At 32.8% G+C, this 144179-nt stretch overlaps 1 protein-coding gene across 2 annotated transcripts; it reads right to left on the bottom strand.

Annotated features, from left to right (window-relative positions):
* Nucleotides 1-45370: 45370 nt before the first annotated feature.
* LOC127707988 (uncharacterized) lies at nucleotides 45371-142022 on the bottom strand. 2 transcript variants are annotated; one of them, XM_052212765.1, is made up of 3 exons: nucleotides 141893-142022; nucleotides 128014-128186; nucleotides 45371-47907 (listed from the first exon to the last, which is right to left on the bottom strand). In XM_052212765.1, exon 3 carries the CDS (start codon nucleotides 47888-47890, stop codon nucleotides 46139-46141), a length of 1752 nt encoding a protein of 583 aa, XP_052068725.1. In that variant the 5' UTR covers nucleotides 47891-47907; nucleotides 128014-128186; nucleotides 141893-142022; the 3' UTR covers nucleotides 45371-46138. The 2 variants fall into 2 exon arrangements, with proteins under 2 accessions (XP_052068725.1, XP_052068724.1); XM_052212764.1 differs by lacking the exons at nucleotides 128014-128186; nucleotides 141893-142022 and adding an exon at nucleotides 121330-121444.
* Between the last annotated feature and the right edge of the window lie 2157 nt (nucleotides 142023-144179).

Here is a 144179-nt window from a genome sequence, read left to right as displayed (position 1 = left end):
ATATATATATATATATACTTCCTTATAAAAAGATGAATGTATTTTCTACACGATTCTTCTTTCTGACAGCATTTGACATCAGATGTTCATGCAAGAGGAGATGTCGGGCCGACAGTAACCTAACAACACAAGTAAGTTCGCCAAAATTAACACGAAAAAGAAGTATTATAAATGTTTAATTAAATCATGCGGTTATTAACAATAAACAGGCACGCAATTCAATGTCAAGGTTACAGTTTCAGACAATAAACAGGCACGCAATTCAATGTCAATTTGAAATGTGTAGATAATTTCTACACAAACGATCAAATATATGACAGGTGATTAAAAGAAGATACTATAAGGAATCAGTTTTGGCCCTTTAATTTTGAAAATAAAAAACTATATATTATACACCTATCAAATAACTTTGATTTACACACAAGTTACTTCATAAAGTTTCTCTGCTTCAAAATTTGGTAATCAAAAAATTTTCTACATTTGTACATAAACCAATCAAATAATAAAAACGATACATGCACCCAAACGTTTTCCCTAAAATTATATCCGAGTAATTCGATCAAAACTGTCGCACCACATCGATAAAAACTGCCAAAAAAACATATAAAACCATTCGTTGCTATAACACTTTTTACATATGACCGTTTTCTGGTGTACAATCTTAGTTTAATAGCTATTGTACCTTTAAAATTTTTAATGTCGGAAATGTTTTTTGACAGTACAATCGCTTGCGCATTTTCTGTGCAACCATTTGGACCTTTTCTGTACTATCGGTTGGCCATTATTCATAAAATACATTGCATATGTATTTCTTTGTTTTTTTTTCTGTTGTCCTATAAAATGATCCATGATATACTCAATAAATTTGAACATAAATTCAGTTATTTTTGCCGAGTAAGCTTCTATCAAGAACACCTTACCACGGCACGTGTAAATTATCTATATCAGAAAAAGTATTGAAAATTGAACAATCAGTATAAAAGGCCAAAAAATACAACACAGATGTAAATAAACCACTTTTTCAATTTAAGGAATATATCTCCTTTATGCAAAGTTCTGATTCCTTCCAAACTTTGGCTATACTTTTTTGTCTTTTTTTTTGTGGTTTATATGCTCTTTTAATTTATTGTTTTGATAAGCTTTGGATTTTCAAATATTTTGGCCTCGAGCATCGCTGAAGAGACATTTATTGTCGAAATGTGAATCTGGAGCAGAAAAAAAATGGTACCGTTAATGTTTGTGTAAACAATTAAACTCGTACAAAACGAACTCCCACACAAAACCGAAGGTGAGACCAGGTGTTTCGGAAAGGTAAGCAACTTCGGAAGTTTACTTTATTTATAATTGATCAATATTTTAAAAGAAGAAAAAAAAAATATGTCTAGCTCCGTGACGTAAAGAAAAAAAGACCAGTATATTCTAACTTGATAAAGACATTTGAATGAGGAATGGTAATTTCACAGAGCTCTAAAACTCATCAACCATTCACGGAACCAAGAAAAGACACGTCATAAAACATCTAGCTAAACCAAAGTATCAAAATATAAAATCGAATACAGAATCAAATTACGATTGCAAATATTGGAAGCTAGATAAGACTTATGTATATGTTTATTAAAAGATACGGGAAAAACGTAACATGATTCAAAATATTTTGTTATCAAATTTTAGAAATGAAATTAACATGAAATAGAAAATATCCATGAGAAGCCGGTATGTATTTGAATAATTGAATAATCAGAATAACGAGTAAAACAAATCGAGCCAGATGCAACTTATAAGAAGAGCACAGTGTAAATATATACAAGACATTATTAGCTAATGAAATGGATGGAAAACCTAAATCCCTCTGGAGTTTATTAAAAGTAAGATACCAGAAACATCAGGAGTTTCAGCCACTCTCACTGAGAAAAGATGGTTTATTAAACAGTGATTCTAATACATATCCTTAATCATAATGAACAATTTAAAGGTACTTTCACTTGCGAAGATTCATCTTTTATGCCAAATAAAGGTTCAAATTTCATTCAACTATGCCAGACATACTTATTAATAATATTGGTATTCTAAAGTTACTTTACAATTGAAATCTCCATAAAGCTACTGTCCCAGATAATCTGCCAGTTCATTGTTTGTGTAATCTTTCAATGGAATTGTTTTCAACATACTTTTTCCAAAAATCAACTGATTCTCACAAAATTACATCAGACTGGAAAAAGGCTAATGTTGTACCTATCTTTAAAAAGGTGACATGCATATTAATACTATTTGTTACACAATGTGCTAGTGAACTAATCGATATATACGGGGTCAGTAAGTTCCATATTGGGCGAGGGCATGCGAATTTACTTACCCTGTATATATCGTATTGGGTCACCAGCACATTGTGTAATATATTTATCTTACGGACTATCTTAATATGTGAGATTTAGACGTGGTTGTAAACCTTGATATCACAATTTTAACACAACATTAACAGAACATTCAATTATTTACTTTGAGAAAGTCAGCGCCTGTAAGACATGTTTTTGTAATTCTAATACTATAGTACCTAATAAGACTTCTTTTGTTTTGGGTTTAATTGTAATTATAACATTATAATGAGCCGTGTGTAAAATGTATTTCGTCATTTCTCTACGAAATATGACTTTTTTAATGAAATAAAACGTATGATTTGTAAATTTTCTCATTTTTCTCGGGAATAGGCTGATAAAAAATATTTTATCTACTCTATATGTGGAAAATTTTGTGAAAATATAAGAAGTGGCAATTCTTACCTTTCATACCTTTAGTTTCATTGATAAAAAAATAATATGGACTCGTCCAGTGTCCAGTGTGAAGGTCATTTAAGTTACTGTACACGTGTGTGTACATGTAAAAATGAAAGCAATTAAAATTCAGATTTAAGAAAACAGTTTTTCAGTGATAAGTAAAAATTTGGGGGAAATAAATCCCTACAAGAATGGCTAGTTAATTATTCAAGCCATGCTTAAAGTTACGGATAAGGTGCTCAAAGTGGGATATTTTTTTACCTGAAAATGTGGAAATCTTATATTGTCATTTTTCTCATTTTTCTACATTAACTGTCTTTTGTCATGCTTACTCAAAATAGCAAATAAGATAAATCGCGATTTATACTAGAATTTGCGCCCCCCCCCTCTTTCCCTTGGTAGCCTCAACATAAGCGCGAAAATGCACGACGTCGCTGGCTGACAATTTCTACGTCTCCCGCCAATTATCTTTGCAAGGTTATCGGCGACATTTTGCAGGTGTATATAAATTGCTTATAAAGAGCTACTTTAAAATAGTAATATTGTTTTCGGAAATTAAAACATGTGTATCATAAATACCTCTCACTTTTTATTCTGTTTATGTTCCAAGCGAGAAACATATCAAGCATAGTCATTGCGAACTGTTGATTTTTTTACGGCTTAATTTAAAGACTCGCGGCAATTTAGAGCTTGACATGCCGGTACCGTACACACTCGTGTATTGTTTAAGACTATATGTTGACCTCTAGATGGTTTTTGTTTTGGTTGGTGGGTTGCTGTTTCATTGACATACCCCTAAAACATCCTTTTATTCACATTTTAATCTCTTTTAAGAATTTCACATTTATTCATAAAATCAAACTGTTATTCTGGTGAATGATTACAGTTGAAGAAAGCTTGGAGGCTCCTACTTTTTTTAGCCAGTTTCACTTGTATTATACTTATTTCCATTGGATCACATCACATAGGTTACGTACATGAGGTCTTTTCCTGCAAACGGAACTTGTCAGAAAACAAAAAAAATCTTATATGGCAGAATCTTCAATTTGTTGAATTTCTCTAACTGGTAAAAACCTCTTTTTTACCAGACAGAGAAATTTTACAATAGTTTTGAAATTTTTCATAATTTTGATTTGGCAAAAATGATTGAATATAAAAAAAAGACTGGACATGAATTTCTGTGTCATTTGGTCTCTTGTGGAGAGTTGTCTCATTGGAAATCATACCACATCATCTTATTTTTATGTTAACTATACATCCCCCATAACTTTGGTTTTTGTTTTTGTGTCCTTTTCATTCCTCTCCCAAATTTCAACATATGCCATTACACGGCGTTCCATAGAACAAAAATCAGACGTAGTTTTCCCTTATTTTTATAAACTGTAATGTGAACTAAATGTATCTAAGATCACGGAACAATGAAATAAGAATCTATGCTCTGAGGTTCAGTAGTTGTCGTTTGTTGATGAGGTTCATAAGTGTTTCTCGTTTCTCGTTTTTTATATAGATAATACTGTTGATTTCCCGTTTGAATGGTTTTACACTTAGTAATTTTTGGGGCCCTTTATAGCTTGTTGTTCGGTGTGAGCCAAGGCTCTGTGTTGAAGACCGTACTTTGACCTATAATAGTTTACTTTTATAAATTTTGACTTGGATGGAGAGTTGTCTCATTGGCACTCATACCACATCTTCTTATATCTATCATATTCTCCAGCCATAGCAGACGACAACATTCAGAAACAACTAATAGAGATCTTTTTTGTTCCTATATCTTCAGAGGAAAGAAAAATTATATATATATTTTTAGTTCTTGTTCATAGATACTTACCAAATTCATAATTATTACATCAGCTGTTTATTTTTATATTTGAATGCATAGCGGAAATGAACTTATATTGTCTCCCTTTAATAAATCGTCTGTGTACGGCATCCCATCTGTAATGTAATAATCTGCGAAAAATGCGCGATCTTATATCCTAAAAATGACAGCTTTCCCATGGGTTGATTTTGTTAGACTTTTGGTATGTTTTATTTATGGCATTTCCCTAAAGGATGGCGAAAAAAAATTCTGTTGCAATTTTTTTTAGGTCAAATGCTATTTTGACTCGACTACATCCGAAATTACAATTTTAAAGCAAGTCACTTAATTTAAAAGCATTTATAATCTGGTTATTAAAAGTACAGAAATAACACATAATGTTGTAGAAACCTTAAAGTATAGCTGTGATGATTTTTGCACAGGTATAAAGACCTTAAAAAAAGGCCATCAGTGTATAATAAATTTATGGAAAACTGGCCTTACTTCTTTCGGTTCTTTTGGTTTTATACTATTATATTTGCATACCTTCTCCTAGTAATAACCAGTATTTCATGCCTTTTTTGTGTGTAAAAGTTGCAATTAAAATTCGATCAGGGATGATGAATAATAATAAAAATGATATTTGACATGCATTATATTATGAACACCAAAAGGGTCAGCCGTCTTGAGTCCTCACTATACGATATTTTGTTGAAGATCTCACAGAAGCTTCAAAACGAGGAACAACAGAAACAGTAATATGTGTTTAATGTGTTATGATTGTATTAGACTTTTATCCCGTTAGAATCAAATGTACTAATCTTAAGGGCGTAGAAGTTTACGTGTGTGAGAAACATAAATTGAAGCATCGATTATACAAATTAAAATATCGTTCTTATTACGGAATATTACACGCATGACGTCCCGCGGAAAGTGACGTTTTGCGGGAATCCGAACGCTTAACGTCGCGCCAAGACTTAGCTCCCTTGATACTGTGTCAGATGCCCTTTTAATTCAATCAAATTGCGCAAGATTCAATAACAATGACCGGTCCACGTCATAATAAGTAATAAAGTAATAGGGGGTAAACTGTGTAGGGATAAAATGACAGATATTTAAATTCATTTTTTTTGGAATAACGAATGAAAATTTGTCAACCAAAAGTTTTGCTATGATTTCAAAAACATGTCGTTCTGTATTGATATATGTACATTCACGGGTCTACAATCTGTCGATACCTGTATATTGGCATTATATAATATTATTACATTTTAAATGTTATCAATTGCGAGTCGTTACCAAACAAAGAAAATACAAGATCTAAAGATACAAGATTTGAACACCCGAGTTTAATTCTCAACCTTACATATTCCCCACTGCATTCAGTATTGATTAGACTGCTAGTTATTTGTTTGTTCTACGTCTAATATTTGGTTGATTACGTGTTGTTCAATTTTTTTGTTTTTTGTTGGGTTTTTTTCTTATTTTTTAGGAGGGGGTCCTTTTTATAACTACTAGCATATAATGTTTTAATTACAACTTTTTGATTTAAGTAGCGATACATAAAGGATTTTTTAAAATATAACCACTAGAATTTTTTTATCCTTTTGACATGTTTAAGAAATACAATGTTTTTGGTTTAGACTGATATGATATATTTGGTGATACAGTTTCTCTCTATCTATAATATTTTTCAAGATAATTGGGAAAAAAACCTTAAATTCCTTAAATTGGTTTAACGATAGGATCCATGTTGATTTATTTGAAAATATTGTTCAGCAGTTTATTTATATCATGAAAGTTTTTCTCTATTAACTATAGGTTTCATTCATTAATTTGTTTGCTATACGTTCAGTGATAAATATCTCATGCATGTTCAGAACGACTATAGTTTTCAAGATAAAAGACAAAAACAGCGAAATTTCCTAAAAATTGACATTTAAGGGGCAACTACCGCAAAATGGGTTTGTCAAATTTCTCTGTGAGGTAGATATATAATAATTCAGCTGGTGATGCAAGTTCACTTGTCATTTTGCTCTGTCTGCTTAAGTGTTTGAGATATCAGACAAAAACTGAAGTTTTTCTCCCTTTGTTCTCTTTATGGCAACATATAACAAATCTATAAGATAATGTTCGCAGTTACCGAACACAAGCTCAAGGTACTTCAAAAGATAGAAGGATTTGTTGTCTACAAACAAGATGTATAGTTACTGTAGTGTAAGTTACCACGTACCACATATTACTAATTGAAAAATAATGTAAACCTATATTGACAGATACAAAGTTAATGTAATATAATGTACACGTCTTTGAGGTTATTTCTATATAATTTAATTTTGGATGTAACACGTCTTCTGATTGGCTGACGTTGTTTTGTTTATCAGCTCATAGACATAATTTTGTCATGTGACCGTGACGTCATCAACGTTTTTTCATGGTTTACTCCGGTTTCAAATGGAATTTAGAATTATAAAATGGAATATTCGAAATAACATAAAAAATGTGGTGCACACTTTAAAATAACACGCTACGCGGGTTATTCAGTGTGCACCACATTTTTGATGTTATTTCTTCATAGACAGAAAAAATATTACAGTCATTCCTTAAATAATATAATGTACACGTCTTTGAGGTTATTTCTATGTAATATAATGTACACGTCTTTGATAATGTACACGTCTTTGATGTTATTTCTATGTAATATAATGTACACGTCTTTGATGTTATTTCTATGTAATATAATGTACACGTTTTTGATGTTATTTCTATGTTATATAATGTACACGTCTTTGAGGTTATTTCTATGTAATATAATGTACACGTCTGTGAGGTTATTTCTATGTAATATAATGTACACGTGCACGTCTTTGAAAGTTTGAGGTTATTTCTATGTAATATAATGTACACGTCTTTGAGGTTATTTCTTCTATTTTGAATTGTTGCGTATTGTTTATCATTAAGTTCCCGTACTTTTTATATCCAATTACAAAATGTGAAAATTGTAATAAAGAATGATAGATTTAGAAAGCAATTGAATATTGAAATGAAATACACACCTTTAAGCTTATGAAATTCCTCTGTATACTTCTGATCAATAAAGAACTTTGTTTTTATAATCACACGACATACCATCTATCATAGAGACTATAATATTTGCCCTTGACGACTCCTACTTAATGACCGTCCGTGATGAAAGCCAGGATGGGTAGATTTTATTTATCATATAAGTTGGGAATTTGCAATTATTTCATCACAAAATGGTCCTCTAATTTTTTTTATCAAAGATACCAGGCTTATAATTGTGTACGCCAGGCCTTGAGGTTATAAAATTTTCGAGCAAGATTATCGTACTCAGACTCAGAAATCAACCAATCAAATTATCGGATTTGGTGTTTCGAGCACAAATTTTGTAAACTAAGAACCGTGTAAAGTTTTATGACCGAGGGCCCAGACGCGCGTTTCGTCTACAATGCACTCATTAGTGACGCTCGAATAAAAATAAAATAAAATAGATTAAACTAGAATACATATCTTCTTGATCTGTGGTTTGATTTCTGAGGCCGTGTCATCGGAGGTGTCTTAGGACTAAGATATGTCCTAAGATCATCTTGGGAGAATGTTTTGCTCTTAGCCGTGTTATCGAAAAGATCTTATCTTAGGATACCTTCGATGTACAGTCTGAGATAAATCATAAGACAGTCCCAAGACTGTCCTATAATTTGTCCTAAGATATATTTTAAGACAAATCTTAGGACACTTTCGATGACACGGCCCCTGAATTTTACAAAATAAGCTTAAATTTGAGGCAATAGTCTTTTAGCTTTTGTTCAGCAAAACGTATTTCAACCAAAAATACTGATTTAAAAGACTATATGATTTTTCTTCATTTTGTTAAATTATTTCTCTGACATAACATATATATAATGAAGGAAAAAGAAAATCAACGGTGTGATGGAGGTGAAAGTTGAATAAAGAAAAATGAATAAACGAACGAACGAACGAACGAACGAACGAACGAACGGACAAACGAACGGATAAACGAACGAACGAACGGACGGACGAACGGATTAAATAAATCAACAAACTAACAAACAAACAAACAAACAAACAAACAAATAAACAAACAAATAAACAAATACATTTGAAAATCCATTTAAACATTTGAAACATATGATTGATTGATTGTTTGTTGCTTAACGTCCACTGGCAAATATTTCATGCATATTCAGGACGATTTGAAACATATGAATTGCATTGCTAATGGTGTTGAGACAGAATAGGTGACATAAGATTAGGTTAAAAATAATTTCGTCTTTTGGTAATAATAAGAAATTTTAAATGTTTTGTAGAGTTCTTTTGATCACAACTTTTAAAGTGATATTGAGAAATCAAGTAAAAAAAAACATTAAAATGTATGTATTTTGCTATAAGAAAAGAATACTTAATAAGTGTTTCTATTGTCCATTAAAATAATCCTGTAAACTAAGTAAAGATTTTTGATAATCCATTAAATGCTTTTACATAACGAAATGAAATATAATTTTATTAGAAATTCCTTTTATATAAACTGTATAATGTATTTGTTTAACATTAGAGTAAGAGTTGTCTCCTCTTCCCCAGAACCAACATTTTACTTGTATTTTAGGACATAAAAGTATATTGACAGTTCACAGATGTATTCAATTATCTTATATTTGTATTTTTCTGACGCAGTCAGTAATAATTTTGGTTTGTGACCTAATGACACTTAACTATGGTAACTGTATGCATGATGTCACTAATCTCTGATTGGACGAAATTATGGAATTGAACAAAACCAACAAAAAAGATATATGCTACAAAAAAAAGGAAACATTACGGACATAAAGTCAAACTTAAAAAAATTCGTAAGGGTTCCGCGGAACCCAGTGTCTCGCCTACTTTTGCTGTTAGTCGCAGGCTCAACAAAAATGGGGAAAAAATTATTAAAAATTTTCCTTTAGATACTATCTTTTGATTGTAAGAAGTTCTGTTCAAGTTTGGTAAAAATCCAAGAAGGTTTATGAATCTAATAAATGTTTTAAAAACTTTAACTGCAGACTGTACGTAATGTTAACTGGAATAAAACTAAGTCCATTTATAAGTAATATACGGAAAAACAGGAAATAATGTTTTACAAAATTTCCTTCTAGATACTAGCTTTTGATCATAAACAAGCTTCTGTCCAAGTGTGGTACAAATCCAGGATAGTTTAAGAAAGTTATTAAAATTTGAAAAACTTTAACCACAGAGTGAATGTTATGTTAACTGGCAGAAAAACTAAGTCCATTTATGAGTAAAATACGGATAAACAGGATTTTTTTTTACAAAATTTACTTCTGGATACTATCTTATGATCATCAACAAGCTTCTGTCCAAGTTTGATTGAAATGCAGGATAGTTTAAGAAAGTTATTAAAATTTCAAAATTTTACCACAGAGTGAATATTTGTGGACGCCGCCGACGACGAGGACGACGACGCCGACGGAATGTAGGATCGCTATGTCTCGCTTTTGCGACAAAAGTCGCAGGCTCGACAACAATGAAATTATCAATAAATTCAGGAAAAGAAGGTGTCATTATCAACACTGACAAATTGTTTGGATTTTGTAGGCTAAGCCTTTAATACACGAACGGGTAAATATCACTGACAGGTTTATTAGATGTACCATTGAAGCTAATGCAGGTCAATTAGGCTATTAATAGCTCGAGTGTTATAAATATATCTTATCGACTTTGTGTACTTGTGTAGTCTTAAAATTCAAAGGCGTAATAAAAATCTCAAATAGTACAAAATATTATACTTCAAATAAAGAATGTCAAAATACACATATCGCAAATTTAATTACTTGTCAAAAGCTGTACTATATAATAGATCATCTCCCTATGGCGTCCGTCCGTCCCCAATATACACACCGATATAGGTTGTATCTCTAATTGTTAAAGTTGTGCTTGGCATATAGTTATAATTGACATTTCTTCATGGTTCTAAACTGTTTGAAGTTTGTTATTCATTACAGATTGTAACCTAATAATATCTTATGTGTATAAAATTGAGAATGGAAATGGGGAATGTGTCAAAGAGACAACAACCCGACCATAGAACAGACAACAACAGAAGGTCACCAACAGGTCTTCAATGCAGCGAGAAATTCCCGCACCCGGAGGCGTCCTTCAGCTGGCCCCTAAACAAATATATATACTAGTTCAGTGATAATGAACGCCATACTAAACTCCAAATTGCACACAAGAAACTAAAATTTAAAATAATACAAGACTGACAAAGGCTAGAGGCTCCTGACTTGGGACAGGCGCAAAAATGCGGCGGGGTTAAACATGTTTATGAGATCTCAACCCTCCCCCTATACCTCTAGCCAATGTAGAAAAGTAAACGCATAACAATACGCACATTAAAATTCAGTTCAAGAGAAGTCCGAGTCTGATGTCAGAAGATGTAACCAAAGAAAATAAACAAAATGACAATAATACATAAATAACAACAGACTACTAGCAGTTAACTGACATGCCAGCTCCAGACTTCAATTAAACTGATTGAGAGATTATGTCTTCATCATATGAATATCAGGCACAATCCTTCCCGTTAGGGGTTTAGTATCATACCATCATAACATATATGAGAAGAACATAACCCGTGTCATGCCAACAACTGGTTTTTAAATAAATGTGTTTAGTGCCGATGCAAAGACCCTATAAGTGAATCAATATTAACGCCAAGATATGCAATCTTTAATGACCTGACAACAGTATCGTAACTATATCCCTTCTTAATAAGTCTATTTAAAGGTTTTGTTAGCTTCAGAGGTGGATACTGACATTTTTGTGCTTTATAAAGAATATTTCCATAAAAATTGGATTTGAAATACCTGAACGTATAAGAAGTCTGCATGTTGAGCTATATTTACGAATGATGTCCTTATACCGATGATAAAATTTAGTTTGTGATATCGAAAACCCTGGTGTAATAATTTTTCAGTAATACATAAATTTCTCTCGTTAAAATCTAAAACATTGTTACATACACGAGCGAATCGTACAAGTTGAGATATATAAACACCGTAAGATGGTGACAAGGGAACGTCACCATCTAAAAATGGATAATTAACGATAGGAAATGAAAAATCATCTCTTTTATCATATATTTTAGTATTAAGCTTTCCGTTAATGATATAGATATCAAGATCGAGGAAAGGGCAGTGGTCATTGTTAGTATTAGCTTTATTTAAAGTAAGTTCAACAGGATAAATTTCTTTAGTATACATACTGAAGTCGTCATTATTGAGAGCCAAAATATCATCCAAATATCTAAAAGTATTATTAAATTTGTGTATCAGATGTTGTTTCGATGGGTCTTGGCTGATTTTTGTCATAAATTGTAACTCATAGCAATACAAAAAAAGGTCCGCAATAAGTGGTGCACAGTTAGTCCCCATTGGAATTCCGATGTCTATTTCATAAATAGATACTTCTTTAATTCTGAAAAAAATATCTATATATACATTTAGTTAAGTACCAGTATATATTTTAATTCTTTAGGGAAAAGCGCATATACATTGTGTGCAATGTTTTTAACTATGATAAAAAAAAAACGGATAAAGATTCATGGTTTGTGCTCACATCTGAATGCGTCAAATATCTTTTTTAAAGATAGTACTTGTTTCCTTTAAAGGTTCAATATTCAATTATATATATATAAATCATGTCTCATTCATTTAGTTATGAATGAATCTTTTCAGGGCACCATGCTATGATGGAATTAATCTATGTCTAAGTGCATGCATATGTAACCTTTTTTATCTTGTCAAGTGGTGTATGTAGATTCTTTTGAAAGTTTTCTTGTTTTGGTATAATGAAATAATTAATGACTATTTATGAGGACACCATGTATTGCCTTCGACTTCGCCTCAAGCAATAGTTTGTATCTCAGAGACAGCACACTTGCTATAACTCTCATAACGAGTAAATCAGTGTATAATATCGCCTAACAACTACACATGTTTGTTCGTCAAATGCAGAGATGTAGCGTAATTCAACCAGCCACTGCTATGTGCCGTCTTCAACTAGCAGAGAAGAGAGAAATATGCTCTGTGTTGGAGACTTCACCGTGACATTCAGAAAAAGAACAGCGATTAAGCGATGTTCCTTAAATTTGCGAGTATAGACTTTGTGTTTTGAAATTCTATCAAGAGTATCCGGGTGAAAGATCGCAAAATAAAATTATACAAAAATTTAATTGCCTAAAATCTGCATTTAACACAATATTTAAAAAGTGTACATTTAACCTCGATATGTTCAGTCGTTCGTTCAACAGAAAATGCAAAGTGAGCTACCGAAGGTTCATAATCTACAATTTAACCCTTTCCCATTCACACCGGTGCAGTGTGTACCGGTGAAGCAAATTTTAAGACACTTTTTTGCGTTAAGTCTTGTTTCATTGACATTGTTTGACGTACAGATGTGGTTAACAGCTTAAACTAATCCAGCAATGTGATTAAATGTGCATCAAACGTCTATAATTATCTATTGAAATGTTAACTAACTTATTCACTGGTTAAATATGTGATTCTTAGTGGTACCAGCGCAATCACAAACTTGAAATGCACTAAATAATCGTAGTCATTTCTTACAGAATTTATTGAAAAAGAGACAAAAGTTCATTTAAATATCCTGCATATTTTTAGCGAAGTTGAAATAGATGTAACAAAACATTGTTTCGTAAGTGCTTGCTTATATAAATGATAAAGTTAAAAACATTTTTGTTTAGATGAAGGAACATGTATGTGTCAATGAAAAAATGACAGACTAAGCGGGTATGGATTCCTGCTGTATCTGCTTAAAATCATGAATTTGGCAACAAAAATATATTAACGCAACACATAATTTCTAAAAGAAAGAAGCTGGATGATTATCTTTATACTTGTTTTTCTCTCACGTCTTGAGTGGAAGGTTTTACTACAAAAACTTCAATAATTTCTCTAAGGATGTCAGTGGTGCAGGGGTACATAGGGGTGAAAATATCTCCTTTGTTAAATGTAAATTTACTTTACTTTCAATTTCAAAAAGAAAACCAACTGCATGCAAAAGTCTGATACAGAAATATTTATGTTTGTTTAAAAAAAAAAATATGTGTGCCCAATTTCACCCCGACCCCCTTTTCCTCTTTGCTCCACTGGCCTCTGTCGAGGGTATGCGACATCAAGTTATCGGCCAGAATCAATTTGCGCCAATTACAGTTTTGAAAAGGTATCAATTGTGCCACTCTCTATTTTTCTGATGGTATTAATTGCACCAAATAAACTGTTATCACAGAGATATGTCTCGCCTTTTTGTTATTTTGATAATGCAAATGTTGAAAATTAGAATAGCAATACTTTAACATGCAAGTTATGCAAATATTCAAAGTCGATGAACCATGACTGAAGGTACATGGCTGAACAATCTCCATGGAAATGAGATGTGCCAATGTTAATACAACTGCATACCAAATACCATGGACTTATCATAAGTCGTTCCCTTTAAACAAACCTCTTAATGGTTTACTTTTATAAATTTTGACTTGGATGGAGAGTTGTCTCATTGGCACTCATACCACATCTTCTTATATCTAAACACAAACATTAACTTGTAAACAATGTAAAAGTTTCAAAGTCAATGATGAGGGGGTGGGGCTTTATAATCTACATGGAAATAAGACTTGCAAATGCCAATAAATTGGCATACCAAATATCATTGACATAACATTAGCAGTTCATCTTAGACTGATCTAATCACAAACTAATACATATAAACTAAGCAAATGTTTCAAAGTCAATAGACCATGACTAAAGGGGCAGAGCCAAATAATCTCCATGGAAATGAGATATGCCAATGCTTATACAACTGCATACCAAATATCATTGACCTACCACTAGTGGTTCCCCATAAACTGACCTAATCACAAACTAATACATGTAAACTAAGCAAAAGTTTCAAAGTCAATAGACCATGAATGAGGGGGCAGGGCCAAATAATCTCCATGGAAATGAATGTGCCAATGCTTATACAACTGCATACAAAATATCATTGACCTACCACTCGTGGTTCACCATAAACTAGACCTAATCACAAACTCATGCATTGTTGACGCCGACGCCGGAAACAGCATACCTATGTCTCGCTTATTGACTCCGTCAAGGCGAGACAAAAACGAAATCAAATTACTCCACATTTACCTGTATATTTTGTTTACCTGTGTTATACATGTAACATATACTATAATTAACATATCGACTTTATCAAATTGTTCAGTAATAAATAAGTTTGTTCTGATATATTGCTAAAGAAAATAGAGTCTGATGGCGGGAAACCTATCATCGTTGTAGAAGAGCAAAAATTCCGTCAGGCATTTATTAAGAAAAATTGAGAAATTAGATGGAGATGTACAGTGATGTCGAGTTGTGCTAGTCTATGCACAGATAGATCTTATACAGTTATTTTGAAAGGGGATTTAGACCATATATACAAAACTTTTACTTCACACAGATTTTGAGATTTTGTATTAAATTGATTTTAAATCCGCCAGTCGGTTAAGTGCCGGTACCAAACCCGGATACAGGAGGAGTGAAGTCAATCATGTAGTATACATATATTAGTAAAAATGAATTATAAATTGATAAAATCGACTTAGTTGTATGATTGTTTTATTGGCGCAAATGAAAGCTATAGTTTTCAAAATGAAGTGGAGCCGAAGTAGCATTGGCGCGAATGATTTCATTTTTGACGCAATTAGATATCGGCCAAGTTGGCATTGGTATTTCAATGAATTTTCCCTTGTAAAGACCAAATTTAGTTTATTGCTTGACTGAACACGATTAAGGATGTATTCTTCTGATGTTTCAGTCTCGTTGAAATCTTATTCGGGAATTATTTCCCAAACATGTGATACAAGCGGAAAATATCAATGAATTTAAAAAAAATTATAATCTCACTAAACTCTGTGAAAAAATTGTGTACTTACAATAAATAGTTTTTGAGTAATAAAATTTTCAAGTTTTATAACCAATCTGGTCAGTGTCATCAGCCAAAATGTTGAGAAAATGGGTGATGGGTACAAAGAAATGATTTTACCAAAAAATATGTACATCCAATACCAATTTTTTCTTTTCAAAATTCTTAGATATGTATTTTTTCAATCATTCATAACAAAGAAATTGAAATAATATGCTTTTTGTTCTAAAAAAAAAAGAGGAAAATCCCAAATTTACAAAATTGACATGGTCAATTTGACACGAAAAAGCAACAAAATTTTATAAAACTTTCTAATACTAACACCAACCTATAGTTTTTTTAAGTTAAATTTATTCAGATTGGTCCACTTCATCTTTAGTGAAAGTATGAAAAAAAGTTTAATTGCGAAACAGATTTGTTTTATAATAATAGCTTAAATGGGCATTAGCTGTCAAATTCATGTTCACCGATTTGACTCAAATTCTCATATTTGATATATAACATACTAAAACGTATATTCAAATTACAAAAAGTCTAAAATAAACAATTTGCAATGCATGGGCTCGATGATATGTATCAGCATTTCGTGTGTATTTTAGTCTAGATGGCATCTAATTAACCATCGATGTGACCTCCGAAGACTGCCGACGGTCATTTAACCCGAAATAAACATAACTATAAATATAAATAGATAGCGAACTCGTGCAATTGGATTTTTATAGGTCTGTTTGATTTCATATTATAGGTTAAAAATATATGTTAATCATCGTTTTTACCTGTATATGAATGAGTTTTTGTGGGGATTGAATTGAAGGTCACATGAATACGGATTCAATGAGGTCGAATTATTTACTTGCAAGTAAATAATTCATCAACGATGTTTCTTAGCTTATTTTGACAAAATTGAACCAAACTGGCTGCTAAAAGCGAATTATTATTTCACTATTTCACTTTCATTAATGATTGAACTTTAATTTTTTTTATATCTCGTAGCTAATGCCCCTTTAATCATAAAAAAGTTTCATAAAATTCTATGAAGTTCGACTAAGTATTTGATGTGTAACAAACTTTAACCCCAGACTGTATCTATTTGTTAAATGTAAAAAAAAAAAAAAACTAGTCAATTTATCAGTAAAATACAGAAAAACGAAAATAAATATTTTCAAAATTTTGCTCTGGATACTGTATTTTGGTCATAAACAAGCTTCTGTCCAAATTTCATCAAATTGAATGAAGGTTTGAGAAAGTTATTGTGGACTGAAAAACTTGAACCTTTGACTGAATATGAATATTAACTGTAAAAAAAACTAAGTCGATTTATCAGTAAAATACGGAAAAATGAAAGTAAATGTTTTCAAAATTTTGCTCTGGATACTGTATTTTGATCATAAATAAGTAAACAAGAAAAAGGGTTAAACAAACTTAAGTATAACATGATTAGTTTTGATTTAAGTACCTCTTACCTTTTCGGTTGTATCAGCTCGTCGTCGATGTTTCTATTAGATTTTGGATTTTCAAATATATTAGCATTAGCGTCACTAAACAAACTTACGTTCGAATTACTTATGATAGGGTAAAGTTTTTACTGACTTGGTTTTAAACAGCAAATAATTTTACAGTGTTTTTATAGCATTAGACAAAATGACTTTTGTGTTTCGTTAAAATATGTTTCGCTCTGATGGCTAAAAATTAAACATCTTGCATGCAATTATAAACGGGCTATGTTTGTCAAACATTATTGGAACTATATTTTTATATTATGATGACGATTTTTACAATTTCAGAATTTTTTAATTTGGTTATTGTCTGTCATATTTGTTTTTCGTTTGTTGTTTCAGCTTAAATTATACTAAAACTCAAATGGGGAATATGTCAAAGAGACAACAAACCGACCAAAGAGCAGACAACAGCCGAAGGCCACCAATGGGTCTTTAATGCAGCGAGAAAATCCCACACCCGGAGGTGGTCCTCAGCTGGCCCCTAAACAAAACTGTGTACTAGTTCAGTGAAAATGGACGTCACACTAAACTCCAAAACATATAAATGAACTAAAATTAAAAAAAACATACAAGACTAACAAAGGCCAGAGGCTCCTGACTTGGGACAGGCGCAAAAATGTGGCGGGGTTTAACATGTTTTGTGAGATCTTAACCCTTCCCATATACCTCTAGTCAATGTAGAATAAAGAAACACATAGCAATACGCACAGTAAAACTCAGTTTAAAAGAAGTCCGAGTCCGAAGTCAGAATAGGTAACAAAAGAAACTAAGCAAAATGACAATGATACATAAATGAACAAAGGACTACTAGCAGTTACTGACATGCCAGCTCCAGACCTCAATTAAACTGTTTGAAAGATTATGTCTTCATCATATGAAAATCAAGTACAATCCCTCCCGTTAGGGGTTTAGTATCATACCATCATAAAATATATGAGAAGAACATAACCCGTATCATGCCATCAACTGCTTTTAGAATAAATGTGTTTATTTCCGATGCAAAGACCCTATGAGTGAATAAATATTAATACCAAAATATGCAATCCTTAATGACTTGACAACAGTATCGTAACTATATCCTTTCCGAATAAGTCTGTTTAAAGGTTTGGTTAGCTTTTGACGTGAATGCCGACATTTTTGTGCTTTGTAAAGAATATTACCATAAAATATTGGATGTGAAATACCTGAACATATAAGCTGTCTGCATGTTGATTTATATTTACGAATGATGTCCTTGTACCGATGATAAAATTTAGTAAATGTTTTGACTAGTTTGTGATATCGAAAACCCTGGTGTAATAAAATTTCAGTAATACAGAGATTTCTTTCGTTGAAATCAAATACGTTGTTACATACACGAGCGAATCGAACAAGTTGAGATATGTAAACACCATAAGATGGCCACAAGGGAACGTCACCATCTAAAAATGGATAATTAACAATAGGAAATGAAAAATCATCTCTTTTATCATAAACTTTGGTATTAAGCTTCCCGTTAAAGATAAGATATCAAGTTCCAGGAAAGGGCAGTGTTCATTGTTAGTATTAGCTTTATTTAAAGTCAGTTCGGCAGGATAAACCTCTTTAGTGTACATACTGAAGTCGTCATTATTGAGAGCCAATATATCATCTAAATATCTAAAAGTGTTATTAAATTTTTGAATCAGATGTTGTTTCGATGGGTCTTTGCTGATTTTAGTCATAAATTGTAACTCATGACAATACAGAAACAGGTCCGCAATAAGTGGTGCACAGTTAGTCCCCATGGTAATTCCGAAAACCTGACGATATACGGAATCTCCATAGCGAACAAAAATGTTATATAGTAAAAATTCAAGGGCAGTTATAGTATCAAAGCAGGTCCAATTGACATAGTTCTTTTGTTTGGTGTTACTAAAAAAATGACCTAAAAGAGTTTGAACATATATATTCGCATTCCGACTTTTTAAATGCCAATTTAATCAGTGGTGTGATTTTCTTCTTAATAAGATTATGAGGCAACGTGGTATATAGGGTAGAAAAATCAAAACTTTGAACAGATTCGAAATCACCAATATAAGCATGCAATTTATCAAGTACTTCCAACGAATTTTTGACACTCCAAAAGTAATTAATTCCACTATTTTCAACGGCCTTATTTGAACAATTTATTACCAGGTTTTTTATTGTACCAAGTGTACTAGTAAGTAGAATAGTACTGTTGGTTTTTCTCGTTTTAATTGTATCACATTTGGTCATGCCTTGTTATATTTTTATTTGGCGTAGTAAATAATAGTTTCGAATTCGTTATCTTTGATCTTAATGATACTATGGTAACAGCGTGGGTGTTGTTGCTGATCTGTTCCTTGATTGGGCATTGTCACTGTCGGTGTTCTAAATATAAATAAGAAGATAGGGTAAGAGTGCCAATGAGGCAACTATCCATTCAAGTCACAATGTGTAAAAAGTAAACAATTATAGGTCAAAGTACGGCCTTCAACACGGAACCTTGGCTCACACCGAACAGCAAGCTATAAAGAGCCCCAAAAAGACTAGTGTAAAACAATTCAAACAGGAAAACCAACAGTCTAATCTATAAAAAAACGAGATACGTTTGTTTAATATTTTGTAATATAGAGCAGTGATAGATTTAAATATAGTTTTCTGATATAAACAAAATGTCTTATAATAATGGTACAATAAATGTATTCTTAATAAATATATGTTAGCTACAAAAACTGCAATATAAAGTATTAACTAGTACACGGCTGTCATTCGGTATATCGAGAAAAATGATCGTAAAAGAATAAGAAACGGTGGTCAAGTATTGCGATTGGATCGTGAAAGATCTGGTATAGGATCGTGAAGGAAATCTTATCGAGAAGACACATGTAACGTCACTAAATAATATAATTTAATGAATTATAATGACAAATATTAGAAAAATAAAATTGTCTGTCAAAATGGTTCAACATTACGATTAGTATCCGAGAAAAATCAAGGTTAAACAGTACACCGTTTTCACAAAACTACAAGGGTGTACAAAATGAAAACAACAATTTAAAAACCGCACGTGTCTGTCTGAATCGCATCTTTGACCCACCAAATAAGGAACGCCAAGTCAAAAACTTGAAATCTGGATGCTCTTATACCGAACCACGTCAAGAGTCACACGACCAAACACAAAGACAAATAAAGGTAAAAAATTCAACTGTAAAGTAGATAAAATTCTACACAGAGTCAGCAGCACATAGAATCTATAACTCAAGACCATCCTGTATTATTTTGAAGTAGACACTGAATATTTATCTATTAGGTCTTTGTACTTTCCAATGAACTTTATGAGAAAAAAGACGAGACGTTCTTTCACAAATTTAGCTAAACATAATGAAGGTATTGGAGTGGTCATTATCACCAATGCGAAATTATTTTCAGTTCAGCACCATCGCGATCATCAATCATTTGTACCTATTTATACACTCTGTTCGGATAAATCTTGGTTTTATACCAGGTTTAGTAAATCTACAATTGAAGCCGTTTATTAGCTCGAATGCTATAAATAAATCTTTAATGGACTTTTTTTTACTCTTTTTAAGTTAAATTTCAGTTTCCACATTAATCAGCACCGTTACAATTTTGTCTTCAAAGTTTGATTCACATAATCAAGAATCGACATATGAATATTTATGGTTACAAAATATATTACTTGAAATGTAATTAACTGTCAAAAGATGTGTTATAGATCATCACTTCGGCGTCTGCCCGTAATACGCACCGAACACAGTCACTTGTCTCTGAAAAAAAAATGTAAAGTATATAGGAAATTTTTTTCAGAGACAAGTGCCTGTGGCACCGAAAGAATTTGCGTCTCTGATTGTCAAATGCATGCTTCGTCCCTGTTCTAAAACCGTTTTTGTTCAAGTTGTTATGTGTTACATTGTATATATTTTGTTTTATCTTAATTTCACAGTTACTTGTCCTCGAGATATGTATATTTTTGATAGACAAGTTCGTGTGCTCAATTTTTGGAATAATCAAAACTTTTGACGCCAAATTTAGGGCATTTAGATATTATCAAAAAGACATGAAAATACCAGTTTTAAAATATGCTCCCATCTAAAGGCGTCAAAAATCTTTTTCACGGATAGTACTTGTTAGCTTACTATACGGTAGGGGTTTTCCTCATTGTTGAAGGCCATACGGTGACCTATAGTTACTAACATCCTCGTCCTTTGGTCCCTGGTCGATAGGTATTTCATTACCAATCAAACCGCATCTCCTTATTTATTTTATATCCGATTTCCTCGAGATAAACACACTTGGTAGCACGTTCATAGAAGATAGAAGAGCACTAGACCGAAAAATAGTCTTACAACAATAAAAAATAACCTAATGTATACGTACACGTTGCAACCTTAATTGGAATAAAAATTAAAAGAAAAACAATAAAAAAAATATTATAGAGTATGAAATTAATAGAGTAATCTTATTTTATTCAAACAATGATTTTGTAGAAATTCACCATTTGTAGCTCCACAAGAACAGTTTGTGTAACATAAGCTTATTTCTAACCACTGTTATCGTCATCCCAATATGATCATTTTGCCTGTTGTTTTTGAAACGCACTTCGATGCTGTTAAATCAAGTTCCAAACAAACAGCTCCGATTTATGTCACCCAATCAAAAGTACGGATTCTTATGAAACATACATGTTATGTAATTATTTGTAAATACAAATTACTGTTATTGATCTAGAAACAATTCACTTTTTACAATTTCTAGTACAATATACCCTGATTTGACCGACTCAAATTTATTACTATAGTTTGATAAAATAGAACCTAGTTTAGATGAAAATACACAACTGCATGTATTCTTCATTTTATGGTACAGATTAAATGGAATGTATAAATAGGACTTGAGACTTCTATCAAATTTCTTATTCAGTTTTATATTTGCCTCAAAGCTGACTTATGTTCAACCAGATTTCCTGACAAATTATACTGTATTTCCAGCTTTTTAAACAAATGACTTACAATTCTTGAAAAAATATATATATTTGTATATATATAATTAAAATAGAAAAAATGGCAAAAGTCAAATTATGTACTCATATACATTGAAGGAAACAGCTTGATTGTGTAAAAATATCTTAAAGCATAAATATCAATAAGAGATTGAGTTTTATCTTGGAATAGATGAACCTTTGGTCCCCTTACTGAAAAAATCAGCCTCCTGCAAATAGTTGCTGCAGGTCTGCAGCGAACTTGCTGCAGACTTGCAGCGAACACAGAGTCTGTATTTGCAGCATGTTTGCTGCAAATACGCTGCAGGTCTGCTGCAAACAATTTACCATGCAAATTAGTGTTTGCTGCAGACCTGCTGCAAACATTTATATGCAAATGAGTGTTTGCGGCAGACCTGCAGCAAACATTTTTATGCAAATTAATCTTTCACTTGCGTGTTTGCAGCAGACCTGCTGCGTGTTTGCTGCAGACCTGCAGCAAACATTTATTTTCAAATTAATCTTTCTCCTGCGTGTTTGCTGCAAACTTGCAGGAACTACATACATTATAAAATTAACCAATGTCATGTTGACTGTGTACACATCACATTATCTGTATTACACAGAAAAATCTGAAAAAGTTGGGTTACATTCATACATACGATAATTCAAATACTTTATCATTTGCAAAATTATTATAGCAAAGGTTTATTCCTTTAAAAATTGATTAAAAGTTTTTTTGTGCTCAAATGAATTGCATGCATCAAGTATTAAAAAGATTTATTTGAAATTTATTTTGTGCGTATATATATATACTGCTATTTCATTAATATTGTCATAGAATTTAACTTGAATTATAACAACATATCATTTAATAAGTTATAGTTTCGAAACATACGTACTATAGAGTACTGCATATTTGTTACATGTTTGAAAAAGTTTTTCAAACCTTCATGCAGGTATATTTGTGGAGGATACGAATTACATATGTTTACACTTCTACGAAGAACTTATACTTACAAATAGTGTCTTTGAAAACTAAACTTTTAATTTCCAACCTAAAATGCTCCCTGAATACTAATACAATGTATGATAACATGACTCAAACACCTTCAACATTTTCAAATTTCAAATCTTTTTCTTCCAGGAAGTTACCAATAGGCATGCTCAGTCATTTTATGTAATTCTTGCAATGCTCTTGCATACATATAGAATTGTCAAAGATTTCTGCAATTTAGCTGCGAACATCCCTTATTTTCTACTTTTTCCTGCAATCCCAAGTTACTGTAAACATATATGTTTCTGCAAACTTGCCGCAAGCTTGCAGCAAAAAGCTGCAATTTTGCAGGAGGTTCGCAGCTAGCTGCAAACTTCTGCAAACATTATTCAAAGGGTTCCTGCAAGCTTTTTGTTTGCAGGAAACCTGCAGCAAGTCTGCTGCAGACCTGCTGCAAACATTTCAGTTCTGTGAGGGGGCATGCTATAATATTTTATGATTTAAGAATTAAGAAAGGTTTCAAAGACATCTTGACAATGAACCAATGCATTTATATTCTAGTTCAGTAAAAGAGACACATGTATTTGACGATAAAAATATATAGTGTTTATGAATTTGAATAGAGTATAAAGAATTCTCAATTGCCTTTTTGGCTATTCTGATCAGAAGATCAAAGACATTTAATGAGTGACATGCAGACTTTGTTTTGATATCAATTATGTCTAATTATGTATCAGATTTACATTATATGGCCCTAGGTTATAAATATTACTCCATTGACAGCTTTATAATCTATAATTACAAACATTATCCAAAACAAAAATATAAATCAACTTTATGTTGAGTATTATATCTGAAACAAAATGGACAACTCACTTCAGTAACCGTGATGCAATATGTACACTTATAGTAGACTGTAAGAACTTTGCAAATCTTGGCATTATACCGAACAACCCAGAAATACTTGGAAAGACATGTCCAGAATATACTGTTATGAAATTCACAAAAAGAGATTATCCACCGAGATATAACACTTCCCTGGGTCTCACAGCTCCCCATTAAGACACCAATGACAATATTTACCACCATGTTTCTATGTGATATATATTTACTATACTATATATAAAAATATTAATTTTCGCGAACCATTTAGGTCACGGAAATTCCATTTTTTGCCATCAGTAAGGAGAGTTGTACAAATAATGTGAATACACAGAACCCCGATCCAATTCATCTTTTGCTAAAAATATTTATTATTTTCTGTTTTGTATCTCCTAACATCATTCCATTTTTCTCTAATTTCGATTAAAATATGCCAAAACCTGCAGTAAAAATAGATGTATGACCCAAATAAACATTCCCCGATTGGTTGAACTACTATGGCGTCGATGTAAAGCAACGCAAGCCTCGATGTAAAGCACACGCTTCCCAAGAGTAAGGAGAGTTGTACAAATAATATGAATACACAGACCCCGATCCAATTTATCTTTTTGCTAAAAGTGTTCATCATTTTCTGTTTTGTATCTACCAACAACATTCCATTTTTCTATAATCCCAATTTAAACATGTCAAAACCTGCAGTAAAAATAAATGTATGCCCCAAGTAAACATTCCCCGATTGGTTGAAAAGCTGTGGCCTCGATGTAAAGCAACGCAAGCACACGCACAAATTTTCGTTGATATATTGAACTTCGACCCCGGGATTCAGCCGATTCACAAAGAGATTTTCTTGCGCTCAAATGTAATTCTAAGTGAAGTATACTGGTAAAGTAAAATTATATTCTTTTACAGAAATATTTACATATTTTATCATTAATGTATTGTCATGCTTCTGCATATTTACGCTGAGCTTTAGTTAAATTAATTCTATACAAATTTTGTTACGTCAAGCATTAAGAGTAAGAATATTTCGCGCTAAAACAAGAAAATAACCTGTATCACCAAATAAGTTTATCAGCATCTTTCTGAAATTTTCCAATAGAAAATAGCGTTTAGTATAGAGAAATGTTGACCTTCTTGGCGGTCTATTTAATCCCATTTATCAATTATCCCCGATGACAGAATGGCAACCCAGTCGATTTGTGTCATGAGTGATAATCTTATCTATTTGATGGAATAATTTCTTCATTAACTGTACATGCAGCATTTTTAGGCAGTTAAGGTGCCTTATGCCGGAGCACCCTAGATTTGTGTTCTATCCAATAAATGTTGAAATACGTGCCATTGTTATTATCTAGCTGGCTATTAGTAATTAAGTAAGTAAGTAAATTATTTATTATAGTGACATGTGTAAATATGTACAGATTATAAACATACAATATATGATAACTATTAATACACCCGGCCCAATGGACCTATAAGTCACCTCAAATGAAATTAAATAATTATAAAACAATTATATCACGTTCTTGAAAATAACAAATTATTCATGAAATTATCTTATTGTTGACGAATGTTAATTTTAAAAAATATAAAGATATTAAGCTATTTGTAAACAGAATTGAGTCTTTTGAAATATGCCTGTACGATGTATTTGGCTAGTTTTCGAGTATGACTTATAATTAAAAAAAATAAGCTTTTCATCATTGTCCATAGATATAAAGGAAGTAGTTAATAAAAGTTCACCAAACAGATGTTCTCGTATATCAGAATAGAATGTACAGTCCAGTAAAAAATGAGTTTCAGTTTCGGTCACGTCTGCAGTGTAAAATTTGCAGAGTCTTTCTTCTGGTCTGTCACCTATATATCGTCCTGTTTCAATCCTCCTATTATGTTATTTATAACTAATTGGACATTTTTTTAATACTTTTATTTCTGGAATACAAAAAATATGACCAGAAAAACCTTAAATGATCGTCGAACTACCCAAAACTTTTGAAGTTGCACATAGGAAGTAGTGCTCAATAGAAATCCGTACGTAGTTTATTATCCCCTGTGCTTTTGGCTACGATGTCAAAGAACAATTGTATGAAATATTTCATCGCCGAAAATCGGTAATTACAAGTCGTTTATATTTCTCAAATGGCAAAATGCGCAGGAATATTGTTCATGTACACCAAATCTCTATGATAGAGGAAATAAAGTTATATAAGTGGGCGGTAATTTTTAACTTATCTTGCCAAATAAGGTTGTTGTTATTTTGTGAATGAAACGAGGTCATGAAACAGTTGCGGAAACCGACGTTGATGGGTTGTTTTAAGTAATGTGGACAACTCGTCCCCGAGACAAGTCGGACCGAATTCACTCAAACCGTCTAAGAAGACAACTTTGACCGTTTGTCAGATTTACTTAGGGTTTCATAAAATATTAGACTAACATGTCTAGCGGAGCCATTACTCTTTTGTTTGTGCATTGGGGTCTATTTAGGGGTATTTGGAGGGGCCTGAAGAAGGGAGGGGTTTACTATAGAACCCTATGGGATTGTATTTTATTAAATTTTCAAATGACTATTTCTCGAAAACAGTAAGTGATAGACACATGCAGTCTTCAGTAATGAGAACAGGACAATAAAAAAAAATCAACCAAAATATAGGGTGAGTCCCTGGGGGTCATCCCAACCCCCTTCAATTTGAAAATGTACTTTTATCTTGTACACCGTCGCAATCCCCACCCATAAACAATATATATACTTGTATGGGACAATAAAAGAAATCAAATGAAAATAATTTGGGGAGTCCCCGGTGTCGTCCCACCCCCTCCTGTTTGAGAACTTGGAAATGGTCGAGATCCCCACCCCTAAACCATATATATTCATGTATGGGACAATAAAACAAATCAAATGAAATATAGGGGGAGTCCCTGGGGTCACCCCACCCCCTCCTGTTTGAGAACTTGTAAACGGTCGAGATCCCCACCCCTAAACCATATATATTCATGTATGGGACAATATAACAAATCAAATGAAATATATGGGGAGTCCCTGGGGTCACCCCAACCCCTCATGTTTGAGAACTTGGAATTGGTTGAGATCCCCACCCCTTAACCATATACATTTATGTAATGGACAATAAAAAAAATCAAATGAAATATAGGGGAACTCCCTGGGAACACCCCTACCCCTCCTGTTTGAGAACTTGTAAACAGTCAAGATCCCCACCCATAAACCATATATATTCATGTATGGGACAATATAACAAATCAAATGAAATATATGGGGAGTTCCTCAGGTCACCCCACCCCTCATGTTTGAGAACTTGGAAATGGTCGAGATCCCCACCCCTAAACCATATATATTCATGTATGGGACAATAAAACAAATCAAATGAAATATAGTGGGAGTCCATGGGGACACCCCACCCCCTCTTATTTGAGAACTTGTAAACAGTCAAGATCCCCACCCCTAAACCATATATATTCATGTATGGGACAATATAACAAATCAAATGAAATATTTGGGGAGTACCTGGGGTCACCCCACCCTCTCCTGTTTGAGAACTTGGAAATGGTCGAGATCCCCACCCTTAAACCATATGTATTCATGTATTGGACAATATAACAAATCAAATGAAATATAGGGGGAGTCCCTGGGGTCACCCCACCCCCTCCTGTTTGAGAACTTGTAAACAGTCGAGATACCCACAACTAAACCATATTTATTCCTGTTCATCATTTCAAAAAGATTTGAATGACATAAAGGGTCAATCTCCTAGGTGTCACATATGCATATCACTTTACTAGACCAAACCAATATGAACTGGACTTTGCCCAATGTCAGGAGACCATGGGAATGACGAATTATGGGGGCTTTGTTTGGGTGACTTCGTAACGGCATCCTGTTACAATTATTTCTTGTTTATTATAAAATTTTATTGATGCAAAAAATGAGTCTAGGTTAATTGAATTTACTTTATTATTTATTAAATTATTTCTGGGCCTATAATAATTTTCATTTATGGCTTATTTTAAAGAAAACATATAAATCTTTCAAGCAGTGTAAAGCCCGAGAATGTTTGACCAACTGTTTTACATACCTGTCAACTGACCCGGATCCTGCGGGTGTGACCCGAGATTTTCACAATTCTGAGGGGTCACCCGGGACACCCGCCGGGTGGCCAAATAACCCGGGAATTCGGAAAATGATCCGCTTCACCCGGATTCCTAAGCCTTCAGACTGATTTCATAAGTGATTTTCATTTGAAATACCTGCAAATTCGCAATTCTCCCAGGACATGAAGTTCAACTGGCTGTGTAAACTCAAATGAAGTGACCCATTTCAGTGCATGGCTTCACTTGACAGCTTTGGTGTCAAACACACTGTTAATTAACACCAATTACCTTAGCTTTAGGTCGTAAATAATTTGTGTATTTCAAAGTTGTTTTAAAACAATTTGAGTTACTTCCCCTTTTTGTCACTGTTCACAATATACTCCTTTGATGACCTGCATTTTCATTGTCATAGGTTGACAGGTATGGTTTTATAATCACCTGTCATTTTATTCCAAACTTGGTATGGAGTAACATCATGCACTTGGGGGTGAAGATGGGGGTCATTTACATTGATATATGAGTTGCTTTTGAAAACCTTGATGAAATATTAATTAATTTGCCTTAATAATCAATTCATTTAATGAACATAAATGTACAATATACGAATGTTTCATGTTTGTTCTTTCAAATCTTAAAAAAAAATTGAAGCAACACTGCCACAGTTTTCATAATTACGTTTGCCTTGGTTTTTGGTTATCTGCCTACAGCGCTGACAGTGCTTTGATTGTATTTTTTGTTAACCGTGCACATACCCTTTGCATTTCTGCAAGATAAATGGGTTGTGTATGTGTAATAACAATAATGGCGGACGATAGAAGTTTGCTACGTCGGTGAGTGATCACGTGACATTATTATTTGTAAACAAACGGACTCGTGTAACACGTGTCGGAATTATCCATACAAGGTGCAATCAATCTTATATTTCACTTTTTGATGATATTTCTGTGTCTGTTAATAGGTGTTGCAGATCAGAAGTCATAGTTTCATTGTACCAACGATACTAATGTTGCTGTTCAGTAGTTAGTTGTGAAATTTTTTATAGAATTAGAAGGTAAGTAGACTAATTCTGTGAAATATGACAACTCTACCTGTATTTTTTCCTCAATTTTTGAAACACGCATAATATGAAAGAGCATTTGCTTCCCTTGAACACTCCCCCTTCACCCCCTCCCCCCTTTCCCCAAACTCATAGAGCAAGATAACTCTGACGTCCAAAGGCTGTTTTGCGATTCCGACATTTTAACTTTTTTTTTCAAATGGATGTCAAGTTACGAGAGACTACACGGCCTTGAGACTGAAGTATGCTAATTTCTGCATTTAATGTTTAGTAGCCAACCTCGATAACAATCGGAACACACTCGGCCATTCAGCTTATTTGCATCGTAAATGAACGAGGCGTTAGATTATGTAAATATTCTTTATTACCTTGAACTTTACACTTCATCGGTGTCAATACAAATTTTCACAAAGTACACAAGTAAACAGACAGAGAATGTTCATGTAATATTGTCTCTAATTCTAAATGCATTAAAAATTTATTTTCCTAAATTGGTTAACTGTTTGATGTTCTTTAAACTTAAAAGTTCAATAAATTTAAACACACTTGGTCTAGACCAGTAATATTTCTTAATGAATTTTACTCTAAGTTCCTTATATTTCGGACACACTAAGATGAAATGGAATTCGTCTTCAATACACTGACGGATAATTGTACATATACGACGTGACAACTCAATACTTTGGTAGCGTCCAGTTTCTACTGCTAATGAATGCGAAGAAAGTCTTATTTTTGAAAGAGCTCTTCGGTACACAACAGGAATATATTTTGTCAAATAAAATTGTAAATCAAAACTGTTTATAATGTATTTATAGATACGACACTTGCTACTGCTATCAAGTAACGAATACATCTCCTGTTTTTTAATATCTAAAAGTCGTTGTTTAATTAGAGGGAAATCAATCTCAAATACGAGGTCTGATTGTTTAATCCACATATCTCCAAGTCCAATATTGTTCAGTTCATCTCTGATTAACGTTGCCCAATTTACAAATTTTGAACGTTTTCGATCAATATCGATACACATTTCTTTATATACGGAGCTTAAAATACAGTTATTTGTTGACAGAATTTTGAACCAATATTTAAAAATTTGGATTTTCATTTTAACGATCATTGGAAGTCTTCCTAGTTCCATGTATATCATAGCAGAATTTGTAGACTAACACCAAGTTGTCTTTTGCAAAAATGCAAGTGGACTTTTTCGACATCATCACCTTTATAAAATCCCCAGACTTCGCATGCATAAGAAATTACACTACCTACGTACACATCAAATAGAGACAGGAGAGTTTGAGTATTTAAATGGTGATTTCTTGACGTAGATAACATGGCAAACATTGATTTTCGACCTTGTTCAGCCAACTTCTTCTGTGTAAATAGAAATTTTCCATTGAATTTTAAATTAATTCCTAAGTAACAAAAGTCATTGACCGTCTCTAAACTCTCATTATTGTAGAACCATCTCTAACAATCCTTAATTACACCTCCGTTTCGAAACACAACTACCTTAGTTTTGTCAATGTTAACTGTTAAATCGTTTTTCACGGTGTATAGTTTTAATGAATTCAGCATTGACTGCAGACCTTGAACGGTTTCCGAAAATAGCACCATATCATCCGCATACATTAGAAGAAAAAGACTTAAATCTCGCATCTCAAGCGGAATGCATCCATCGATTAAAAAGGACATTTCATCATTCACATATAAGGAGAAGAATATAGGCGATAAAACCTCGCCTTGTGGTAAACCGATTTGACATTCAAAAAATTCAGAGTACGAACCGTTAAAACGAACACAAGACTTTGTTACTTCGTACATAGAGCGCACAACTGTCAATAACTTTCCACGGATTCCTACACGTGAAAGCTTCATCCATAGTTTTGTACGATTTATACTATCAAACGCTCTCTTGTAGTCCACAAAACAGCAGTATAGTCGTTTCTTGTCAGATAAAGTCCTATTTATAAGAGAATGCAATACAAAAAATGCATCTGCCGTGCCATGACTCTGTCTAAATCCAAATTGTGCGTCGCTGATAATGTCGTTTTCACATGCCCACTTTAGCAGTCTTTGGTTTAAAACAGCTGTAAACAATTTGGCTAAATTGCTCAAGAGGCTTATTCCTCTGTAATTATTAGTAAAATTTATGTTCCCTTTATTTTTATAAACCGGTATGACTATTGCTTCGCACCAAGACTTTGGAAAGTGTCCATTCTCGAGAACAGCGTTAAATAACTCTACTATAAATGGAAGCAAAATGTCGCAAAGTTCGATGAAATATTCGTTAAGCAAGAGGTCAAGACCATGGCTTTTACTTCGCTTCAATAAATTAATAACCTTCTCAACTTCATTGTTTGTTATTTCAGCATCTAGTTCATCGAAAACACAACAATTACTTTCTTCAGTTGATTCATTGTCCGAATCTAAATTCATTTCCAATCCAAGATTTTTGAAGTGCTTATAGAAATCGTCTAATTTCAGATTACTTTTAAGTGTTTTCTTTTTTGGCTTAAACTTTGCATAAAATGATTTTGGGTTTGTTTTGCGGATTACACTAAGCATGTCACCTTCTTGTTTCATGTATTGGCGTTTCAGATAACGTTCCTTTAATTTGTATGTTTTCTTGCACTCATTTAATGTTTTATGATTATATGTAGATTTGTTGCTGTTAAACGCATTCAATGCCCTGATGTAATTTCGACGTAAAGTTTTCAACTCATCTGAAAACCACGGTTTATCAAAATTCAGCTTTGCGTTTTTGTGTTCAGATTTATGTCTTGTGGTAACTTTACAAAAAGGTTCAGCAATAGCCACAACCGCTTCCGAAAAACTTTCTACACATTTGTCTATATCGGCATCTGATGATAAGTCACGATTTTCAAAGCACGAGTTAAGTAGATCATGATTCACACGGAAAGCCTCACGAATCTCGGATTTATTTTCGTCTTTCCACTTAATCACTGTTAATACGTCATTTTCTGGTATACAATTATATCTGTTATTTACTGTTGTTGCTTGTACGGAGTCAAATTCGAAGTGTAATGGAGCATGGTCCGAAAATGTCGTAAAACTACATACAATAAACTTACGAATCAATTCAAAATTTTGTTCCTGTGTAATAAGATAGTCATTGAAACTAGTTCCGTTCGCACCACAGTATGTATAACCGTTTGCGTAGCCTTCGCTATGGCGTCCATTAACAATTCGAAATCCGGATGATTTGCACAAAGAAAGTAATTTTAAACCCCATGTGTTAATTTTCAAGTCAGGATTTACTCTAAGGGAAAGTTGTGAATTGGCTGAATATGAAGTAAGGTCAACAAGAGAATCCGGCAAGTTGTCTTCTTTTATGTAATCGTCATAAGTGCTTGTCCGACTATTAGTGTCCCCACAAATAAAACTTATTCCTTTTGTTGAGTAATTTTCTAAGACGGATTCAAGATCTTCAAACAAATCATTTACATCGTACTGTTTGTAGAAAATCGATTTATACGGCGGAATATAAACAAATACTAGGTATCTATCTTCATCATTTTTCAAAAAAATTGATTTGTCGATTTTTATAACTATAACAATTATGTATTCATATTGACCCAGGGTCATATGCACAAATCAGCTCCCATAATGCATTGTAAATTACTTTTTCTCGTTGGTCACGTGACAATCTTTCAAAGTGAAAGTTAAAATGCCAGAATCGATGGGTCACTGTAAAAACTGTCCAAATATGATAAAATAAAGGGTGGCAGGTAGCTGAAACTTGCATAAATGAAGAGATAAATGAACAAATTGAGGCCCGATTTACATGGATCCAGTCAGCTCCAAAAGCAATGAAGCAGCACATCCATTTTGGACGGCAAATATCCACTTTTTGATATGGGAGCTACCATTTGAATTTGGTGGAGGGAGGGGGGGGGGGGGTGAAATTTGAATAAAAGGCAGGACAAGAGTTTGAGTAAAATAAAAAGGCAGGATGAGACACTTTGCCAAAAAAAAAGTCAGGATGACAATTTCTGTAAAAAACAAGTCATAAAAATCTAATGAAAGCTCCCTTATAGTGTTTCCTTCGTAGGGTTTTGGCGTGGTATGGCACCTGCAGTTTTCACACCTGGTATGGCACCTGCAGTTTTCATACGCCTGTTCATGAGACATATTATGGTAAACCTTTGTCCGTCTGTCTGCCCTGATCTGTCAGTTGCCAGCATGTTGTTCACTAACTCAGTAACGCTTTCACCAATTTGCATGAAACTGGTGAATTGATTATGTCTAATGACGTGAGCTCCCTTTAGATTTTTGGGAATTTTATATTTTACATTTTCGAGTCGTGGGGTTTTATTCATTAAAAAAGGGGGATTTTCATGTTTTCGGCCATTAACTCTGCATGAAACTGGTGAATTGATTATATCTATTGACGTGAGCTCCCTTTAGATTTTTGGGAATTTTATATTTTACATTTTAGAGTCGTGGGGTTTTATTCATTAAAAAAGGGGATTTTCATATTTTCGGCCATTAACTCTAAAAATGCTTTGTTCACTAACTCAGTAACGCTTTCACCAATTTGAAACTGGTGAACTGATTATTTTTTAAATTTTAGGTTTTTTCCGTTTCAGAGTATTGTGATTTTATTCATTAAAAAGGGGGAATTTCCCAGTTGCATGAAACTGTGGTGAATTGATTATATCTATTGAGTTTAGTTCCCTTTAGATTTTTAGGAATTTTAGACTTTACATTATTGAGTTATGGGGTTTTATTCATCAAAAAAGGGGGATTTCCATGTTTTCGGACATTAACTCAAAAATGCTTTAAGCAGTTGTCATTTGTCATGCAACTTTGGTTAACTGTTTATATCTATTGATGCAAGCTCCGTTTCAATTTTATAAATTTAAGGTTTTAGGTTTCAGAGTTATGGGATTTTATTCATAAAAAGGGGGGATTTCCCAGTTTGCAGATAATAATTCAAAAATGCTTTGAACAGTATTAAACTTTGTTGACTGCTTTATATCTATTGAAATAACCTCCCTTTATTTTTATGCCCCCATCGTAGTGGAGGGGGCATTAAGTTTAACCCTTGTCCGTACGTTTTAAAAATAGAGCGTTACATCAAATAGTTGATCTGGGTCCCAGTTGAAATTGTCTTTTGCTCCAAAAGGTAAATGTGCTGATGTAAATAGATTACGGTCTTCTCTGTGTTTATCAACTTAGTGTAAGTGATCATAATTATTTTGGTGTTGCTCGGGAATTATGATAATGAAATTATGAATGAATTAAAACGAAAGTAAATTTCCAGTAAAAATGTTGAATAGAAGCATGTTTTCATGGTGTGTGTGTCCGAGGGAGAACATCTCTATGTTCATTACTTTAGGAATATTAATTTAAAACACAGATTTCACTATTCAGCCCATTAGGGGCCAGCTGAGGCCCACCTCTGAGTGCGGGATTTTCTCGCTGCATGGATCCCATTGGTGGCCTTCGGCTGTTATCTGCTCTTTGGTGGGGTTGTTGTCACTTTGACATATTCCCCATTTCCATTCTAAATTTTATTATTTCAGCTTCTTTTTGATAGCTGAGGGATAGTTATGATAACTAGACCCAGCTAGTGTTATCAGGAAGCGTTCCTCGGACGCACGGGTTCATGCAGAGCTGTCAACGTATATTTGTTTCGCCTAACAGAAGTTCCACTGGAAACTTTGATATAAACAATGTCGTAATATCTGTTCCTGTTGGAACAAATGTTCTATACCATTTATTCCGTTATGAACTTTTACTGTAATATTTATTCCAGTGGAAATAATATTCCAGAATATTATTTCCATTTGGAACTTATATTATGAAGGAACTTCTATTCCGTGACAGAGCTCATCCAGACAGAAAACCATGCATTTAGGGTGACTATACGCGCCTTAAGGTGGTACCCATCACCTTGACTAATATTAATTTGGCTCGTTTAATTTTCCAAAAATTTTGACAAAATGTTTACTTTGACCCTTTGACAAAAATATAAAAATTTCAAATAATTTGAACCAACCACTTTATCAGAAAAATTTCACTGGTTATATAGCAGTTTGACAAACACTAATTTTGATTATTGAGAAGCTTAATATTTCCTTAACAATATAACGTGATTAAAACGTTTAGTTGATTTTTACAGAGTTATCTCCCTGTAGTGTTAGGTACCACCTTAACGAGAATATTGTTAGTATGAGTATGACAAACACAGGTTTCGTCTCCATATGACTAATCTACGGTGCAACAATAAAATTAGTTTGTAACAGTGAAACGCCAAAAAATCAAATATATAGTTGAATAGCATTGGAAACCAAAAGTTACAATAAGGGACAACCAATGACCAGATACTTTTATGTAAATATAATTAAACAAAAACATTCATGTATCAAGTGTAGTACAACATTGTCATTTATTTATCTGATGTTGCAGGATCATTTAAATTGAGTGTGATCTCAGTCATTAAACCACCCCTGGCCGGTCATATCATTGATCTCAGTCATTAAACCACCCCTGGCCGGTCATATCATTAACATGGTAATTCCAGTAAAGTTTTAAGGTGTATCTTAATTATATATATATATAATATAATCCAACTATTTTTTTTGGCGTTTGAACAGTTGATAGGACTGGCAAAACTGTCTTACAGGATCCAATGTTCACAATTACTACATGTACATAAAAATCTAAAAATGTAGCCACACCTACCCAAAATAAACCGACGGGTGATCGAATGTGCTCTAGAAAGGTAATCAGTTACTGCATGCCCCACTAGTGACACCAGTTTATATAAATTTGAGAGAAAATACAAAACTGGCTGAACAGTTAAAACAAACCACACTAAGGTTAAACGAACAATTGCTCATCAAGGTATAAACCAAATAAAACAGCCATCACATAAATAATGAAAGAAACATATTTAAATCATGGCAGAACATCTCGGTTTGGTATAACTTCATTATAACATTCCTAAATTCAATATTTTAATGAAAAACCCCAATACATTAAAGTGCGTGGTGGTGAAAAACCCAATTGGATATTTGCTTGAAGGGTGAATTGGAGTTAATAATGCAATTGAAAAAAACTATTTCACTCAATTACTTTAAAAAACCCCATTTGTGAATTCATATGTGGAGCTCTGTTGTATGCTGAATCTGATTAGTTCAGTTTGTGGGGAACCAGTACTGGTAAGTCAATAATATTTGGTGTGTTGTTGTACATGTATCAGAATTACAACATCTCATCCATGGGGAATAGTTGTCAACCCCCCCCCCCCCTTAGTCATGGTTGTCATGGTCTATTGACATTAAATCTTGGGCATGTTACAGCTTAAAATTAAAAATTCAAACCTCAGTAAATTACAATAAGACCACCATCAACATCATCTTAAAAACTACATGTATATGCACATGCGTATTAATATTTTGGTTTAAGAAGTTTCATCCTTTCAATCTACTTTGTCATTTTTCCTTTCGTATTCATTTAAATAAATGCCACGTGCACAAGGATTATTAATATACATGTACAACAATAAGAAAACAATCCACTGCCAAAGATAACTGAAAGACGTCTAGAGTTCAATACACAATCTCAAACAATAGACAAAATAAAAAACTTAAAAGAACAGCCAATTGCTGAAATGTATTATTACATGTATTTGCAAGATCTAAAATATTATATCTTTCACAACTTTTTATGCCCGCTCCCTAGCTGAGGGGGCATTAAGTTTTACCCTTGTCCGTCTGTACATCCGTACGTCCCGTTGTTCGTTTCCGTTCTCTAACTTTAGTTTGCCTCAACCAAATGGTATGAAACTTATACACAATGCATATAACCACAAAATACAGATCAAGTTTGAATTTTGGTGGCGTCACTTTTACCGTTCTGGAGTTATGCCCCTTTATAATTGGACAAATTGCTAAATTTTTCGTTTCCGTTCTCTAACTTTAGTTTGCTTCAACTAAATAGTATGAAACTTTTAAGCAATGCTTATTACCGATCAAGTTTGAATTTTGGGGGCGTCACTTTAACCGTTCTAGAGTTCTGCCCCTTTACAATTGGAAAAATTGCTAAATTTTTCGTTTCCGTTCTCTTACTTAAGTTTGCCTCAACCAAATGCTATGAAACTTATACACAATGCTTCACTGTGTCTAAACTACCCCGGCAAAAAATGTTTGGACTCGATAGTATCTAATGTCCGGTACGGTGACGGACAATCAACAGACAGAGAAAAGGTAGAAATTCTATTTATTTATTTGTTTTTTAATGACATTGAAGAATAAACATACACACATAACTATTTTCGATTGTGTGATGTAATATTTTCTACAACCGTTCTAGATTAATGGAGAAATAAGTAAAAATGCACATGAAAATGGTGAATTGAGTGAACCTTGCTACGAATTTGTTTAATTTCTTTTTAAATTGTGCACATTGTACGGAAAGAAAAGTACGGAAAGAAAGATATTAACACAGAGATTGCATGGCTAGTCACTATGAGCACCTCAATATTTGCATTTCTGTGCATGGAACGGAAGAAATCGGTCATGTCAAAATGGAAGGACCCTGTTTCGTCAATGTTGTTTATCACACAAGGACCCTGTTTTGTCTCAGTATAGGACCCGGTTTTGTTTTGTTTTGAACCACAAATTTATGAAAAGCTACGTTAGCACGGATCTGGACATTGCCCATTGGAAGAAATTAAATATTTGAGTCAAACAGATGTTATACAGATGTTATTGCAATACAAACATGTGTTAAAATATATTTCAAACGGGAACTTTTCGAAATAGGGAGTACACATTTTTGAATGCTATACGTATACCTTATTGATCTTATCTTCGAACTAAGTTTTAATGGAAATAAATACTTTATATCATGTACTTACATTAATTCCTTATGATAGAAAAAAGAAGATGTGGTGTGATTGCTAATGAGACAGCTCGTCACAAGAGATCAAATGACACAGAAATTAACAACTGTAGGTCGCCGTACGGCCTTCAACAATGAACAAAGCTCATACAACATAGTCAGCTATAAAAGGCCCCGAAATTACAAGTGTAAAACAATTCAAACGAGAAAACTAACGGCCTAGTTTATGTACCAAAAAAAATGAACGAAAAACAAATATGTAACACAGCAACAAACGACAACCACTGAAATACAGGCTCCTGGCTTGGGACAGGTAAATATATACAGAATGTGACGGGGTTAAACATCTTAACGGGATCCCAACCCTCCCCCTAACCTGGGAAATTGGTGTAACAGTACAACATAAGAACGAACTATAAAAATCAGTTGAAAAAGGCTTAAGTCATCAGATGGATACAAATAGAAATACATCTCAAAAATGTTTGTTTGTTTTCTATACTACTGTCATGATGTAAAAATAAGAAGATGTGGAATGATTGTGTTACCATATCAATTTATCAAAAGAGTAAGGATAGTATGCTTTACTACACTATACGGTATGTTTACAATATATTTACTCATTCGTTCATCCATTGACGGACAGTGAGAGAAAAAGCTCCGTTTTGAAGGCCGTACTTTGACCCATAATGGTTTACCTTTACAAATTGTGACTTGGATGGAGAGTTGTCTCATTGGCACTCATACCACATCTTATATCTATTAGAACGTTTTGGATATCTCAAATCAAAATGGTTGCCTTTCGAACGTGTATTTTATGTCCGCTTCGAAATACACAAGTTCTAAACTTCCCCATTAGAAACAAAATAATTCTATCATGCCATGCGCAACGCTCATTTTAACATAGGTAGGCATTATATTTGTCAATATTTTATACCTGGCTAACGCTTGGTTTAAAAATTTTAACAAATATAATGCCTTCCTATGTTAAAATGAGCATTGAGCATGGCATGAAAGAATTATTTCTTTTTATAAATAAAAGTTGGTTTGCAACATTATAACGTCAAATATCTTCGTCTTCGTCTTCGTAGAACAACCTAATTGGCAATTTAGCCCGTGAAAAATGACAATGAGACAGCTTTCCATCAGAGACCAAATGACGTAAAAGTTAACAAATATAGAACACCGTATGGCATCCAACAATGAGAAACGCCCATACGGCATAGAAAGCTAAAAAAGGCCCCGAAATGAAAACTGTAAAAAAAAACTAATGTGAAAACTAACGACCTAGATTTATGTACAAAATAAAAAACGAATAACAAATACATGTATGATATACAGAAACAATAGACAACAACCGATTTACAGGCTTCTAGATTCGGTACTGGCACATACAGAATGACGGGGTTGAACGTGTAAGCCCCCCCGCTCCCCCTCCAAAAAAAAAAAAACAAGAAAAAAACTGGTATAACAGCACAACATATGAACAAACTATAAAATTCAGTGAGTTGAAAAAGGCTTAACTCATTTGATTACAGAGCCCCTATAGTAAATATGCGATTGGCGGCTGTCTCTGTTTTTTCGTCTTTTATTAAATTTTATGATGGTATACGATATAGTTACATTATGTCAGTGGCGGATCCAGGGGAGTAGAGGGAGAACGCCGACCCCTCCCCCACTTTTGGTGGCTAGAAATAATTATTTTATCATGTTTTTTACGATTTATATATGATTTTTTATTTAGCATAAAATCGTTAAAAAAAATTCCCCTTGCTACGCTCGGCGGTATAAAATCCGTTTATGAATACGCCCCTTTAAAAAATCATGGCCTCGGTCCGCCCTTGCATATTGACAATTTTAAACTTGACCAAATTGCTTAAATTGTAGAACATTTGTCAATGTACGATGATCATTATACAATGAAGAGATAAACCTATATATAATAGTTGTACTATATAGGGCAGTTGTTAACAACTTGATACTAGTGCATTAAAGAATTTGTTAATGTTAAAAAAAAAAAGAAAAAAAAGAGAGATAAAACATCGTTAATTTATAAAAATTACTAATCAAATAATCATTATTGCAATTTCCGGATGGCCTAAGACTTTTATACTAATTTATACTTAGTATAATTGTAACAAGGAGGGGTAAACAGATTTTTAACGCACTATTATTGTGATCCTTTGCGCCGCATGGAAATTCCTTTTCTTGGGCGATTCTGCATGCACATACATTTGTCTTATTCTCTTGCTTAATAATGAACGTTTAGTTTCAGAATTTTTATTTTCAAACGATTATACTGTCTTCCCTTTAAGTAGAGCGGACACTAAGATAACCATCTTGTTGTCCCAGAAAATCCCATATCAAATGTGCGTCCTTAAATTTTCAAAGCCGTACACTAATTAAGTTTGAACACTTAAATTTGTATAGATGATATAAAAAAATCTAATTCCGTTTCAAAACCTTCATTACTTTTTAATTTTTCCTTTTTTTTTTATTATACAAAACAAAATTGAAATTTGCTTTGTTCTAATATAGCAGGAATTCAAGTGTTTACGGATTCAAAAAGGTTATAAGTTATCCTCTGAAAGAAAATGTTTTTCAACGATCCCTCAAACTGCTGTTGAACGCCATATTTTAATTTTCGTCATGTTATTATGCATTATTTTCTATGACAAAACCGGGTCTGCTTTGTGAAATTTAAGGACAAAACCGGGTCGTACACATTGACAAAACCGGGTGCTTCAATTTTGACATGACCCACTTCTTTCATTCCATGCACAGACATGCAAATATTGAGGCGATCATAGTGAAAAGTCTTGACATCTCCGTGTTAATATCTTTCTTTCCGTACCTTTCTTTCCATACAATGTGCTCAATTTAAAGAGAAATTAAACAAATTCGAGGCAGGGTTCACTCAATTCACCATTTTGATGTGCCTTTTTACTTATTTCTCCATAAATCTAGAACGGTTGTAGAAAACATTACATCACACTATCGAAAATAGTTATATGTGTATGTATATTCTTCAATATCATTAAAACAACATATAAATAAACAGAATTTCTACATTTCTCTGTCTGTTGATTGTCCGTCACCGTACCGGACATTAGATACTATTGAGTCCAAACATTTTTCGCCGGGGTAGTTTAGATACAGTGTGCTTATTACCACAAAATACAGATCAAATTTGAATTTTTGGGGTGTCACTTTTATTGTTCTAGAGTTATACACCTTTACAAATGGAAAAATTGCTTAATATTTCGTTTCCGTTCTCTTACTTAAGTTGCCTCAACCAAATGTTATGAGACTTATAGACAATTGTTATTACCACAAAACTCAGATCAAGTACAAATTCGGATAGCTTCACTTTTACCGTTCTTCAGTTGTGTCCCTTTATAACTTTATATGATGTGCAAGTACACGTAGTATTAGCTAAAGGTTCAACCTAACATTTTATGAAACTTTGATTTCATTGTGGCTAGTCTGTAAAAAAAGACATCAATTAGAGAAGCCAATACCATTGGTACACTAATTTGAGAACAACAAAAAAGATGTCTATTTCAGGGATATATAATTGGTCATACATGTAAATTGAAATTTTATTTTATTATGACGTCGGATTTGTATGTCGACTTCAGAAATGGGGGTTGGTTAGAGACTGGACGTCAATCCGAGTCTTATACGTGTATATATATTGATTCAGTTGTGATGGTAAATAGACACCGATAGATAAGTCTGATAACATTTTAAAGTTGTAATGTTTGTTCACCTAGATGGAAGTATGTTCTTATTTTAAAAAGAGGGCACTCAGCAAATATTATTAATTAGTGCATGAACTACTTGCTAGAAACTGAATGTTTTTACCACAACTTTGTGTGTTTTAACTGGGGTACATATACGTACATATAAAAAAAAAATACATGTCTTTTTCAGGACTTCTGATCCATGTTTGACATGTTTGTTAGGTCATAGAGGTGGTTATGAAGGTTGAATGTTCATGACAGTCCTTTATTACACAGTTTATCACTGGATTGAGCTTTTTGTCCAAGTGTATTATTAAAGTGCTTTGCTTTGAGCTCAGTTCATTGTTATGAAAATGCATTCTTTGTGAAATAAAGATTTGACAGACAACTCACATCTGCACATGATCTGCTGCAAGGTTAGATTATTAAAACTGTCAGAACAAGGAGTTGTACCATCCATTCAATGTAAGTATTTAAAGGGAGATAAAAGCATTTTATTTTAATACTCTTGAACCAAACTTTTTTTGTCCAGAAGCCAAATAAAAAATGCACAAATTTACCAAACAATGCTACTCGTGCTACTAACAATATGAGCTAGGTGGTTTTGTAACACTTTTTAAACATCTATGTTGCCTGCTGGTGAGTCATGAGTGTGAATGATCATTTACTTAGGGAGCTACCATTTGATTTTTAGGGGAGGACTAGGATGAAAAATGTTGTCCTGCATTTTTTTAAAGTTGTATTCTCTGTCCTGCATTTTTATTTTTCACTTTATTCAGTCCTGCATTTTTTTTATTAGTTTATCCTGACTTTTTTATGCCCCCGCCGTAGCGGAGGGGGCATTAGGTTTTACCCTTGTCTGTCTGTACGTACGTCCATACGTACGTCTCAAAGTTGGTTTCCGTTCTCTCACTTTAGTTTGCCTCAACCAAATGTTATGAAACTTATACACAATGCTTATTACCACTAAATACAGATCAAGTTTGAATTTTGGTGGCTTCACTTATACCATTCTAGAGTTATGCCCTTTACAATTTTTTTTTCTAAATATTAAGTAATTTTCAAAATTGGAGTTATCTTCCTTTGTACATGAGTATAGTTGAATCAACTACAATCAATGCTTTATACAATGCAATGTTTAATTTTGCCTTCCACTGATAAATAAACGCAATTTTTACCCTTCATTCCTAAAAATATTTTAAAGTCTTCTTTGACAATTGGAGTTATCTTTCTTTGTGCATAATGGTAGTTGAATCAACTACAACCAATGCTTTATACAATGCTATATTCAATTTTACTTCCTACTGATAAATTAAAGCAATCTTTACCATTCAGTGATTACAAGCTGTTTGATTACTGCTCTAGGGTATGCCCCTTTACAAAAAAAAAACTGCTGAATTTTTCGTTTCCATTCTCTAACTTTAGTTTGCCTCAACCAAATGTTATGAAACTTATACACAATGCTTATTACTACATAATACAGATTAAGTATGAAATTTGGTGGTGACATTTTTACCATTCTTTAGTTGTGTCCCTTTATAAACATAAAAATTGCTCAATTTTTCGTTTCCGTTCTCTAACTTTAGTTTGTCTCAAAACTTTTTAGTTTCTGTTCTCTACTTAAGTTAGCCTGAACCAAATGTTATGAGACTTACACACAATGCTTATTACCACAAAACTCAGATCAAGTTCAAATTTGGGTAGCATCACTTTTACCGTTCTTCAGTTATGTCCCTTTATAACTATATGAAATGCAAGCGGGGGCATCATCTGTGTCCACATGTGGACACTATCCAGATTTATTTACATAAATTGTCATCCTGCCTTTTTATTTACTGAAAACTCCTGTCCTGTCTTTTTTGCAAATTTCATCCAAGCCCTCCCCTCCCCCTCCCCCCCCCCCCCCCCCCCCAAAAAAAAAAATCAAATGGTAGCTCCATTATACATATATACAGGTAATCAGTGTTAGTAAGTATAAATTAAATTTTTTAATCCTATTGTCCGTCAATCCTGTTCATATCTAAAAGAATTTAAATCCATTTGTAGGAGTTATGAGCATCTGTATTGGAATCTGCCGGATCTGGTATATTATCGTTACTTAAAACCATAACATATCTTCATAGAAACAATTTCCACATTTAAACAAAATCTTTTACTAATGATACTGGAAAGATCCTGAACAAATTTTCAGTTTTATGTGGACAAACCCAAGTAAGAAATGACCACCTCAAAGGAACATAAATAAAACCATACAAATATTACATGCATGCAGGTTCTCGGACACCATCTTGCATACTAAAATCACATCATGCAGAAATGCACCTAATGTGGTCCTCTTTATTTTGAGTTTTTGCTGCTATCCAAAATCAAATTTTAGAACTTATTTTATCGGAATCATTTTGCAATCCTTCCAATCTTCCACTTCTTTACATAAATCTATCCAGTGTTGGAGCACACTCAACTAGCTGTGTTCCCTTATTGGATCATTTTTAAAAATGTTAATGTATTCATAAGCACATAGAAGTTATTTCAAAGTTAAAATGTTGAAAGGAAATCCTCCAATGAAACGTTGCACATGCACCATTTTTTTTTACATGAATGTTAATATTATATACACGAAGCACTCATAGTACGTTGGCCAGTATGTAGATTTGATATTAAATGTCTAGCTAAATAAATCTATGAACGGTCGGCACTGATTTAAAGTAGTGTCTCATCCATGACAGTCGAACATTAAACTCAATATTAAATAAGACACTGCTATTTTCAGTGTTTGGTACAGGTTGGCTGTCACTGTGCACAACAGTTCAACATAGAACCCTATGGGGAAAAACCAGAGAACTCTTTTTTGTCAGAAAACACTGTCAAACATCCAAACATACTATCCACACTGATCTGTGTCCACACTTGTATCAATAGTAAAATAGTAGCCGTTTAAAATTTTGAATGTGAACTATATGCTCAACTAATTGCAGCATTAATATCTGCTTGCTTACCTCTTTAAATCTGAGTAGAACTAACTTTTAAAACGCAAACATATATATTTGCTTATTAACAGAGATGTCAACATTATCTAGAAAATATCCGTCTAAAACATCTCCGGAATGCAGATTTTTTTTTTTTTTTTTAGACTTACTCTACTAGGCTTTTATTTGAATGATGTCTTTTAACACATAATCTCTATCCAGTTTCTTCAACAGTCAAACTAGTGCCGACCGTTCAAAGATTTTATTAAGCTAGACATTGCTTTTATTATCGAATCTACATCCTGGCGAACGTATGAGTTCTTCGTGTATATAATATGTACATTTCTGTAAATAAATTTTGTGCATGTGCAACGTTCCGGTGGAGGATTTCTTTTCAACATTTTAAATTTGGAATAACTTGTGAATACGTTAACATTTAAAAAAAAAACTAACTCGTTAAGGGAACACAGCCAGCTGTGTGTGCTCCAACGCTGGAGGGATCTACATAAAGAAGAAGAAGAAATCCATGCATTAAATATTCATCTATCAAATTATCTAGACAAATTATTACACTTTTATTTTAAAGTTTTAGAAAAAAATCAAACATTTTTATCGTAATGAACATAATAAGTTATCATCTAAAATTTGAAATTTATAATCTGCCAATAAAGAGTTAAACGAACAACAAAATTTAATTCAGGAAGACAGTATGTCATAAAATATGTGCACAATATGAAGCAAATGACCCATAATTAAAAAGATGTGATAGATTGGTGGAAGTCAATGCAGGAACTTTATCACCACTCTCTCTCTCTTGTTGACCAATATTTCAAGAACTTGTATTTTATTTAGTTTATCGGTCTAGACAACAACTGTTTAAAACAGTACATTTATAAGCAGTGATTGTGTAAAGTTCTTAATTTCCACTAACAAACTCATTGACCAGTATAATTGTGGTAAGCTTTCTTAAGTTATTCAAAAAAAAAAGTCAGCATGTAATTGACAGTAATCGAAAAGTAATGTAATATTTTTTGATAAAGTAATCGATTGATGATCGATTACACAAAAATCCTTCATGTAATCGATTATTTATCGATTACAATTGACAGTAATCGTGTCCATCCCTGCTCATATAACATGTTAAGAACTCATTTGAAAATTGACTTGGTTTTAAATTTCTTAACGGAACCTAATATCAATTTACCGTTGGTTCCTCTTGAACAAACAGAATACATTAGCCCTCCCACCTTTTGGGATGAAAAGGCCTAATTATAAATGTTTCCATAAATTAAAACTAATATAAAAGTAAGGAGATGTAATATGTTTGCCAATGAGACAACTATCCACCAAAGTTCAAATGAAGGCGGTTTAATAAGCAGATACACTGCATTTCCTTATTATTTATACTGAGCACAATGTGCCATTTAAAAACATCGAAGGCTTAAGTACGAACAAACACAACATCCAATGCCATACCGTCCCTGTTATCACCATGTTCATTATTTAACTGAGAATATTCCACATAACCTCCAATATTTTCAAAAAAATTTCGTAAATTCTGTAATTTTTGGAATGACTTGTTTACAATATTTTTCGTTCCATCCCATGTCCTGTATTCAATAGACCAAATATTTACCACTATTTTTCCGGATATCAGTTCGTTTCTTACTGACTCCAAAATAATCATTTCTGATCCTTCAACGTCCAACGAAAAGTAGTCAATATGTTGCACGCCTATCAGATCTAGGATTTCTATCATATTAAAACAAGGAACTGAAATTGTTCGATTAGTTTTTACCATCTTCATCTGGTCATCATCTAATTCTGACGCCATGCCACCTACTGCACCGCTCTGAATGAATTCAGTTTTTTTTAATTTATCTGATATACATGCACAGAGACGCCAAGCTCGCCGTTTCAGCGCATCTATTTGACGACAAAGATCAGGGTTAGCTTCTATTAACAGTCCAGTCCAGTTATGTTTTCTTTCTAACCACAAAGTATTTGAATACATTTCACCATTGTATGCTCCCATTTCAACAAAAATTCCATTTTTTTTCCGGGAAATTTGATACACAGTTTCATCCTGATGTGCTTGAGAGTAGTGCTTATCAGTGTTGTTTAAAGGAAAATACGGATGCGGTTCTTTCAGCTTGTAATGGTCAAGCTGTCTTGTAAAATTTACATTTATTTTAGTAAATACATGCACGCGTTGGTGTCCATAGCCTCGATAATGCTGTTTCCAATTTGTTGTCAAATATGGATACCTTATCTTCCCATACCATCTAGCGGCATTGAATTTGATATAATCCCTTTCATAACTGTACTGAACGCCAATGGTTAACGAGCCCCCTTCCTTAGTTACACACCATCCCCTGGCAACGGCAATAATATCTCCCCAGGGATTAAGTCCGTCACCATACCTGCCTAAACCGGAATGTTCTATTGAACTAAAAGTAACAATAGCATCAAAACTCCCTAAAGTTTTGTTTAAATAACTTTTCCGAAATTTAACGGGAACCATTGTTTTTATTTTAGGGTGTTTTGAAACGATTTTACCATATTCTAACGTAACAACCTCGCGTGCTCCTGCTTCCAAAGCACATGCTTCTACCCAGGGAATTTCTGAACCTATAACCAAAACTCGACCATTGATAATGCCAGGTGCATGCTTTAAACCATCTCGTAAAGCATTTGTTTCTGATACTCCATACGTTCCTTTTAACTTGTTATCTTTTGCCAAAGAAATGTAGTCCTCGATTATTTGTTCTGTCCACACTGCCAGTTTGGCAGTCTTACCCAAATATTCTTCATCATTAAAATACCATGGTGACACTTTTAGTCTGTTGTTCATCGTAAAGTCCATATGTAGATCTTTAGGTATTGTTTTGGGGGCAATAGATAAGCCGTGGCCACGATCTATGTGTTCGCTTTTAAAGAGCGCTTGACAATCAATTGGGACAGTTATTTGATCAAAGTAAGGTCCGGGTACCCCTTTAGCATTTGTTTCGCAAAGTTTTCCACAATCCATTCTGATATATTCTACAGCATCTAATGATTCCTGCGGGTAATATTCCTCTGTTATTACACCTGGCATCTTTGATGTGGTGTCATAGTAGAATTTATAAATGCACATAAACAGTAGGACAAGAACAACTGGCACCATTCGTTTAAATCTCCTGCAGCACAACATTTCTGACAGGTCTTTTTCTGAAAAAAGGACAACAGAGTACAGATGAATGCTTCCCTTTTGCAACAAAAAGCTATATCAGTAAAAATCATAGTAGTTATATTTTAGCGCATCTGGTTTAAAGGGTCTGTGCGACTAATTATTACCACCACTTTACGACGTCCGTCAGCAATAATGTTACATTCTACGAATTGAAACAAACTACTTTCCTAAAACAAAGGAAACAAAACCTAGATATCATGCTTCTCTGTGGTGGTTAAAATATCATCACTAAAAAATTACCAATTACCAAAGACTTCTTTTGGCAGTCAATATAATGCCAAACAACAAACGTAACGACAGTCACATAGTACCGTATTAAGAATGTAAACAATGCTAGGGGCCGTCTTAAACTTGCAGTGAGGTGAGAGTTTTTTTTAGCTCCGTGTTGAAGGCCTCACTGTGATTTTGAGATGAAGAACAGCAATAAAAGCGCTGTTCCTTTGCTTTTTGTGTGTTTTTTTTGTTGTTGCTGTGCATGTATTGATTTTGTGTCATGGATGGATACCCAATATCCTTTGTTTTTCTATTAAAAAAAAACACTAACTCAACTTAATACACCTTTAAGCACCTTGATAAAAGAATGGGACATTAAAGTATATTCATAAACAATTAACAAAATAACGCATGCATAATCTCCACAACCATAAACAATACAAAAATAACACATGTATAATTATCACAACCAAATTGAAACACAAAACACAAAATGACATATGTATTATATTTACAACCATAAAAAAACCCACAGAAAACACATATATTATCTCGACTAGAGTGCACACGCTGAAATGTCTCGCCTGATTTACTGATCATTGATTTGATGTTGATAGTCCTAAATATAAAGCTTTACTACAAGTATCAAATAACCTTAACATGATCCAAGAAAATGATGCCAAGGTCAGATAAACCAAACAGAAAAGGCATGTACACCTTACAATCATTCCATACACAAAATATAGTTGATCTAATGCTTATAGTTTCTAAGAAACAAACTTAACCAGGAAAATTTAACATTGACCAATGAACCATGAAAATGAGGTCAAGGTCAGATGAACCATGCCAGACAGACATGTACACCTAACAATCAATATATGCATTACATATAGTTGACCTGCTTATAGTATCTAAGAAACAAACTTAAGCATGAACATTTTACATTGAACAATGAACCATGAAAATGAGGTCAAGGTAAGATGATACCTGCCAGACAGACATGTACACCTTACAATCATTCTATACACCAAATATAGTTGACCTATTGCTTATAGTTTTCGAAAAACAGACCAAAACACAAAAACTTAACACTGAGCAATGAACCGTGTAAATGAGGTCAAGGTCAAATAAAACCTGCCAGACTGACATGTACATCGTGAAATATTTGCATACACCAAATATAGTTGACCTATTGCATATAGTATTAGAAAAAAAGACCAAAACACAAAAAATTTTCTTTAACCACTGAACCATGAACATGAGGTCAAGATTAGACGACACCTGCCAGTTGGACATGTACACCTTACAATCATTCCATACATCAAATATAGTAGACCTATTGCTTATAGTATCCGATATATAGACTTGACCACGAAAACTTAACCTTGTTCACTGATCCATGAAATGAGGTCGAGGTTAGATGAAAACTTTCTGACAGGCATGAGGACATTGCAAGGTACGCACATACTAAATATAGTTATCCTATTACTCATGATCAGAGAGAAATTAACATTACAAAAATCTTAACTTTTTTTCAGGTAGTCACTGACCCATGAAAATGAAGTCAAGGACAATGGACATATGACAGACGGAAATTTCATAACACATAAGGTCTTCTACTTTTTAAAATATAAAGGTTTTAAGTAATTAGTTAACGCCGCCGCTGCCGCCACTGGAACACTATCCTTATGTCGAGCTTTCTGCGACAGTAGTCGCAGGCTCGACAAAACCATAAACAAAAACACAAAATGGCACATGTATAATCTCATTAACCATAAACAAAACACAAAAACTACATGTATAATTTCCACAACCATAACAAAACACAAATAAAACATGTATAATCTCAAAAACCATAAAACAAACGCATATTAAACACGTATAATCTCCACAACCATAAACAAAACACATAAAAAAAACACACGAATAATCTCCACTACCTTAAACAAAACACAAATACAACATGTATAATCTCCACAACCATAAACAAAACACAAATAAAACAAGTAAATTTTTCCACAACCATAAAAAAACGCAAATATAACATGTATAATGTCCACAACTATAAACAAAATACAAATGACACATGTATCATCTCCACAACCATAAACAATACACAAATAACATATGTATAGTCTCCACTACCATAAACAATACACATATAAAACATGTATAATCTCCACTACCATAAACAAAACACAAATAAAACATGTATAATCTCCACAACCATAAACAAAACACATATAAAACATGTATAATCTCCACAACAATAAAAGAAACACAAATAAAACATTAATTATCTTTCACAAATTTGGCATCACTTGTCATGTATGTCTTACACAGGAAAGGCATTACTTGTTATTCATGTCTCTTACACAGAGAATGCATTATTTGACATTTATGTCTTACACAAAGAATACATTTGATTTTAACGAAAGAAATCTCTAGATCTGCATTACTGAAAAAATATTATACCAGGGTTTTCGATATCGCAAACATGTCAAAACATTTACTAAATTTTATCATCGTTACAAGGACATCATTCGTAAATATAAGTTAACGTGCAGACGTCTTATACGTTCAGGTATTTCACATCCCATCTTTTATGGTAATATGTAATATTCTATACAAAGCACAAAAATGTTGCCATTCACCTCAAAAGCTAACCAAACCTGTAAACAGACTTATTCAGAAGGGATATAGTTACGATACTGTTGTCAGGTCATTAAAGATGGCATTTTTTGGAATTAATATTGATTCACTCATACGGTCTTTGCATTGGAAATAATTTTTCATATGATTTTCATATGATGAAGACATAATCTTTCAATCAGTTTAATTGGGGTCTGGAGTTGGCATGTCAGTTACTGCTAGTAGTTCTTTGTTAATTTATGTTGATTATTGTCATTTTGCTTAGTTTCTTCTGTTACCTTTTCTAACATCGGACTCGGAATTCTTTTAAACTGAATTTTACTGTGCGTATTGCTGGCTGTTTGTTTATTCCACATTGGCTAGAGGTATAGAGGGAGGGTTGAGATCTCACAAAACATGTTGAACCCCGCCGCATTTTTGCGCCTGTCCCAAGTTAGGAACCTCTGGCCTTTGTTAGTCTTGTATGTTTTTTTATGCCTCCGCAACTGAAAGTATGGGGCGCATATTTTTTTACCCCTGTCCGTCCGTCCGTCCTTCCGTCTGTCTGTCTGTCCGTCCCATTATGGGTATATACTATATAGTTATTCCAGATAACTCCTCCTACAGTTTGAATGCTAAGAAGTTTTCACTTTGCTGGCTGTGTGTACATGTATTGAAGGTGTGCATGTGATCAGGGTTTTGATTTTTGTCGAGCCTTCGACTTTAGTCGAAAAAGCGAGACATAGCGATCCTACATTCCGTCGGCGTCGTCGTCGTCGTCGTCGTTGTCGTCGGCGGCGTCCACAAATATTCACTCTGTGGTTAAAGTTTTTGAAATTTTAATAACTTTCTTAAACTATCCTGGATTTCTACCAAACTTGGACAGAAGCTTGTTTATGATCATAAGATAGTATCCAGAAGTAAATTTTGTAAAAATAAAATTCCATTTTTTCCGTATTTTTCTTATAAATGGACTTAGTTTTTCTGCCGGCAAATATTACATTCACTCTGTGGTTAAAGTTTTTAAAATTTTAATAACTTTCTTACTATCCTGGGTTTCTACCAAACTTGGACAGAAGCTTTTTTATGATCATAAGATAGTATCCAGAAGTAAATTTTGTAAAAAAATAAGTCCATTTTTTCCGTATTTTACTTTTAAATGGACTTAGATTTTCTGCCAGGAAACAACACATTCACTCTGTGGTTAAAGTTTTTAAAATTTTGATAACTTTCTTATACTATTTTGGATTTGTACCAAACTTGGACAGAAGCTTGTTTATGATCAAATGCTAGTATCTAGAAGGAAATTTTGTTTTCTTCCAGTTAACATTACATTCAGTCTGCAGTTAAAGTTTTTAAACATTTATTAGATTCATAAACTATCCTGGATTTTTACCAAACTTTGACAGAAGCTCTTTCAATCAAAAGATAGTATCAAGAGGAATATTTTTATTAATTTACTTCCTCATTTTTGTTGAGCCTGCGATTAACAGAAAAAGTAGGCGAGACACTGGGTTCCGCGGAACCCTTACGAATTTTTATTAATATTTGCTCTTTTGGGAGATAGTTGAACCTTTTTTGGAGTATTTGCTTGCATATAAGAGGTGCATAGCGTTTCCGGATAACTCCTCCTACAGTGAACCATAGACCTATGTGCTCCCATGCTCAACTTTGTGTATCTTAAAATAACACTTTGCATCTGCGGGGGCTTCATTTGTGTCTCCCAGACACAATAATATCTCAATGAAAGTCCTACATTGACTTTATTATAATACAGTTACATCAGAGTGGAGTGCGGGGGCACCACTTTGTCTAGTTTAATTTTGGTTCATTTATATGTTTTGGAGCTTTAGTGTGACGTCCATTTTTGCTGAACTAGTATACATTATTGTTTAGGGGCCAGCTGAAGCCCATCTCCGGGTGCGGGAATTTCTCGCTGTGTTGAAGACCCATTAGTAGCCTTGGGCTGTTTTCTGCTCTTTGGTCGGGTTGTTGTCTCTTTGACGCATTCCCCGTTTCCATTCTCAATTTTATAACTTGTCATTTATATCTGTAACAGTGAGAATAACTCACTTGTCATTTATTTCTCTTACACAGAGAATGCATCACTTGTCATTTGTGTTTGTTACACAGAGAACGCATTACTTTTCATTTATGTCTCTTACACAGAGAATGCATCACTTGTCATTTATGTCTCTTACATAGAGAATGTATCACTAGTCATTTATGTCTGTTACACAGAGAATGTATTATTTGTCATTTATGTCTCTTACACAGAGAATGTATCACTTGTCATTTATGTCTCTTACACAGAGAATGTATTACTTGTCATTTATGTCTCTTACACAGAGAATGTATTACTTGTCATTTATGTCTCTTACACAGAGAATGTATTATTTGTCATTTATGTCTCTTACACAGAGAATGTATTACTAGTCATTTATGTCTCTTACACAGAAAATGCATCACTCGTCATTTATGTCTCTTACATAGAGAATGTATCACTTGTCATTTATGTCTCTTACACAGAGAATGTATAACTAGTCATTTATGTCTGTTACACAGAGAATGTATTATTTGTCATTTATGTCTCTTACACAGAGAATGTATCACTTGTCATTTATGTCTCTTACACAGAGAATGTATTACTTGTCATTTATGTCTCTTACACAGAGAATGTATTACTTGTCATTTATGTCTCTTACACTGAGAATGTACCACTTGTCATTTATGTCTCTTACATAGAGAATCTATCACTAGTCATTTATGTCTCTTACATAGAGAATGTATAACTTGTCATTTATGTATCTTACACAGAGAATGCATCACTTGTCATTTATGTCTCTTACACAGAGAATGCATCACTTGTCATTTATGTCTCTTACACAGAGAATGTATAACTTGTCATTTATGTCTGTGACACAGAGAATGTATCACTTGTCATTTATGTCTCTTACACAGAGAATGTATTACTTGTCATTTATGTCTCTTACACAGAGAATGCATCACTTGTCATTTATGTCTCTGACACAGAGAATGTATCACTTGTCATTTATGTCTCTTACACAGAGAATGTATAACTAGTCATTTATGTCTCTTACACAGAGAATGTATCACTTGTCATTTATGTCTCTTACACAGAGAATGCATCACTTGTCATTTATGTCTCTTACACAGAGAATGCATCACTTGTCATTTATGTCTCTTACACAGAGAATGCATCACTTGTCATTTATGTCTCTTACATAGAGAATGTATAACTTGTCATTTATGTCTCTTACAAAGAGAATGTATTACTTGTTATTTATGTCTCTTACACAGAGAATGCATCACTTCTCATTTATGTCTCTTACACAGAGAATGTATCACTTGTCATTTATGTCTCTTACACAGAGAATGTATAACTAGTCATGTATGTCTCTTACACAGAGAATGTATAACTTGTCATTTATGTCTTTTACACAGAGAATGTATCACTTGTCATGTATGTCTCTTACACAGAGAATGTATAACTTGTCATTTATGTCTCTTACACAGAGAATGTATCACTTGTCATTTATGTCTCTTACACAGAGAATGCATCCCTCGTCATTTATGTCTCTGACACAGAGAATGTATTACTTGTCATTTATGTCTCTTACACAGAGAATGTATAACTTGTCATTTATGTCTCTTACACAGAGAATGTATAACTTGTCATTTATGTATCTTACACAGAGAATGTATAACTTGTCATTTATGTCTGTTACACAGAGAATGCATCACTTGTCATTTATGTATCTTACACAGAGAATGTATAACTTGTCAATTATGTCTCTTACACAGAGAATGTATCACTTGTCATTTATGTCTCTTACACAGAGAAGTATTACTTGTCATTTATGTCTCTTACAGAGAGAATGTATCACTTGTCATTTATGTCTGTTACACAGAGAATGCATCACTTGTCATTTATGTCTCTTACACAGAGAATGTATCACTTGTCATTTATGTCTCTTACACAGAGAATGCATCACTTGTCATTTATGTCTCTTACACAGAGAATGCATCACTTGTCATTTATGTCTCTTACACAGAGAATGCATCACTTGTCATTTATGTCTCTTACACAGAGAATGCATCACTTGTCATTTATGTCTCTTACACAGATTATGTATCTTTTGTCATTTATGTCTCTTACACAGAGAATGCATCACTTGTCATTTATGTCTCTTACACAGAGAATGCATCACTTGTCATTTTTGTCTCTTACACAGAGAATGTATTACTTGTCATTTATGTCTCTTACACAGAGAATGCATCACTTGTCATTTATGTCTCTTACACAGAGAATGCATCACTTGTCATTTATGTCTCTTACACAGAGAATGCATCACTTGTCATTTATGTCTCTTACACAGAGAATGCATCACTTGTCATTTATGTCTCTTACACAGAGAATGTATTACTTGTCATTTATGTCTCTTACACAGAGAATGCATCACTTGTCATTTATGTCTCTTACACAGATTATGTATCTTTTGTCATTTATGTCTCTTACACAGAGAATGCATCACTTGTCATTTATGTCTCTTACACAGATTATGTATCTTTTGTCATTTATGTCTCTTACACAGAGAATGCATCACTTGTCATTTATGTCTCTTACACAGAGAATGCATCACTTGTCATTTTTGTCTCTTACACAGAGAATGTATTACTTGTCATTTATGTCTCTTACACAGAGAATGCATCACTTGTCATTTATGTCTCTTACACAGAGAATGCATCACTTGTCATTTATGTCTCTTACACAGAGAATGCATCACTTGTCATTTATGTCTCTTACACAGAGAATGCATCACTTGTCATTTATGTCTCTTACACAGAGAATGTATTACTTGTCATTTATGTCTCTTACACTGAGAATGTACCACTTGTCATTTATGTCTCTTACATAGAGAATGTATCACTAGTCATTTATGTCTCTTACATAGAGAATGTATAACTTGTCATTTATGTATCTTACACAGAGAATGCATCACTTGTCATTTATGTCTCTTACACAGAGAATGTATCACTTGTCATTTATGTCTCTTACACAGAGAATGCATCCCTCGTCATTTATGTCTCTGACACAGAGAATGTATTACTTGTCATTTATGTCTCTTACACAGAGAATGTATAACTTGTCATTTATGTCTCTTACACAGAGAATGTATAACTTGTCATTTATGTATCTTACACAGAGAATGTATAACTTGTCATTTATGTCTGTTACACAGAGAATGCATCACTTGTCATTTATGTATCTTACACAGAGAATGTATAACTTGTCATTTATGTCTCTTACACAGAGAATGTATCACTTGTCATTTATGTCTCTTACACAGAGAATGTATCACTTGTCATTTATGTCTCTTACAGAGAGAATGTATCACTTGTCATTTATGTCTGTTACACAGAGAATGCATCACTTGTCATTTATGTCTCTTACACAGAGAATGTATCACTTGTCATTTATGTCTCTTACACAGAGAATGCATCACTTGTCATTTATGTCTCTTACACAGAGAATGCATCACTTGTCATTTATGTCTCTTACACAGAGAATGCATCACTTGTCATTTATGTCTCTTACACAGAGAATGCATCACTTGTCATTTATGTCTCTTACACAGATTATGTATCTTTTGTCATTTATGTCTCTTACACAGAATGCATCACTTGTCATTTATGTCTCTTACACAGAGAATGCATCACTTGTCATTTTTGTCTCTTACACAGAGAATGTATTACTTGTCATTTATGTCTCTTACACAGAGAATGCATCACTTGTCATTTATGTCTCTTACACAGAGAATGCATCACTTGTCATTTATGTCTCTTACATAGAGAATGTATTATTTGTCATTTATGTCTCTTACACAGAGAATGTATCACTTGTCATTTATGTCTCTTACACAGAGAATGTATTACTTGTCATTTATGTCTCTTACACAGAGAATGCATCACTTGTCATTTATGTCTCTTACACAGAGAATGCATCACTTGTCATTTATGTCTCTTACACAGAGAATGCATCACTTGTCATTTATGTCTCTGACACAGAGAATGCATCACTTGTCATTTATGTCTCTTACACAGAGAATGCATCACTTGTCATTTATGTCTCTTACATAGAGAATGTATTATTTGTCATTTATGTCTCTTACACAGAGAATGTATTACTTGTCATTTATGTCTCTTACACAGAGAATGTATTACTTGTCATTTATGTCTCTTACATAGAGAATGTATTACTTGTCATTTATGTCTCTTACACAGAGAATGCATCACTTGTCATTTATGTCTCTTACACAGAGAATGTATAACTTGTCATTTATGTCTCTTACACAGAGAATGTATCACTTGTCATTTATGTCTCTTACACAGAGAATGTATTACTTGTCATTTATGTCTCTTACAGAGAGAATGTATCACTTGTCATTTATGTCTGTTACACAGAGAATGCATCACTTGTCATTTATGTCTCTTACACAGAGAATGTATCACTTGTCATTTATGTCTCTTACACAGAGAATGCATCACTTGTCATTTATGTCTCTTACACAGAGAATGCATCACTTGTCATTTATGTCTCTTACACAGAGAATGTATCACTTGTCATTTATGTCTCTTACACAGAGAATGCATCACTTGTCATTTATGTCTCTTACAAAGAGAATGCATCACTTGTCATTTATGTCTCTTACACAGAGAATGCATCACTTGTCATTTATGTCTCTTACACAGAGAATGCATCACTTGTCATTTATGTCTCTTACACAGATTATGTATCTTTTGTCATTTATGTCTCTTAAACAGAGAATGCATCACTTGTCATTTATGTCTCTTACACAGAGAATGCATCACTTGTCATTTTTGTCTCTTACACAGAGAATGTATTACTTGTCATTTATGTCTCTTACACAGAGAATGCATCACTTGTCATTTATGTCTCTTACACAGAGAATGCATCACTTGTCATTTATGTCTCTTACACAGAGAATGCATCACTTGTCATTTATGTCTCTTACACAGATTATGTATCTTTTGTCATTTATGTCTCTTACACAGAGAATGCATCACTTGTCATTTATGTCCCTTACACAGAGAATGTATTATTTGTCATTTATGTCTCTTACACAGAGAATACATCACTTGTCATTTATGTCTCTTACATAGAGAATGTATAACTTGTCATTTATGTATCTTACACAGAGAATGTATAACTTGTCATTTATGTCTCTTACATAGAGAATGTATAACTAGTTATTTATGTCTCTTACACAGAGAATGCATCACTAGTCATTTATGTCTATTACACAGAGAATGTATAACTTGTCATTTATGTCTCTTACACAGAGAATGTATTACTTGTTATTTATGTCTCTTACACAGAGAATGCATCACTTGTCATTTATGTCTCTTACATAGAGAATGTATAATTTGTCATTTATGTCTCTTACACAGAGAATGTATTACTTGTTATTTATGTCTCTTACATAGAGAATGCATCACTTGTCATTTATGTCTGTTACCCAGAGAATGTATTACTTGTCATTTATGTCTCTTACATAGAGAATGTATTACTTGTCATTTATGTCTCTTACACAGAGAATGTATTACTTGTCATTTATGTCTCTTACATAGAGAATGTATTACTTGTCATTTATGTCTCTTACACAGAGAATGCATCACTTGTCATTTGTGTCTGTTACACAGAGAACGCATTACTTGTCATTTATGTCTCTTACACAGAGAATGCATCACTTGTCATTTGTGTCTCTAAAAAAGAGAATGTATCCCTAGTCATTTATGTCTCTTACACAGAGAATGTATCACTAGTCATTTATGTCTCTTACATAGAGAATGCATCACTTGTCATTTGTGTCTCTAAAACAGAGAATGTATAACTAGTCATTTATGTATCTTACACAGAGAATGCATCACTTGTCATTTGTGTCTCTAAAACAGAGAATGTATAACTAGTCATTTATGTATCTTACACAGAGAATGCATCACTTGTCATTTATGTCTCTTACACAGAGAATGTATAACGTCATTTATGTCTCTTACATAGAGAATGCATCACTTGTCATTTGTGTCTGTTACACAGAGAACGCATTACTTGTCATTTATGTCTCTTACACAGAGAATGCATCACTTGTTATTTGTGTCTCTAAAACAGAGAATGTATCACTAGTCATTTGTGTCTGTTACACAGAGAACGCATTACTTGTCATTTATGTCTCTTACACAGAGAATGCATCACTTGTCATTTATGTCTCTTACATAGAGAATGCATCACTTGTCATTTGTGTCTGTTACACAGAGAACGCATTACTTGTCATTTATGTCTCTTACACAGAGAATGCATCACTTGTTATTTGTGTCTCTAAAACAGAGAATGTATCACTAGTCATTTATGTCTCTTACACAGAGAATGTATCACTAGTCATTTATGTCTCTTACACAGATTATGTATCTTTTGTCATTTATGTCTCTTACACAGAGAATGCATCCCTGGTCATTTATGTCTGTTACACAGAGAATGCATCACTTGTCATTTATGTCCCTTACACAGAGAATGCATCACTTGTCATTTATGTCTCTTACACAGAGAATGTATTATTTGTCATTTATGTCTGTTACCCAGAGAATGTATCACTAGTCATTTATGTCTCTTACACAGATTATGTATCTTTTGTCATTTATGTATCTTACACAGAGAATGCATCACTAGTCATTTATGTCTCTTACACAGATTATGTATCTTTTGTCTTTTATGTATCTTACACAGAGAATGTATAACTTGTCATTTATGTCTCTTACGCAGAGAATGTATAACTTGTCATTTATGTCTCTTACACAGAGAATGCATCACTTGTCATTTGTGTCTCTTACACAGAGAATGCATCACTTGTCATTTGTGTCTCTAAAACAGAGAATGTATCACTAGTCATTTATGTCTCTTACACAGAGAATGTATCACTAGTCATTTATGTCTCTTACATAGAGAATGCATCACTTGTCATTTGTGTCTCTAAAACGGAGAATGTATAACTAGTCATTTATGTCTCTTACACAGAGAATGCATCACTTGTCATTTGTGTCTCTAAAACAGAGAATGTATCACTAGTCATTTATGTCTCTTACACAGAGAATGTATCACTAGTCATTTATGTCTCTTACATAGAGAATGCATCACTTGTCATTTGTGTCTCTAAAACAGAGAATGTATAACTAGTCATTTATGTATCTTACACAGAGAATGCATCACTTGTCATTTATGTGTCTTACACAGAGAATGTATAACTAGTCATTTATGTCTCTTACATAGAGAATGCATCACTTGTCATTTGTGTCTTTTACACAGAGAACGCATTACTTGTCATTTATGTCTCTTACACAGAGAATGCATCACTTGTTATTTGTGTCTCTAAAACAGAGAATGTATCACTAGTCATTTGTGTCTGTTACACAGAGAACGCATTACTTGACATTTATGTCTCTTACACAGAGAATGCATCACTTGTCATTTATGTCTCTTACATAGAGAATGCATCACTTGTCATTTGTGTCTGTTACACAGAGAACGCATTACTTGTCATTTATGTCTCTTACACAGAGAATGCATCACTTGTTATTTGTGTCTCTAAAACAGAGAATGTATCACTAGTCATTTATGTCTGTTACACAGAGAATGTATCACTAGTCATTTATGTCTCTTACACAGAGAATGTATCACTAGTCATTTATGTCTCTTACACAGAGAATGTATCACTAGTCATTTATGTCTCTTACACAGATTATGTATCTTTTGTCATTTATGTCTCTTACACAGAGAATGCATCCCTATTCATTTATGTCTGTTACACAGAGAATGCATCACTTGTCATTTATGTCCCTTACACAGAGAATGCATCACTTGTCATTTATGTCTCTTACACAGAGAATGTATTACTTGTCATTTATGTCTGTTACCCAAAGAATGTATCACTAGTCATTTATGTCTCTTACACAGATTATGTATCTTTTGTCATTTATGTATCTTACACAGAGAATGCATCACTAGTCATTTATGTCTCTTACACAGATTATGTATCTTTTGTCTTTTATGTATCTTACACAGAGAATGTATAACTTGTCATTTATGTCTCTTACGCAGAGAATGTATAACTTGTCATTTATGTCTCTTACACAGAGAATGCATCACTTGTCATTTGTGTCTCTTACACAGAGAATGCATCACTTGTCATTTGTGTCTCTAAAACAGAGAATGTATCACTAGTCATGTATGTCTCTTACACAGAGAATGTATCACTAGTCATTTATGTCTCTTACACAGAGAATGCATCATTTGTCATTTGTGTCTCTAAAACAGAGAATGTATAACTAGTCATTTATGTATCTTACACAGAGAATGCATCACTTGTCATTTATGTCTCTTACACAGAGAATGTATTATTTGTCATTTATGTCTCTTACACAGAGAATGCATCACTTGTCATTTATGTCTCTTACACAGAGAATGCATCACTTGTCATTTATGTCTGTTACCCAGAGAATGTATCACTAGTCATTTATGTCTCTTACATAGAGAATGCATCACTTGTCATTTGTGTCTGTTACACAGAGAACGCATTACTTGTCATTTATGTCTCTTACACAGAGAATGCATCACTTGTTATTTGTGTCTCTAAAACAGAGAATGTATCACTAGTCATTTGTGTCTGTTACACAGAGAACGCATTACTTGTCATTTATGTCTCTTACACAGAGAATGCATCACTTGTCATTTATGTCTCTTACATAGAGAATGCATCACTTGTCATTTGTGTCTGTTACACAGAGAACGCATTACATGTCATTTATGTCTCTTACACAGAGAATGCATCACTTGTTATTTGTGTCTCTAAAACAGAAAATGGAACACTAGTCATTTATGTCTGTGACACAGAGAATGTATCACTAGTCATTTATGTCTGTTACACAGAGAATGTATCACTTGTCATGTATGTCTCTTACACAGAGAATGTATTACTTGTCATTTATGTCTCTTACACAGAGAATGCATCACTTGTCATTTATGTCTCTTACATAGGGAATGCATCACTTGTCATTTGTGTCTCTTACACAGAGAATGCATCACTTGTCATTTGTGTCTCTTACACAGAGAATGTATCACTAGTCATTTATGTCTGTTACACAGAGAACGCATTACTTGTCATTTATGTCTCTTACACAGAGAATGTATCACTTGTCATTTATGTCTCTGACACAGAGAATGTATCACTTGTCATTTATGTCTCTTACATAGAGAATGTATAACTTGTCATTTATGTCTCTTACACAGAGAATGCATCACTTGTCATTTGTGTCTCTTACACAGAGAATGCATCACTTGTCATTTGTGTCTCTAAAACAGAGAATGTATCACTAGTCATTTATGTCTGTTACACAGAGAATGCATCACTTGTTATTTGTGTCTCTAAAACAGAGAATGTATCACTAGTCATTTATGTCTGTTACACAGAGAATGTATTACTTGTCATTTGTGTCTCTTACACAGAGAATGCATCACTTGTTATTTGTGTCTCTAAAACAGAGAATGTATCACTAGTCATTTATGTCTGTTACACAGAGAATGTATCACTAGTCATTTATGTCTGTTACACAGAGAATATATCACTTGTCATGTATGTCTCTTACACAGAGAATTATTACTTGTCATTTATGTCTATTACACTGAGAATGCATCACTTGTCATTTATGTCTATTACATAGAGAATGTATTACTTGTCATTTGTGTCTCTTACACAGAGAATGCATCACTTGTCATTTGTGTCTCTAAAACAGAGAATGTATCACTAGTCATTTATGTCTGTTACACAGAAAATGCATCACTTGTTATTTGTGTCTTTAAAACAGAGAATGTATCACTAGTCATTTATGTCTGTTACACAGAGAATGTATCACTAGTCATTTATGTCTGTTACACAGAGAATGTATCACTTGTCATGTATGTCTCTTACACAGAGAATTATTACTTGTCATTTATGTCTCTTACACAAAGAATGCATCACTTGTCATTTGTGTCTCTAAAACAGAGAATGTATCACTAGTCATTTATGTCTGTTACACAGAGAATGCATCACTTGTTATTTGTGTCTCTTAAACAGAGAATGTATCACTAGTCATGTATGTCTCTTACACAGATTAGGTATCTTTTGTCATTTATGTCTCTTACACAGAGAATGTATCACTAGTCATTTATGTCTGTTACACAGAGAATGTATTACTTGTCATTTATGTCTCTTACACAGAGAATGTATTACTTGTCATTTATGTCTCTTACACAGAGAATGTATTACTTGTTATTTATGTCTCTTACACAGAGAATGCATCACTTGTCATTTATGTCTCTTACATAGAGAATGTATAATTTGTCATTTATGTCTCTTACACAGAGAATGTATTACTTGTTATTTATGTCTCTTACATAGAGAATGCATCACTTGTCATTTATGTCTGTTACCCAGAGAATGTATTACTTGTCATTTATGTCTCTTACATAGAGAATGTATTACTTGTCATTTATGTCTCTTACACAGAGAATGTATTACTTGTCATTTATGTCTCTTACATAGAGAATGTATTACTTGTCATTCATGTCTCTTACACAGAGAATGTATTACTTGTCATTTATGTCTCTTACACAGAGAATGTATTACTTGTCATTTATGTCTCTTACATAGAGAATGTATTACTTGTCATTTATGTCTCTTACACAGAGAATGCATCACTTGTCATTTATGTCTCTTACACAGAGAATGCATCACTTGTCATTTATGTCTCTTACACAGATTATGTATCTTTTGTCATTTATGTCTCTCACACAGAGAATGCATCACTTGTCATTTATGTCTCTTACACAGAGAATGCATCACTTGTCATTTATGTCTCTTACACAGAGAATGCATCACTTGTCATTTATGTCTCTTACACAGAGAATGCATCACTTGTCATTTATGTCTCTTACACAGATTATGTATCTTTTGTCATTTATGTCTCTTACACAGAGAATGTATCACAGTGACTTGTCATTTATGTCTCTTACACAGAGGATGCATCACTTGTCATTTATGTCTCTTACACAGATTATGTATCTTTTGTCATTTATGTCTCTTACACAGAGAATGCATCACTTGTCATTTATGTCTCTTACACAGAGAATGCATCACTTGTCATTTATGTCTCTTACACAGATTATGTATCTTTTGTCATTTATGTCTCTTACACAGAGAATACATCACTTGTCATTTATGTCTCTTACACAGAGAATGTATTATTTGTCATTTATGTCTCTTAGACAGAGAATACATCACTTGTCATTTATGTCTCTTACACAGAGAATGTATTATTTGTCATTTATGTCTCTTACACAGAGAATGTATTACTTGTTATTTATGTCTCTTACATAGAGAATGCATCACTTGTCATTTATGTCTGTTACCCAGAGAATGTATTACTTGTCATTTATGTCTCTTACATAGAGAATGTATTACTTGTCATTTATGTCTCTTACACAGATTATGTATCTTTTGTCATTTATGTCTCTTACACAGAGAATACATCACTTGTCATTTATGTCTCTTACACAGAGAATGTATTATTTGTCATTTATGTCTCTTACATAGAGAATGTATAACTTGTCATTTATGTATCTTACACAGAGAATGTATAACTTGTCATTTATGTCTCTTACATAGAGAATGTATAACTAGTCATTTATGTCTCTTACACAGAGAATGCATCACTAGTCATTTATGTCTATTACACAGAGAATGTATAACTTGTCATTTATGTCTCTTACACAGAGAATGTATTACTTGTTATTTATGTCTCTTACACAGAGAATGCATCACTTGTCATTTATGTCTCTTACATAGAGAATGTATAATTTGTCATTTATGTCTCTTACACAGAGAATGTATTACTTGTTATTTATGTCTCTTACATAGAGAATGCATCACTTGTCATTTATGTCTGTTACCCAGAGAATGTATTACTTGTCATTTATGTCTCTTACATAGATAATGTATCACTAGTCATTTATGTCTGTTACACAGAGAATATATCACTTGTCATGTATGTCTCTTACACAGAGAATTATTACTTGTCATTTATGTCTATTACACTGAGAATGCATCACTTGTCATTTATGTCTATTACATAGAGAATGTATTACTTGTCATTTGTGTCTCTTACACAGAGAATGCATCACTTGTCATTTGTGTCTCTAAAACAGAGAATGTATCACTAGTCATTTATGTCTGTTACACAGAGAATGCATCACTTGTTATTTGTGTCTTTAAAACAGAGAATGTATCACTAGTCATTTATGTCTGTTACACAGAGAATGTATCACTAGTCATTTATGTCTGTTACACAGAGAATGTATCACTTGTCATGTATGTCTCTTACACAGAGAATTATTACTTGTCATTTATGTCTCTTACACAAAGAATGCATCACTTGTCATTTGTGTCTCTAAAACAGAGAATGTATCACTAGTCATTTATGTCTGTTACACAGAGAATGCATCACTTGTTATTTGTGTCTCTTAAACAGAGAATGTATCACTAGTCATGTATGTCTCTTACACAGATTAGGTATCTTTTGTCATTTATGTCTCTTACACAGAGAATGTATCACTAGTCATTTATGTCTGTTACACAGAGAATGTATTACTTGTCATTTATGTCTCTTACACAGAGAATGTATTACTTGTCATTGATGTCTCTTACACAGAGAATGTATTACTTGTTATTTATGTCTCTTACACAGAGAATGCATCACTTGTCATTTATGTCTCTTACATAGAGAATGTATAATTTGTCATTTATGTCTCTTACACAGAGAATGTATTACTTGTTATTTATGTCTCTTACATAGAGAATGCATCACTTGTCATTTATGTCTGTTACCCAGAGAATGTATTACTTGTCATTTATGTCTCTTACATAGAGAATGTATTACTTGTCATTTATGTCTCTTACACAGAGAATGTATTACTTGTCATTTATGTCTCTTACATAGAGAATGTATTATTTGTCATTTATGTCTCTTACACAGAGAATACATCACTTGTCATTTATGTCTCTTACATAGAGAATGTATCACTTGTCATTTATGTATCTTACACAGAGAATGTATAACTTGTCATTTATGTCTCTTACATAGAGAATGTATAACTAGTCATTTATGTCTCTTACACAGAGAATGCATCACTAGTCATTTATGTCTATTACACAGAGAATGTATAACTTGTCATTTATGTCTCTTACACAGAGAATGTATTACATGTTATTTATGTCTCTTACACAGAGAATGCATCACTTGTCATTTATGTCTCTTACATAGAGAATGTATAATTTGTCATTTATGTCTCTTACACAGAGAATGTATTACTTGTTATTTATGTCTCTTACATAGAGAATGCATCACTTGTCATTTATGTCTGTTACCCAGAGAATGTATTACTTGTCATTTATATCTCTTACATAGAGAATGTATTACTTGTCATTTATGTCTCTTACACAGAGAATGTATTACTTGTCATTTATGTCTCTTACATAGAGAATGTATTACTTGTCATTTATGTCTCTTACACAGAGAATGTATTACTTGTCATTTATGTCTCTTACACAGAGAATGTATTACTTGTCATTTATGTCTCTTACATAGAGAATGTATTACTTGTCATTTATGTCTCTTACACAGAGAATGCATCACTTGTCATTTATGTCTCTTACACAGAGAATGCATCACTTGTCATTTATGTCTCTTACACAGATTATGTATCTTTTGTCATTTATGTCTCTCACACAGAGAATGCATCACTTGTCATTTATGTCTCTTACACAGAGAATGCATCAATTGTCATTTATGTCTCTTACACAGAGAATGCATCACTTGTCATTTATGTCTCTTACACAGAGAATGCATCACTTGTCTTTTATGTTTCTTACACAGATTATGTATCTTTTGTCATTTATGTCTCTTACACAGAGAATGTATCACAGTGACTTGTCATTTATGTCACTTACACAGAGGATGCATCACTTGTCATTTATGTCTCTTACACAGATTATGTATCTTTTGTCATTTATGTCTCTTACACAGAGAATGCATCACTTGTCATTTATGTCTCTTACACAGAGAATGCATCACTTGTCATTTATGTCTCTTACACAGATTATGTATCTTTTGTCATTTATGTCTCTTACACAGAGAATACATCACTTGTCATTTATGTCTCTTACACAGAGAATGTATTATTTGTCATTTATGTCTCTTACACAGAGAATACATCACTTGTCATTTATGTCTCTTACATAGAGAATGTATAACTTGTCATTTATGTATCTTACACAGAGAATGTATAACTTGTCATTTATGTCTCTTACATAGAGAATGTATAACTAGTCATTTATGTCTCTTACACAGAGAATGCAACACTAGTCATTTATGTCTATTACACAGAGAATGTATAACTTGTCATTTATGTCTCTTACACAGAGAATGTATTACTTGTTATTTATGTCTCTTACACAGAGAATGCATCACTTGTCATTTATGTCTCTTACATAGAGAATGTATAATTTGTCATTTATGTCTCTTACACAGAGAATGTATTACTTGTTATTTATGTCTCTTACATAGAGAATGCATCACTTGTCATTTATGTCTGTTACCCAGAGAATGTATTACTTGTCATTTATGTCTCTTACATAGAGAATGTATTACTTGTCATTTATGTCTCTTACACAGAGAATGTATTACTTGTCATTTATGTCTCTTACATAGAGAATGTATTACTTGTCATTTATGTCTCTTACACAGAGAATGCATCACTTGTCATTTGTGTCTGTTACACAGAGAACGCATTACTTGTCATTTATGTCTCGTACACAGAGAATGCATCACTTGTCATTTGTGTCTCTAAAACAGAGAATGTATCACTAGTCATTTATGTCTCTTACACAGAGAATGTATCACTAGTCATTTATGTCTCTTACATAGAGAATGCATCACTTGTCATTTGTGTCTCTAAAACAGAGAATGTATAACTAGTCATTTATGTATCTTACACAGAGAATGCATCACTTGTCATTTATGTCTCTTACACAGAGAATGTATAACTAGTCATTTATGTCTCTTACATAGAGAATGCATCACTTGTCATTTGTGTCTGTTACACAGAGAACGCATTACTTGTCATTTATGTCTCTTACACAGAGAATGCATCACTTGTCATTTATGTCTCTTACACAGAGAATGCATCACTTGTCATTTATGTCTCTTACACAGATTATGTATCTTTTGTCATTTATGTCTCTTACACAGAGAATGCATCACTTGTCATTTATGTCTCTTACACAGAGAATGCATCACTTGTCATTTATGTCTCTTACACAGATTATGTATCTTTTGTCATTTATGTCTCTTACACAGAGAATGCATCACTTGTCATTTATGTCCCTTACACAGAGAATGTATTATTTGTCATTTATGTCTCTTACACAGAGAATACATCACTTGTCATTTATGTCTCTTACATAGAGAATGTATAAATTGTCATTTATGTATCTTACACAGAGAATGTATAACTTGTCATTTATGTCTCTTACATAGAGAATGTATAACTAGTCATTTATGTCTCTTACACAGAGAATGCATCACTAGTCATTTATGTCTATTACACAGAGAATGTATAACTTGTCATTTATGTCTCTTACACAGAGAATGTATTACTTGTTATTTATGTCTCTTACACAGAGAATGCATCACTTGTCATTTATGTCTCTTACATAGAGAATGTATAATTTGTCATTTATGTCTCTTACACAGAGAATGTATTACTTGTTATTTATCTCTCTTACATAGAGAATGCATCACTTGTCATTTATGTCTGTTACCCAGAGAATGTATTACTTGTCATTTATGTCTCTTACATAGAGAATGTATTACTTGTCATTTATGTCTCTTACACAGAGAATGTATTACTTGTCATTTGTGTCTGTTACACAGAGAACGCATTACTTGTCATTTATGTCTCTTACACAGAGAATGCATCACTTGTCATTTGTGTCTCTAAAACAGAGAATGTATCACTAGTCATTTATGTCTCTTACACAGAGAATGTATCACTAGTCATTTATGTCTCTTACATAGAGAATGCATCACTTGTCATTTGTGTCTCTAAAACAGAGAATGTATAACTAGTCATTTATGTATCTTACACAGAGAATGCATCACTTGTCATTTATGTCTCTTACACAGAGAATGTATAACTAGTCATTTATGTCTCTTACATAGAGAATGCATCACTTGTCATTTGTGTCTGTTACACAGAGAACGCATTACTTGTCATTTATGTCTCTTACACAGAGAATGCATCACTTGTGATTTGTGTCTCTAAAACAGAGAATGTATCACTAGTCATTTGTGTCTGTTACACAGAGAACGCATTACTTGTCATTTATGTCTCTTACACAGAGAATGCATCACTTGTCATTTATGTCTCTTACATAGAGAATGCATCACTTGTCATTTGTGTCTGTTACACAGAGAACGCATTACTTGTCATTTATGTCTCTTACACAGAGAATGCATCACTTGTTATTTGTGTCTCTAAAACAGAGAATGTATCACTAGTCATTTATGTCTGTTACACAGAGAATGTATCACTAGTCATTTATGTCTCTTACACAGAGAATGTATCACTAGTCATTTATGTCTCTTACACAGATTATGTATCTTTTGTCATTTATGTCTCTTACACAGAGAATGCATCCCTGGTCATTTATGTCTGTTACACAGCGAATGCATCACTTGTCATTTATGTCCCTTACACAGAGAATGCATCACTTGTCATTTATGTCTCTTACACAGAGAATGTATTACTTGTCATTTATGTCTGTTACCCAGAGAATGTATCACTAGTCATTTATGTCTCTTACACAGATTATGTATCTTTTGTCATTTATGTATCTTACACAGAGAATGCATCACTAGTCATTTATGTCTCTTACACAGATTATGTATCTTTTGTCTTTTATGTATCTTACACAGAGAATGTATAACTTGTCATTTATGTCTCTTACACAGAGAATGCATCACTTGTCATTTGTGTCTCTAAAACAGAGAATGTATAACTAGTCATTTATGTCTCTTACACAGAGAATGTATCACTAGTCATTTATGTCTCTTACATAGAGAATGCATCACTTGTCATTTGTGTCTCTAAAACAGAGAATGTATAACTAGTCATTTATGTATTTTACACAGAGAATGCATCACTTGTCATTTATGTCTCTTACACAGAGAATGTATAACTAGTCATTTATGTCTCTTACATAGAGAATGCATCACTTGTCATTTGTGTCTTTTACACAGAGAACGCATTACTTGTCATTTATGTCTCTTACACAGAGAATGCATCACTTGTTATTTGTGTCTCTAAAACAGAGAATGTATCACTAGTCATTTGTGTCTGTTACACAGAGAACGCATTACTTGTCATTTATGTCTCTTACACAGAGAATGCATCACTTGTCATTTATGTCTCTTACATAGAGAATGCATCACTTGTCATTTGTTTCTGTTACACAGATAACGCATTACTTGTCATTTATGTCTCTTACACAGAGAATGCATCACTTGTTATTTGTGTCTCTAAAACAGAGAATGTATCACTAGTCATTTATGTCTGTTACACAGAGAATGTATCACTAGTCATTTATGTCTCTTACACAGAGAATGTATCACTAGTCATTTATGTCTCTTACACAGATTATGTATCTTTTGTCATTTATGTCTCTTACACAGAGAATGCATCCCTGGTCATTTATGTCTGTTACACAGAGAATGCATCACTTGTCATTTATGTCCCTTACACAGAGAATGCATCACTTGTCATTTATGTCTCTTACACAGAGAATACATCACTTGTCATTTATGTCTCTTACATAGAGAATGTATAAATTGTCATTTATGTATCTTACACAGAGAATGTATAACTTGTCATTTATGTCTCTTACATAGAGAATGTATAACTAGTCATTTATGTCTCTTACACCGAGAATGCATCACTAGTCATTTATGTCTATTACACAGAGAATGTATAACTTGTCATTTATGTCTCTTACACAGAGAATGTATTACTTGTTATTTATGTCTCTTACACAGAGAATGCATCACTTGTCATTTATGTCTCTTACATAGAGAATGTATAATTTGTCATTTATGTCTCTTACACAGAGAATGTATTACTTGTTATTTATCTCTCTTACATAGAGAATGCATCACTTGTCATTTATGTCTGTTACCCAGAGAATGTATTACTTGTCATTTATGTCTCTTACATAGAGAATGTATTACTTGTCATTTATGTCTCTTACACAGAGAATGTATTACTTGTCATTTATGTCTCTTACATAGAGAATGTATTACTTGTCATTTATGTCTCTTACACAGAGAATGCATCACTTGTCATTTGTGTCTGTTACACAGAGAACGCATTACTTGTCATTTATGTCTCTTACACAGAGAATGCATCACTTGTCATTTGTGTCTCTAAAACAGAGAATGTATCACTAGTCATTTATGTCTCTTACACAGAGAATGTATCACTAGTCATTTATGTCTCTTACATAGAGAATGCATCACTTGTCATTTGTGTCTCTAAAACAGAGAATGTATAACTAGTCATTTATGTATCTTACACAGAGAATGCATCACTTGTCATTTATGTCTCTTACACAGAGAATGTATAACTAGTCATTTATTTCTCTTACATAGAGAATGCATCACTTGTCATTTGTGTCTGTTACACAGAGAACGCATTACTTGTCATTTATGTCTCTTACACAGAGAATGCATCACTTGTGATTTGTGTCTCTAAAACAGAGAATGTATCACTAGTCATTTGTGTCTGTTACACAGAGAACGCATTACTTGTCATTTATGTCTCTTACACAGAGAATGCATCACTTGTCATTTATGTCTCTTACATAGAGAATGCATCACTTGTCATTTGTGTCTGTTACACAGAGAACGCATTACTTGTCATTTATGTCTCTTACACAGAGAATGCATCACTTGTTATTTGTGTCTCTAAAACAGAGAATGTATCACTAGTCATTTATGTCTGTTACACAGAGAATGTATCACTAGTCATTTATGTCTCTTACACAGAGAATGTATCACTAGTCATTTATGTCTCTTACACAGATTATGTATCTTTTGTCATTTATGTCTCTTACACAGAGAATGCATCCCTGGTCATTTATGTCTGTTACACAGAGAATGCATCACTTGTCATTTATGTCCCTTACACAGAGAATGCATCACTTGTCATTTATGTCTCTTACACAGAGAATGTATTACTTGTCATTTATGTCTGTTACCCAGAGAATGTATCACTAGTCATTTATGTCTCTTACACAGATTATGTATCTTTTGTCATTTATGTATCTTACACAGAGAATGCATCACTAGTCATTTATGTCTCTTACACAGATTATGTATCTTTTGTCTTTTATGTATCTTACACAGAGAATGTATAACTTGTCATTTATGTCTCTTACGCAGAGAATGTATAACTTGTCATTTATGTCTCTTACACAGAGAATGCATCACTTGTCATTTGTGTCTCTTACACAGAGAATGCATCACTTGTCATTTGTGTCTCTAAAACAGAGAATGTATCACTAGTCATTTATGTCTCTTACACAGAGAATGTATCACTAGTCATTTATGTCTCTTACATAGAGAATGCATCACTTGTCATTTGTGTCTCTAAAACAGAGAATGTATAACTAGTCATTTATGTCTCTTACACAGAGAATGCATCACTTGTCATTTGTGTCTCTAAAACAGAGAATGTATCACTAGTCATTTATGTCTCTTACACAGAGAATGTATCACTAGTCATTTATGTCTCTTACATAGAGAATGCATCACTTGTCATTTGTGTCTCTAAAACAGAGAATGTATAACTAGTCATTTATGTATTTTACACAGAGAATGCATCACTTGTCATTTATGTCTCTTACACAGAGAATGTATAACTAGTCATTTATGTCTCTTACATAGAGAATGCATCACTTGTCATTTGTGTCTTTTACACAGAGAACGCATTACTTGTCATTTATGTCTCTTACACAGAGAATGCATCACTTGTTATTTGTGTCTCTAAAACAGAGAATGTATCACTAGTCATTTGTGTCTGTTACACAGAGAACGCATTACTTGTCATTTATGTCTCTTACACAGAGAATGCATCACTTGTCATTTATGTCTCTTACATAGAGAATGCATCACTTGTCATTTGTGTCTGTTACACAGAGAACGCATTACTTGTCATTTATGTCTCTTACACAGAGAATGCATCACTTGTTATTTGTGTCTCTAAAACAGAGAATGTATCACTAGTCATTTATGTCTGTTACACAGAGAATGTATCACTAGTCATTTATGTCTCTTACACAGAGAATGTATCACTAGTCATTTATGTCTCTTACACAGAGAATGCATCCCTGGTCATTTATGTCTGTTACACAGAGAATGCATCACTTGTCATTTATGTCTCTTACACAGAGAATGTATCACTAGTCATTTATGTCTCTTACACAGAGAATGTATCACTAGTCATTTATGTCTCTTACACAGAGAATGCATCCCTGGTCATTTATGTCTGTTACACAGAGAATGCATCACTTGTCATTTATGTCCCTTACACAGAGAATGCATCACTTGTCATTTATGTCTCTTACACAGAGAATGTATTACTTGTCATTTATGTCTGTTACCCAGAGAATGTATCACTAGTCATTTATGTCTCTTACACAGATTATGTATCTTTTGTCATTTATGTATCTTACACAGAGAATGCATCACTAGTCATTTATGTCTCTTACACAGAGAATGTATCACTAGTCATTTATGTCTCTTACACAGAGAATGCATCATTTGTCATTTGTGTCTCTAAAACAGAGAATGTATAACTAGTCATTTATGTATCTTACACAGAGAATGCATCACTTGTCATTTATGTCTCTTACACAGAGAATGTATTATTTGTCATTTATGTCTCTTACACAGAGAATGCATCACTTGTCATTTATGTCTCTTACACAGAGAATGTATAACTTGTCATTTATGTCTGTTACCCAGAGAATGTATCACTAGTCATTTATGTCTCTTACATAGAGAATGCATCACTTGTCATTTGTGTCTGTAACACAGAGAACGCATAACTTGTCATTTATGTCTCTTACACAGAGAATGCATCACTTGTTATTTGTGTCTCTAAAACAGAGAACGCATAACTTGTCATTTGTGTCTGTTACACAGAGAACGTATTACTTGTCATTTATGTCTCTTACACAGAGAATGCATCACTTGTCATTTATGTCTCTTACATAGAGAATGCATCACTTGTCATTTGTGTCTGTTACACAGAGAACGCATTACATGTCATTTATGTCTCTTACACAGAGAATGCATCACTTGTTATTTGTGTCTCTAAAACAGAGAATGTATCACTAGTCATTTATGTCTGTTACACAGAGAATGTATCACTAGTCATTTATGTCTGTTACACAGAGAATGTATCACTTGTCATGTATGTCTCTTACACAGAGAATGTATTACTTGTCATTTATGTCTCTTACACAGAGAATGCATCACTTGTCATTTATGTCTCTTACATAGAGAATGCATCACTTGTCATTTGTGTCTCTTACACAGAGAATGCATCACTTGTCATTTGTGTCTCTTACACAGAGAATGTATCACTTGTCATTTATGTCCCTTACACAGAGAATGCATCACTTGTCATTTATGTCTCTTACACAGAGAATGTATTACTTGTCATTTATGTCTGTTACCCAGAGAATGTATCACTAGTCATTTATGTCTCTTACACAGATTATGTATCTTTTGTCATTTATGTATCTTACACAGAGAATGCATCACTAGTCATTTATGTCTCTTACACAGATTATGTATCTTTCGTCTTTTATGTATCTTACACAGAGAATGTATAACTTGTCATTTATGTCTCTTACGCAGAGAATGTATAACTTGTCATTTATGTCTCTTATACAGAGAATGCATCACTTGTCATTTGTCTCTCTTACACAGAGAATGCATCACTTGTCATTTGTGTCTCTAAAACAGAGAATGTATCACTAGTCATTTATGTCTCTTACACAGAGAATGTATCACTAGTCATTTATGTCTCTTACATAGAGAATGCATCATTAGTCATTTGTGTCTCTAAAACAGAGAATGTATAACTAGTTATTTATGTATCTTACACAGAGAATGCATCACTTGTCATTTATGTCTCTTACACAGAGAATGTATAACTTGTCATTTATGTCTGTTACCCAGAGAATGTATCACTAGTCATTTATGTCTCTTACATAGAGAATGCATCACTTGTCATTTGTGTCTGTTACACAGAGAACGCATTACTTGTCATTTATGTCTCTTACACAGAGAATGCATCACTTGTTATTTGTGTCTCTAAAACAGAGAATGTATCACTAGTCATTTGTGTCTGTTACACAGAGAACGCATTACTTGTCATTTATGTCTCTTACACAGAGAATGCATCACTTGTCATTTATGTCTCTTACATAGAGAATGCATCACTTGTCATTTGTGTCTGTTACACAGAGAACGCATTACATGTCATTTATGTATCTTACACAGAGAATGCATCACTTGTTATTTGTGTCTCTAAAACAGAGAATGTATCACTAGTCATTTATGTCTGTTACACAGAGAATGTATCACTAGTCATTTATGTCTGTTACACAGAGAATGTATCACTTGTCATGTATGTCTCTTACACAGAGAATGTATTACTTGTCATTTATGTCTCTTACACAGAGAATGCATCACTTGTCATTTATGTCTCTTACATAGAGAATGCATCACTTGTCATTTGTGTCTCTTACACAGAGAATGCATCACTTGTCATTTGTGTCTCTTACACAGAGAATGTATCACTAGTCATTTATGTCTGTTACACAGAGAACGCATTACTTGTCATTTATGTCTCTTACACAGAGAATGCATCACTTGTCATTTATGTCTCTGACACAGAGAATGTATTACTTGTCATTTATGTCTCTTACATAGAGAATGTATAACTTGTCATTTATGTCTCTTACACAGAGAATGCATCACTTGTCATTTGTGTCTCTTACACAGAGAATGCATCACTTGTCATTTGTGTCTCTAAAACAGAGAATGTATCACTAGTCATTTATGTCTGTTACACAGAGAATGCATCACTTGTTATTTGTGTCTCTAAAACAGAGAATGTATCACTAGTCATTTATGTCTGTTACACAGAGAATGTATCACTAGTCATTTATGTCTGTTACACAGAGAATATATCACTTGTCATGTATGTCTCTTACACAGAGAATTATTACTTGTCATTTATGTCTATTACACTGAGAATGCATCACTTGTCATTTATGTCTATTACATAGAGAATGTATTACTTGTCATTTGTGTCTCTTACACAGAGAATGCATCACTTGTCATTTGTGTCTCTAAAACAGAGAATGTATCACTAGTCATTTATGTCTATTACACAGAGAATGCATCACTTGTTATTTGTGTCTCTAAAACAGAGAATGTATCACTAGTCATTTATGTCTGTTACACAGAGAATGTATCACTAGTCATTTATGTCTGTTACACAGAGAATGTATCACTTGTCATGTATGTCTCTTACACAGAGAATTATTACTTGTCATTTATGTCTCTTACACAGAGAATGCATCACTTGTCATTTGTGTCTCTAAAACAGAGAATGTATCACTAGTCATTTATGTCTGTTACACAGAGAATGCATCACTTGTTATTTGTGTCTCTTAAACAGAGAATGTATCACTAGTCATTTATGTCTCTTACACAGATTATGTATCTTTTGTCATTTATGTCTCTTACACAGAGAATGTATCACTAGTCATTTATGTCTGTTACACAGAGAATGTATTACTTGTCATTTATGTCTCTTACACAGAGAATGTATTACTTGTCATTTATGTCTCTTACATAGAGAATGTATTATTTGTCATTTATGTCTCTTACACAGAGAATGTATAACTTGTCATTTATGTCTCTTACATAGAGAATGCATCACTTGTCATTTGTGTCTGTTACACAGAGAACGCATTACTTGTCATTTATGTCTCTTACACAGAGAATGCATCACTTGTTATTTGTGTCTCTAAAACAGAGAATGTATCACTAGTCATTTATGTCTGTTACACAGAGAATGCATCACTTGTTATTTGTGTCTCTTAAACAGAGAATGTATCACTAGTCATTTATGTCTCTTACACAGATTATGTATCTTTTGTCATTTATGTCTCTTACACAGAGAATGTATCACTAGTCATTTATGTCTGTTACACAGAGAATGTATTACTTGTCATTTATGTCTCTTACACAGAGAATGTATTACTTGTCATTTATGTCTCTTACACAGAGAATGTATTACTTGTCATTTATGTCTCATACACAGAGAATACATCACTTGTCATTTATGTCTCTGACACAGAGAATGCATCACTAGTCATTTATGTCTATTACACAGAGAATGTATTACTTGTCAATTATGTCTCTTACACAGAGAATGTATTACTTGTCATTTATGTCTATTACACAGAGAATGTATCTTTTGTCATTTATGTATCTTACACTGAGAATGTATAACTAGTCATTTATGTCTCTTACACAGATTATGTATCTTTTGTCATTTATGTATCTTACACAGAGAATGTATCACTTGTCATTTATGTCTCTTACACAGAGAATGTATAACTTGTCATTTATGTCTATTACACAGAGAATGTATCTTTTGTCATTTATGTATCTTACACTGAGAATGTATAACTTGTCATTTATGTATCTTACACAGAGAATGCATCACTTGTCATTTATGTCTCTTACACTGATTATGTATCTTTTTTCATTTATGTCTCTTACACAGATTATGTATCTTTTGTCATTTATGTCTCTTACACAGAGAACGCATTACTTGTCATTTATGTCTCTTACACAGAGAATGCATCACTTGTCATTTATGTCTGTTACCCAGAGAATGCATCACTTGTCATTTATGTCTCTTACCCAGAGAATGTATCACTTGTCATTTATGTCTCTTACACAGAGAATGCATCCCTCGTCATTTATGTCTCTTACACAGAGAATGTATAACTTGTCATTTATGTATCTTACATAGAGAATGCATTACTTGTCATTTATGTCTCTTACACAGAGAATGCATCCCTTGTCATTTATGTCTCTTACATAGAGAATGTATAACTTGTCATTTATGTATCTTACATAGAGAATGCATCACTTGTCATTTATGTCTCTTACACAGAGAATGTATCACTTGTCATGTATGTCTCTTACACAGAGAATGCATCCCTCGTCATTTATGTCTCTTACACAGAGAATGTATAACTTGTCATTTATGTCTCTTACACAGAGAATGTATAACTTGTCATTTATGTATCTTACATAGAGAATGCATCACTTGTCATTTATGTCTCTTACCCAGAGAATGTATCACTTGTCATTTATGTCTCTTACACAGAGAATGCATCCCTTGTCATTTATGTCTCTTACATAGAGAATGTATAACTTGTCATTTATGTATCTTACATAGAGAATGCATCACTTGTCATTTATGTCTCTTACACAGAGAATGTATCACTTGTCATTTATGTCTCTTACACAGAGAATGCATCCCTCGTCATTTATGTCTCTTACACAGAGAATGTATAACTAGTCATTTATGTCTCTTACACAGATTATGTATCTTTTGTCATTTATGTCTGTTACACAGAGAATGTATCATTTGTCATTTATGTCTCTTACACAGAGAATGTATTACTTGTCATTTATGTCTATTACACAGAGAATGTATCTTTTGTCATTTATGTCTCTTACACAGAGAATGTATCACTTGTCATTTATGTCTCTTACACAGAGAATGTATCACTTGTCATTTATGTCTCTTACACAGAGAATGTATAACTTGTCATTTATGTCTCTTACACAGAGAATGTATAACTTGTCATTTATGTCTCTTACGCAGAGAATGTATAACTTGTCATTTATGTCTCTTACACAGAGAATGCATCACTTGTCATTTGTGTCTCTTACACAGAGAATGCATCACTTGTCATTTGTGTCTCTAAAACAGAGAATGTATCACTAGTCATTTATGTCTCTTACACAGAGAATGTATCACTAGTCATTTATGTCTCTTACATAGAGAATGCATCATTTGTCATTTGTGTCTCTAAAACAGAGAATGTATAACTAGTCATTTATGTATCTTACACAGAGAATGCATCACTTGTCATTTATGTCTCTTACACAGAGAATGTATTATTTGTCATTTATGTCTCTTACACAGAGAATGCATCACTTGTCATTTATGTCTCTTACACAGAGAATGTATAACTTGTCATTTATGTCTGTTACCCAGAGAATGTATCACTAGTCATTTATGTCTCTTACATAGAGAATGCATCACTTGTCATTTGTGTCTGTTACACAGAGAACGCATTACTTGTCATTTATGTCTCTTACACAGAGAATGCATCACTTGTTATTTGTGTCTCTAAAACAGAGAATGTATCACTAGTCATTTGTGTGTGTTACACAGAGAACGCATTACTTGTCATTTATGTCTCTTACACAGAGAATGCATCACTTGTCATTTATGTCTCTTACATAGAGAATGCATCACTTGTCATTTGTGTCTGTTACACAGAGAACGCATTACATGTCATTTATGTCTGTTACACAGAGAATGTATCACTAGTCATTTATGTCTGTTACACAGAGAATGTATCACTTGTCATGTATGTCTCTTACACAGAGAATGTATTACTTGTCATTTATGTCTCTTACACAGAGAATGCATCACTTGTCATTTATGTCTCTTATATAGAGAATGCATCACTTGTCATTTGTGTCTGTTACACAGAGAACGCATTACATGTCATTTATGTCTCTTACACAGAGAATGCATCACTTGTTATTTGTGTCTCTAAAACAGAGAATGTATCACTAGTCATTTGTGTCTCTTACACAGAGAATGTATCACTAGTCATTTATGTCTGTTACACAGAGAACGCATTACTTGTCATTTATGTCTCTTACACAGAGAATGCATCACTTGTCATTTATGTCTCTGACACAGAGAATGTATCACTTGTCATTTATGTCTCTTACATAGAGAATGTATAACTTGTCATTTATGTCTCTTACACAGAGAATGCATCACTTGTCATTTGTGTCTCTTACACAGAGAATGCATCACTTGTCATTTGTGTCTCTAAAACAGAGAATGTATCACTAGTCATTTATGTCTGTTACACAGAGAATTCATCACTTGTTATTTGTGTCTCTAAAACAGAGAATGTATCACTAGTCATTTATGTCTGTTACACAGAGAATGTATCACTAGTCATTTATGTCTGTTACACAGAGAATATATCACTTGTCATGTATGTCTCTTACACAGAGAATTATTACTTGTCATTTATGTCTATTACACTGAGAATGCATCACTTGTCATTTATGTCTATTACATAGAGAATGTATTACTTGTCATTTGTGTCTCTTACACAGAGAATGCATCACTTGTCATTTGTGTCTCTAAAACAGAGAATGTATCACTAGTCATTTATGTCTGTTACACAGAGAATGCATCACTTGTTATTTGTGTCTTTAAAACAGAGAATGTATCACTAGTCATTTATGTCTGTTACACAGAGAATGTATCACTAGTCATTTATGTCTGTTACACAGATTAGGTATCTTTTGTCATTTATGTCTCTTACACAGAGAATGTATCACTAGTCATTTATGTCTGTTACACAGAGAATGTATTACTTGTCATTTATGTCTCTTACACAGAGAATGTATTACTTGTCATTTATGTCTCTTACACAGAGAATGTATTACTTGTTATTTATGTCTCTTACACAGAGAATGCATCACTTGTCATTTATGTCTCTTACATAGAGAATGTATAATTTGTCATTTATGTCTCTTACACAGAGAATGTATTACTTGTTATTTATGTCTCTTACATAGAGAATGCATCACTTGTCATTTATGTCTGTTACCCAGAGAATGTATTACTTGTCATTTATGTCTCTTACATAGAGAATGTATTACTTGTCATTTATGTCTCTTACACAGAGAATGTATTACTTGTCATTTATGTCTCTTACATAGAGAATGTATTACTTGTCATTTATGTCTCTTACACAGAGAATGTATTACTTGTCATTTATGTCTCTTACACAGAGAATGTATTACTTGTCATTTATGTCTCTTACATAGAGAATGTATTACTTGTCATTTATGTCTCTTACACAGAGAATGCATCACTTGTCATTTATGTCTCTTACACAGAGAATGCATCACTTGTCATTTATGTCTCTTACACAGATTATGTATCTCTTGTCATTTATGTCTCTCACACAGAGAATGCATCACTTGTCATTTATGTCTCTTACACAGAGAATGCATCACTTGTCATTTATGTCTCTTACACAGAGAATGCATCACTTGTCATTTATGTCTCTTACACAGAGAATGCATCACTTGTCATTTATGTCTCTTACACAGATTATGTATCTTTTGTCATTTATGTCTCTTACACAGAGAATGTATCACAGTGACTTGTCATTTATGTCTCTTACACAGAGGATGCATCACTTGTCATTTATGTCTCTTACACAGATTATGTATCTTTTGTCATTTATGTCTCTTACACAGAGAATGTATCACTTGTCATTTATGTCTCTTACACAGAGAATGCATCACTTGTCATTTATGTCTCTTACACAGATTATGTATCTTTTGTCATTTATGTCTCTTACACAGAGAATACATCACTTGTCATTTATGTCTCTTACACAGAGAATGTATTATTTGTCATTTATGTCTCTTACACAGAGAATACATCACTTGTCATTTATGTCTCTTACATAGAGAATGTATAACTTGTCATTTATGTATCTTACACAGAGAATGTATAACTTGTCATTTATGTCTCTTACATAGAGAATGTATAACTAGTCATTTATGTCTCTTACACAGAGAATGCATCACTAGTCATTTATGTCTATTACACAGAGAATGTATAACTTGTCATTTATGTCTCTTACACAGAGAATGTATTACTTGTTATTTATGTCTCTTACACAGAGAATGCATCACTTGTCATTTATGTCTCTTACATAGAGAATGTATAATTTGTCATTTATGTCTCTTACACAGAGAATGTATTACTTGTTATTTATGTCTCTTACATAGAGAATGCATCACTTGTCATTTATGTCTGTTACCCAGAGAATGTATTACTTGTCATTTATGTCTCTTACATAGAGAATGTATCACTAGTCATTTATGTCTGTTACACAGAGAATATATCACTTGTCATGTATGTCTCTTACACAGAGAATTATTACTTGTCATTTATGTCTATTACACTGAGAATGCATCACTTGTCATTTATGTCTATTACATAGAGAATGTATTACTTGTCATTTGTGTCTCTTACACAGAGAATGCATCACTTGTCATTTGTGTCTCTAAAACAGAGAATGTATCACTAGTCATTTATGTCTGTTACACAGAGAATGCATCACTTGTTATTTGTGTCTTTAAAACAGAGAATATATCACTAGTCATTTATGTCTGTTACACAGAGAATGTATCACTAGTCATTTATGTCTGTTACACAGAGAATGTATCACTTGTCATGTATGTCTCTTACACAGAGAATTATTACTTGTCATTTATGTCTCTTACACAAAGAATGCATCACTTGTCATTTGTGTCTCTAAAACAGAGAATGTATCACTAGTCATTTATGTCTGTTACACAGAGAATGCATCACTTGTTATTTGTGTCTCTTAAACAGAGAATGTATCACTAGTCATGTATGTCTCTTACACAGATTAGGTATCTTTTGTCATTTATGTCTCTTACACAGAGAATGTATCACTAGTCATTTATGTCTGTTACACAGAGAATGTATTACTTGTCATTTATGTCTCTTACACAGAGAATGCATCACTTGTCATTTATGTCTCTTACATAGAGAATGCATCACTTGTCATTTGTGTCTGTTACACAGAGAACGCATTACATGTCATTTATGTCTGTTACACAGAGAATGTATCACTAGTCATTTATGTCTGTTACACAGAGAATGTATCACTTGTCATGTATGTCTCTTACACAGAGAATGTATTACTTGTCATTTATGTCTCTTACACAGAGAATGCATCACTTGTCATTTATGTCTCTTATATAGAGAATGCATCACTTGTCATTTGTGTCTGTTACACATAGAACGCATTACATGTCATTTATGTCTCTTACACAGAGAATGCATCACTTGTCATTTGTGTCTCTTACACAGAGAATGCATCACTTGTCATTTGTGTCTCTAAAACAGAGAATGTATCACTAGTCATTTATGTCTGTTACACAGAGAATTCATCACTTGTTATTTGTGTCTCTAAAACAGAGAATGTATCACTAGTCATTTATGTCTGTTACACAGAGAATGTATCACTAGTCATTTATGTCTGTTACACAGAGAATATATCACTTGTCATGTATGTCTCTTACACAGAGAATTATTACTTGTCATTTATGTCTATTACACTGAGAATGCATCACTTGTCATTTATGTCTATTACATAGAGAATGTATTACTTGTCATTTGTGTCTCTTACACAGAGAATGCATCACTTGTCATTTGTGTCTCTAAAACAGAGAATGTATCACTAGTCATTTATGTCTGTTACACAGAGAATGCATCACTTGTTATTTGTGTCTTTAAAACAGAGAATGTATCACTAGTCATTTATGTCTGTTACACAGAGAATGTATCACTAGTCATTTATGTCTGTTACACAGATTAGGTATCTTTTGTCATTTATGTCTCTTACACAGAGAATGTATCACTAGTCATTTATGTCTGTTACACAGAGAATGTATTACTTGTCATTTATGTCTCTTACACAGAGAATGTATTACTTGTCATTTATGTCTCTTACACAGAGAATGTATTACTTGTTATTTATGTCTCTTACACAGAGAATGCATCACTTGTCATTTATGTCTCTTACATAGAGAATGTATAATTTGTCATTTATGTCTCTTACACAGAGAATGTATTACTTGTTATTTATGTCTCTTACATAGAGAATGCATCACTTGTCATTTATGTCTGTTACCCAGAGAATGTATTACTTGTCATTTATGTCTCTTACATAGAGAATGTATTACTTGTCATTTATGTCTCTTACACAGAGAATGTATTACTTGTCATTTATGTCTCTTACATAGAGAATGTATTACTTGTCATTTATGTCTCTTACACAGAGAATGTATTACTTGTCATTTATGTCTCTTACACAGAGAATGTATTACTTGTCATTTATGTCTCTTACATAGAGAATGTATTACTTGTCATTTATGTCTCTTACACAGAGAATGCATCACTTGTCATTTATGTCTCTTACACAGAGAATGCATCACTTGTCATTTATGTCTCTTACACAGATTATGTATCTTTTGTCATTTATGTCTCTCACACAGAGAATGCATCACTTGTCATTTATGTCTCTTACACAGAGAATGCATCACTTGTCATTTATGTCTCTTACACAGAGAATGCATCACTTGTCATTTATGTCTCTTACATAGAGAATGCATCACTTGTCATTTATGTCTCTTACACAGATTATGTATCTTTTGTCATTTATGTCTCTTACACAGAGAATGTATCACAGTGACTTGTCATTTATGTCTCTTACACAGAGGATGCATCACTTGTCATTTATGTCTCTTACACAGATTATGTATCTTTTGTCATTTATGTCTCTTACACAGAGAATGTTTCACTTGTCATTTATGTCTCTTACACAGAGAATGCATCACTTGTCATTTATGTCTCTTACACAGATTATGTATCTTTTGTCATTTATGTCTCTTACACAGAGAATACATCACTTGTCATTTATGTCTCTTACACAGAGAATGTATTATTTGTCATTTATGTCTCTTACACAGAGAATACATCACTTGTCATTTATGTCTCTTACATAGAGAATGTATAACTTGTCATTTATGTATCTTACACAGAGAATGTATAACTTGTCATTTATGTCTCTTACATAGAGAATGTATAACTAGTCATTTATGTCTCTTACACAGAGAATGCATCACTAGTCATTTATGTCTATTACACAGAGAATGTATAACTTGTCATTTATGTCTCTTACACAGAGAATGTATTACTTGTTATTTATGTCTCTTACACAGAGAATGCATCACTTGTCATTTATGTCTCTTACATAGAGAATGTATAATTTGTCATTTATGTCTCTTACACAGAGAATGTATTACTTGTTATTTATGTCTCTTACATAGAGAATGCATCACTTGTCATTTATGTCTGTTACCCAGAGAATGTATTACTTGTCATTTATGTCTCTTACATAGAGAATGTATCACTAGTCATTTATGTCTGTTACACAGAGAATATATCACTTGTCATGTATGTCTCTTACACAGAGAATTATTACTTGTCATTTATGTCTATTACACTGAGAATGCATCACTTGTCATTTATGTCTATTACATAGAGAATGTATTACTTGTCATTTGTGTCTCTTACACAGAGAATGCATCACTTGTCATTTGTGTCTCTAAAACAGAGAATGTATCACTAGTCATTTATGTCTGTTACACAGAGAATGCATCACTTGTTATTTGTGTCTTTAAAACAGAGAATATATCACTTGTCATTTATGTCTGTTACGCAGAGAATGTATCACTAGTCATTTATGTCTGTTACACAGAGAATGTATCACTTGTCATGTATGTCTCTTACACAGAGAATTATTACTTGTCATTTATGTCTCTTACACAAAGAATGCATCACTTGTCATTTGTGTCTCTAAAACAGAGAATGTATCACTAGTCATTTATGTCTGTTACACAGAGAATGCATCACTTGTTATTTGTGTCTCTTAAACAGAGAATGTATCACTAGTCATGTATGTCTCTTACACAGATTAGGTATCTTTTGTCATTTATGTCTCTTACACAGAGAATGTATCACTAGTCATTTATGTCTGTTACACAGAGAATGTATTACTTGTCATTTATGTCTCTTACACAGAGAATGTATTACTTGTCATTTATGTCTCTTACACAGAGAATGTATTACTTGTTATTTATGTCTCTTACACAGAGAATGCATCACTTGTCATTTATGTCTCTTACATAGAGAATGTATAATTTGTCATTTATGTCTCTTACACAGAGAATGTATTACTTGTTATTTATGTCTCTTACATAGAGAATGCATCACTTGTCATTTATGTCTGTTACCCAGAGAATGTATTACTTGTCATTTATGTCTCTTACATAGAGAATGTATTACTTGTCATTTATGTCTCTTACACAGAGAATGTATTACTTGTCATTTATGTCTCTTACATAGAGAATGTATTACTTGTCATTTATGTCTCTTACACAGAGAATGTATTACTTGTCATTTATGTCTCTTACACAGAGAATGTATTACTTGTCATTTATGTCTCTTACATAGAGAATGTATTACTTGTCATTTATGTCTCTTACACAGAGAATGCATCACTTGTCATTTATGTCTCTTACACAGAGAATGCATCACTTGTCATTTATGTCTCTTACACAGATTATGTATCTTTTGTCATTTATGTCTCTCACACAGAGAATGCATCACTTGTCATTTATGTCTCTTACACAGAGAATGCATCACTTGTCATTTATGTCTCTTACACAGAGAATGCATCACTTGTCATTTATGTCTCTTACACAGAGAATGCATCACTTGTCATTTATGTCTCTTACACAGATTATGTATCTTTTGTCATTTATGTCTCTTACACAGAGAATGTATCACAGTGACTTGTCATTTATGTCTCTTACACAGAGGATGCATCACTTGTCATTTATGTCTCTTACACAGATTATGTATCTTTTGTCATTTATGTCTCTTACACAGAGAATGCATCACTTGTCATTTATGTCTCTTACACAGAGAATGCATCACTTGTCATTTATGTCTCTTACACAGATTATGTATCTTTTGTCATTTATGTCTCTTACACAGAGAATACATCACTTGTCATTTATGTCTCTTACACAGAGAATGTATTATTTGTCATTTATGTCTCTTACACAGAGAATACATCACTTGTCATTTATGTCTCTTACATAGAGAATGTATAACTTGTCATTTATGTATCTTACACAGAGAATGTATAACTTGTCATTTATGTCTCTTACATAGAGAATGTATAACTAGTCATTTATGTCTCTTACACAGAGAATGCATCACTAGTCATTTATGTCTATTACACAGAGAATGTATAACTTGTCATTTATGTCTCTTACACAGAGAATGTATTACTTGTTATTTATGTCTCTTACACAGAGAATGCATCACTTGTCATTTATGTCTCTTACATAGAGAATGTATAATTTGTCATTTATGTCTCTTACACAGAGAATGTATTACTTGTTATTTATGTCTCTTACATAGAGAATGCATCACTTGTCATTTATGTCTGTTACCCAGAGAATGTATTACTTGTCATTTATGTCTCTTACATAGAGAATGTATTACTTGTCATTTATGTCTCTTACACAGAGAATGTATTACTTGTCATTTATGTCTCTTACATAGAGAATGTATTACTTGTCATTTATGTCTCTTACACAGAGAATGCATCACTTGTCATTTGTGTCTGTTACACAGAGAACGCATTACTTGTCATTTATGTCTCTTACACAGAGAATGCATCACTTGTCATTTGTGTCTCTAAAACAGAGAATGTATCACTAGTCATTTATGTCTCTTACACAGAGAATGTATCACTAGTCATTTATGTCTCTTACATAGAGAATGCATCACTTGTCATTTGTGTCTCTAAAACAGAGAATGTATAACTAGTCATTTATGTATCTTACACAGAGAATGCATCACTTGTCATTTATGTCTCTTACACAGAGAATGTATAACTAGTCATTTATGTCTCTTACATAGAGAATGCATCACTTGTCATTTGTGTCTGTTACACAGAGAACGCATTACTTGTCATTTATGTCTCTTACACAGAGAATGCATCACTTGTCATTTATGTCTCTTACACAGAGAATGCATCACTTGTCATTTATGTCTCTTACACAGATTATGTATCTTTTGTCATTTATGTCTCTTACACAGAGAATGCATCACTTGTCATTTATGTCTCTTACACAGAGAATGCATCAATTGTCATTTATGTCTCTTACACAGATTATGTATCTTTTGTCATTTATGTCTCTTACACAAAGAATGCATCACTTGTCATTTATGTCCCTTACACAGAGAATGTATTATTTGTCATTTATGTCTCTTACACAGAGAATACATCACTTGTCATTTATGTCTATTACATAGAGAATGTATTACTTGTCATTTGTGTCTCTTACACAGAGAATGCATCACTTGTTATTTGTGTCTCTAAAACAGAGAATGTATCACTAGTCATTTATGTCTGTTACACAGATAATGCATCACTTGTCATTTGTGTCTCTAAAACAGAAAATGTATCACTTGTCATTTATGTCTCTTACATAGAGAATGCATCACTTGTCATTTGTGTCTGTTACACAGAGAACGCATTACTTGTCATTTATGTCTCTTACACAGAGAATGCATCACTTGTGATTTGTGTCTCTAAAACAGAGAATGTATCACTAGTCATTTGTGTCTGTTACACAGAGAACGCATTACTTGTCATTTATGTCTCTTACACAGAGAATGCATCACTTGTCATTTATGTCTCTTACATAGAGAATGCATCACTTGTCATTTGTGTCTGTTACACAGAGAACGCATTACTTGTCATTTATGTCTCTTACACAGAGAATGCATCACTTGTTATTTGTGTCTCTAAAACAGAGAATGTATCACTAGTCATTTATGTCTGTTACACAGAGAATGTATCACTAGTCATTTATGTCTCTTACACAGAGAATGTATCACTAGTCATTTATGTCTCTTACACAGATTATGTATCTTTTGTCATTTATGTCTCTTACACAGAGAATGCATCCCTGGTCATTTATGTCTGTTACACAGAGAATGCATCACTTGTCATTTATGTCCCTTACACAGAGAATGCATCACTTGTCATTTATGTCTCTTACACAGAGAATGTATTACTTGTCATTTATGTCTGTTACCCAGAGAATGTATCACTAGTCATTTATGTCTTTTACACAGATTATGTATCTTTTGTCATTTATGTATCTTACACAGAGAATGCATCACTAGTCATTTATGTCTCTTACACAGATTATGTATCTTTTGTCTTTTATGTATCTTACACAGAGAATGTATAACTTGTCATTTATGTCTCTTACGCAGAGAATGTATAACTTGTCATTTATGTCTCTTACACAGAGAATGCATCACTTGTCATTTGTGTCTCTTACACAGAGAATGCATCACTTGTCATTTGTGTCTCTAAAACAGAGAATGTATCACTAGTCATTTATGTCTCTTACACAGAGAATGTATCACTAGTCATTTATGTCTCTTACATAGAGAATGCATCACTTGTCATTTGTGTCTCGAAAACAGAGAATGTATAACTAGTCATTTATGTCTCTTACACAGAGAATGCATCACTTGTCATTTGTGTCTCTAAAACAGAGAATGTATCACTAGTTATTTATGTCTCTTACACAGAGAATGTATCACTAGTCATTTATGTCTCTTACATAGAGAATGCATCACTTGTCATTTGTGTCTCTAAAACAGAGAATGTATAACTAGTCATTTATGTATTTTACACAGACTATGCATCACTTGTCATTTATGTCTCTTACACAGAGAATGTATAACTAGTCATTTATGTCTCTTACATAGAGAATGCATCACTTGTCATTTGTGTCTTTTACACAGAGAACGCATTACTTGTCATTTATGTCTCTTACACAGAGAATGCATCACTTGTTATTTGTGTCTCTAAAACAGAGAATGTATCACTAGTCATTTGTGTCTGTTACACAGAGAACGCATTACTTGTCATTTATGTCTCTTACACAGAGAATGCATCACTTGTCATTTATGTCTCTTACATAGAGAATGCATCACTTGTCATTTGTGTCTGTTACACAGAGAACGCATTACTTGTCATTTATGTCTCTTACACAGAGAATGCATCACTTGTTATTTGTGTCTCTAAAACAGAGAATGTATCACTAGTCATTTATGTCTGTTACACAGAGAATGTATCACTAGTCATTTATGTCTCTTACACAGAGAATGTATCACTAGTCATTTATGTCTCTTACACAGAGAATGTATCACTAGTCATTTATGTCTCTTACACAGATTATGTATCTTTTGTCATTTATGTCTCTTACACAGAGAATGCATCCCTGGTCATTTATGTCTGTTACACAGAGAATGCATCACTTGTCATTTATGTCCCTTACACAGAGAATGCATCACTTGTCATTTATGTCTCTTACACAGAGAATGTATTACTTGTCATTTATGTCTGTTACCCAGAGAATGTATCACTAGTCATTTATGTCTCTTACACAGATTATGTATCTTTTGTCATTTATGTATCTTACACAGAGAATGCATCACTAGTCATTTATGTCTCTTACACAGATTATGTATCTTTCGTCTTTTATGTATCTTACATAGAGAATGTATAACTTGTCATTTATGTCTCTTACGCAGAGAATGTATAACTTGTCATTTATGTCTCTTACACAGAGATTGCATCACTTGTCATTTGTGTCTCTTACACAGAGAATGCATCACTTGTCATTTGTGTCTCTAAAACAGAGAATGTATCACTAGTCATTTATGTCTCTTACACAGAGAATGCATCACTAGTCATTTATGTCTCTTACACAGAGAATGCATCATTTGTCATTTGTGTCTCTAAAACAGAGAATGTATAACTAGTCATTTATGTATCTTACACAGAGAATGCATCACTTGTCATTTATGTCTCTTACACAGAGAATGTATTATTTGTCATTTATGTCTCTTACACAGAGAATGCATCACTTGTCATTTATGTCTCTTACACAGAGAATGTATAACTTGTCATTTATGTCTGTTACCCAGAGAATGTATCACTAGTCATTTATGTCTCTTACATAGAGAATGCATCACTTGTCATTTGTGTCTGTAACACAGAGAACGCATAACTTGTCATTTATGTCTCTTACACAGAGAATGCATCACTTGTTATTTGTGTCTCTAAAACAGAGAACGCATAACTTGTCATTTGTGTCTGTTACACAGAGAACGCATTACTTGTCATTTATGTCTCTTACACAGAGAATGCATCACTTGTCATTTATGTCTTTTACATAGAGAATGCATCACTTGTCATTTGTGTCTGTTACACAGAGAACGCATTACATGTCATTTATGTCTCTTACACAGAGAATGCATCACTTGTTATTTGTGTCTCTAAAACAGAGAATGTATCACTAGTCATTTATGTCTGTTACACAGAGAATGTATCACTAGTCATTTATGTCTGTTACACAGAGAATGTATCACTTGTCATGTATGTCTCTTACACAGAGAATGTATTACTTGTCATTTATGTCTCTTACACAGAGAATGCATCACTTGTCATTTATGTCTCTTACATAGAGAATGCATCACTTGTCATTTGTGTCTCTTACACAGAGAACGCATTACTTGTCATTTATGTCTCTTACACAAAGAATGCATCACTTGTGATTTGTGTCTCTAAAACAGAGAATGTATCACTAGTCATTTGTGTCTGTTACACAGAGAACGCATTACTTGTCATTTATGTCTCTTACACAGAGAATGCATCACTTGTCATTTATGTCTCTTACATAGAGAATGCATCACTTGTCATTTGTGTCTGTTACACAGAGAACGCATTACTTGTCATTTATGTCTCTTACACAGAGAATGCATCACTTGTTATTTGTGTCTCTAAAACAGAGAATGTATCACTAGTCATTTATGTCTGTTACACAGAGAATGTATCACTAGTCATTTATGTCTCTTACACAGAGAATGTATCACTAGTCATTTATGTCTCTTACACAGATTATGTATCTTTTGTCATTTATGTCTCTTACACAGAGAATGCATCCCTGGTCATTTATGTCTGTTACACAGAGAATGCATCACTTGTCATTTATGTCCCTTACACAGAGAATGCATCACTTGTCATTTATGTCTCTTACACAGAGAATGTATTACTTGTCATTTATGTCTGTTACCCAGAGAATGTATCACTAGTCATTTATGTCTTTTACACAGATTATGTATCTTTTGTCATTTATGTATCTTACACAGAGAATGCATCACTAGTCATTTATGTCTCTTACACAGATTATGTATCTTTTGTCTTTTATGTATCTTACACAGAGAATGTATAACTTGTCATTTATGTCTCTTACGCAGAGAATGTATAACTTGTCATTTATGTCTCTTACACAGAGAATGCATCACTTGTCATTTGTGTCTCTTACACAGAGAATGCATCACTTGTCATTTGTGTCTCTAAAACAGAGAATGTATCACTAGTCATTTATGTCTCTTACACAGAGAATGTATCACTAGTCATTTATGTCTCTTACATAGAAAATGCATCACTTGTCATTTGTGTCTCGAAAACAGAGAATGTATAACTAGTCATTTATGTCTCTTACACAGAGAATGCATCACTTGTCATTTGTGTCTCTAAAACAGAGAATGTATCACTAGTCATTTATGTCTCTTACACAGAGAATGTATCACTAGTCATTTATGTCTCTTACATAGAGAATGCATCACTTGTCATTTGTGTCTCTAAAACAGAGAATGTATAACTAGTCATTTATGTATTTTACACAGACTATGCATCACTTGTCATTTATGTCTCTTACACAGAGAATGTATAACTAGTCATTTATGTCTCTTACATAGAGAATGCATCACTTGTCATTTGTGTCTTTTACACAGAGAACGCATTACTTGTCATTTATGTCTCTTACACAGAGAATGCATCACTTGTTATTTGTGTCTCTAAAACAGAGAATGTATCACTAGTCATTTGTGTCTGTTACACAGAGAACGCATTACTTGTCATTTATGTCTCTTACACAGAGAATGCATCACTTGTCATTTATGTCTCTTACATAGAGAATGCATCACTTGTCATTTGTGTCTGTTACACAGAGAACGCATTACTTGTCATTTATGTCTCTTACACAGAGAATGCATCACTTGTTATTTGTGTCTCTAAAACAGAGAATGTATCACTAGTCATTTATGTCTGTTACACAGAGAATGTATCACTAGTCATTTATGTCTCTTACACAGAGAATGTATCACTAGTCATTTATGTCTCTTACACAGAGAATGTATCACTAGTCATTTATGTCTCTTACACAGATTATGTATCTTTTGTCATTTATGTCTCTTACACAGAGAATGCATCCCTGGTCATTTATGTCTGTTACACAGAGAATGCATCACTTGTCATTTATGTCCCTTACACAGAGAATGCATCACTTGTCATTTATGTCTCTTACACAGAGAATGTATTACTTGTCATTTATGTCTGTTACCCAGAGAATGTATCACTAGTCATTTATGTCTCTTACACAGATTATGTATCTTTTGTCATTTATGTATCTTACACAGAGAATGCATCACTAGTCATTTATGTCTCTTACACAGATTATGTATCTTTCGTCTTTTATGTATCTTACATAGAGAATGTATAACTTGTCATTTATGTCTCTTACGCAGAGAATGTATAACTTGTCATTTATGTCTCTTACACAGAGATTGCATCACTTGTCATTTGTGTCTCTTACACAGAGAATGCATCACTTGTCATTTGTGTCTCTAAAACAGAGAATGTATCACTAGTCATTTATGTCTCTTACACAGAGAATGTATCACTAGTCATTTATGTCTCTTACACAGAGAATGCATCATTTGTCATTTGTGTCTCTAAAACAGAGAATGTATAACTAGTCATTTATGTATCTTACACAGAGAATGCATCACTTGTCATTTATGTCTCTTACACAGAGAATGTATTATTTGTCATTTATGTCTCTTACACAGAGAATGCATCACTTGTCATTTATGTCTCTTACACAGAGAATGTATAACTTGTCATTTATGTCTGTTACCCAGAGAATGTATCACTAGTCATTTATGTCTCTTACATAGAGAATGCATCACTTGTCATTTGTGTCTGTAACACAGAGAACGCATAACTTGTCATTTATGTCTCTTACACAGAGAATGCATCACTTGTTATTTGTGTCTCTAAAACAGAGAACGCATAACTTGTCATTTGTGTCTGTTACACAGAGAACGCATTACTTGTCATTTATGTCTCTTACACAGAGAATGCATCACTTGTCATTTATGTCTTTTACATAGAGAATGCATCACTTGTCATTTGTGTCTGTTACACAGAGAACGCATTACATGTCATTTATGTCTCTTACACAGAGAATGCATCACTTGTTATTTGTGTCTCTAAAACAGAGAATGTATCACTAGTCATTTATGTCTGTTACACAGAGAATGTATCACTAGTCATTTATGTCTGTTACACAGAGAATGTATCACTTGTCATGTATGTCTCTTACACAGAGAATGTATTACTTGTCATTTATGTCTCTTACACAGAGAATGCATCACTTGTCATTTATGTCTCTTACATAGAGAATGCATCACTTGTCATTTGTGTCTCTTACACAGAGAATGCATCACTTGTCATTTGTGTCTCTTACACAGAGAATGTATCACTTGTCATTTATGTCCCTTACACAGAGAATGCATCACTTGTCATTTATGTCTCTTACACAGAGAATGTATTACTTGTCATTTATGTCTGTTACCCAGAGAATGTATCACTAGTCATTTATGTCTCTTACACAGATTATGTATCTTTTGTCATTTATGTATCTTACACAGAGAATGCATCACTAGTCATTTATGTCTCTTACACAGATTATGTATCTTTCGTCTTTTATGTATCTTACACAGAGAATGTATAACTTGTCATTTATGTCTCTTACGCAGAGAATGTATAACTTGTCATTTATGTCTCTTATACAGAGAATGCATCACTTGTCATTTGTGTCTCTTACACAGAGAATGCATCACTTGTCATTTGTGTCTCTAAAACAGAGAATGTATCACTAGTCATTTATGTCTCTTACACAGAGAATGTATCACTAGTCATTTATGTCTCTTACATAGAGAATGCATCATTAGTCATTTGTGTCTCTAAAACAGAGAATGTATAACTAGTCATTTATGTATCTTACACAGAGAATGCATCACTTGTCATTTATGTCTCTTACACAGAGAATGTATTATTTGTCATTTATGTCTCTTACACAGAGAATGTATAACTTGTCATTTATGTCTGTTACCCAGAGAATGTATCACTAGTCATTTATGTCTCTTACATAGAGAATGCATCACTTGTCATTTGTGTCTGTTACACAGAGAACGCATTACATGTCATTTATGTATCTTACACAGAGAATGCATCACTTGTTATTTGTGTCTCTAAAACAGAGAATGTATCACTAGTCATTTATGTCTGTTACACAGAGAATGTATCACTTGTCATGTATGTCTCTTACACAGAGAATGTATTACTTGTCATTTATGTCTCTTACACAGAGAATGCATCACTTGTCATTTATGTCTCTTACATAGAGAATGCATCACTTGTCATTTGTGTCTCTTACACAGAGAATGCATCACTTGTCATTTGTGTCTCTTACACAGAGAATGTATCACTAGTCATTTATGTCTGTTACACAGAGAACGCATTACTTGTCATTTATGTCTCTTACACAGAGAATGCATCACTTGTCATTTATGTCTCTGACACAGAGAATGTATCACTTGTCATTTATGTCTCTTACATAGAGAATGTATAACTTGTCATTTATGTCTCTTACACAGAGAATGCATCACTTGTCATTTGTGTCTCTTACACAGAGAATGCATCACTTGTCATTTGTGTCTCTAAAACAGAGAATGTATCACTAGTCATTTATGTCTGTTACACAGAGAATGCATCACTTGTTATTTGTGTCTCTAAAACAGAGAATGTATCACTAGTCATTTATGTCTGTTACACAGAGAATGTATCACTAGTCATTTATGTTTGTTACACAGAGAATATATCACTTGTCATGTATGTCTCTTACACAGAGAATTATTACTTGTCATTTATGTCTATTACACTGAGAATGCATCACTTGTCATTTATGTCTATTACATAGAGAATGTATTACTTGTCATTTGTGTCTCTTACACAGAGAATGCATCACTTGTCATTTGTGTCTCTAAAACAGAGAATGTATCACTAGTCATTTATGTCTATTACACAGAGAATGCATCACTTGTTATTTGTGTCTCTAAAACAGAGAATGTATCACTAGTCATTTATGTCTGTTACACAGAGAATGTATCACTAGTCATTTATGTCTGTTACACAGAGAATGTATCACTTGTCATGTATGTCTCTTACACAGAGAATTATTACTTGTCATTTATGTCTCTTACACAGAGAATGCATCACTTGTCATTTGTGTCTCTAAAACAGAGAATGTATCACTAGTCATTTATGTCTGTTACACAGAGAATGCATCACTTGTTATTTGTGTCTCTTAAACAGAGAATGTATCACTAGTCATTTATGTCTCTTACACAGATTATGTATCTTTTGTCATTTATGTCTCTTACACAGAGAATGTATCACTAGTCATTTATGTCTGTTACACAGAGAATGTATTACTTGTCATTTATGTCTCTTACACAGAGAATGTATTACTTGTCATTTATGTCTCTTACATAGAGAATGTATTATTTGTCATTTATGTCTCTTACACAGAGAATGTATAACTTGTCATTTATGTCTCTTACATAGAGAATGCATCACTTGTCATTTGTGTCTGTTACACAGAGAACGCATTACTTGTCATTTATGTCTCTTACACAGAGAATGCATCACTTGTTATTTGTGTCTCTAAAACAGAGAATGTATCACTAGTCATTTATGTCTGTTACACAGAGAATGCATCACTTGTTATTTGTGTCTCTTAAACAGAGAATGTATCACTAGTCATTTATGTCTCTTACACAGATTATGTATCTTTTGTCATTTATGTCTCTTACACAGAGAATGTATCACTAGTCATTTATGTCTGTTACACAGAGAATGTATTACTTGTCATTTATGTCTCTTACACAGAGAATGTATTACTTGTCATTTATGTCTCTTACACAGAGAATGTATTACTTGTCATTTATGTCTCATACACAGAGAATACATCACTTGTCATTTATGTCTCTGACACAGAGAATGCATCACTAGTCATTTATGTCTATTACACAGAGAATGTATTACTTGTCAATTATGTCTCTTACACAGAGAATGTATTACTTGTCATTTATGTCTATTACACAGAGAATGTATCTTTTGTCATTTATGTATCTTACACTGAGAATGTATAACTATTCATTTATGTCTCTTACACAGAGAATGTATCACTAGTCATTTATGTCTCTTACACAGAGAATGTATCACTAGTCATTTATGTCTCTTACACAGATTATGTATCTTTTGTCATTTATGTCTCTTACACAGAGAATGCATCCCTGGTCATTTATGTCTGTTACACAGAGAATGCATCACTTGTCATTTATGTCCCTTACACAGAGAATGCATCACTTGTCATTTATGTCTCTTACACAGAGAATGTATTACTTGTCATTTATGTCTGTTACCCAGAGAATGTATCACTAGTCATTTATGTCTCTTACACAGATTATGTATCTTTTGTCATTTATGTATCTTACACAGAGAATGCATCACTAGTCATTTATGTCTCTTACACAGATTATGTATCTTTCGTCTTTTATGTATCTTACACAGAGAATGTATAACTTGTCATTTATGTCTCTTACGCAGAGAATGTATAACTTGTCATTTATGTCTCTTACACAGAGATTGCATCACTTGTCATTTGTGTCTCTTACACAGAGAATGCATCACTTGTCATTTGTGTCTCTAAAACAGAGAATGTATCACTAGTCATTTATGTCTCTTACACAGAGAATGTATTACTAGTCATTTATGTCTCTTACACAGAGAATGCATCATTTGTCATTTGTGTCTCTAAAACAGAGAATGTATAACTAGTCATTTATGTATCTTACACAGAGAATGCATCACTTGTCATTTATGTCTCTTACACAGAGAATGTATTATTTGTCATTTATGTCTCTTACACAGAGAATGCATCACTTGTCATTTATGTCTCTTACACAGAGAATGTATAACTTGTCATTTATGTCTGTTACCCAGAGAATGTATCACTAGTCATTTATGTCTCTTACATAGAGAATGCATCACTTGTCATTTGTGTCTGTAACACAGAGAACGCATAACTTGTCATTTATGTCTCTTACACAGAGAATGCATCACTTGTTATTTGTGTCTCTAAAACAGAGAACGCATAACTTGTCATTTGTGTCTGTTACACAGAGAACGCATTACTTGTCATTTATGTCTCTTACACAGAGAATGCATCACTTGTCATTTATGTCTCTTACATAGAGAATGCATCACTTGTCATTTGTGTCTGTTACACAGAGAACGCATTACATGTCATTTATGTCTCTTACACAGAGAATGCATCACTTGTTATTTGTGTCTCTAAAACAGAGAATGTATCACTAGTCATTTATGTCTCTTACACAGATTATGTATCTTTCGTCTTTTATGTATCTTACACAGAGAATGTATAACTTGTCATTTATGTCTCTTACGCAGAGAATGTATAACTTGTCATTTATGTCTCTTATACAGAGAATGCATCACTTGTCATTTGTGTCTCTTACACAGAGAATGCATCACTTGTCATTTGTGTCTCTAAAACAGAGAATGTATCACAAGTCATTTATGTCTCTTACACAGAGAATGTATCACTAGTCATTTATGTCTCTTACATAGAGAATGCATCATTAGTCATTTGTGTCTCTAAAACAGAGAATGTATAACTAGTCATTTATGTATCTTACACAGAGAATGCATCACTTGTCATTTATGTCTCTTACACAGAGAATGTATTATTTGTCATTTATGTCTCTTACACAGAGAATGTATAACTTGTCATTTATGTCTGTTACCCAGAGAATGTATCACTAGTCATTTATGTCTCTTACATAGAGAATGCATCACTTGTCATTTGTGTCTGTTACACAGAGAACGCATTACTTGTCATTTATGTCTCTTACACAGAGAATGCATCACTTGTTATTTGTGTCTCTAAAACAGAGAATGTATCACTAGTCATTTGTGTCTGTTACACAGAGAACGCATTACTTGTCATTTATGTCTCTTACACAGAGAATGCATCACTTGTCATTTATGTCTCTTACATAGAGAATGCATCACTTGTCATTTGTGTCTGTTACACAGAGAACGCATTACATGTCATTTATGTATCTTACACAGAGAATGCATCACTTGTTATTTGTGTCTCTAAAACAGAGAATGTATCACTAGTCATTTATGTCTGTTACACAGAGAATGTATCACTTGTCATGTATGTCTCTTACACAGAGAATGTATTACTTGTCATTTATGTCTCTTACACAGAGAATGCATCACTTGTCATTTATGTCTCTTACATAGAGAATGCATCACTTGTCATTTGTGTCTCTTACACAGAGAACGCATCACTTGTCATTTGTGTCTCTTACACAGAGAATGTATCACTAGTCATTTATGTCTGTTACACAGAGAACGCATTACTTGTCATTTATGTCTCTTACACAGAGAATGCATCACTTGTCATTTATGTCTCTGACACAGAGAATGTATCACTTGTCATTTATGTCTCTTACATAGAGAATGTATAACTTGTCATTTATGTCTCTTACACAGAGAATGCATCACTTGTCATTTGTGTCTCTTACACAGAGAATGCATCACTTGTCATTTGTGTCTCTAAAACAGAGAATGTATCACTAGTCATTTATGTCTGTTACACAGAGAATGCATCACTTGTTATTTGTGTCTCTAAAACAGAGAATGTATCACTAGTCATTTATGTCTGTTACACAGAGAATGTATCACTAGTCATTTATGTCTGTTACACAGAGAATATATCACTTGTCATGTATGTCTCTTACACAGAGAATTATTACTTGTCATTTATGTCTATTACACTGAGAATGCATCACTTGTCATTTATGTCTATTACATAGAGAATGTATTACTTGTCATTTGTGTCTCTTACACAGAGAATGCATCACTTGTCATTTGTGTCTCTAAAACAGAGAATGTATCACTAGTCATTTATGTCTATTACACAGAGAATGCATCACTTGTTATTTGTGTCTCTAAAACAGAGAATGTATCACTAGTCATTTATGTCTGTTACACAGAGAATGTATCACTAGTCATTTATGTCTGTTACACAGAGAATGTATCACTTGTCATGTATGTCTCTTACACAGAGAATTATTACTTGTCATTTATGTCTCTTACACAGAGAATGCATCACTTGTCATTTGTGTCTCTAAAACAGAGAATGTATCACTAGTCATTTATGTCTGTTACACAGAGAATGCATCACTTGTTATTTGTGTCTCTTAAACAGAGAATGTATCACTAGTCATTTATGTCTCTTACACAGATTATGTATCTTTTGTCATTTATGTCTCTTACACAGAGAATGTATCACTAGTCATTTATGTCTGTTACACAGAGAATGTATTACTTGTCATTTATGTCTCTTACATAGAGAATGTATTATTTGTCATTTATGTCTCTTACACAGAGAATGTATAACTTGTCATTTATGTCTCTTACATAGAGAATGCATCACTTGTCATTTGTGTCTGTTACACAGAGAACGCATTACTTGTCATTTATGTCTCTTACACAGAGAATGCATCACTTGTTATTTGTGTCTCTAAAACAGAGAATGTATCACTAGTCATTTATGTCTGTTACACAGAGAATGCATCACTTGTTATTTGTGTCTCTTAAACAGAGAATGTATCACTAGTCATTTATGTCTCTTACACAGATTATGTATCTTTTGTCATTTATGTCTCTTACACAGAGAATGTATCACTAGTCATTTATGTCTGTTACACAGAGAATGTATTACTTGTCATTTATGTCTCTTACACAGAGAATGTATTACTTGTCATTTATGTCTCTTACACAGAGAATGTATTACTTGTCATTTATGTCTCATACACAGAGAATACATCACTTGTCATTTATGTCTCTGACACAGAGAATGCATCACTAGTCATTTATGTCTATTACACAGAGAATGTATTACTTGTCAATTATGTCTCTTACACAGAGAATGTATTACTTGTCATTTATGTCTATTACACAGAGAATGTATCTTTTGTCATTTATGTATCTTACACTGAGAATGTATAACTAGTCATTTATGTCTCTTACACAGATTATGTATCTTTTGTCATTTATGTATCTTACACAGAGAATGTATCACTTGTCATTTATGTCTCTTACACAGAGAATGTATAACTTGTCATTTATGTCTATTACACAGAGAATGTATCTTTTGTCATTTATGTATCTTACACTGAGAATGTATAACTTGTCATTTATGTATCTTACACAGAGAATGCATCACTTGTCATTTATGTCTCTTACACTGATTATGTATCTTTTTTCATTTATGTCTCTTACACAGATTATGTATCTTTTGTCATTTATGTCTCTTACACAGAGAACGCATTACTTGTCATTTATGTCTCTTACACAGAGAATGCATCACTTGTCATTTATGTCTGTTACCCAGAGAATGCATCACTTGTCATTTATGTCTCTTACCCAGAGAATGTATCACTTGTCATTTATGTCTCTTACACAGAGAATGCATCCCTCGTCATTTATGTCTCTTACACAGAGAATGTATAACTTGTCATTTATGTATCTTACATAGAGAATGCATTACTTGTCATTTATGTCTCTTACACAGAGAATGCATCCCTTGTCATTTATGTCTCTTACATAGAGAATGTATAACTTGTCATTTATGTATCTTACATAGAGAATGCATCACTTGTCATTTATGTCTCTTACACAGAGAATGTATCACTTGTCATTTATGTCTCTTACACAGAGAATGCATCCCTCGTCATTTATGTCTCTTACACAGAGAATGTATAACTTGTCATTTATGTCTCTTACACAGAGAATGTATAACTTGTCATTTATGTATCTTATCTAGAGAATGCATCACTTGTCATTTATGTCTCTTACCCAGAGAATGTATCACTTGTCATTTATGTCTCTTTCACAGAGAATGCATCCCTTGTCATTTATGTCTCTTACATAGAGAATGTATAACTTGTCATTTATGTATCTTACATAGAGAATGCATCACTTGTCATTTATGTCTCTTACACAGAGAATGTATCACTTGTCTTTTATGTCTCTTACACAGAGAATGCATCCCTCGTCATTTATGTCTCTTACACAGAGAATGTATAACTAGTCATTTATGTCTCTTACACAGAGAATGTATCACTTGTCATTTATGTCTCTTACATAGAGAATGTATCACTTGTCATTTATGTCTCTTACATAGAGAATGCATCACTTGTCATTTGTGTCTGTTACACAGAGAACGCATGACTTGTCATTTATGTCTCTTACACAGAGAATGCATCACTTGTTATTTGTGTCTCTAAAACAGAGAATGTATCACTAGTCACTTATGTCTGTTACACAGAGAACGCATTACTTGTCATTTATGTCTCTTACACAGAGAATGCATCACTTGTCATTTATGTCTCTTACATAGAGAATGCATCACTTGTCATTTGTGTCTGTTACACAGAGAACGCATCACTTGTCATTTATGTCTCTTACATAGAGAATGCATCACTTGTCATTTGTGTCTCTTACACAGAGAATGCATCACTTGTCATTTGTGTCTCTTACACAGAGAATGTATCACTAGTCATTTATGTCTGTTACACAGAGACCGCATTACTTGTCATTTATGTCTCTTACACAGAGAATGCATCACTTGTCATTTATGTCTCTGACACAGAGAATGTATCACTTGTCATTTATGTCTCTTACATAGAGAATGTATAACTTGTCATTTATGTCTCTTACACAGAGAATGCATCACTTGTCATTTGTGTCTCTTACACAGAGAATGCATCACTTGTCATTTGTGTCTCTAAAACAGAGAATGTATCACTAGTCATTTATGTCTGTTACACAGAGAATGCATCACTTGTTATTTGTGTCTCTAAAACAGAGAATGTATCACTAGTCATTTATGTCTGTTACACAGAGAATGTATCACTAGTCATTTATGTCTGTTACACAGAGAATATATCACTTGTCATGTATGTCTCTTACACAGAGAATTATTACTTGTCATTTATGTCTATTACACTGAGAATGCATCACTTGTCATTTATGTCTATTACATAGAGAATGTATTACTTGTCATTTGTGTCTCTTACACAGAGAATGCATCACTTGTCATTTGTGTCTCTAAAACAGAGAATGTATCACTAGTCATTTATGTCTGTTACACAGAGAATGCATCACTTGTTATTTGTGTCTCTAAAACAGAGAATGTATCACTAGTCATTTATGTCTGTTACACAGAGAATGTATCACTAGTCATTTATGTATGTTACACAGAGAATGTATCACTTGTCATGTATGTCTCTTACACAGAGAATTATTACTTGTCATTTATGTCTCTTACACAGAGAATGCATCACTTGTCATTTGTGTCTCTAAAACAGAGAATGTATCACTAGTCATTTATGTCTGTTACACAGAGAATGCATCACTTGTTATTTGTGTCTCTTAAACAGAGAATGTATCACTAGTCATTTATGTCTCTTACACAGATTATGTATCTTTTGTCATTTATGTCTCTTACACAGAGAATGTATCACTAGTCATTTATGTCTGTTACACAGAGAATGTATTACTTGTCATTTATGTCTCTTACACAGAGAATGTATAACTTGTCATTTATGTCTCTTACACAGAGAATGTATTACTTGTCATTTATGTCTCATACACAGAGAATACATCACTTGTCATTTATGTCTCTTACACAGAGAATGTATAACTTGTCATTTATGTCTCATACACAGAGAATGTATCACTTGTCATTTATGTCTCTTACATAGAGAATGTATCACTTGTCATTTATGTCTCTTACATAGAGAATGTATAACTTGTCATTTATGTCTCTTACACAGAGAATGCATCACTTGTCATTTATGTCTCTTACACAGAGAATGTATTACTTGTCATTTATGTCTCATACACAGAGAATACATCACTTGTCATTTATGTCTCTTACATAGAGAATGTATAACTTGTCATTTATGTCTCTTACACAGAGAATGCATCACTTGTCATTTATGTCTCTTACATAGAGAATGTATAACTTGTCATTTATGTCTCTTACACAGAGAATGCATCACTTGTCATTTATGTCTCTTACACAGAGAATGTATTACTTGTCATTTATGTCTCATACACAGAGAATACATCACTTGTCATTTATGTCTCTTACATAGAGAATGTATAACTTGTCATTTATGTCTCTTACACAGAGAATGCATCACTTGTAATTTATGTCTCTTACATATAGAATGCATCCCTCGTCATTTATGTCTCTGACACAGAGAATGTATAACTTGTCATTAATGTCTCATACACAGAGAATGTATTACTTGTCATTTATGTCTCTTACATAGAGAATGTATCACTTGTCATTTATGTCTCTTACACAGAGAATGTATAACTTGTCATTTATGTCTCTTACACAGAGAATGCATCACTTGTCATTTATGTCTCTGACACAGAGAATGTATCACTTGTCATTTATGTCTCTTACACAGAGAATGCATCACTTGTCATGTATGTCTCTTACACAGAGAATGCATCACTTGTCATTTATGTCTCTTACACAGAGAATGTATCACTTGTCATTTATGTCTCTTACATAGAGAATGTATAACTTGTCATTTATGTCTCTTACATAGAGAATGTATTACTAGACATTTGCGGAAACTGTCATACACCTACGATTAGGATTACAATTACACTTACAGGTAGCATTTAAATCTTGGGTCGTTTCAAAGTGTAAATATAAACCGTCGGTTCAAAACCAAGACTAACTCCTATGATGTTTTTCTATAGTTGAACAACGGGATTTCAAAGAAATATTGATAAAAAATGGCATCTTGGCAGCTTCAGGTGGAATCTGGACAACTCTGACCCAAAGGCAAATCGGACTATGACAACTCGGGCCAATTTAAAGACAACTCGGACCACTTTTATAGACAGCTCGGACCAGTTTGAAAGACAACACGGACCAGTTTGAAACACTTGTCAGACCAGCGGCTCTTCGTGGTTTTTACGTTTAATATGATTTTTGTTTGTTTTTGTCTAGAAATTTTTTTCTTCTTAGTTTCCCCCTAACTGACTATCTAACCTTGCTGTGACAACTTGTCAGTTTGATGCATTTCAATAAGTTCTGTTACTATAAATTGTTTTATGACGGTCTCACGAGATCAATTAAGAAAAATAAAACAACAAATATCTTTCAATGCAATGAAATTATAAAGCAGATATATATTCGTCTTTACATATACGGGCCCGTGTTGTAATAAGTGATCCTAGAAATATTTCAAGATGGTTGAAACGCCTTTTACCGTCAGGCACCAAATGTTAATTTTCGACTATCATTAGCAACAACTTGATTCAATTTATATTGTGGTTTGTCAAATTATCCTTATTTATCAGAAGTCTTAATTATTTAAACTTTACCTTTCTAATTGGAAAACATATACTTTGATTCGTCAAAATCAGTTGATTTTTTTTTTTGTCATGGAGAAATGAACTCTACATGTATATTTCTTTGTGGAGTTTTTGTGAACTTTTGTTCGTATTTTCGTCGTTTTTCTTTTGACCATGGTGGAGTCTTTTTTCTTCGACTTATGGGTTCTAAATGCCACTTTGCATCGTTTCCTCGTTTAAAAAAAAGTAACTTAAGCTGCATTAAACATATACATGCATTACATTTTAAATTAAATCAAGAATTTCAAAATATAGACTGTCAGGAACTTCGTTTAAATATTCTTAAAACACTCAAGTTGTCTTTTAAAGTACACGGATGTCTGTGAACCCTATTTTAGATTTAATGCAAGTCAAACATTTTTTTAAACGAGGATTTTTTTTTATTTCTTTAGAAATAAAGTAGTAATATGTTATTAAATAAAACTATATTACATCATTCTTGACTTCAATGATCTTTGCTTTTAAAGATATTTGAATGCACACGAATATTGATTGGATCCGAATCTTAATCAAACACATCACACATCATTTATAACGAGATATTTTCATATTAAAAATTTTCATTAGGAATAGATTTTAAGCTGATATTTTAAAAAAAATCGCCAACGCGATATTTACTACATGAATCATTAACGTCAAAAACAGTAGAAAAATACCGTTTACATTATTTGGAAAGATTTAAACGTTATTGTTAAAAAAAATCACACGTAATTTAAGTCGGTTAAGGAGCATTTGCGGATACAAAAGTGTAATCGTATAAAAGATGTACGACTTCCAATTACTATATTTCGCCCGCTTTTGTAAAGCGAGTGGAACTATTAATACGTAAAAATGAATAAATGATAATTGTATTTCGTGCATTTATCTTATTTTTCCCCGTTATGGACTAAGAACACAGATTAACCATGACATCACTACCTGCCCTGATGCAGACTCCACCAGATGTAAGGTATACATTTCATTCGCCATCTGATTCTAACACTGGTAGTCCTAGCTTGACCAACGACAAACTAATCTTTTATAATCAGGAAATATTATAGGCAATGATGCATACTTTTGGAATAGGGAAATGTGATCACTTGTTTTGCAAGCAAACGATATTCTTTTTACATGTGAAACTCCTGAAACGTTACTTTAAATTGTAGCCGATGTTAATGGTCTCTTCAGACAGAGAACCGGTCGGGATCATAAGCTTTCCCCGGGAAACAGAATTCTTCTTTTATGTTAATATGGTTACCCGTCTTGTCATCTGATTTCTGAAATAGTTGACCTAAGTGTTTCGACTATAAAAGAAAAAAAAACACATACATGTATACCTATTTCAAGAAACATATAACCGTCTTATCTATTGGCCTTCTTTCACTGGATGATTGGCAGAACTTACAAGGTGGGTGGCCAAAACTTCCGTTTGCAGTAGGGCTATCGACGGAAAGTTTGTGGCCGATAACGGAACTAAAAGTCTTAGAATAGTATTTTCCAGGACACAGACATTGTCACTGCATTCACACTTAATTTGTAATATTGAACGAAGACAGGAAATGTTATGTTGAGTGCGGATTTCTTTGGCATCAGCAATATATGTTGATAAGAAATATAGGACAAGAATTACCTTTCACGACCGAGCTGTTTTTGCTAGGCGACAAAATATATCCGAACAGATATCCAGTATTGACACCTGACATGAGACAAACCCCAGATTATGCAGAGGAAGTGTAGAAAATTAAATAGACATATTACACACTATAGAGTAGAGGTGGAACACGCATTCGGAGAATTAAACAAAAACCACACACAATGTTATGGTGACTTTGTGGCGATTCATATCTGTTGTGACTATAAGTTTCTGCATTTGTGTGTCGTCGAAAAGACTTATTTACAAGATAAAAAAATATCATTTCATTTTACTATATCTATATCAATTGGGTTTATTTTCTTATTTTGAGAGGACCCCTTGTTTTTCGTCAACTGTAATCGTAATATAAGTGTAATCCTAGGTATAGACATAGTTTCCGCAAATGTCTACTAGTCATTTATGTCTCTTACACAGAGAATGTATAACTTGTCATTTATGTCTCTTACACAGAGAATGCATCACTTGTTATTTATGTCTCTTACATAGAGAATGTATAACTTGTCATTTATGTCTCTTACACAGAGAATGCATCACTTGTCATTTATGTCTCTTACATAGAGAATGCATCCCTCGTCATTTATGTCTCTGACACAGAGAATGTATAACTTGTCATTAATGTCTCATACACAGAGAATGTATCACTTGTCATTTATGTCTCTTACATAGAGAATGTATCACTTGTCATTTATGTCTCTTACACAGAGAATGTATAACTTGTCATTTATGTCTCTTACACAGAGAATGCATCACTTGTCATTTATGTCTCTGACACAGAGAATGTATCACTTGTCATTTATGTCTCTTACACAGAGAATGCATCACTTGTCATTTATGTCTCTTACACAGAGAATGCATCACTTGTCATTTATGTCTCTTACACAGAGAATGTATAACTTGTCATTTATGTCTCATACACAAGAGAATGTATCACTTGTCATTTATGTCTCTTACATAGAGAATGTATCACTTGTCATTTATGTCTCTTACACAGAGAATGCATCACTTGTCATTTATGTCTCTTCCACAGAGAATGCATCACTTGTCATTTATGTCTCTTACACAGAGAATGTATAACTAATCATTTATGTCTCTTACACAGAGAATGTATCACTTGTCATTTATGTCTCTTACACAGAGAATGTATAACTTGTCATTTATGTCTCTTACACAGAGAATGCATCACTTGTCATTTATGTCTCTTACACAGAGAATGCATCACTTGTCATTTATGTCTCTTACACAGAGAATGTATCACTTATCATTTATGTCTCTTACACAGAGAATGTATAACTTGTCATTTATGTCTCTTACATAGAGAATGCATCACTTGTCATCTATGTCTCTTACATAGAGAATGCATCACTTGTCATTTATGTCTCTTACACAGAGTATGCATCACTTGTCATTTATGTCTCTTACATAGAGAATGTATAACTTGTCATTTATGTCTCTTACATAGAGAATGCATCACTTGTCATTTGTGTCTGTTACACAGAGAACGCATTACTTGTCATTTATGTCTCTTACACAGAGAATGCATCACTTGTCATTTATGTCTCTGACACAGAGAATGTATCACTTGTCATTTATATCTCTTACACAGAGAATGCATCACTTGTCATTTATGTCTCTTACACAGAGAATGCATCACTTGTCATTTATGTCTCTTACACAGAGAATGCATCACTTGTCATTTATGTCTCTTACACAGAGAATGTATAACTTGTCATTTATGTCTCTTACATAGAGAATGTATAACTTGTCATTTATGTCTCTTACATAGAGAATGTATTACTAGTCATTTATGTCTCTTACACAGAGAATGTATAACTTGTCATTTATGTCTCTTACACAGAGAATGCATCACTTGTCATTTATGTCTCTTACATAGAGAATGTATAACTTGTCATTTATGTCTCTTACACAGAGAATGCATCACTTGTCATATATGTCTCTTACATAGAGAATGCATCCCTCGTCATTTATGTCTCTGACACAGAGAATGTATAACTTGTCATTAATGTCTCATACACAGAGAATGTATCACTTGTCATTTATGTCTCTTACATAGAGAATGTATCACTTGTCATTTATGTCTCTTACACAGAGAATGTATAACTTGTCATTTATGTCTCTTACACAGAGAATGCATCACTTGTCATTTATGTCTCTGACACAGAGAATGTATCACTTGTCATTTATGTCTCTTACACAGAGAATGCATCACTTGTCATTTATGTCTCTTACACAGAGAATGCATCACTTGTCATTTATGTCTCTTACACAGAGAATGTATAACTTGTCATTTATGTCTCATACACAGAGAATGTATCACTTGTCATTTATGTCTCTTACATAGAGAATGTATCACTTGTCATTTATGTCTCTTACACAGAGAATGCATCACTTGTCATTTATGTCTCTTACACAGAGAATGCATCACTTGTCATTTATGTCTCTTACACAGAGAATGTATAACTAATCATTTATGTCTCTTACACAGAGAATGTATCACTTGTCATTTATGTCTCTTACACAGAGAATGTATAACTTGTCATTTATGTCTCTTACACAGAGAATGCATCACTTGTCATTTATGTCTCTTACACAGAGAATGCATCACTTGTCATTTATGTCTCTTACATAGAGAATGTATAACTTGTCATTTATGTTTTTTACATAGAGAATGCATCACTTGTCATTTATGTCTCTTACATAGAGAATGCATCACTTGTCATTTATGTCTCTTACACAGAGTATGCATCACTTGTCATTTATGTCTCTTACATAGAGAATGTATAACTTGTCATTTATGTCTCTTACATAGAGAATGCATCACTTGTCATTTGTGTCTGTTACACAGAGAACGCATTACTTGTCATTTATGTCTCTTACACAGAGAATGCATCACTTGTTATTTGTGTCTCTAAAACAGAGAATGTATCACTAGTCATTTATGTCTCTTACACAGATTATGTATCTTTTGTCATTTATGTTTCTTACATAGAGAATGTATTACTAGTCATTTATGTCTCTTACACAGAGAATGTATAACTTGTCATTTATGTCTCTTACACAGAGAATGCATCACTTGTCATTTATGTCTGTTACACAGAGAACGCATTACTTGTCATTTATGTCTCTTACACAGAGAATGTATAACGTGTCATTTATGTCTCTTACATAGAGAATGCATCACTTGTCATTTGTGTCTGTTACAGAGAGAATGTATAACTTGTCATTTATGTCTCTTACATTGAGAACGCATCACTTGTCATTTATGTCTCTTACATAGAGAATGTATTATTTGTCATTTATGTCTCTTACACAGAGAATGTATAACTTGTCATTTATGTCTCTTACATAGAGAATGCATCACTTGTCATTTGTGTCTGTTACACAGAGAACGCATTACTTGTCATTTATGTCTCTTACACAGAGAATGCATCACTTGTTATTTGTGTCTCTAAAACAGAGAATGTATCACTAGTCATTTGTGTCTGTTACACAGAGAATGCATCACTTGTTATTTGTGTCTCTAAAACAGAGAATGTATCACTAGTCATTTATGTCTCTTACACAGATTATGTATCTTTTGTCATTTATGTCTCTTACACAGAGAATGTATCACTAGTCATTTATGTCTTTTACACAGAGAATGTATTACTTGTCATTTATGTCTCTTACACAGAGAATGTATTACTTGTCATTTATGTCTCTTACACAGAAAATGCATCACTTGTCATGTATGTCTCTTACATAGAGAATGCATCACTTGTCATTTATGTCTCTTACACAGAGAATGCATCACTTGTCATTTATGTCTCTTACATAGAGAATGTATAACTAGTCATTTATGTCTCTTACACAGAAAATGTATTACTCGTCATTTATGTCTCTGACACAGAGAATGCATCACTAGTCATTTATGTCTCTTACACAGAGAATGTATAACTTGTCATTTATATCTCATACACAGAGAATGTATAACTTGTCATTTATGTCTCTTACACAGAGAATGCATCACTTGTCATTTATGTCTCTTACATAGAGAATGTATCACTTGTCATTTATGTCTCTTACATAGAGAATGCATCACTTGTCATTTGTGTCTGTTACACAGAGAACGCATTACTTGTTATTTGTGTCTCTAAAACAGAGAATGTATCACTAGTCATTTATGTCTCTTACACAGATTATGTATCTTTTGTCATTTATGTCTCTTACATAGAGAATGTATTACTAGTTATTTATGTCTCTTACACAGAGAATGTATAACTTGTCATTTATGTCTCTTACACAGAGAATGCATCACTTGTCATTTATGTCTCATACACAGAGAATATATCACTTGTCATTTGTGTCTGTTACAAAGAGAACGCATTACTTGTCATTTATGTCTCTTACACAGAGAATGCATCACTTGTTATTTGTGTCTCTAAAACAGAGAATGTATCACTAGTCATTTATGTCTCTTACACAGATTATGTATCTTTTGTCATTGATGTCTCTTACATAGAGAATGTATTACTAGTCATTTATGTCTCTTACACAGAGAATGTATAACTTGTCATTTATGTCTCTTACACAGAGAATGCATCACTTGTCATTTATGTCTGTTACACAGAGAACGCATTACTTGTCATTTATGTCTCTTACACAGAGAATGTATAACTTGTCATTTATGTCTCTTACATAGAGAATGCATCACTTGTCATTTGTGTCTGTTACACAGAGAATGTATAACTTGTCATTTATGTCTCTTACATAGAGAACGCATCACTTTTCATTTATGTCTCTTACATAGAGAATGTATTATTTGTCATTTATGTCTCTTACACAGAGAATGTATAACTTGTCATTTATGTCTCTTACATAGAGAATGCATCACTTGTCATTTGTGTCTGTTACACAGAGAACGCATTACTTGTCATTTATGTCTCTTACACAGAGAATGCATCACTTGTTATTTGTGTCTCTAAAACAGAGAATGTATCACTAGTCATTTGTGTCTGTTACACAGAGAATGCATCACTTGTTATTTGTGTCTCTAAAACAGAGAATGTATCACTAGTCATTTATGTCTCTTACACAGATTATGTATCTTTTGTCATTTATGTCTCTTACACAGAGAATGTATCACTAGTCATTTATGTCTGTTTCACAGAGAATGTATTACTTGTCATTTATGTCTCTTACACAGAGAATGTATTACTTGTCATTTATGTCTCTTACACAGAAAATGCATCACTTGTCATTTATGTCTCTTACATAGAGAATGCATCACTTGTCATTTATGTCTCTTACACAGAGAATGCATCACTTGTCATTTATGTCTCTTACATAGAGAATGTATAACTAGTCATTTATGTCTCTTACACAGAAAATGTATTACTCGTCATTTATGTCTCTGACACAGAGAATGCATCACTAGTCATTTATGTCTCTTACACAGAGAATGTATAACTTGTCATTTATGTCTCTTACACAGAGAATGTATAACTTGTCATTTATGTCTCTTACACAGAGAATGTATCACTTGTCATTTATGTCTCTTACACAGAGAATGCATCACTAGTCATTTATGTCTCTTACACAGAGAATGTATCACTTGTCATTTATGTCTCTGACACAGAGAATGCATCACTAGTCATTTATGTCTATTACACAGAGAATGTATTACTTGTCAATTATGTCTCTTACACAGAGAATGTATTACTTGTCATTTATGTCTATTACACAGAGAATGTATCTTTTGTCATTTATGTATCTTACACTGAGAATGTATGACTAGTCATTTATGTCTCTTACACAGATTATGTATCTTTTGTCATTTATGTATCTTACACAGAGAATGTATCACTTGTCATTTATGTCTCTTACACAGAGAATGTATAACTTGTCATTTATGTCTATTACACAGAGAATGTATCTTTTGTCATTTATGTATCTTACACTGAGAATGTATAATTTGTCATTTATGTATCTTACACAGAGAATGCATCACTTGTCATTTATGTCTCTTACACTGATTATGTATCTTTTTTCATTTATGTCTCTTACACAGATTATGTATCTTTTGTCATTTATGTCTCTTACACAGAGAACGCATTACTTGTCATTTATGTCTCTTACACAGAGAATGCATCACTTGTCATTTATGTCTGTTACCCAGAGAATGCATCACTTGTCATTTATGTCTCTTACCCAGAGAATGTATCACTTGTCATTTATGTCTCTTACACAGAGAATGCATCCCTCGTCATTTATGTCTCTTACACAGAGAATGTATAACTTGTCATTTATGTATCTTACATAGAGAATGCATTACTTGTCATTTATGTCTCTTACACAGAGAATGCATCCCTTGTCATTTATGTCTCTTACACAGAGAATGTATCACTTGTCATTTATGTATCTTACATAGAGAATGCATCACTTGTCATTTATGTCTCTTACACAGAGAATGTATCACTTGTCATTTATGTCTCTTACACAGAGAATGCATCCCTCGTCATTTATGTCTCTTACACAGAGAATGTATAACTTGTCATTTATGTCTCTTACACAGAGAATGTATAACTTGTCATTTATGTATCTTACATAGAGAATGCATCACTTGTCATTTATGTCTCTTACCCAGAGAATGTATCACTTGTCATTTATGTCTCTTACACAGAGAATGCATCCCTTGTCATTTATGTCTCTTACATAGAGAATGTATAACTTGTCATTTATGTATCTTACATAGAGAATGCATCACTTGTCATTTATGTCTCTTACACAGAGAATGTATCACTTGTCATTTATGTCTCTTACACAGAGAATGCATCCCTCGTCATTTATGTCTCTTACACAGAGAATGTATAACTAGTCATTTATGTCTCTTACACAGATTATGTATCTTTTGTCATTTATGTATCTTACACAGAGAATGTATCATTTGTCATTTATGTCTCTTACACAGAGAATGTATTACTTGTCATTTATGTCTATTACACAGAGAATGTATCTTTTGTCATTTATGTCTCTTACACAGAGAATGTATCACTTGTCATTTATGTCTCTTACACAGAGAATGTATCACTTGTCATTTATGTCTCTTACACAGAGAATGTATAACTTGTCATTTATGTCTCTTACACAGAGAATGTATTACTAGTCATTTATGTCTCTGACACAGAGAATGCATCACTTGTCATTTATGTCTCTTACACAGAGAATGCATCACTTGTCATTTATGTCTCTTACACAGAGAATGTATAACTTGTCATTTATGTCTCTTACACAGAGAATGTATTACTTGTCAATTATGTCTCTTACACAGAGAATGTATTACTTGTCATTTATGTCTCTTACACAGAGAATGCATCACTTGTCATTTATGTCTCTTACACAGAGAATGTATAACTAGTCATTTATGTCTCTTACACAGAGAATGTATAACTAGTCATTTATGTCTCTTACACAGAGAATGTATTACTTGTCATTTATGTCTCTTACACAGAGAATGTATTACTTGTCATTTATGTCTCTTACACAGAGAATGTATAACTAGTCATTTATGTCTCTTACACAGAGAATGTATTACTTGTCAATTATGTCTCTTACACAGAGAATGTATTACTTGTCATTTATGTCTATTACACAGAGAATGTATCACTATTTTAAGGATAAAAAAACAGTGCTAAAATATGAAAAAATTAATGAAGTACTTATAACCATAATATCATGTAGGTCATCACCATTATGTCTTTATAATCAGTTTCAATTCTTTGCATTCCTTAATACAATCAAATATTGTCACTCATTTACGTAGTTCATTTATTATCTTTACCATCCTTACATTTTTCTGCATGTTAACGAAAATCGTCTCAAACATGTATGAGAAATTTTACCAATAATAAAAGTACGAAGAAAGGGTGAAATTAGAAGATACGCTAATAAACTTTTTCAAGAACACGACTGTACGTCAGTGCAACTTACTAGAACTCTATAACAATTGTTCTAGTTGTTTTTTTTCAATTCAATGATTTTATACATTGGTGGGATTTTTTTATCGGCAATAGAGAAGTAGATATTTTTTTTTAATATTTTTCAGTTTTCTTTTTAGAATGCATTTCTAGATAATAATAACTAATTTTAAAATCATGCAAGAACTAATGAGAAATCAACACAATTTTGTCATGTTTACGTATATAACCAACATCAGTAATACGACTATGTGTATAAGAAAGTCGTTCATAGATAGTATTCTAATTATTCCAAACTCTGTTTATACATGAGAAAAATTAATAGTCTTTCATTTTATTTTATATATATATATAAACAGAACAAAAATTATACGCAAAACAAACAGAAACGCAAATATATATTTAGAATCTAAAGGCCGTGCCAACTCAGTTCGTGTAAGGTCTGTTTGATTCATGCACGTGTGCACTAACTAAATAATCTCATATAGATTCACTAACAAAGTGTTCTAAAAACGGTGAAATCATTATCAAATAAAAACTTACGGTTGTTTTTGCTGATATGCAATTCGATTTCTTTAATTTCATCATGATGAATAAAATTATCTCTTGCACTTAAATGATACCTCCAAAACAACACTAATGATACCTCCAAAACAACACTAATGATATCTCCAAAACAACACTAACGGTTGAGTTACGTGCCAACAGTACCTGATACGTAGACAATCGGGAAACCTCCAGAAAACGTGTTACGAAAAGGTATATACTCGACGCTGAGGTTGACAAATTAGACTTTAAATGTGGGGACTGTGTCAAAACAATAGTTCGATTAAAACAGATAAAATTCAATTTGCGTGATGTTAACCAGGTATCATACACACTTCTTTCGTTCATTTGAAATTATATTAATTTAGAAAGATTATTTTCTGATATCATTGCTTATTACAGGACAGGAGAGGTGTACATTGTGTGCGGGGGAGGGGGTTGATGGTAATTCAAGTACTTACTTCTAGATTTGAAAAAAAATCACATAATAAGCCAGTTAGATTTTTGTTATATCAATTACTGTTCTTCGAGCATAACTATCAATCTGACACTCCACTACTTAACCTTGAACGATTGCCCCTAACACTGCGGGCATTTTATACCACCAGCCACGTAGTTGTCGCAATTTTTCTACGGTCGACTAAGAAGTATTTAGTGTATAGATTTCACAAAGAATTGGTATCTAAGCATCTATTTTTGCACTTGAAGCATGAACAGAAACCTCAAAGAGAAATATGCTGAAATATGTATTTAGGATGTCAAACAGGCGAAAAACGAGTCACATTTGACATAGAACCCTTACAAGAGAAATTACAATTTCAGTTTAAACTTTTTTTCCTAAGACTTAGTTAGAGTTTAAGTTAAAGAAATAAACAAAGAAACAACATGCCTTAGACTTTTTGGACTGTTTGAAAGGCTGGTCAAACGGGTAAGACGATTTCAGACCTCAAAACTACAATTCGAAATGATTTAAAACTGTGCATGAATATGTATATGATGTCTTTTTCTAAAAATTCTCATTTCGTTGGGTCGAACCAGTAACATATTACATGAAAATAATATAAGGGAAATTAAGCTTTTTCTGAGTAGGCATTAACAGATTGTTATATTATAAAATCATTCCCAAGGTATAATAAGGACAAACGAGGCTATAGAGATGTCATGTTGGTCATATGCATGATATGTACAATTGCCAAAAAATCACGAGGGTTTAAACTCCGAAAAAAAAGGCAAACTATATCCAAAATGAATCCATAAAAGGAGTTGCACATTTTCTATGTATATAAATACCGCGGCATTGTACAAAGTATAGAAGCTCCTAGATTAGGAGTTTATTACTCAAAACGGGTACCCTCTTCTCGCGCTCACCTGCTCGTCCGCGCGCCCGCCAGCTGGACGTTCATCATATTATAAAATTAGTCGGTTCTACATTGTTTGCAACACGTCCAAAGTTCTGACCTTGGGTAAACACCCCTTTAAGTTAAATGGTCCGTCGCTGCTGATTTCGAAAAATAAAAAAATAAAAATAGCAAGTAAATATTGATTTAATTTATAATGGTTGGTTGGGGCGGGAGTATGGGTAGTTTCTCTCATCTACAAATAATTACATTACATGTATGTTTCATTATAATACGTTATTTTGATTGGCTAACAGCAATCTAGCGTCATTCTGAAATTAACCTTCATTTCAAAATGAAATGTAACATTCATGATGACACGAGCTTCCACAATAAAGTGCACAGGTAAATAAAAGAAAAACTTGAAATCGTGTTTTCATGATCCTAAAAAAAATGTAATTATAAGTATTGAATGCTTTTTTTTAGTAATTTTATAGGGTTGTAAAAGCGTTGACCGTGCGCACATTTTTAGAATGAAGCGCTTCCGCGCTTCATACAAAATGTACTTCGGTCAACGCTTTTACATCCCAATAAATTTACAAAAAGAAACATTCAATTCTTAAATGAGTACATGCGATGAGATAACACACAGTAATAAAAAAAGTTCCAATTTAACATTTCCTTCGTAAAGAGAAGACTTCGGTTATTTCATGCATTCGACTTAAAAGAATTTCAATTAACTTAGGAAATGCTTAGTGAAATCTAAGTTAAAGGAACAATTTATATATTTTATGCATACGGGCCCTAACTTTGAATAGCATATGAAGAATGTAGCGGGGTTAAACATATTTGTTTGCACTCAAGCCTTCCCTAATCTAGGACAGTTGTGTAACAGCACAAAATAAGAACAAACTGTTAAAATCAACTGAACTCATCAGAATGGCACGAAACAAAAGACACAATGTACCAATCTAAGAATATTTATTAAAGTTTAATTTTTTTCATTATTTTTTCAAACTTAAATTCATTCATAGATAACATTTTAATTAGCCCATCGGAATTTTGTTTATATACTCGAGAAAACCAGTCGATGTAAATTAATTTCTTCCCAAAATGCACATTTCATGCAATTATAAGTATTTTTTTTAAAGTGTCAACAGATGTTGAGAAATGCCTTCGAATTTTGCATTTGTATATTTATAAAAAGGCTTTATTTCGTATCTTGGAATATAAGCATTTTTAGAATAAAATTCATTTTCCAACTAAGATGGTGTATGTTTAATAATATCTAACGTATCTTATATAGTAACTTTAAGATCGGTCTTATTAGAAAAGAAGCACGTTTGTTTACATTTAACACATATTCACTTGAAAAAAACCCGATCAAAAAATGTCAATCGTAGGACGAACAAAATTGATGTAATTTAATAATTTAATTCTTTGTTTATCTAAAGAGGATTACAAACAGCCAGACGCTGTGTGTGTGGGTTTCCACATCATAAATATACAGATTGACATTTTAACATCAACCCAGTAATGTAAAATGATAATAAAGAAAAAACGTTTATGAATACAATCATATGATATGATGTATATATATATATGTATATAGTGGGTTTTCACATGATTTGGTTAGGTACTACGAAAAAGATAATAAAAATAAGTAATTGAACTATCGAAAAAACCTGTTTGAAGATCAAATATACCAAAAAACACATTTAAACAGCTCTTTATTAGCATCATCAAACAAATCGTAACTATCTTCTATTAAAATTTTGTTCAGTTAGTTAGGACATAGATCTGGCAATATGGTATATTTTTGTTAGATCTGGACAAATCAGATTCTTAATACCAGGAGAAGAGTATTCCGATAGTAACAGACACACTGAATTAAACAGAGCCCACTGCTTCAATAAAGTTATCTGGACAATTCGCGAAACCTATCTGTTTCATTTTTTATAGTGCAAGCTTTCTATAGAAATTTCGATGTTTTTTCTCGGATACTGACATATTAAATATTTAAACTTGTCATATAATTCTGCAGAATATTTTTTTAAGAGTTGTCCTGCACACAAGGAAATAACATGTGTATTTTGTAAAAAAAAAAAACGTTATCAAATGTTATATACGCCATTATGTTTTTCACTTCAGATGATCAATTGTTCGTACATCTCTCGAAGCCTTAATCAGAGACGCGTTTATATCTTGTATCTTGTATATTTTGATAAACTTGAAATTCATTCCAAGCATTTGATACCTCTTTCCAAAATGGAATATCAACTTGTCAAAAGGTAGAAGAAATCACATTTCTTAAATATTGTAATTTTCTTAAATAGTTTCACAAGCGTAAAATTATTTCTAGTTATGCTTTTGATCCATGTTTATCATTAAACATTTATGAAGTTTTCAATGCTTGTTATATTCAGACCTCCTGTACAGTGTTAATTTGATTATATTACTCTTGTACATTATCTGGTTTGTTCTCCCAAACAAAGGAAATATTTTGTCAGAAAAGCGTTTAATCTTTGTTGTATAGTTTGGACTAGGTATTGGTTGGAATAAATGATTTATATTATGTGTGTTTTGATTTTTTCAACTGGTGATTGTTTTTTTTTTTTGTCAATTATTTTATTGTGTTCACATTTTGATTGCTTATTAGTTAATCGTTTCATCTTTTAAGCAATAGTAAAAAGAATTTGAAAATTGAAACAGATGTCCGTGACAGATATTTGATAGACCGTTACTTGCTAAGACCCAGGGGCTCACCCAGGGGCCATTTATAACTGGACACATTGTATAGACAAATTTATACCGCTGAGGACTATGCACTAAACTCTAGAGAGAATAGTCGACTGAATTCGAACGACCATGGCAATCTCATTAAAATACTGTCCATGTCCTCTGTAAGGATCTGTTTGTTGTGAGATTGAGACAGTAAATGAACCACATTGTATGCATAGATCACCCGTCGTGCGGCACAAAAGAGTAACTGAGTAATATACATATTTGAAAAAAATAACGACTATGTAACTTGTAAAAGTCATAAAAATATAAAAACCAAATATTTAGCTGCTCCTGTTTTCATACTAAACCTATTATCTATTTTGGCAGTTGCTTGCTTTAATTGGTTAAGATATATGATAAAATTCACTAAAAACATAAACACAGAGAAAAATAGAAGAAGAAAACGAGAATTTGCATGACTTTATACACCTACGTTATTGACGTTGCCTAGGAAAACAACTATAATTTATGTTCACGTTTGCTGTTCCAAATCTTATATTAAGGTGGTACATAACACTACAGGGAGATAACTCTGTAAAAATCAGCTGAACGTTTTAATCACGTTCTATTATTAAGGAAATATTAAGCTTCTCAATGATCAAAATAAGTGCCAGTTTGTCAAACTGCTATATATATCCAACGAAATTTTTCCGATAAAGTGTGTGGTTCAAGTTTTTTGTCAAAATTTGATGAAAATTAAACGATCCAAATTGATTTTAGTCAAGGTGTTTGGTACCACCTTAATCTCTCCTGATCTTTTTCCGCGGTGAATATAATTTTCTATCAAGAAAGGTTCCCTTTGCTTTAAGCCAATGAGAAAAGAGAAATTGTGTAGTCATATAAAAAAATTAAATAAACGAGATAAATTAATAAAATGGCATGATGCATAATTTAGCAACTTAATTTTGAATTTTCAATAACATATAAAAATACCATAGCTTTCATATAAATTAAACCTATGATAAAAATGCACGTAATATGTTTTAATAATTGAACAATAGACAAACAAACTATATATAGGCAATACTAGTTTACCAATCTTCAATTTTTATCATTACCAGAAATAAGATATGTACAAAAAAAAACTCACCAGATATGTTAGGCTTATAATTTCGTACTTTAGACGCGAGTAAATACCACACACTTTAAGCATCACTTGTATCTACATATCTTCAACATTAATTTACGAAATACAATGTTAAATACTGACGTTTACCCCAAATCTCTATTTATCTATATTTAAACATTAATTGCTTATCATGAGCTTATTACATTAAAGTACATTACTAGGTTTTTACACTATAAATGTAACACCATGGGTGTGAATTATTTGAAAAGCAAACTATGAATAAAACTAAATCAGTTTATGCAATGGTTGGGAGTTTCCCATCAATATCACTTGTAAGAAAAATATCAAATCTGTATAAATAAACGAGTGCAAGATATTTTAAAATGTTATTATACTTTATATCCTTTCTTAACTACGTGAAATTAAAAATAAAACAAAAATGTTCACCAAGATACGAAATACCACTATTTTAGATGAATTCATTACTAGTCATAAATAAACATCATTTGAAAGTTGAAATTTTGAAATAAAAAGAAAAAAAACTGTTTGATATTTGAATTCTATATGTGTCATTGAAAACCTTTAAGTGAGTATAGAATCTATAAAAAAAATATATGTAGAATGATTTAAAACAACATATTTTAGATAAATTATTACACTACCAGGCAAGCAGTTAAAACTTTTGAAGGATGACTACATATACCACTAGGTTGACACATTAGTAAATCATTAGGATCTTAATTTATAAATCGCCATCAATAAGGAATGAGAAAAGTCACTATTTATTTAATCAATCAACAGTTTTCAATCTAAAAACATTTAGTAATTATATTGGCTCGATAAACATTTCACTGAAGATACCAAGATAATATTCATAACTAAGTCGAGGAGAAACTAACAACGACATGACGCCATGGCGCAAAATAAAAAACAACGAAAAGTCCACAAAACACTTCATAGAAAACTACAAAATGAGCTACATGAAACCCACAAAAATTAGGATAATCTCAGGTTTCGTGTAGTGTAGTGTAAATGCTGATGTATCAACATAATTATTCAAAAATTAAACGAAAAATACTAGAACACAGTCAAGACACATTCGTGTTATGCTAAAAGTTTTAAACATTACAAATCAAACTATGGGAAATAACCATTTTTTGTCACGTACATTAACTAATTTGTACACATTTTAACTTTGCATGTGTGCACATTTTGTAATTTAAACTTTCCAGCATTTGTATATTTATAGGACTAACACATATTATTATCATTTAGGAAGGTCAGATGTAGATGTAATATATGTGTGAACTTGCACAATATGTACTTATTCTTCCTTCATTTAACAGGCTATTATTTGAACTTGGAATTATTTTCAATTATGGAATTTGCATAATTTCTTGTGCTTGAAATTTTTAATAAATTCCATGTTTATTTGGTATTATAATGCTTTGAGCGGTTCATAACACTTCTCATATAATGTATTTTGTATAGATAGTGTTGTGCGCGGCACAGTACATTCTATTGAAAATGTACTATCTTCTTTGTAATAGAAAGTGTTGTGCGCAGCACAGAACATTAAAGTCCAAATAAACATGGAATTTATTAAAAATTTCAAACACAAGAAATTATGCAAATTCCATAATTAAAAATAATTCCAAGTTTAAATAATAGCCTGTCATTTATAGTTTTGTTTCTGGCATCTTTCTCGTCTGTTTTGTCGTACTAAATAAGTTATTTAAATTATTGACATTTTCTAAATACTATATGAATAGCGTTGGAGCTTCGCTATGCGTAGTTTATTTCAATCGACCATATTCCTCCAAATTAAAAGTAATGCTTAAAAAATATATCATTACAAAACGTGAAATTGCTCCTTTTTCGAACAACCAGGTTTTCAATTAGTACAACATACACCCGTTTCGTCTAATGAAGAATCTTTAGCAGAAAAAAGGGGAAACCAGAAACTTTCAGAACTTAACGAGTTTACAAAATAGTGAAAAATTATGCTTGTGCCACCATACATAGGAGCAAAAAAACAGTATTTCGAACAACTTTATCATTTCACAAGCAGGAAGGTTACATTAAACGACCGGAAAATCTGATATTTAGGCAGCAGATTTTACCTCTGTTTGGTGATAGTATTACCCTTGGAGACGATTCGTCTTAAAAAGAATAATGCTTTCTTCATTTTTCATTTTTTATTTTTCATTTTTTGTTTTTTGCATGCAAATTAGTGAAACATTTCTGTACGGTTTTATAGATTTATTTCTATCTTTTTATCTTATTAAGCATACTTATGAATTATCATAATTTATATGAATACATTACACCAATGTTTAAATGCTTGATTATGTCGTGATGAGTACCAGGGTCAACCCACTATTTTCTTTCGAAAATGCCTGTACCAAATCAGTTATATGACAGTTCTTTTTCGTTCGTTGCGTTTGTTGATATAGTCGAGCGTTTGATTTTGTCATATTTAATGTACTTCCCGCAATTTTCATTTAACATTGAGTTCGGTATTTTTGTAAATACTTTTTTTATGAATTTAAACGAAAATCGGTTAACTACTGTTGCCTCAATTTATTTTGTAATGTGTTTATTGGCAAAAATACATGTATCAATATTATATGTTAAAATTACAGTAGTTAGTACATAGTTACATCTGCAAAATCAATCCTTGACAAATGAGCCTCAGATTTATTTGTGTAATTAGGTTTTTTAAATCAATGACTTGATTTCCTTAATTTGATAAAAAAAAAATTTTAGGCAATGGCTATTCTTCCGGCTAGCCGGTAAAATAGCAAAAAATGTCTATTCTTCCGGCCATCCGGAAAGAAAAGCTTTTCTCTGCTATCATGCTATCATTCCGGCCATACATAACATTGAATAATGAATATGTTTTTGGTTAAGTGGTAATTGTAGCATCCAATGGAGAATGTAGTAGCAAAACATTTCCTCCCATGCTTACACTGATCTTTGGAACTATTCATATTTTGAACGTTTTCCGCGGGGACGTTACTGATTATAAACTCAAGGCAAAATATTCTGGAAATTAGTAATAAAAAAAAAAAAACAGAATTTTGAGAATAAAATCCTCAAGTACCGACTTTTATTTATATTTCTACTGGCTGTTCTATGGAATACGCTGATTCCCCGTAAATATAAACAGCTTGTCATAAGAGTTCAAAAGAAGAATATCAACATCGCTTGATATGCAGCAAAAAAACTTTTTAATTAAAGTCACTTGGCAAAAAATATGCAAAAAAGTTTTCATTTACTAATACAAATCAAAATGCAAATACATTTAATTCATAGTATACATCATATTCAGATTCTTTGTATTCTAAGGGAATGGGGGAGAGGGGACAAAAATGCCTCTCCTCTTTTAATGTTCTACCTATGAATTTCCTGCAAGGTTAGGAGTCGGGCCACTGATTTATGGCTTCAAATGACATCTTTGATTCCTAAAGAAGATCCTGAATATATCATTCCCTTAAAGTTTGGTTTCAATGAAGTCGTCAAATGATTTTGCACGATTTTTTATTTAACACATAGAAAATAAGAGAAAAGGGTAGGCACATGTAAACTGACCCAAAGTAAGATTGTGTTTATCATAACAAAAACATAATATTTTTTAATTGAGAAAATAAATAAAACATAATAAAATTAAAAGAGGGGTTTATACCCCAATTCTGATATACTAATTTCCAAGTCCAGCCATATCAGTGTATGTTGTTGATATAGTCCGCCTCATAATCTCATTAAGAAAAAATTCACACAGCTAATTAAATGGGCATATTAAAAGTCAGAATGCGAATATATATGTTCAAACTCTTTTAGGTAATTTTTTAGTAACAACAAACAAAAGATTGATTGATTGATTGTTGGTTGCTTAACGTCCAGTGGCAAATATTTCATGCATATTCAGGACGAGAACAAGTTCACAATAAATACAATAGGTAGGTTCTGTAATAGATTAAGGGATTATGGTCGGAGAAATTTAGACTGCCACGGGAAATGAGGGTATATTGGATAGGGACAGAAATTTAGCCTTGCAACAGGTCACCTACGGACCCCTCAAAGAGTTGTTGCAAGGGTTCTTAACGTGCAAAGAGCGTGGCACTCTCTTTACACGAGGCATCGGATTTAACGTCCCCATTCTGACCGGACGTGGCTGCAAATTTGTACATCCCGCACAGCCAAACGGACGCCCCACTTTAGCACGGGTTTTACTGCCGGTCGGAGGAAGACCAATGGTGACCATACTTCTATTCCCCAGTCACCCTTGGGGGATCAAACAAAAGAACTATGTCAATTGGACTGCTTTGATACGATAACTGCACTTGAATTTTTACTTGATGACATTTTTGTTCGCTATGAAAAACCCGTATATCGTCAAGTTATCGGAATTCCAATGGGGACTAACTGTGCACCACTTATTGCGGACCTGTTTCTATATTGTTATGAGTTACAATTTATGACTAAAATCAGCAAAGACCCATTGAAACAACATCTGATACAAAACTTTAATAACACTTTTAGATATTTGGATGATATATTGGCTCTCAATAATGAGGACTTCAGTGTGTACACTAAAGAGATTTATCCTGCTGAACTGACTTTTAATAAGGCTAATACTAACAATGAACACTGCCCTTTCCTGGATCTTGATATCTATATCTTTAACGGGAAATTTAAAACCAAAATTTACGATAAAAGAGACGATTTTTCATTTCCTATTGTTTATTATCTAAAATGTTCGATTCCCTCGTGTATGTAACAACGTATTTGACTTTAACGAAAGAAAGAAATTTCTGTGTTACTGAAAAATTATTACACCAGGGCTTTCGATATCACAAACTAGTAAAAACATTTACTAAATTTTATCATCGGTACAAGGACATCATTCGTAAATATAAATCAACATACAGATATCTTATACGGGAGGGATTGTGCTTGATTTTCATATGATGAAGACATAATCTTTCAATCAGTTTAAATGAGGTCTGGAGCTAGCATGTCAGTAACTGCTTGTAGTCCTTTGTTAATTTATGTTAACTGTAAACTTTGAATGAGGTTAAAAGGGATATTTCAGAAATCGATACGGTTATAAGTTCTCTTACAACTGAAACAGAAAGTAACTCAACCAAGATTCGGTCAGTGAATGAAAATATTGATGCTAAGAAAATATCAGAAAAGTCTGCAGATTATATAATAACAAGGCCTTGAAGACTCAAAATTTAGCGGAGTAGATGCTTTAAATGCTAACTTCAAATTAGTGAGAAAAGATATATTCGACTTGACTGAAAAAATAGATACAGTTAAATCGGACGTCAAAGTAAACAACAAAAGTATCTCCGATTTACACAGAAGTGGTCACATGAAAAAAGGCAAAAACGAAAACAAAGAACCATCAAAATTCACCGAAAATGATTGAAGACGGTGACATTGATCTCATTACGTTCGTAAGCCCAAAAACTCTGTCAAAATTTCAAACGGCAGAGCTCATAGATATGAAACAAGGGAAGACAACGACCGAGCATCAATATAGAGGCAAAGAAGATATAGTTTATGATAATTCTATAAATATAGACAGTCATCGATGATAATAGTATATCCGAATTAGTTCATATGAAATGTCAAAGATTTTGGAAAATCATGAAAAAAACCCAAACACAGAAGCAATCATCACAAGAACACATTGAAGTTGTTATATCCAGTGATCAAAACATGGTTTCGTTAAACAATTTCAGGAGAGTAACGGACAAACGAGTCGAACGTTTGTATGTGAAAGGAATTAGGAAAGACTGCACCGAAAGTGACATGCGAGCCTTCCTAACTGACAACAATACCAAGTTCACTTATATTCGGTTTTCACCAAAAGATTATAAAGTAACTCTGCTCAACTAAATGTGCGACTATCGGAAAAAGAAAGAGTGTATAATTCGAACTTTTGGCCACATGGCATTTTTTTCAAACGTTGGTTATCCCGTCGTCAGGTACAAAAGAGAACCAGTTATAAAAATGAAAACTATGGCGATTAACAGTATAATGTATCTAGTAATCATCTATATCTTATGTGACACTTTTATGAAGATGTTCAGTAAACTAAAATTAATGTCATGGAATTGTCGAGAGATTATGTCAAGTGTCCCATATTTAGTGGAGTGCTTGAAAGTCCACAATGTTGATATATGTGCTTTACAGGAACATTGGTTGCGAAGACACTGTAAATGTACACGACAGTATTTATTCGACTTATTTATCTGTAAATCCGAAATGTGTTGATGATAGCTACCCTGAAGCATTAAAAAATCGAATGAAGGGGTGTGACTTTTATTGTTAAATCTTCAATCGTAATATATGTAGACTTCATTGGTATAGACGACACTCGTATAACAGGAATAGAAATTCATACTTTTCACTCCGAGGGTATATATTGTTTCTGTGTTTACTTACCTGCATCGTCTAAACCTTTCGAACATTTTTGAATTTATGTTGAGCGGCTTTATGACATATACATGATATACTCTCAGCTAGGAACGGTCATCATTCTTGGAGATATAAACGCCAAAGTAAATGGTACAAGATCTTTTTGTTCCGTTAGAGATAAACGATCTGAAACATTTGCGAAATATTTGGACGAATTGAACCTCGTTTCTCTACATTTGCAATCCTTTGGGGAAGGAAATATATACTTACATTCCAGTCGTATGAAAATGGTCCATCTACAGCTATAGACCATATTTTGATATCAAAGGATAATAGCAGTCTGGTAGATTCAGCACGTGTGTTAGACGATCATTCATTCAGTGTTTAGGATCATCACCCAATCATAGCTAAGCTAACATTAGACGATACAGTAAATGTAGACACTGAAAATATAATAAAACCATGTCAAGTATCATGGAAAAAGACACGAGAAAAGATCAGTTTGGAAGACTTTTCTTTTGCAACTTCACAGTATCTGTAGGAAGTGGAAATACCGACCGAAGGATGTCTGATCGTGATATAGAGTGTTATTATACAAATATCGTCGATGCAATACAAAAATCAGAAACAGAAACTTTACCACACAAATCTTTTGTAAGATATTTAAAACCATACTGGACTCAACCTGTAAATGCGTTGCATCAACATATGACTTTAAAACGTCAACTATGGATTTCTGAAAATAGACCAAAGGGTGAACATATCACATTTCTAGAGTACAAATCTGCCAAGAGAAATTTCCGTCGAGAATTACGAAATGCATATCAAAAGGATATGCGAGAGACATATGATTCACTCGAAAAGGATTTTGATATAGATCAAATACGTCTCTGGTCATTTTTTAACAAAAATAAAAAGTCAAAGAGCTGCTTATCAAAACTAATTGTAAATGGGAGACAATGTTCGACTCAGGGTGATATTTTTAGACTGATGGGCCGAGCACTTTGAGTCAATTTTCAAACAAAATACCGGATCAGAACCAATTAGTGACAAGGAACGGGAGATAAACAAAACAGTCGAGGTCGCTCAGAAACATTTCAAAGGAACATTTTATGACAACGCTAAGCTAAATATTACAGTTAACGAAGTGAAAAGCATTTGATACGGTTTGGCACAATGAATTCTTGTATAAACTGCTTGAATATGGTGTAACTGGAAAGTTATGGTTGCTTATAGCTAATATGTACTCTGACGCTCAAAGTGCAGTTCTTTACAACGGACAAATCTCACGTTTCTTCCCAGTTTATCGTGGTGTTCGTCAAGGGAACAGCTTATCATCTAAATTGCATCTTTTATACATCAATGACTTGTTAGAATACTCTCTTGTGAATCTTTCCAGTCAGAAAGGGACAAGTTTTGGTGTGATCTGATAGATATAGGTCCAATCGAATTCAGTGCTTATCTTCATAGTTTAACTGACGAATACTTTTTAGCATGTATCTTATCATGTCATACCGACTTCGATCTGGACGAAGATGAAAGAACTATGTTTCAAAAGGCCTGCATCACAAACATTTACTGAATGTGTGCGACTTGAAGATGTATGAATATACGGGTGTCTAAACATTGGACAATAATTTGTGTATCAGATTCTATTGTATGGACATTGCTACTTTCTTAGGTTTAGAAACGTTTAATTTTCTCTTTTTTACGCATTCTTCACGTTTTATATTTTTGTAAAGGTTAATTTTGATATTACTGTCCTATCTTCCAACTTTACTTTAACTATCGATCTAACTAATGCTCTTCATTGTTGGAGGAAATAAAGATATATATATTCCCCATTTCCATTCTCAATTTTATGTTCGTTGATCTCCGTTGTAGTAAAACTTAGAAATTTTAATGCATCCAATTATATTTGATTTAGTCGTTTTCCTGTGAATTGTTTACTCCATTGATACAAATATTAAAGGTAATGGGGTAAATTAACAATTTCAGTTTGATTTCACGCTTTATTCCTCTCAGTTTACGTGCACACGCTATTATTCTGGAGTCTGTCCTATAGAAATTTGTTTTAAAGCAATCACATTTCTCTATAATTTTCTTTACGACATCTTTAAATATAAATCACGATCTCCAATCCTCTAAACGTCCATTGCATACGCGCGCTTGCAATCCGACACCTCATCCGGGACACTTTCCGCACCACATGACAATGTTGTTGATATTGAACATTTGCACAAGCGCAATCGGATGACCGGAAAAAAGAGATTTTAAACTATTCTTCCGGCTAGCCTGAACAAAACAATAAATATGAATTATGAATTTGTAAGTTTTTTTTTCTTTCAAAGGGATTTGTGGACAACATGTCTCACACTTTAAACTTTATCTGAGAGGAATATACAAATATCAATTGGCTCTTTATCTTTATGATCTTATACCAAACATTTGTCCACTTTGTGAGAAATTGTATTGGTAGTTAGATATGTTAAAATGATACTTATTTAAACAATCTTCTTTTCAAATAATCATTCTTAACATAATTCTCAATTTACATTTTTGTGGTTATCTAGCGTGCTTCGGGAGTATCATTTCACCTTATATTCTTAATTAAAGTTTGCTAATGTTTGCATAAAAATAGTTGACAATTTAAGAAATTTTTATCATCGTTTATTTGTCAATAATGTGTGTAAAAGGAATATTTTATATGCAATAGCATTTTAAAAATTTTCAATTCGAAATATATCTAATAACAAAAAAGATTTTTTTTTTTCAAAATTTAATTTGTTGTGTTAAGAGATCTGTATAGCAATCTTATCATTTAATAAGTGTGGTGTTGTTGTCTTAAGATTTCACATTTATTTATAATTCAATCAGTACTTAACACGCTTACAATGTATAACTAATATAGGCAGTTCTCCATTGACAATGTAAAACAAGCGAAATGGTTCGTCATACTAAAACTTTGATTTTTGAATTACTATTGTAAAATTGGTATGTATCTCAGATGTGTTCAAAGTATACAATTTCCTCCTTTTCTAGTGAATTTGCAAAAACTTAACTTACAAATCAGTTTATTAAAAGAATAAAACAAAATGAAAATTCAAAATATTCAAGTTTAGTTATATTAAATATTGGACCTCATTTTCTCTTTTATAAAACAAAGCAATTAATGACAAAAACCAATGGAAAAGTTACAAATTGAAGCGTCAGTGAAGGAGGTGATAGAAACCCAGAGTCAAAAACTAGACTCGAGACAAGAAAAGCACGACAGACAAAGGACGATTTCTCATTGAAAACTAAAGCCAAAGAGAAACATCTCAGCGACAAACTTCACAAATAACAGTACAAATATGCCAACTGTTGTATTTAATTTGCTACATATACATGAGGAGTATTGTACTTTTTAACAAATTATATAATGTGTCCGTGTTATATTTTGAGGACGCATCAATTCTATATAGAAATAAGAAGATGTGGTATGATTGCCAATGAGGCATTTCTCCACACGAAATAACGTAGAGATAAACTTATGATAGATCATGTAGATAACAGTCTTAAAATTGTGTACGCCAGACGTGCATTTCGTCTACAAAAGACTCATCATTGACGCTCGAATCAAAAAAGATACAATGGACAAACAAACTAAGAAGTTTTAGAGCATTAAGAGTTCTTTAACTATGTCCCTTGGTAATGGAGATGTGTTTTATTGAGGTCCGGGAAAAATTAGAATAACTGTTATTATTTACTTGTTCTTGACTCATATTTTCAGGATTCTATCGTCAGGAAGTTTTTTGCAATTGATTCTACAGAAATTTGTGACATTTAGGTAGTATTTGGTATAAACCTGACTTGTTTACATGCATTCCTGAAATCTACTCACAACTCTAAACAAACTCTAAACAAAATGTCCCTTACCAGAAGAGACTTGTCCATACAGTATAGTACAAAATGTTTCCGAGGGACAACCTACGATGATGTTTTAGGGGAAATAAAGAAAACTATAAGTCTAGATGATGTGAAATCTATCCAATTTACGGAAACTAATTGCATAGTATCTCTACAAGATTTTGAATCTAAGGAAAATCTTTTGACAAGTGGAATAACATTAAAGAACAGGTCAGTTTCATTCTATGATGTTGAAATAAATATTACAAATGTCACTGTAAAAGACCTACCATACGAACTAGATAATTGCTTTTTTGCAACCCAGATGCTTCGTTTCGGAAATGTTATTCCATCATCTGTTCAAAGGGGATATATCAAAGGTACGACCATTGAAAATGGGACCAAGTACATACAAATATTAAACTGTCAGCCCACATTACCGAACAGAACAAACTTGGGTCGTTTTGATGTACGACTCTTTGCAGACAATAATCGTACAGAATGTAAATACTGCAAATCTTCTAATCACGTTTGGTACGCCTGTCCTCAAAAACCAAAGCTACAACAGGAACAAAAACAATGCTATAATTGCACACAGAAAGGTCACATTGCTAGGGATTGCAAAAATCAGCCAACATGTAGTTTTTGCAAACAGAATGGTCACAATCGATCAGAATGTGAAAATTTTGCTTCTGATAAGGCAAAACATGACTTTGGTCCGTATGCATCCGAAATATTAGAAGGTCGACAATCGATACAGAATGAGCAAAACAAATCTATTTGTGAAACGTCCATTGAGCCAACTATCGAAACATTACCTTCGCCTAATGAAAATGAAACAGTTGCTGAAACTGGTGTCAAGCCATCTCACACAATGCACCCTACAGATAAACCATCTGAACATATAAAAGACAACGTAAACCTCATCATTGGTGCATCAAATGCCAAACGTCTTGGTGACTTTCAGCAAAATGTTGTCAATGCGTCAATCTCCGGAGCCACTCTGGACGATATAGACATGTGTATAAATTTAGGTCGTAAGAAAATTAACCCATCAGTCACTCATTTAAACAAAATTGCACTTTATTTGGGGACAAATGACATAATAAAAAACAGAGATGACAGTGATCATGTGAACATTATGTACACTAAAGCAATAGCGAAAGTCAAAGAGACTTTCCCCAAGACACATATTGGTATCTGCAGTGGTTTGCCCTGCAAAGGCAAAGGTCACAACATCACAAAGTTAAACGAGACAACGAACTTAGTAAATACCTTGAGTTCATTAAAAAACTCTGTTCAAAAGACGAGGAACTAGACTACGTAGATATCGCCGGTGAGTTTTGTAAATCGGGTATTATTGTACGATCATTATTTGACACAAGTGACGTAAGTGGTGTCCATATAAGTCCCGAAGGAAAAAGACAAAATGTGTGCTTTATTAGCAAATTTCTTTACTAAGTCACATACAACAACATCTGTAGTTGAAACCCCTGTTATAGAACGGAAACGTACCGTCACTGACAGGAGTGACCCAAGAACAACGCCTTCCTCTGCAGACAGACAAAGTAAACGACCATCCAAACAAGACTCTCCTGGTGGCAGTTAATATCTTACGTTTTTCAAATGCAGATCCTTATTTTAACTGGTTGAACCTTTTATTTTTAATATTTGTAAAAAATGGAAAGGTATACAAATTAAAAAAAATATATATATATAAAAAACTTTATAAACTACCAAAAAAAAATGTCTTTTATTAACTTAATTTTGTATTTTTTTTGTATATTTTTTGTTTGTCCACCGTATTTGTTTGCGTCTATGTGTGTACTGTATTATGATGTTAATATTATATATGTATGTAAATGTCAATATATTTGTATGTAAATGTCAATTTATTTGTCTGTTCATAGTATATGTATTGTCATTTCGGTGTAATAATATCACTGTTTACACCAAATTCAAAAGCTTTATATTTGTAATGCTTATGAAAATATAGCGTATGCGACGCAATACACATTTTTGTCACGATCGAGTAAGCAAAGTAACTATAAAACATTTAATATTGGCGACCGATTGTTTGTCACGTGAAATTTCTGATTGTAAACATTTGAAGTGCTCTAATAATAAATATGAGGGCAAACGCAAATTTTGATTTTTTAAAATAATATATGAAAAAGAAAGTTCTTTGGTCAAACAGGAGGGCAAAAACAAAATGATACTCGAAAATTATTTTTTTCATATATAAAACATTCAGATATTATGCCATTAAAACTAGCAAGTATTAATGTTAACGGATTAGGTTTAAAAAAGAAAAGAAATTGTATATTTCAATGGTTAAGTAATAGAAATTACGATATTATATGTTTACAGGAAACTCATTCTTGTGCAGAAACAACTGAAAAATGGAAAAGGGAATGGAAAAATATTAGTGGGGGCAATAGCACTTGGAACTGCGGTTCAAGTGACTCCCGTGGTGTAGCTATATTATTGAATAAAAAATTTCAGTTCAATTTTACAGAATGTCTTAAAGATGACCAAGGCAGATTGATTCATTTTGAAGTTTTTTAACGAATACATAAAATTATCATTACGATGCATTTATTCCCCAAATGACGGCGAACAAAGAAAACGTTTTTTCAAATCACTTTCATTTGATAATTCCGCTGAAAATGTTTTTCATTTAGTCTTAGGAGATTTTAATTGTGTACCTGATAAGGACCGAGATCGACACCCGGTCCATTCTCGTAATGACATAGGTCATGACGAACTGAACTATTTGATTAATAAAAACAATTTATGCGACGCTTGGAGAACTTTAAACCCTGAAGCAAGACGGTATACATTTAATAGGACTAATACAAAATCAAGAATTGATTACATGTTAGTCAGCAAAGATCTTAATAAAATGACAAATGTAAAAATTACTCACTTTCCCTTTAGTGACCATGATTTAGTAAGTGCTAAAATAAATTTGAATGAGATAGACAGGGGACCAGGGGTATGGGTTATGAATGAAAATACTATTAAGAGCGAAGAATTCAAAAACGCCTTTCTCACAATGTGGGAAGATCGTAAATCAAAAATTGTTCATTACAAAAATTTAAGAAATTGGTGGGACGTTACCAAGCACTATATACGGGCGTTATGTATGGAAATATCAGCCAAATCAAATGTAAATGATAAAAACCTTAAACAAATGGAAAACGAACTTGAGCATCTCAAATCTGACACGGTCAATATAAAATTATCAAAGACTATTGAGCTTGATAAAAACATTAAAGAAATTTACGAAAAGAAAGCTGAAGCTGCTAAGATAAGATCTAAATGTAAATGGTTTGAAGAAGGGGGAAAATCTTCCAGATATGTCTTTCAATTAGAAAAATCCAACGGACAAAGTAAATTATGGAATAGGATAAAATGTGAAGATGGTACCTTTAAATCTGATATCGATTCTATTTTAGCTCAAATTTTACGAAAAATTATTTAAAAGCGAGGGTTGGGACGAGGAAAAGGGTATCTGGCTACTACAGTTTATTGAAAGCACATTAGATGAAAACGAAAAATCAAATTTAGAAAAAAATTTAGAATACTCTGAGATTTTACAAGCTGTAAAAAGTCTTAAAATTCACAAGTCTCCTGGTGAAGGTATTATAGCCATTTTTTATCAGACATATTGGGATGTTATTAAGGACCAATTTACAGATTTAGTAAATGAAATTTTTGAAAGTGGTTCGCTTTGTGAATCACAAAGTAGGGGGATGATATCTTTACTTTTTAAAGGGCGCGAACGAGAGAACTTAAAAAATTGGAGACCATTAACTGTACTTAATTGTGACTATAAAATAATAGCTAAAATCTTATCACTCAGATTAAAAGATGTCTTACCCAAATTAATACATCCAGACCAAAAAGGTTTCGTAAAGGGTAGAAATATCAGTGAAGCAAACAGATTAATCCAAGATATAATACACTACATTGATGTAGAAGACGAAGAGGGGGTTATTGTTTTCTTAGATCAGCAAAAAGCTTTCGATCGAATAGAATGGGGATGGGTCCTAGCTTGTTTGCAAAAATTCAATTTTGGACCGAAATTTTGTATGTGGATAAACATGTTATTAAAAGATTCAAAAACAAGCATTAAAACAAATGGATTTGTTTCTAAATATGTTCCAATTTCACGATCAGCACGGCAAGGCTGTCCAATAGCACCTCTGCTTTATGTTATTCAAGCTGAGCCAATGGCTTGCGCAATAAGGGCTAATAAAGACATTGAAGGCATTAAGTTACCTGCTAATACATATACTCATGAAACAAAAATCAGTCTCTTTGCAGATGACACTCAATTATTGAATAAAAACGAAAAATCAGTTGAGAAGTCATTTGAAATTTTAACAATATACGAATTTGCTTCTGGGGCTAGAATTAACTACGATAAAAAAAAGGTCTGTTTATAGGGAGATTAAAAGGAAAAAAACCTAGGTTTACTAAAATTAAATGGGTGAAAAACAATGTTAAAACTCTAGGGGTCCATCATGGATATGAAATAGACGATAATATGATTTGGAGTGATAAAATCAATAAAATAAAAAGTTGTCTGGAGGCAAGGATTTGTATACAAATCCTTGCTGGAGGTCTGGAAAACCAGAAATCTGTCCTTCACCGGCAAAACTCTCATTGTAAAAAGTATGATCTTGTCCTTAATAGGGTTTGAAATTGACAGTCGTGGGATTCCAAACCAATATTTAAACGAAATAAACAAACTCATTTGGGCGTTTATTTGGAATGATAAAGTTAACCAAATAGATAGGAATGTTTGTTGCTTAAGACACTAAAAAGGGGGGGATGGGTATGATTAACATTTCTTCCTTTGTAAAAAGTAGACAAATAAAGTGTTTATATAAGATCATTCACTCAGATGAAGAAACTTGGAATATTTTGGGTAAAAACTGGTTAAACAAATTTGATGTAACAATTGAAGAAGAGTATTTATTATGTAGATGCACAGATCTATCTTATTTTAGTCTATCATCAATTCCACTGTTCTATATAAATGCCCTTAACTCTTTATCAGAACTAAGAAATATATATAAACCTTATACGAAGGAAGAAATACTGAAAACTCGACTTTTTTGTAACTATGATATTAAATTTAATAGAAAACCTCTATATTTTAAATCGTTCATCAAGAGTAAAATAACAACTATTAGTAACATATGGAAACTTGAAACGAATACTTTCTAGAACTGTAATTCTATATATAACCGACTTATTGATAAAAGAAATTGCATAGCCGAATATTCAAAAATTAAAAACGCTATACCTAAAATGTACATAGATATACTAAGGGGTATAAACATTTTACCGAGCCAGCAGGTCAATTTGTTAATTAAATTAGACAACTTAGATCTGTACACAATTTCGGGTATTAAAATAACTCCCAAAAATTTACAACCGAAAGATATTCAACACGTACTTAATCAAAATACCTTACCTAAGGCACAATTAAAATGGGAAACTGAGTTTGCTGTAAGTATCGACTGGAAATCAGTTTGGGGTAATTTTAAGAAATCTCTGTATAAAAAATAAAATTAGTGAATTCCATTGGAAGTCCATTCATAACATTTACACCGAATCTAGACTACATCGATTTCAGCATTCTTTGGTTCAAGGTAACTGCCATTTTTGCAAAAATCACATTGAAACACAAAATCATCTTTTCTATAATTGTAAAAAGATCTACCCATTAATATTAGATTTAAAAACTATATTCTCAAAAGTTCACTTGACACATGAATTAATTTTACAAGAGATAAATATGATCCTAGGTATTTATGACAGGCCTATAAAGTAAATTATATTTGGCAATATTCTAATATGCATAGCCAAATGGACAATATGGAAACTTCGAAATCTAATAAAGTTTGAAAACATCACTTGCAAAAATAATAGAATTATTAGACAATTTTATTGTGAACTAAAAGAAAATATCGTTTTACGTTTAAATCATTTACAAATTAAAGAACCAGATATCAATAATGATCTGGTACACTTATTAGATCAGATATGTAATAATTAGGTCAAGTGTGTACTTTTACTTTTTTAAGTTAACGTATCGATAAATTCCATTAGAAAAAAAGGTGATTTTGTTTACCTTCTTATTATATTTCCATTGTTTATATAAAAAAAAAAATATAGAGCAATGTATATAACCTGATTAAAAACTTACCTTGTTGTAAACAGGTATCACTGTTTATAGATCTGGTGTGATCAATTTAATGCATTATGTTGGGTGTGTTTGACTTGGTTTTAATTTGATATAAGAAAACTACAATATGTAATTTTATCAGTAAAGTGGACATTTATCTCGCCTGTTTTCTCTGGACAGGAGTGAGAATGTAACACACAGACCTAAGTATGCTCTCCTGGGCTACTAAGGTAATTGTAACAGGTTATTGGAAATAAATTGTATTTGAATTTAAAGAAAAAAAAAAAGAAGTTTTAGAGCATTGATGACCCCAGATTCCAAAGGATTTTTCCAAACACAGCTAAGTTAATTTATTTCTATGGCAGAAAATCCTTAGTTTTTAGAAAGTTTGGTAAACAGTTGATTTATAATTATGAGCATATCAATAATAATTCATATCAACACAGAGATGCTGACTACTGTATGTTACCGTACGGACTTCAGCAATGAGCAAAACCCATACCGCATATCAAGCTTTTACAGGCACCGAAATAAATAACGTAATACAATTCAAACGAGAAAATTTACAGATTGATTCATGTTCAAAACAATAAACTAAACATTAACTCTTTATCAACCTACATTACGCCACCATTATTGGATCTCAATATTTCTAATGTGTATGCACTGACCTCTTTTATTGTATTTATTCTCTTCTTTGTTCGCTATATATTGTAGAGTCTTTTTATTGATTCACTGAATTAATTACCAATATTTTGACAAAACGAGATTTCCTTTGAATTTATCTCTGCTGTGGTTCTTATGTATTTTCTTCATAAATGAAAAAAAGTAAAATAACAAAAATACCGAACAAGGAAAATTCAAATCGGAAAGTCCCTTATCAAATGGCAAAATCAAAAGCTCAAACACAAACGAATGGAAAACAACTGTCATATTCCTGACTTGGTACAGGCATTTCCTTATGTAGAAAATGGTGGATTAAACCTAGTTTTATAGCTAGCTAAACCTCTCACTTGTATGACAGTCGCATAAAAAATCCATTATATTGACAACAATGTGTGAACAAAACAAACAGACATAATAGGTAAAAATGTCAAAAATAGGGGTACAGCAGTCAACCTTGTGTTATAATCTTTATCACTATAATTACAAACAAATATGTCAACAAATAAAAACAAAATGGAATATAGACAAAGCACATAAGCAAAAATGAAAGACAAGAATACAAACAAGAGTGGACACACAGAAATGTCTCGCCTGTTTTTAATAGTGTTCATAATTGAAAAACAATAGCCAGGGATCTTCCTCTTCTTTCTGTTAATTTATGTAGCCACATATCCAAGTTAAGTTGCAATCCCATTGAATACATCCTGAAACCTATGTTCAAATTTTAGTCTTTTTTAGTTACCTTGACCTTAGGCTTAAATATAGGTCTGTAATGCTTTTACATTCGTGTTGAGTAACAGGTTTTTAGAAAAAACAGCATCATAAAATCACATGGGATACACTTTTGGCTAATAAATCACAGGCAAATATAGCAACAACATTTGAGTAAATAAAATCGCATTATACAAATTTTTTTTTGAAACTTTAAGTCAAATGACTACTAAAAGCAAACTTTGAAATTTCTTATGAAATAATTTTTCATCTAGATTTAAGGTTCATCAGAAGGGATTGACAAATATGGCCATTTTTTTTTATTTCCTCTTGAGTACAGACAAACCTGTGCACAAGGAAAAGTTTTAAGGCATTGCAGAAACTGGATAAATATTTGTCAATTCCTTGAGATGAACCCACCACAAAAAAAAAAAAAAAAACTAAAATTATCTTCAATCTTTGATCAAAATATTGTAAAAAGTCATATTTTCATATTATCTATTTATCTATTTATGTTGCTATGCTAAAATATTTTTTACTTATCTCAATACTTATCTTATTTCATATGTATCAAAAATCAGTAAATGTGATTCTGTTGTGCAAACAAAATTTCAAAAGTTCTTCAATCTGTACATATTCAGCCAATTAATCTTTATGAAGGGACTGGAGTGAACTGTATTCTATGTTACACATTCATGCATGAGTGACCTTATTTTAACATTTTCACACCTTCCAATGTTTTTGTTAATCACGGTTTAGTAATGATCCCTTAAAAGTTTTTATTATTTATTATCATTATTAATGTTATTTAAAGATTTTTATAAAATAATCTATTTCAATGTAAGTAATCAGCAGTTAAATAATAAAATACATTCCATACACCAAATATAGTTGACCTACTACTTATAGCATCTGAGAAGAAGACCAAACAACAGAAACTTAACATTGACCAATGAACCATGAAAATAAGCTCAAGGTCAGATGAAACCAGTCAGACAGACGTGCACACCTTACAATCATTCCATACACCACATATAGTTGACCTATAACTTATAGTATCTGAGAAGAGGACCAAACAAGAGCAACTTAACATTGACCAATGAACCATGAAAATGAGGTCAAGGACAAATGACACCTGCCAGACAGACATGTACACCTTACAATCATTCCATACACCAAATATAGTTGACCTATTGCTTATAGTATTAGAAAAACAGACCAAAACACAAAAACTTAACATTGACCAATGAACCATGAAAATGAGGTCAAGGACAATGACACCTGCCAGTCAGACATGTACACCTTACAATCATTCCATACACCAAATATAGTTGACCTATTGCTTATAGTATTAGAAAAACAGACCAAAACACAAAAACTTAACATTGACCAATGAACCATGAAAATAGGTCAAGGACAAATGACACCTGCCAGACAGACATGTACACCTTACAATCATTCCATACACCAAATATAGTTGACCAATGGCTTATAGTATTAGAAAAACAGACCAAAACACAAAAACTTAAAATTGACCAATGAACCGTGAAAATGAGGTCAAGGTCAGATGAAACCTGCCAGACTGACATGTAATCCCTTATAATCATTCCATACACCACATATAGCTGACCTACTGCTTGTAGTATCTGAGAAACGGACCTAATCACGTAACTTTAACCTTGATCACTGATCCATGAAATGAGGCTGAGGTCAGGTGAACCCTGTCTGATGGACATGTAGACGTTGCAAGGAACCCATATACCAAATATAGTTATCCTATTAATCATTATAAGTGAGAAATTTACATAACAAAAAAACTAAACTTTTTTTTCAAGCAGTCGCTGAACCATGAAAGTAAGGTCAAGGACATTGGACATATGACAGACGGAAAGTTCGTAACATAAGGTATCTGCATACAAAGTATGAAGCATCCAGGTCTTCTACCTTCTGAAATATAAAGCTTTATACAAATAGTTTACGCCGCCGTCGCAGCCGCCGCCGCCGCCGCCGGATAGTAATACCTGTCTCACTTTCTGCGACTTTCGTCGCAGGCGAGACAAAAATGACACAGCACAACCACACATTGGCGGGATGCATAAGTACCGAGCAACGCCAAAAGGATATTACCAAAAATGGACTAAACAGTAAAGGTTAATAATTTACAAAGACAAATAAAAGAACACTATAACATGTAATTAAGATGATAAACAACGTCAGTACCTAGAATCTATACTTCAAGACCATCATGTGTATTATATGTGAAGTTGATACGGAATATTTATCAACAATGTCTTGGTATCTTCCGATGAACTTTTTTTTAGAAAAAGGACGTGACGTTCTTTGACATAACCCTGGTTCATCATTTCTGCTCAGATACTGGTGACGTTTTATAAAGTCTGGGTAGAAGCTTCAAGCTCTTGAATACCGAATGAGTTGGTTTAACTTTATACATTTGCTCAGGTCGCTTTTTAAATTAATGTTCATATCATTTCATGTCTTTTAACTTATTCAACTTTGATAAAAAATTCTGCTTAATATTTTGAATGAAAAAAGTAGAAAACCGAAGCGCAAGTCAGGAAAAAGGAAAGCCAAAAACAAACTCATTGTCAAGAAAAAAAGAAAAACAATTTACAACATCACATTGAAAACTAAACGCATTCAATGAAGTCAAATACTCACCAACCAGAAAATAATGCAATCCTCTCATTATTTTACAAATTTTGTCGCATATCGGAGACAAAATACGTAACTAGCTATAAACCACTTTTATTATTATTTCCATATTAAATATTCATATTAACTTCCTCAATCGAGGTTTAAACTCAATAATGTAGTTTGTATCAAACATTTACTTGAATCGCTTATCAGTAATTGAGAGACTGTGAATTTTAGCATACATAAGCTATTGCCTATCTGACTCCTGTGCTGGTAGTGGGTATTCGTGACTTAAATTTGTCCAGAATGCTATGGTTTTATGTAATTAGATTTTTACAGATTGAAAACAAGAGATTCAAAAATAAAACATTTCTACTAAAGAACAATGAAATTTAGGTTTAAATCTAATTCAATTGCAACATATATGATAAGTCCTAGATGTAAATTTTTCAGTCATATTCTCAGGTTTTATTTTCGTTTGATGTTTGACATTTTAGAATAGAGAATGGAAACTGGGAATGTGTCAAAGAGACAACAGCCCGACCAAAGAGCATAAACAGCCCAAGGCCACCAATGGGTCTTTAACGTTGCGAGAAAATCTCGCAACCGGAGGCGGGCTTCAGCTGGTCCCTAACAATTATGTATACTAGTTAAATCGATATGACTGAAGTTTAGCAGTACACAGGTGACTTGAAAAATCATATATTACTTGCGCACCTTTAAATACATATATACAATATTTGGTATTACACAAAAGATAACACAAGAGTTCATAACTACACTATTTGTGTATGTGTATAAATTCATAAAAAATACCACGCTTATAATCAGGTACGCCAATCGCAAGTAACATCTACATAAGATAGACTCATCATCGAATCAAAACAGTTGGAAAGACAAATCAAGCAACACTTTGAAGAACATCAAGAACCAAAAATTTCGAAAAGTTGTGCCACATACGACTAAGGCAATTGCTACCTGAAAAGGGGGTGTCGAAAACCTTAGTGCTTTGAATATTATACCATTTTATAAATGAACATACCAATGATATTTCATGTCTGCACAAAAGTGCTGATTATAACGATAGTAATATCCTCGGAGAAGAAACGTCCACAAGCAGCGACATCCACCCAGTGGTTGTAAAAACTCTTCCCAGACTTATAATTTGGTACGCCAGACGTGCGTTATATCAACTGAAGACTCATCAGTATATAACTATATTAAAACTAAATAAATCGGATAATGCTAAATATTTTATCGAAACGTCAAAACACAAAATATCGAAGTACATACATAATTTGGATATGGTTATGATATTACAAGTTTATCGATATTATAACAACTGGGTGTTAATGGTTTTATGATTCACGTATCTGCTTTACAAGAACTGGGTGTTAATGGTTTTATGATTCACGTATCTGCTTTACAACAACTGGGTGTTAATGGTTTTATGATTCACGTATCTGCTTTACAACAACTGGGTGTTAATGGTTTTATGATTCACGTATCTGCTTTACAACAACTGCGTGTTAATGGTTTTATGATTCATGTATCTGCTTTACAACAACTGGGTGTTAATGGTTTTATGATTCATGTATCTGCTTTACAACAACTGGGTGTTAATGGTTTTATGATTCACGTATCTGCTTTATAACATAATCCCCATTGACCTCATTTAATCTTAGTTCTTCAATTTCAGTAGTTTTATGAACTAACCCTTTTTTTAATTCACCTTGGAGTTCGGTATTTCTGGCAATGCTTTTTTTTTAACTATATGTAAATGTACTGAGGCTATATTTGAAATGAAACTAAACAAGGCCACAGGTTCGGATGGCCTAAATGTTGAGATTTATTATAGAGATATTACCAGTATTCAATTATTTGCCTTAAAAGGGTGTATAAACTAATTTCCCCCAAAATTGGAGCTATATCTCTTTCATATAATATGATATCCTTTTTATTGATAAGTTAGATTTATCACATTATCAAATTATGATGGTAAATTATCACCCTTTGCTTTAGCACAAAGATTACAATTAGTACTTCCGAAAATCGTTCATTCTGAGTAAAAAGTTAGCACAAAGATTACAATTAGTACGTCAAAAATCGTTCATTCGGATCAAAAAGGGCAAATCAAAAACAGACACAAAGATTACAATTAGTACTTTCGAAAATCGTTCATTCTGACTAAAAAGGCCAAATCAAAAACAGACACAAAGATTACAATTAGTACTTCCGAAAATCGTTTATTCTGACTAAAAAGGCCAATTCAAAAACAGACACAAAGATTACAAGTAGTACTTCCGAGAAT

This window comes from Mytilus californianus, unplaced genomic scaffold (genome assembly GCF_021869535.1).
Source record: "Mytilus californianus isolate M0D057914Y unplaced genomic scaffold, xbMytCali1.0.p SCAF_7, whole genome shotgun sequence".
Classification (NCBI taxonomy): domain Eukaryota; kingdom Metazoa; phylum Mollusca; class Bivalvia; order Mytilida; family Mytilidae; genus Mytilus; species Mytilus californianus.
This window is presented reverse-complemented; position numbering and strand designations above follow the sequence as displayed.

Excerpts from the sequence above, each read along its gene's own strand:
- LOC127707988 (XM_052212765.1), bottom strand. The coding sequence starts at position 47,890 with ATGTTGTGCTGCAGGAGATTTAAACGAATGGTGCCAGTTGTTCTTGTC.